Below are 144,179 nucleotides of genomic sequence, written 5' to 3'. Positions count from 1 at the left end.
CAAATTGAAAAAAGGAAAACAACAATTTATAGTGAAGTTACAGTCATATAGTATAAAATGTGTGTTCTGTCATTGGGTGAGGGGGTGAGGTAAGACTAAGTTTCTAGCCAGCCAAATCAATGTCCTAACAGGCCAGCTTTGGCAAGTGGGCCATACTTTGGGCAGCCCTGTCCAATAGAACAATAACCCTCTTTATACTTATGCAGTCTTGATATATATATTAGATGTCATTTTTTCTCAATAATGATACTGAATTTGGTATAACTGGCACTGTGGAGATGAAGACAGCCAGTCAGGTGAAAAGATTCAACCCCACCTCTGTGGTGCACTCTCCAGCTGTAAACATTGAGAGCTTCGCCATATTTCCATAGTGCTAGAATCATCTGGCAGACAGGATGTAGTCCACTGCCCACTTCTGAACTTTGACCTTTTACACTGGCCGTAGGTGGGGGCGGGGGGAGGTCTCGGTGCTCTGAAGACATCTCCAGATGACTATAAGCACCACACACGTCACGGTCCCACTATCTGATCCTCTCAGATGCCACGGGAACCAGTCCATGACTTTCACCTCGCTGCATGCTCTGCTGTCTGTAATCTACATTCAGACTCATAAACCAGAAAAGACAGCGACATATGACATCACCAGACCAAACAGCAGTGAATTCACTGCTGTAAACGCATTTTATAAAGAACTCTGGTTTAACAATTAGCATACCAAACAGCTTACCACCTTAAAATGATCAGCATAGTGCCGTAGATATCACCTTACACTGAGTACTGAGTGCTGAATACACACCTACCCCAACAAAATGATATACATTAGACTGCAAGCATTACATTGTTTTTTAAATTTAAGAAATAATACACACAGCAGAAATTCTGCAAGCTAAAATATGTATAGGTGTAAAATTCCTGTGTTATTGACACTTGTTAATCCACCTCACTGCTGGGAGTAAAAATAGAAAGTGTAGTAAGAGGAGGAGGAACAGCCAGACGGGGGGGTTAACCTTATGGAAACAGTGCTTGATTAGGGGTTTCTGAGAATGTACATCCTCTTCGAAAGAAGTGCCATTTGATAGGATGTTGAAACATGCTTCATAACTTACTGTAAACACATACTGTGAAAACAGAACAGAAGAATGACCGAGTCAATGTAAGTTAAGCCAACTTGTAAAGGCATACAGAGAAGTCACTCACTGTACCGTGTTATCAAATTTATTCTATCAACATTGTGTTAGATGAACATCTTGATGATATAAAGAAGGAAGAGTTCTGAAAAAAAAAATGCTTCTAAAATGAGCAGAATGTATATACAGGCAAAGCAGTTAGAAAGCCTAAAGCACTGAAGCCTCTCTTATTTTTCAGAGCATAACATGTAACAAGTAATCAAAAGCTACATGCAGTAAAAATACAATCTACACAAATGCGTTGATGTTTCTTGCCTTGAGACAGATTTGAATCCCACAAGATTTTTTTGCAAGGAAAGACAAATTCTAAAAACACAAATAGTCTACAGCAGATAAAGAAAACTCTCGAAAGTGCTTCATTTATTAATTTACACATTTTCAGAGGAGTAAGACGTTTCATTACGTTAAGACTTAAGATCTCAAAGAACTCAAACCAATGCATTACAAAAGGAACATAAAACAAAATATATGAAAATGCAGTAACACTGTATTTAAAGGCCACCTACGTAGGCACTTCATAATGCATGTATAAGCACTGAATATGATATACAAAGCAATACTAGAATATCAATAAATAGCTTCTACCAGTTATTACAAGATGTTTTATGAAGTAAATGACGTATTAATAAAAGAGGCCTTAAACTACAGTGACAGACATGTGTTGCATTTATAACACTGTTACGAAGAATCATTCTCAATTAATGGAACTTATAAAGCAGAGGGCTAGTCAAAGCTGCACTATGTATATTTTAGGGATTTTGGAGACCCCTCTGGTGGAAATGTGTAACTGCACACAATGTGTGCATGAACACTTTGTAATGTGGGTGTGCTTCAGACCCCTTCCCTGAGCGGATGATCGAAAGAGAATTCAAAGAGAACTCGGTGAAGAACTTGGAGAAGGAGGTGTCTTCTAAGGGTGTGAGTGAATTAATTACTGTTTTCATCATATCTTTAACAGTATAATGTTGATTATGGGATCATTTGAGACCTAAACGTGAAGGTAAACCTTGTTTTTGACTCACCTCAGTAACACTACTTTCAGTTTTAACAAAAGATATATTACAGAACACCACATATCAGGTCTATGGAAGTAATAATTTTCATACATCTTTCCTCAAATGTATGAAAATCGTGTCCTTGAGTAAAAACAGAAATACTCTTAAATATAAAATACAATATTACTCCAGTAAAAGATTCCTGTCTGTATTTCTACCAAAAGTACAAAAGTAGAAAATGACTTCCTTTGAAAAGTACTAGAGCATCAAAAGTAAACAAACTGTGAGTTATTACAGTTATTTTGAGTTTTTTTTTTTTAGTTATTTTGAAAAGGTCTCCTTAACTGTATTTTTGTACTTAAACTCAAGTAGAAATACAGAGAACTGATACACAGCATTCTTACCTAGGCCTTTACCTTATAAGTTCCATTATTTGGAAATGATCCTTCATAACAGTGTTATAACACTTATAACACTCCTAACACTTTAATTAAGGCCCTTTAGGTCAATGCATTATCATTCACTTCATGAAAATGTTTGTCATCTTGTGATCTCCAGCATAAGCTGTTTATAAATATTCAAGTGTTGCTTTATATGTTATTTAAACTGTATGCATGTGTTATGAAGTCCCCATGTAGGCGGCCTTCAAATACAGCATTACGGAAAATACTATTTGACAGTGTCAATAAGTTAAACCTTTCAGCCATGTCTACAACATTCAAATTCACGTGCAAGCTATCTGCTCCTTTATGATTTATAACGTGGGCAGCAGGCAGTGAATTAAACAGAATATTATAACATCACTTTTATATAAAGAATGCACTACAGATGAAAACTGTACACAGTTTTGAAAACTGTAAACATTGCAAAATAACATCACAGTCTCAGTCCACAAATAATATAAGATAATTTGAGGCGGTTTAAGAAAAAGATACTGAGATTACCCTAACCCATCTTATTGCAGTGATTATTTATTATTTATTTATTATATGTGATAGATACCTGATATAATATTGGGCAAACAATAGGCTTGATGAAACATTTTTCATGATAACTTCACATTAAGGGTGCTTTAATTTTGTTATAAATTTAGTTTGTAGGCAAAAGTCTAGCAAGCATGATTGGCAATGTATTTACATTTATTGTGTTGCTATAAACCTCTGTAAGTACATAGATAACCTGGACATTTGACATAAATTTGGTCACAGTGCACATGAAGTGCAACTTCATGAAGCATACATAAAAAGTATGACTACATGCAATGAAAGACGAGTACTACTACCAACTGTGAACTAAAACAGCACTAATAAGGCCATACCTCTCCTATTAAACGCTCTAGGTAGGCGTAATGTACTGTTTATGTATGCCTTACGTAGTTGCACATACTGCCCAATGTGACTCCGTGCCTCCCGTGAAATTGATCAGTGTCTGCTTGACTCATCTCCCTGCTGTAAACTGGCAGGCCACAAACTGGGGATTTATAAATAGTGCAAAGGAAAGTGAGGCCTCAAGACAAATTGAAGAGACTAGTTACAGCAGCTTAAAAGTGAAGAAGAAAACTTTGGTAGGGAATTTGGGCAAAAATAATGATAAACTTTCGTTAGTATCGAAAAAAGTGTGTCTTTGGAAGATGATCCTAGACGTACAAAAAATCCTGTGAATCTTAACAGAGGGATAAAGGAAAGCACTGGTCTGGTGAATCCAAAGACTGCCAAAGGAAAACAGTTTGAGTTTTGAGCAAGGAATAGGGCAACAAATGAGAAGACCAATCTGCTCCAAAAACAGATGTTGAAAAAGTGATAAAACGTCAATCCCAGACACCAAAGAACACTGTTTCATTGTTTTTAAACCTCAGCAACTCCTTAACAGTAATGTGCAATCCCATCAAACACAGTGCTTTTTGGAGCATCAGGGTTGTTATGTTTGTGCAGGTGATGCTCCATTTGAACACTTCTTTACTTTCCTCTTAAATGGAACTGACAACTGAGCAGTGTCTGCCCACTATACTATTGATTCCCTCAGTGCTGCCACCTCTGAGCTTGAGAGGTCCCGTGTAGCTGTGGGAGCAGAACGGAGAACTACCTCATTTGTGACCTCTACCGGGACCACCATCATTCGGCCTTGTGGCCGGCGGTAGATCACTGGCACCGCAAGCCCTGATGAGGTGGGGTTGGATCGCATAGGCCTGGCCTGAAGCTCCAGGACCATAGCCAACTCTGGGTTGCTGCCGTAAAGGGCGTTCATCTTGCGCGCTATTAGGCCCTCCGTTTCTGGCGGTTCCTCGTCCTCCTGCCGCCTCACCTTCTTCCTCCTGGAGCGGCGCATGAAGCTGGCATGGCGTATGGAGCGTTTGAGAAGATGTTTGCGGTACGATCTCTGTATCACTGTGGCTGCCCGCTCTTCCTCCTTCCTCTTCAAAGTGGTGGTGATGGGCTCAAAGGAGGCGGGACTGGGGTTGTTCATCTTGAACTTGGCCTCGATGCTCACCCTCATGGCTGCCATCTCAGTGGTGTCACCCAGGACCTGTTGAGTGACCGCCAGCAGAATGTCCAGGCAGTGGATTTTGTTTCCCGTTACAACAGGCAGATCCATGTTGACCAGTCTGAGTTTGTTGGGTTTGGGAATACGCAAAGGTTCCTGCAGCGCATCGACAAAGTCGAACACGCGGTCGTAGTCCAGAAATTGCGTGCCTTCGACATCAAACTTTTCCCAAGTCTCGTCAAACATCTCAAAGTCTTCCTCACACAGCGGGTCGCTACTCTCCTCTTGGGCCACGTTGAAGTTCTCCAGGATGATGGCAATGTACATGTTCACCACCACTAAGAAGGACATGATGATGTAACTGCAGAAGAACATGATACCCATGCCTGGATTCCCACAGTTTCCCCTCACATCTGATCCAGGGTTTTCGACGTTGGGGTCACAGTCAGGAGGACCGCTGTTGAGCATGGGGAGCAGAAGCCCGTCCCAACCAGCTGAAGTAGTGATCTCAAACAGGCAGATGATGCTATTTCCAAAGGTCTCAAAGTTAAAATTGTCATCAATGCCAGCTTCCTTTTTCACATAGGCAAAATTAGACATTCCAAAAATGGAGAAGATGAACATGATCAGGAAAAGGAGTAGGCCGATATTGAAAAGGGCGGGAAGTGACATCATCAGGGCAAATAAAAGCGTCCTAATGCCTTTCGCCCCTCTGATGAGACGGAGCACACGACCGATCCTAGCCAAGCGGATGACACGGAACAGAGTGGGGGACACAAAGTACTTCTCGATTATGTCCGACAGCATGAGACCTTGGGTGAGAAGAGATAAAACCAATATGAGAATGCAGCCTAAGTGTATCAGCAACAAATGGAACAGCACTGTAATATAAGCATATGAACTGAGAGCAGTCCAACACACTGGCCCAGTCCCATTTCTTATTTTTACCCCTACCCCTTGTTTTTCAGTGTCACCTTGCCCCTTGGAACTGAGTTACAAGTGGTAGTGGTTAAAATCTTCCACTAGGAAATGGGGCAACCCTCAAATAAAACACTGCCAGTCTGTAGTGAGGGGTGAAATAGGATTGGGCCATTGAGTATAGTTCATTCAAGCTCTACACTGTCTCACTCTGAACTTTTGTCAAAATGCCAACTCCTCGGAACTTACCAGCTATAGAAAGGATGACAACAATGAAATCAAAGACATTCCATCCGACAGTGAAGAAGTATTGTCTGAGCGCAAACATCTTGAGCACACACTCCCCAGTGAATACAACAATGAAAATTAGATTGATCTGGTAAAGGACATCCTCTTTCTCTTTACTCTGGTCATCTGTCTCCACCATCATGGTCACCATGTTGAGGCAAATGAGTATCATAATGAAGATATCAAAGAACTGTTGGGTGATGAGATCAAACACCATGCCCTGGATCATATTCTGAAAGAAAAACACCATCATGGAGCCATCACAAAAGAGATGTACTTAAACACAGTGCTGTCAATAAAATTGTTCTGTTACTGCTTAAGTCAGAGAAGAGAATGGAGATCAAATGAGAACAGAAGAAAGTACAATGTACTGGTTTCTACTTACAGAAGGGCGCGGTATGGGTTTGACGGGCTTCTTGGAACCCAGCTTCTTCATGGCATTGTAATACTTTTTCTGTTCCTCTGTCATGAAGAGATCTTCTCCTCCAAAGTGCAGAACAAATGATAAATAAACAATTATTCTTTGTGTTAAAAGTCAGTCAGTCCTTTTTAGACAAAAAGCAAAACAAAAAGGATATTAAAGACCCCGGGAACATAAATCTGTGTTTTCTATCTAATTAGTTTAATCTTGTTCTTGCCAAAGAGTAAACCGAATAAATGACTGATACATTTCATCATATTTTTCTTCTTTCCATTAAAGTGGGCAGTCCTAATCTTGGGTTCTTGGCTTCTGTAAGCATCTCCCTGACCAATCACAAGGCTGAAGTCTCTTGTCCTGCCCACACAAAACAGTTTCAGAGTCAGAGAAACTTAGCGAACTAAAGCTAACCCAGCATAACCAAAAGCTAGCGAGCTAGACCACCTGTCTGTAGCTGCCTGTTGTCCGTTCATTTGTTTATCCATACACCAACATTGTTTGTTCGTCCGCTCCTTCATTCACATGCTGCTTCATCCATCCATCCATATGCACATCTGTTCGTGCATTACTTTGCGTGTTGCTTTGTTTGTCCATTTGTTTGTTCGCTCGTCTGTCCGTCTGTCTGCACGTCTGTAACTTTTTACATCCAGTTACTGTCACATAAAAGCTGGATAATAATTTTAGTTTTGTATGGGGGTGGAGCAGGCTAGGAGTGTTGGACAGAGAGTTGTCAATCAAGCTGCTCATTAGCCACACCCACACAGTTCTCAGGTCTGATCAGTGGTTTTTAAGCCATGTTTTATATATTTTTCATTCAAGCTTTGATGAATGTTTAATATAACTCTCAAGTTTAGTATCATACAAACATTGTAATATTTTATGTTCCCTGGGCCTTTAATTTAGAAAGAAGTGATGCTCATCTTTTGTTTTTGCTGATTGAAGTTGTCAATGATGACACCAATGAAGAGGTTGAGAGTGAAGAAGGAGCCAAATATGATGAAGATGACAAAGTACAGGTACATGTAGAGGTTAATCTCATATGATGGCTGCTCCTCTACCTGCAAGAAACAGAAACCCCAAGTCTCATAAAATAGTCATGCTGTGGTATGTTTCTAATTCATAAACAAATTCTGAAATGCACTCAAAGGACAAAAGAGTACCTCTCTGGAATCCACTGCAGCATACATGATGTCCATCCAGCCTTTGAATGTAGCCTATGATCAGAATAGCATCTATGAGTGTTGGCCTACCAAAAAGCTATACACTAATGAGGTCAATGTGCAGCATTACCTTATATCCTCTGAAGCAAACAAAAAAGACAAGACATGACATTTATACCTTGCAATTTGTATACTTTTTAACAATATTTTTCTAGGGGCAGATTAAAACAATGATTGCATAACATTTATAAGACAAACACTTCTGAAATAATCTGAAAGCTGTATTTAGTTTCCATTCTAAAATACATACTATGTAATTACTGTATTTCAATAGACTTGAACAAAACATGGGAAAACTCACTACTTGCAGCAGGGAGAGGTAGCCCAGTCCCACATTGTCGTAGTTGACCTTGACATTGACCCAGCGCACCTCATTAGTGTACATTAATTCCATGCAGTCGCTCTTGTTGTTCACTTCCTCGATGGGGAAAAGCTCATTTGTGGTGGTGTTAATGCAGCGGTAGAACTTTCCAGCAAACAGATTGACCCCCATGATGCTGAAGATGAGCCAGAAGATTAGACACACAAGCAGCACGTTCATGATGGAAGGAATGGCACCCACCAACGCGTTCACTACCACCTGTATGAAAGGGAACAACAAACACTGAGCGTGGTACAGTCAGCCAAACAGATGTACAAATTGTACATTTCTAATCCTTGATTTCCACTCTGCAGATACTGGCCTTTTGCAAACACTTCCATAAAATACAGAAAACATGGAGAGGCCTCTTTTACTTTTATGCTTCTGAACTGTGGAACTCTAAGTTCAGACTGCAGATATATTGGATTTGTTTCTCAAATCAGATCATTTGAGATAACAGTGACAGACATCACCAGCCTATCTCTATGGGTTGCTGTGGTAAAGACGTAGGCATCAGTAACTACACAGCTATGGTGATGTGGATTTCCAACACAGATGCCGGAGAGATGGAGATGCATCTCACCCTCCAAACAATTGCTTCCGTCACTCTAGATTTGACATTGACATTGTGAATAAAGCAAAAGACACTCTGAAAGCCGCCAGAGTGTCCAGACTGAGAGCATCTGTAAATCCAATTGGAATCGCATTTCAAACCACCCTCAGTTTTTTGCTGTCCAGACTATCAAAAACCAATCTGCATACAATCTGGATATGCCAAAAATTGGATTTGGGCTGGCAGTGTGAACGAGGCCTACTACAGCTTTTATGAAGCAGTCAAACTCAGTACATACTTTAAAAAAAAACATTTGTGTGAATGTGAGAACATTACTGTTACTGAACTTTATCTGGTATGGAATGTATTATTATTAGTAGTAGTACTATTAGTGTTAGTATAATACACTGAGAGGTTCTCACCCTCATTCCCTCAAATCTGGACAGGGCACGTAGAGGTCGAAGAGCCCTGAGAGTTCTGAGTGATTTGATTGGTCCCAGCTCAGAATAGCCCAACAGATTGGCTGTTAAACTGATGAGTGAAACCTGAAAAAGAACATAGAAAAGACATAATAATAATAAATAATAAATAACTAATAATAAAACAAATAAATGTAAACAAGAGGACCACTGAGAAGCACAGACTACTGTGTTAAAAAGGAATGATGAACTCACATCAACAATAAGAAAGTCCAGCCAACACCAGGCATTGGTGAAGTAAGTCTTAAAGCCATATGCAACCCACTTCAGCAACATCTCTACTATGAAAACATATGTGAAGACTTTGTCGGCATACTCCAAGATGATCTTGATCACCCTTCGGCGCTCAATATAAATGTCCTCAAAGGCCTGAGGAAACAACAACGGTTATTCAGGTACAAAAAAACTGTAAAAAAAATCCTAAATGGTGCTTCTAAAGAAAAAAGTGCTGCTTCTTTTAGAAGGTATGTAGCAAATATCACTGCACAGGGCTGGAGAAGTTCATTATGTATGGGCTGATTTCTTTAGTTCTGAAAGAGGACACACCAGTGCTCCACTGCTGAGGAGAATCATGAAGATGATGAAGGTCTCAAAGTAGTCGTGCTCCACAATGGTGTAGCAGGCTCTGCGCAGATTCCACCAACTCTTTCCTCTTCCCTGCGTGATGTCCACATTTAGACATGGACATCGCCTTATGCAGTCTACCATGAAGGACAGGGAGGCAAGAAATGATCAACAAAGTCTTTGGAGAACTTTTTGTAGACAAACTGTGATGTTCCCTGGATTTCTGCATGTCATAGTGTTGGACTGGCATGCTTGGATAAGACACTCACTTTCAGTAAAACAGGCCTCTGGATCATCAGGCTCTGGCTCCTCTTCCTCTTCTTCCTCAGGTGGGGGCTCTGGAGGCCTGTAGTCCACTGTGCTGCACACTGAAGAGTCTTCATCATTGAGAACACCCTGACCCAACAAGAGAGAGAGACCGTGTGAGACACTAATACAATGCTGCAAAGGTATTGCAAAGCAAAGGAAACAGAGAGAACCAGTATAGCTGAACACCTTCTTTTCACTCTTGTTCCCCTCATCTGACGAATCCTCTGACTCTTCATCATCTTCAACATCAGACTCCCCCTTGGCAATGGGCACGTTCAGCGTTGGAGACTCCAGACAGTTGGTCAAACCGTCTGCCATCTTCCCTCCATCAAGGTGGTTTAAGGCAAGAGCATCCTTTTTGTCCCCATCACCTCCTTGTCCTCCTCCCCCGTCATCGTCAGCAGGTTTTCTGCCCAGGATTCGGTGGACAAGGCCAAGAACGAAGGCCTTGACCCAGTCTATGCCCCTAGTGATGCGGCCGATGGCGATCTGAAGATTGTTCATCTCACCGTCGTCGTCACCTGCTGCGAGATTGTCCCCACTGAACGAGCTGAGCAGCAAAGCAAGGAACAGGTTCAGCACCTGAAAGAGGGAGAATAATACAAAAAAAGCAAAGTTTACTCAAAAGTAAAAGCTCAAGCTCCCATATTTTGTTTTAACTCAACTAAATTAAGTCTGTCACACATAAAACTGAATGTTACCCAAACATTACTCAACTATTTTCAAGTTAAGGAAAACCTTTGATGATTTTGTATATTCAAAAGGCATTTTTGAATTGAATTAACTTGCTGCAATTTAATTTGCACTTTTGAAACCACCAACTGCAAAAAATGAAACTGCACTGCTGTTGGTTTTAATCGATTCTCGCTCATTAATGTTACTCATCAAATGTGTAAAACTCAGTATGCTGCACTGTAAAAACTGGCTCATCAATTCAACCTAAAAAATGACCTCATTAACAAGTAAATTTACTAGTTTTATTCAACCTAAATAAACAGTTTAAATTAATGATTCTTTTTATCAATGAATTTCTTTTTAATTTGTATAAAAGTAGTTCAACTGCTTGTTAAAACAGGTTGATCTGATTAGCCATTTTTTTCAGTGTGTGGTGCTTAAGTGAAATACAGTGTGTTTTGTTACATGATCTTGTTGGGTAACATTTTTTTTCCATTAGCTCCTGGCTTCAACTATTTACATACTGTGTGTTTTGTTTTACACTATAAAAATGGCTTGTCTTAAAAATCACTTGTGGTAACAAGCAACTGGAATACTTTTATTCAACTCAGACTGCTCCGTGTTTTCCCTTGCTAATTAGCTGATGAGCTGAATCAGGTGAATCAGTGTGCTGAAGTCTGCAATGTTTTGGCCCACGAAGACTGGAGCCTGATACGTGATCTGAAGAATCGTTCATTCAAAGTATTTATTTAGGTTCAATAAAACTGGTTAATTTTCTTGTAACCACATGAAAATTTTTTTACACTTTCATACACCGTAAACAATCGTTCATCAGTTCAACCTAAAAAACTTTTTGAGTTGAACAAAACTAATTCATTTTTTACCTTGAACTGACAATTTTTTTATAGTGTATATATTTTGATTGGCCACCTGGCCTTGTGTTGTTGACTGAAGGTGCTGAGTGTGGGCATGTGCTGGTGTGAGATCTCATTCACACTAAAGGTTAACCCATCAGCGTTTGGCAAAGTAGTCAATATTACTTTATCAAAAAAAGTTATGTAAATACCTATTTAAATATATAATAAAATTGGGATTTTAGGTTTGACCAACTCAAAAAGTTAAATTAAAAAAATTAGGATTTATGAGTTGCACAAACATGCATTTACGTTAATCTAACACAAACACTTTTAGTTATTCTTACATGCTGTATTTAGTATCTTTAGGTAGACTGAACTAAAGCACATAGCTGGTTTGCTCACCAATTTTTTTAGGGCAATGTTTTTGTTATATTAAGTTGTGTGAACTTATCCTTCAGTATAGTTCAAATCTAGATTTCTCTTCTTGGTTAATGAGGATAAAGTTTTTTACTCACTGCAATGCCTCAACCACACTTCAGCAATGTTTCACGAACTGGACAGACCTCACTGGCCCCACAGCAATGAAAGCTAATCTTTTTCAATCATTAATGGTGTGACTGGTATACATAACAGGTATTAGGTTTATGTCGTGTCTGTAATGACAAGGAGTCAATAAATATGATGTTGTCTGCAGGTCTGTTGGAGAGTGGCTATCTTTAGTGTCTAAAGCCAGTTAGCCCACTTCTGGGTTCCTATTTCCTTGCTTAAGATATAGATCATGGTTACAGCAGTCTGGGGGAGGCAGCTATAGGGCCTCTATGTTTGTGAGGCATGAGGAAAAAGAGCTGACAGATACAAAAGATGATGGAAAAACAAGGACAGAATATGAAAGAGAATAAAGAGAAACTATAAAGTTCCAACCCAAAGTAAAAAACAGTATGGCTCACCTCTACAGCTCCCTCCCAGAAAAGCCCACAAGAGATTAAACAAAGCTTCACTTCTGAAGAGCTCAAACAGCATTATCATCTCTCTAATAAGTTTCTGCTGAGTAAATATTAGTTTTAAATTAAAAGCCTCTGTATAGATACTTAAAAAAAACTGAATTATAGTTTACACAATTTATATCAGAATTATTCAAATTTGGACCTCAATCCAAATTTAGTCAAAGATTGTGTAACAACTGAATACAATTATTAATTACTGAATTAATTTAACAGCTAATGTCACTGGAAGGTCAATGTTTGCAAAGGGTTATATGGCCCTGAAAAAACAAGTTAGCTAGCCCAGTATCATTCGCCTTGGCAATGCGCGTCCATTAATTTGGGGGACGGAGCTTCTAATAGAGCACTGAAGGGAGGGTTGCATTTGTTTTACTGTTACCGTTCTCCAGAATCGTTCCACCTTTAACTCAAACTCAACGATGCCAAGCTGCAATACTGACGCAATTCAAAATAATTTAAAAGAGAAGTTCAGCCATGACTTCCACCCTACCTTAAGTATGTGAGTTTGTGCTCATACTTCAGTCCTGCACTTCTGCAGCTGAGCTTCATGATGCTAACAATAAGTGAAAGTTGAAACTGAACCAGATTTATCAGGCAGGAACTAATTTCAACACAGATTTAGCACTCAACCTTAACCAAGCACTGGCTCCCTTTCTCAATATACACCAGCAAAATGTTTCTGTAACGTTAGATGCTTTAGTAAAGAAACTCCTAAGCTATTAAACTGTCAAAAGTTGAGACAACATCAATCTTTGAAATATACTGCTTAACTAATAATTAATTTGGAACGTGTTGCTAACTGAAGCTAATTAATTATATTTACTTTAAGCTTTTTGGATTTAGCTCAGAATTACATAAACTACAGTCACGAGAAAGTGGTTTTACCTTAAATGAATATCGATACTTAATGGATACTTAACCCCTTACCAAGCCATGGGCCCACCGGCAGGCCCCAAGTTTTATTACAAACTTCTATAACCTAAGAAAAGCTCCATTAGTGTGCACTGAAGTCCTATTAGTTGACTAATAATAAGCCTTAGTCTGTAAGGGTTTTTTTTTCAAAATTTGATAATAAAATGGTTAAGATGTAAACAAAGTCATTCAAAGTGGCTTGGTGTGAAATGCTCTATTCTAGAGAAACTTACAGAGTCAGAATTGTTCACAATGGTGGTGACAGGAACCAGACGTCCACCTCTAAAAGCTCCCTCACAGAAAGCTACTACATGAAATTGATTATGAATGCTCTGCTTGATGTCTGAGGTGTTCTTTTATGATGGTTCTTCCGTAAGGTTTTGGCCTAAACCATGTCAAATACTAAATTAATCATGTAGCAACATTGAAAAATCGATTAAATCCCCCTTTAAATCACTGTAATAATCCATATTACCTATACAAAGGTGATAAAACTAAAGTGGGATGGTGGTGGACAACACACAGCAGGTTAACTCTGCTAACAAGAGCTGCTTCTGAAATATTTTAAAGCTACACCAGATGCACTACATTCACACAGCATGTCAAAATGACAAGACAAATGGAGCCACTGACATTTGAGTCCACATGATATTATCCAACCTCCCTAATCAGTGTAGAAGAGAGAGAAAGGAATGATATGCTGTTTGTGACCCATGCCATTTCAATGACCAATCCACCACACCTTCCACCCTGCGTCGGTATCTGGACTCCGCCTGAGCGTTCTGCTGCCTGTCAATTAGAGGATTTTGCTGATGTGCCATGCTGCGCGGAGTGAGGAGCCGCCACACATTGGATCTGCAGCCTCTGCTGCTGTGCTTCTCAGCTGTCTATGTTTGTTCCCTGCGTGCCAAGACGCTCACTTGAGCTGGGGCTTAACGCTTAGCCAAGGTCAGAACCACTGTTTGCTGGCTCAAGTCATACAACTTAAATAGAAGTCGGCGCTGTAGAAACAGTGCTTAGGCCCACTGTGCTGTTTCTCCTGAAGAAGTGGAGATGGGGGGGGCCAGATGAGGCGTGTGTATGTGCTGGCTCGCACTGGTGGGCAATGCTTTTGTTAGCTCGCTAAGATAGGCCATTTCCTTTCCTCTCTATGTATATCCCGACAGGAAATGCTTTTGGTCAAGGCCGCAATGCGCTCAGCTGCTAACAACTCATCTGTATGTACTTGTTCTGTAACATTACACGTGAAGTCAGCAGGGTTGCTTCCGTCTCACCAACTCACCACTCAGCATGAACACGTTCTCTCTCTCCCTGTCTGTGGTCAAATGTGCTCTAAGGTCAAATCTCTTAGGAATCTACCAAACACATCCGGGAGCAGATGACCTATCCAAGCTCATCAAAGCCAGACAGGCTGGAAACAAATTTGCCATTATCACAATTAAAAACTACAAGTGACCTTTCAATCAAATTAAATTAAACTAAAATTCATCTGTACAGCACTTTTTACAATGAGTGCTGTCACAGCTTTACAGAAATCTGAGACCAGGTCCCCAGTGAGCAGGTCAAGGGTGACAGTGGCAAGAAAAAAACTCCCTAAGAGCAAGAGGAAGAAACTTTGAGAGGAACCAAGACTCAAAAGGGGAACCCATCCTCTGGTTGACACCGGATAGCAAAAGAATAACATAAGAGCAATATGAATAACAAATGAAGAACTGACAATAAATATAAAATAGCAACTATTAAATAAAGAAGAGAAGAGACTTGGTCATAAGACAGAAGAATTCAGATTAACCAGTGAAAACCAAGGACTGTTACAAGTCTAACAGAGTGACAATGGCAATCAGTCAACCATGATGACACATTTGTGTGAATATGTAAAGTGCTCAGTACAGTGAATAGACCTCACACTTGCATACACAGCAAATATTGAAATGAACAATTCAGAAAATGTTTGACAAAAACTGTGCTAAAATTTCTCCGTAGGCTGAATAGGATTTTTGCTAGTGTTCTGTTAGGCTTGTCCAACTTCGTCCAAAGTCTGTCCACCAGTTGTTAAAAAGAATGTCTTTGTGGGAAGAGTAGAGATCATGTTGTGATCACTTGAGAAGTTTTTGTGCATGCTATTCATTTTTAATGGATCCATTGTTTGCTGCCCTTCTCTTGAATCATAAAACTATCAGTTTAAAATGTACGTTTGGGGTCTTTGTTGCCACCAGTGTGAACACTGCTTTACTCTTGTAGAATCCAAAGAGTCAATTGTGAAAGTCATAGAAAAGCATTGTGATAGATGTGTGGGCTATTGATGATAGGAATTTTACCACACCGAGGAGAGGGCGCATGTCACTTGAACAGCAACAACAGTACGCTAGTCAGCTGTTCCCACGGGTTGGACGGCTGGTTAGACTGTACATTGCTCTACATCCTTTTACAGATCTGGTGGACTTTCAAAGCAGTTAAACAGATTTACAGCTTCACAGGAGAGGACATGCATTTGAGTTTCTAGGGCTTTGTTGCTATCCTTACACATCTTAACACTCGCACCTAAAGATGTAAGAGAAGACAAGTCCTCAGTTATGACATTACTACAGTGTGCAATCATATAAAAAGCTGGAACTGCTGTTTCCACATAGGGGTATTTGGCACATTTGCTCTAATGCCTAGTAGTGGGTGATACACCGGTTGAACTTCTTTTTAAAGTATTAGTTTTGTCATTACTGTTATACCGATATGCAAATAAATGCAGATAATATGACACAAATGCTGATTTCCTCACCTTCACAGGTAGCAAGCCGCAGCCTAGGTAAGCTAGTCCAGTTTATTGTCAAAGAAGCAGACATCAGATTGTAATGAGTTGATGAGTTAATGGACAGGTAAAGAGAGTGGAAGGAAAAGCCAGTCTCTTGGAGTTAGCTGTTAGCCTAGCATTGAGAATAGCCTGTCTGTATTTTGTTAATTTCTGTTTTTACTATTTAGCCCAATAAAAATATTTTAGCTTCACTTCAGAATTAGTATGTATCTAGATTTAGTATGATTCTTATTTAGTGATTCTTCTTAAAAGTGAAGGGACATCCAGAATAATATGTCAAATGCATATGAAAAATATATACATTAATACATCATATCGTGATATTTACTGAAAGCGTCGGTAATGTTAATTAAGCAGTGATGTATTACTACTAATACCTGCCTTTAATGCTCCATTTTTTCCCCTCCACACCTTAAAGCTATTTACCATTGCCAGTGCACTCACCACCAGGTTTCCTATGACCATGACCATCAGAAAGACCACCAGGCACATCCCCGCACCGGCCACCTCCATGCAGTCCCACATGGTCTCGATCCACTCTCCACACAGGATGCGGAAGACGATGAGGAAGGAGTGAAAGAAGTCGTTCATGTGCCAGCGGGGCAGCTCACAGTCCTGTGCGATCTTACACACACAGTCCTTGTAGCTCTTGCCGAACAGCTGCATGCCCACCACGGCAAAGATGAAGACGATGATCGCCAGCACCAGGGTCAGGTTCCCAAGAGCTCCGACTGAGTTGCCGATGATCTTGATCAGCATGTTGAGTGTGGGCCAGGATTTGGCCAGCTTGAAGACACGCAGCTATCTCCAGCACAACCAGCAGGGGACACAAAAACAGAGCAAAAAATAACACTAATACGGATACATGTGCATAATATACACACATCAATAACCAACAAAAGGTAGAAACAGAGCAGACGGAAATAAAAATTTAATTTCTGTTTTCTAAACATTATGTATATCGTGTTGGTTAAAGACATTAAGCATTTTTCTGATATAACAGGGTTCTGGTTCAGGCTTACCAAACGGAAGGACCTGAGGACAGACAGACCCTGCACATTAGCCAGCCCCAACTCCACTAGACTGAGAGTGACGATGATGCTGTCGAAGATGTTCCAGCCCACTTGGAAGTAGTAGTATGGGTCCAAGGCAATGAGCTTAAACACCATTTCAGCTGTGAAGATGCCAGTGAACACCTGATGACACAAAATCAGTTAGAAAACATTTAGCAGTGCAAGCAAAATTCTCTCAGGACAGAAAATGCAGCGATATTCAACGCAGATTATTTTAGCCAGCTAGTTATTTTGTTTTTTAATGAAAATATTCCAGTTTTTGATTTGTAACAGAAAGTTTCACATACTTATACATCCTATTTTATGATAAATTCCCATATGAAGATGAGACTTGCATAATTCCAAAGTATTCAGTTTATTAGATATGGAGACAAAGCAGGCAGACAGGATTTTAGCTCAACTAGACAGCAGCGAGGACTTGGAAGTGACTTCATGAGGCAATTTTTATAAAATCTTTATCTAGCGATGTGTTTTTATAGTATATTTTAGCCGCTATACTGAACACAAAGCCAAGTTCATGCCACAAATGAGAAAGCTTCAGTAGGTAAACAAATGTATGCAGCCTGTGGTAATTTTTACTATATTAATTGCTAAGAAATAATGAAGAACAACTTAATTAGTTGTGGTAGTCAGTTCGTTTCATGCTCTGTTTTATTATATATTTATAAATCTATATTTTATATTTATAAATAAATATATTATATATCTATTTTATTATATAATACTATACTTACACTGTCTATTACCATTTCTGAACTGACAGCTTTGTGTAGATTTCTATTCCTTGGTTTTGCTTTCTTATTAAAGAGGTGGGACTTTTAAAACAGACTCAACTTGTAATTGTCACTTTTGCCTGTTTTCTGTTTTTATGATAAAACATTTTGTTTAAAACAATAAACTTCTAAATATGTTAGGGTCTAAACCCATTCATGTCTTTGAATGTATCTAGATTTAGTATGATAACAAAAAATGCAACAGAACTTGTAATGAAAGTGATGAAAAGTTGTGCAGTTTTATCTTGGATAAATAACAAATTTGGATTTCCTATTGTTTTGTTAAAAATCAGAAGACACGTGACTAAAATCCTGCATTTCATAGGATAAGAGACCAAAACTAAAACCTCAAAGAACATATTAAACAAATATGGGCATTAATAGGTTGGAATACTGATGGCTCTTTCACATTGCACCGTGACAACAAAAAATAGTATACCTACCAAGTTCCCGACAGTGAGCACATGCTCAAAGTCATGACTCATGGGGTAGTGTTCCATAGCCATGAATAGCGTATTCAGCACAATGCAAATGGTGATGCCCAGGTCCACGAAAGGATCCATTACCACAAAATGAACCCATTTCTTGAAGAACATCCAGGGTGCACAACAGTCCCACTTCAAGAAGATATCAGCAAACTTATACCAGCCTGGAGGACAAGGCCTCTGGGCCTCCTCCAGCTCTGAGGAAAGACAGGGAGAAACTGTATCATTCACAACAAACAACCCACCAAAATACATGTGATATATCGCTGTTGTTGGAAGAAAACCTCGTATCTCCAAAAGGAAAAAACATACTTTACTTTTAATGTTAGTTAATGGAACCAGACCCCCGCCCCTAGTTATTTTCGGCCATTTCCTTTGGTCCATTCATCATGAAATTTACACACAATGTAAAGGTCAACAGGCATTTTCAAATTATGTCAAAAACGACAAAAAATGGAGAGTCAGAATGTATCTATTCTTCAAGTAAAAAGTAAATGTTTGAGGTATTCTGTTCTGGTGGTGTGTGATGCAGTGGTGCGTTTCGCAGTGTCTTCTGGGCAGTACTGCACAAAGACAAATTAACAAACAGTCTTATGCAAAAAATGTTTTGGCACCCTTGGTCAGATGAGATTTTACTTACAAATTAACACTTCCTCGGCAAGAATCGCAATTTTTATGCAAAATTACTGTTATCTGCATAATTTAACAGTTGGGCACATTTTTTTTCTATGTAAAATTCAGCAAATAAATAGAAACTCTGGGCTAAAATAAGCAGAAACTGCCATTTTAAGTTGGTTCCCTGTAAACCCATAAGGGAAAAAATATATTCCAAATGTACTCAAATACATTTTTACAATGTATGAAAACACCCAAAAAATGTATTTGTTTTTTGTATTTATTTGTATTTGTTTTATAATTTTTTTCAATCGTGTGTAGTTTTCAGAAAGCTAACAGATTTGGAATGTAGTTCAGCATGGATTGCAGTATGTTTAACATGTATTTTAAACATACAAAAATACATGTCCATATATTTTTTCCATATGGGAAGGACGGTGAAATGTTAAATTATAATTACAAAATCAACAAAACATGTATTTAGCCATTGAATAAAGTACAAATGTCTGTGCAAAAGTCAGAGACTACCCTTCACTTATCTAATTTCCAGTCAACACTGGACATTAAGCACATTTAGCGGTTGAGGCTTTTGTGCAATTTTCTGCTAAATATGTTTTCTACTTGTTTTTCCTGACACTGAAAAATGAATAACTCATACTTAATGGCCATTTTGTATGGCAATTAAATAAATAAATGTGGTCTCTGACTTTTGCACAATACTGTAAGTAATTTCCACCCCTGTAAATGAAGTCCTACCCTAGTTACGATACACAGTAGGCAACAACAGGACAGAATAAAAGTCTTAGCAGTGTCTAAACTCAGCCCCTCGGCGCTGAAATAGCCTGAAGCTTATCACCACTCAGGGTATGTCAACAGGGCTTTCTCCACATACAATATGCTTGACCTCGGCTCCTGTGTGCTGACCTCCAGACAATACGCACTCACTAGCGGGGCGGAGTATTAACCAGAGCACACTAATCTCTGCAATTACACTTCAAATTAGAGCGCAGGCCCACTCTTCTGACTGCCTAAGCCCAACGAATTTCAAATCTAACCACTGGGACTTCACACATCTCACGCATGCAAACACACACGCTAAATAAGACAGTCACGCAAATGGCTCAGTGTGTGCTGTGTGCATTCATCTCAACCATGAAGGGATGTTAACAGCAGCGCCACTCAGTGGTGGAAAAGAGAACTTTACTTGAAGGTGTACTGCACTCCAAAATAACACTAACAGTGCTACTAATGAACGAGAACTCGTCTGTGATGTGTGATCATTATAAAAAAACAGCTTTAATCTGCTGCTTAAGGGCACAAATATGAGCTGTGGTATAAGTAGAAATACTGTGTGTAAACTAGAGGTGGGTGATATGGAAAACATATATTGTGTCACAATATTATTTTTTCAGACATCTGATCTGTTGGAACAGAGAAAAAAAGAACCTACATTTTAAAAATACTATCAAAAACTGTGAACACAGTGATGTTTATTCAATATTTCGCCCTAAATCCAGTTAAACAGATTTGTTTTGAGACCTAACGTATCACGATAACGATATATATTGTCACATTGCCCAGCCATGATGAAAACAGCAGCAGAAATGTCTAAGTCTGATACTTTTTTCTCTGAAATGGTACCTTCCATAGCTGTGGTCAGCACACTGAGCTGGCTGGCTGCTTTTTTGGACAGTCCGGGCTGCTCCAGGTACATCATGCTATGTTTCGAAGACATGGACTTATCGTCCATCATTTCCTCTTCTGGTGCTGGCTAGAGAGAAAAACTATGTATAAATAGTGCTAATAATGCAGTAGAGTTAACAGTTTTTACTCCTGGTTGGCCAACATTCTGCCAACTATAAAGCAAAAAGTGAGTTAAATACAGTGTCTTCTAGCGTCCAAATTTCCCCCTGGAGCTCAATAAAGTATGTCTATCTATCTACTGATCTAGCTCTTCTAGTTATTAGCCCAAAGCTGCTAAAATATATTGCAATTATGAAAACTAATTTGTTTCCACTCATAAGAAAACCCTGCTCTTGCAAATTACAAGACCTTGTTATACAAAATCAAGAACAATTTATCAGGTAATGTTTTTTTTAGAATCTTTGCTATAAAAAGCAGACCATATAAAACCACACATCTAAGGACAAACATCGCTCTTTAGAAATTAACTACAGCATCCAATCATCAATGAATAGCACACTGTTACAAATTAAACATTACTGGATTATAGACTACAGTATGACCAGTAAGACAGAAAAAGGGCATGTGTAATTTGTAACATTTGTCTGCGGAACTGTGCAACATTTGGATGCAGGCAGATTTTTCTTGTAATACTGGGCTGATATATACATTTAACCAAATTAAAAAGACATTTTTATACGCTGCTTAGTTTAAATTACAACATAATGTTCATATATTAATCTGTGTTCTGTTATCTTTTTCTATCCATAAATCTACACACAGGGCTTTCTTGTTATTTTGTAACCCAAGTGAAAAATATGTGAAAAAGTGCAAATATGACGGAAGAAATACAGAATAATCCTAAATTCTCAGTACCAGAAACTTACTTTACTTCACTGACAATATGAATAAAGCTGGGAGCATTACATTAATTTCACAAATGCACTGAACCATCCTGATGTCAGAAATTCTTCAATACAAATAAACAGTAGCAATGTCAGTAGGAAATCAAATCAAATCAGTGGGTTGCAGGTGCCATGTAGAGGCAACACCTTTTAAGCTATATTCATTTATTTTCTTTACTTGGTGCCAATATTTAATGCTATCTGCATAGCCAAAGTATCGCATTTTTAAAAAGTTTGCCCTCTGTACGTTTATCTCGTATTGATCTTGTTGGTCTTGTTGCCTTTCAAACTTGTAAAAAATTACGGAAAATAATTTCCCAAAATAATAAAATAAAAATGTCCCAAAAATCATTACTAAGATTATTAAAGCTGAACTTCTAGTTAATCACACACTAGATGCAGGTAACAAAAGCCAAGCTTTACCGCTTTCATAGAAGGAGCTCTGACGATCAGACGTGGGATGACCCTGCCATTACAGTCCTTTATGACATCGTCCCCATCGTCAGCCATTTCTGACCCCTGGCTTTGAGTTGTCTGACTGGCCAAAGATGCCTTACTACCAGCTTGCAACTGAAAACAAGCAAAAATGAGCCAATGACAACTCTTTAGTTTGACAGAGCGATCGACTTACAATAAAGATGTCCAACATTATCTAGATCCTCCTGGCACAGGTGTTGAACTAGACACATACAGCTTGTATAATCTAAACCATCTAAACCATCAGTCAATAAAACGGGAGGCTCTGGAGCAGCTGCTCATGAGCCTCAGGTCACCACGCCTGTTGCCAAGCATGGGTAAGAGGGGTATAAACCCCCCAGCGTTGGGCTGTGGAACAGTGGAACTGTGTGCTCTGGAGTGATGGAGCTCCATCCAGTGACTCTGGTATGAGTTGGCGTGATCCAGAACTGACCATCCAACATCAGTACCTGACCTCACTAGTGCTCAATCAAATCCTCACAGCAATGTTCCAACACCTAGTGTAAAACCTTTCCAGAAGACTAGAGGCTGTTACTGCAGCAAAGATGGAAAAAGTTTGTAATAAAAGCCTTGATTTTAAGAAATGCTGTATGGGCTGGTGTCTACAAACCTTTGGACATATAGTGTATATAGTGCATATACAAACTTCACACTGCGTAGTTATTCTCTCTGCAAAAGGCACCAACATCTTCGTACTACAGAGCACTGAAAAGTTTAAAAAGTATTGGTGCCTGTTTTTATATTCTGCAATCCCGTAAAAGATTATTAGAAGACTGGCTCACTGATGCACAGACAGCGAAGAGACAGCATGTACAACTATGTCACATGGTGGCAGAGGTACAAGTTATGTAGTAAAAGTAAGGCCCAATCCCATTTCCCCTCTTGTTCCTACCACGTAGCCCTAACCCTTCTGTTTTGTGCGTTCACACCTAGGGGACAGGATGTCCCGACTGTTGTTGAAATCGAGGGGTAGGGTGAAGTGTTATGGCTATATGGCCCTCCAAACGGAGGTTTTTCATAGGCACACTTCAAATGAAGACCAAAGACCAAAGACAGCGACCAAAGAAACCCACAAATCGGAGTATTTTCTCTGTTAAAAAATTACGATAACCAATGTATTATACTTATCTTCAATGTCGTTTCAATGCATTATGGACCTTTTCTTCATAACAAGCATAAAAAATCGCTAGTAGCGTGCTTGGTCGCTTGGTAGCTAGCTAGCTAAATGAACTTTACCCTCCTCTGCTATTACTGCAGACTGGCAGGGTCATCCACAGAGCACCGCTAGTAGCCTGTAAATGAAGTAATGTGCTTTTTTATTTGAGGGTCCCATTTCATAGGGGAAGATTTCAACCATTACCCCTTCTAACTCAGTTCCAAGGCACAAGGTAACACTCGAAAACCATGGGTAGAGGTTTAAATTTGGGCTTAAGTTAAAGTTAGATGACAACAGCCCCTTGTGCAGTAATTAAAAAAGTAAAACGAGCAAAAAAGTCAAGGATGTCATTTGGAGGGGGTAAATGTCACAGAGCAATAACCACGTAGGCTAATAAGGCCCTTTTTAGCGTGTAAGCTCCTTGGATTAGGTAAGCAAACTGACTGTAGAGTTTTTTTCCTCCATTGCAAGACTGTAGTGGTTGTGTTTATCAGATTAATAAATGAGCGTCTACATGTCTTCCTTATCGCAACTAAAAATGAAGTACAGTTTATATATTTCGTTTTGGTACTGAATTCAAAATAAAAATCAAAATAAAAAAGTATCAAAATATTTTAAACGATTCCCAGCCCTACCTCTGACCTCTGGCATTGTAGTCACCTGACCTGTTGCTCTTGGTTCCTGAGTTGCTCCATCAGTCTCTGAAACTCTTCCTCTTTCTCCCGGGCCTCAGCCAGTGTGGCCTCGTTCTGTTCATCATATGCCATGGCAACTACAGCCAGGATCAGGTTGATGAGATAGAAGGATCCCAGGAATATGACCACCACAAAGAAGATCATGTAGGTCTTCCCAGCAGCACGCAGAGTCTAAGAAAAGGCGTGGGGAATGAGGAGGTTACGCCAACAGAGCCACAATAACGTCAGAGCTAAGAACAGCACTGGTTAATAACTGCTTAAACTGACTAGTAATTGCCAGATGACCGCAAGTCTTTTACATGTTAAATGAACATGAAAGTAGTCTTTCACGAAATATCAAAATCTTCGTATCAAATCGTTGTATTCTATAACACATCTGTAAGCACAAAATAAAGTGATTTACATCTTCACATGCAGAATTAGTCTTACAAAAAAAGAAAACTGACAGATTCATTGTTTCAAATGATTTACCCACCAGCTGAAAGAGGTTCTCCCAGTAGTCCTGAGTCATGAGCCTAAAGAGGGCAAGAAAGGCCCAGCCGAAGGAGTCGTAGCTGGTGTAGCCGTAGTTTGGGTTCCTCCCAGCTTTCATACATGTGTAACCTTCTGGGCACTTTCTGTCAAAACAGCAGCTATGACAAATCATAGCACTGGACTTTGATCTAACCTTAACCACTGTTCATTATCCTTCCTTTCCTGTACATTAGAGCTGCAGTGTGTAAGATTTAGGTAGTGCTATTAGCAGAAATGGAATATAGTATACAAAACAATGTTTTCATTAGTGTATAATCATATTATAAATAAGCGTCATTATCCTTCCTTTCCTGTACATTAAAGCTGCAGTGTGTAAGATTTAGGTAGCGCTATTAGCAGAAACGGAATATAGGATACAAAACCATGTTTTCATTAGTGTATAATCATATAATATGAATCTTGTTGTATTTTGTTAGCTTAGAATGAGCGCTTCATATTCACATAGGGAACGGGTCCACCAGAGGCCGCTATATTGTGCCACTGTGTTTCTACAGTAGCCCAGAACAGACAAAACCACTGGCTCTAGAAGTTGAAGCGGCAGCTTGTGTTTGGTGGCGCTATAGCACCGGTTGGAAGGCATAGAAAGAAGAAGAATCAGTGGTTGCTGCCAGTGCTGGCTAACCATTTCGTGTTGTGAGAAGTTTAAGAATGCAAATTTTGACAAATGGAGGATCATACTTATAATTTAGCCCAAGAAAAGGCAAAGGAGGGTGAATCCTTACCTCACCTCACTGCTAGATGCCACTAAATCTTATAAACTGCACCTTTAAATGAGGAATTTATATCATAAACTGGATGGTAAACATACCCAGCATCAGAACTGTTGCCGCATAGTAAGGCATCCAGGCTGCCATCAAGAAAGTACTGGTTTTCTGAAAAACAGGTGTATATAAATACAGCACATAATACACAATACACTGTGCAGCAAAAAAGCATCAGATGGAACAATTTCAATAACCAAACAGTTCTGAACCTGAAGTCACCTTCATTTTCGACGTATTCTTTGAAGTCAAAAGTGCTGTTGACAAAAGTCGTGTTGTAGGCAAGGGTGGAGTCCACCGTGCTGTTGGAGATGGGCCACCGTATGCACTTATGGCGCAGGTTCCCCATGAACAGCTGCAGGCCAATGAGGGCGAATACGGCAAGGGCAAAGACGGTCAGAATCATCACATCCACCATCTTCTTAACCGACTGGATCAGAGCTCCAACAATAGTCTTCAGACCTGAGAAGAAGAGAGTGAAACTGTAAAAATGAGAGAACTGGGAAAACTAGGGGAGCACAGCTTAAAGCAGGTCAAATGTCACACAGATTTTTTATGTAGTTAAACAGGTCCAAGTAGGACATACTTTTGGTCATCTTTTGATCAGCCCCTCAGTCTGTTAAAAATAAATCTTTGGTGGAACCTAAAAACAGTGGGTGATTGAAACAATGTTTACATTTTCATTTGTAGCTTAGGTGTGTAGGACACTTGTTTTGAAGAAATTCCTCAAATATTTTAAAAGTGATTCAGCAAAGAACTATATATAAGGTTGCGCCCCACACTGTAAAACATAGTAAGTGCACTAACTTCATCTTTTTTTTGGTTTGCTTATTTGCTGAAATTACTACAACCCAAAAAAAGTTGGGAAAATGTAAATAAAAAGAGATTGCAATGTCATTTATATATATTTAGTTGAAAATACTACAATGACAACATTTCAAATCCTGAATTTGATGCCAGCTACGTGTTTCAAAAAAGTTTAACAAATGTACAAGTGTTTGGGAACTCAGAAGCCCAGTTGCTACAGGTTTAAAAGTGAAATGTTTTCCCATTCTTGCTTGATTTCAGCTGCTCAACATTTTGGGATCTCCTTTGTGGTTTTTTTTTTTTCATAATGCGGCAAAAGTTTTCAGTGGATGACAGGTCTGGACTGCAAGCAGCACCTGGACTATTTTACAGTGGAGACATGCTGTTGTAATACATGCAGAATGTGGGTTGGCATTGTCTTGCTGAAAAATGCAAGGCCTTCCCTGAATGAGACGTTGTCTGGATGGCAGCATATGTTCACAAAACCTGTATATATCGTTCAGCTTTAAGGATGCCTTTACACATGTGCAAGTCACCCACGGCATGTGCACTAATGCACCCCTATACCATCACGGATGCCGGCCTTTGAACTCTGCTGATTTCCAAAAATAAATTCAAATTTTGATTTGTCAGACAAAAGTAAATTTTTCCACTTCGCCTCAGTCCATCTTAACTGAGCTTGGGCCCAGAGAAGGCGGTGGTGTTTCTGGATCCTGTTTATATATGGTTTCTTTTTTGTATCATAGAGATGTAACCTGCATTTGTGGACAGAGCCCATGTAGTGATTTCTGCTCGTGTCTGTTTTTAATACAGTGCTGCCTGAGGGCCCAAAGATAATGGCCAGCCAATACTGGTTTCCAGCCTTGCATACAGAGATTTCTCTGGATTCTCTGCATTTTGTAATTATGTTATGTAGCATGGATAATGAAGTTCTTTGCTAATTTACGTTATTCTTGAATTGTTAAACTATTTGTCCATGCATTTTTGTATCCAATCACGTTACTCAGCTGTTGCCAATTAACCGAGTTATTTTTGAGATCTTGCCCCCGTCCCAACTTCTTTGAAACGTGTTGCTGGCAATAATTCAAAATGGACAAACATTTTTCAAAAAACAACAACATTTCTCAATTTCAACATTTGATATGTTGTCTTTGTAGTATTTTCAATTAAATAGAGGTATAAATTACATTGGATTCCATTTTCATTTATATTTGCTATGATGCCAGCTTTTTTGTAAATGGGTTTAAAATATAAATCTAGTAACACATACTATTTTTATATAGTCCTTAGATACTAAATTAAATCTAGTTCAGTTAATTTGGATATGTCCTACACTCTTTCCCCCAAGACACTTCCTAGTACTTAGTAGTGGTTTTGTTGGTCACTGATGACTGACGCTTATATTTCCAATTTATAAATATCTCATCAAGGTGGTATCTCTTTGCAAAATGTTATTTTTCTGTCAGAATGAGACAAAAATGAGAGCATGCTCTCTTTTACATGTTGTTGTCATTCTCGCCATGATTGTGTTTTGTGTTTAGGTTTATCAGTTCAACCTGGAGCCATCAATACTAACTGCATGAAGCTATTAGAGTACTCAGAAATGAGCGTGTCTAGTCTCATCTATGCCATTTACTCATTATTGTATGAAACAGTCCATTTAATATAATGGAGTAGTTTTAATTGATGCCCATATATTACACAGAGAAGAGTATTTGATTAAAGTTACAAAAAATTACAAATTAAGCAGAACTTGTAAAAGTAGAGCACTGCCAGCTCAGTGGAAACCATTTAAAATTATCTGAAAATTAGAAAGTAAATATAACTCGTATATCTGGTTATTTAAGCTTGAACTTGTTAAGTAACTTATTAAATAAGTAGTACATTTAATTCTTAAGTACTTATGCAATTTTTTAAGTCAACCAATTTAAGTTTACAGTGCATCCTCCCATACTTTACATATTAGAGAACTGAAACGCAGGAACCTACCAGGAATAACAGTGATTGTTTTGAGAGCTCTGAGTACACGGAAGGTCCTAAGTGCTGACACATTGCCAAGATCAACAAACTCTGTGATGTACCTAGAAGCAGAAGACATAAAGACTTGCTGAAATGAAACACACTGATGAGATGCAGCTCAAACACATGAATAATGAAAGACATTAACAAGCATCATAGCCTGGAATTCCTGGTTAATTCCTGTCCAACAAAACAGCACTTTCCCCTGCTAAGATGGGAAATGAGGTATTCTGGTGGATGCTTGGAACACATGCATGTTTGGGCAGCGGAGCGCTATAAAGAAATATGTGTGTCTACAAAAGGATCCAGACACTATTTCCAATTGGTGAATTCAGCTACTGTATGGTGCATCCATTGTTGCTGAACCCACAGGCGTTTGATTGCACATCAGATCTCCATACGAAAGCACTGACCATTAGAATGAGACACCCTGAACAACCGCACAATAACTTAAGGTCACCATGCCGAATGATAAGCATCGGCTAGTGGGTTAAAAGCCCACCAGTGAAGCTGTGGAGCAGTGGAACTGTGTTCTCCAGATTGATGGAGCTCCATCAACTACCTTTGGGATGAGCTGGAGTGATCCAGAACTGATCATCCAACATCAGTTACCTGACCTCACTGATGCTATTGTGGGTGAATGCAATCAAATCCTCACAGCAATGTTCCAACATCTAGTGTAAAGTCTTCCAAGGAAAATAGACTCCCTATTATTGAGTTAGCAAGAGCAGGCAAACTACAATTTACAGCTCAAAAGTGTGTTGTTTTGATCTTGGTATTTTCCTTACTGGCTACTCTGCTGCTCTGAAATGGAGTCGTTGCTGGTGTAAATGATACGTTTTAATGGGTGCTATATTTAGACCTGTCCACCGCCTCAGCCAAATGGCAGTGTTAGCTGACTGTCATGGAGAAGGTGCCTGAATAGTATAACTACCTATTAAGCATAAGGAGTATCGCTTACGCAAACAGCACAAAAGACCAGACCTGAATTCCCGAGAGAAATCAAATCATTTCCAAGCATACCATGTGAGGTGAGAGCACTATGAACTACAGCTAACACAGAGCTCACATACGTTGCCTGTCTTTAATTAGATTAAGAAAACTGATACAGACTCAGGTTGAAAACTGTGGGAAGCCCCCAGAGCGACTGTAATACTCACGCCATGCTGATCACCATGAAATCCAGCCAATTCCATGGATCACGAAGGAATGTAAAACTTCTAATACAGAAACCTCTCGATATCACTTTGACTGTCGCTTCGAAGGTATATATACCGGTAAAAACATATCTAGAAACAAATGGAAATATAACATTATTAGGAAAGATGTTATCAGTGGAAACAGAAGTCTGATAATTAATAAAAAAATGGAAAAAATAAAAACACAGTAAGCTGTCAAATACACTTTATGATCTGTAGAGTAACCGCATTTATCAAAAATTAAATTTGCACAATTTTAGTTCACCGAAAATTGCATAGATTAGATTTTTTATTTGAACTAGTGTTTTAAGGATGAATAAATTATTTAATAATTTTCTGACCAGGGCTGCCCAATGCTGATGCTGGAGATCTGCCACCCTGGACAGTTCAGATGCCTGGCTCTAATATGCAGATGCTCCTGAAGGCCTTCATTACCTGGATCAGGTGTGTTGGATTAGGGGTGGAGCTTAACTCTGCAGGGTGCCAGATCTCCAGGATCAGGATTGGGCACCACGTATTAGACTATGAGGCAATGATGAAGACTATGCCTGTCATTTGTCTTGTAGTGTAGTGAAAGATGAATAAATAAGCAGTACTTACTCCACAGTTTTACTCCAGCTAGGAGGGTTACTCATGGTCATGAATACACAGTTGGAGAGAATGGTAATCATGATAAACATGCTAAATAACTTAATAAGGAGTTAAGGTAAAAAACATCATACATGTAATAAATGCATACATGCAAAATCATAATCTTACAAAAAAGCTTATATCAATAAAACACACCCTCACCTTGTAATGACACCCACTGTCCACTTCCTGCCTTATACCGTAGCCCTTCTGCTACACAGTTAATCAGCCCCCCTCTACCCCATTCATCACTGGTCAGTTTCTGACCACTAGCTCATCTGCTACACAGTTAATCAGCCCCCCTCTACCCCATTCATCACTGGTCAGTTTCTGACCACTAGCTCATCTACTACACAGTTAATCAGCCCCCTCTACCCCATTTATCAATGGTCAAATTCTGACCACCAGCCCATTTGCTACACAGTTAACCAGCCACTCTCTGCCCCATTTACTGGTTAGTTTCTGACCACTAGCCCATCTGTTGCATGGTTAATCAGCCCCCCTCTACCCCATTCCTCACTGGTTAGTTTCTGACCACTAACCCATCTGCTACACAGTTAATCAGCCCCACTCTACCCCATTCATCACTGGTTAGTTTCTGACCACTAACCCATCTGCTACACAGTTAATCAGCCCCACTCTACCCCATTCATCACTGGTCAGTTTCTGACCACTAGCTCATCTGCTACACAGTTAATCAGCTCACCTCTCCCCCTCTCAACACTGGTTAGTTTCTGACCACTAGCTCATCTGCCACACAGTTAATCAGCTCACCTCTCCCCCTCTCAACACTGGTTAGTTTCTGACCACTAGCTCATCTGCCACACAGTTAATCAGCTCACCTCTCCCCCTCTCAACACTGGTTAGTTTCTGACCACTAGCTCATCTGCTACACAGTTAATCAGCTCCCCTCTATCCCATTCATCACTGGTTAGTTTCTGACCCCTAGCCCATCTGCTACACAGTTAATCAGCTCCCCTGTACTCCATTCATCACTGGTCAGTTTCTGACCACTAACCCATCTGCTACACAGTTAATCAGCCCCTCTCTACCCCATTCAACACTGGTTAGTTTCTGACCACAGGGCTGCTGCTGTCCAGATATTATTTGGGAGGTGGTCCATTCTCACCTCGTATGAGTGTATTGGACACAGCGGTGTCAGTTTCACTGCTAGTTTGCCACTGAAAAAATCAGCAGCTCTATGGCCAGAAACTGACCACTGATGAAGGGCTAACATCAACAGATGGGCTACACTAGAAAGGTAGAGCTACAAACAGGGGATTTCTGAGCATGTGTAAGCACGTTTAAAACGAAAACAACATTCAAAGACGCTGTTTCTGAACAAGTAATGCAAAAAGGATATGAATGTATGAGAATTTTAATGGCTCCTCTTCTGACGGGGTTAAATGGGCTGAGAATGTAGCAGGCTGGTTCTGCGTTGAACCTGTAGATTGTGTTTCCTTTGCTAATTACAATAAACGTCTGAAAAACGACAACACATTAAAGTAAATAAAAGCAGACTGGCAGAAGATTTAAAAGAGGACGCTTGTAGTGAGTTGCACATTAAATTCAGTTTAATTCAGTGTACAAACTGTCTTCACATGCGGAATATAAGTGAACATCAAGACTGACTTTCTGTGCTTTGTAGAAGGGGTCTATGTCCTCTAGGGGTGTGTTGAGCAGGTCATCTGGTGGGTCTCCATAGATCATAGGCAGATTCTTCCCTGCCTCCAGGTCACTGCTAGGTGCCTCTGGCTCTGGCTCCGCTCCCTCTACGTGCTTTCCGCTTTTCCTCTCCTTGATGAGCCTCTCGATCTCCGCCAGTGACTCTGGGGTGAAGCGCCGGAACGCTTCGTTGCCTGTGGGAGGGACCAGGCTAGCCATCTTCGCATCGCGAAGAGAGACCACCTCACCGGGGAATCTCTATCCTGAGCTGCACAGAGCGGGACAAAGAGTGATTTGCCAGCACATCATAAACATGACAATACATGAGATTAAGGGGAAAGTAAACAGACGTGCAGTGTATTTTGGTAGGATGGAATACATAAAATAGAGCTTCGGATATTTATGCTAATGCAATATGTATAACTGTATACTGATATTTTAGAAACAAGCAAGACAAACTGATCCTTGACCTGGCAAGCAATCAATACATGTGGGTAACAAAGCAAACGTTACATGGAAACATTTTTACTTCAAGTAGAGCACAAAGGGAGACAGAGTATACGTCCAAACGTACCCCAAGACCCTTCTGATTAGCAATTTTAAATTCTTTACGGCACCCCTATTTCTGAGAGTCTCTAGGCCTGGCCAGAAATATTCAAATACTCAAGTACACATCTCGTTGCTATTCGTTCCTCTATTTCTCTATTTACTATGTTGTATTTAGCATTTGGTTGTCTTTTTTAAGCCCCCAAAAAATAACCAAGCTTGAAAAGAATTTAATCAGAGAAGTCCTTTAAATAGCAGTTATGGTTAATATTTACATTATCACAAAACCACTTAAAATGTCTGTGCTGCTGTTTAATATGGTCATTTTGGGCTTTCCCACCTCACTGACATTGACCTTCTCTATGAAATGTACTCATTAAAGTCTTTTAATAACTTCATAAATACACCGGGCCTCATTCACCAACCATTCTTATTAGGAAGAAATTTCTTCTTAAAACTCACACAGTTTTCACTGAAGATCAAGTCAAGATTCTGACATTTGTCTTATTTGGGATTTGTTCTCAGGTAAGAACAATTTAGCGGTTTAAGAATGTCATGAATCTTAAGAAAAAAATTGCACAATGTTATTTGGTTCATTTGTAAGCCATTTAATGTTAAAAGAATATTTTTTTCCTATTATTTTTTTTATTTAACAAAAAAAGTCGCTTAATCTGTCCCACATTTTATGCAAACCTGTTACCCAAACCAGCCCCAACAAAAGGCAGCATTCCATTGATTATGATATATCCAAGAATTTATATCATTTTGTTGTTTACTGCAAAAAGACCATCAGACAAGCAGGTATTCTCACTTTATTTTCAATTTACACAGAAAAAATTAATTTGGCTGCACGAGTGAAGCACTCAAGCAATCCCTATTACCAAAATTACTGTTAGGAAAAAAAAAAGAATAAACATAATTTTTTTTTTGATGTATGTAAACAATAAGGTTATTAGTGGTTAGCATGCAACATGTGCACTCTGTCAAGCAAACCATTCCTGAATGCTGCTTACTTGAGGCTAAATTCATGACCCTGCTAAATAAGTTGTTAAATAAAAATAAAATGAAAATGGCTTGAAATAAATATTTTAACAAAAACATTTTAAAACAATTTTAACTTTCCCTTCTGCTCTATGTTGTATACTTTATGTTTTTTACTGCATTAATATCAGGGAATATGACCTCTGTGTTTAGCCCCGTTACTCACTTCAACTCTGTTATTCAGCCATTTATGGTGAAAACAGCTCATAGTCTGTGATTTGACAGCCTGAGTTGGGAAAATAACACTGACAACATCTGAATTAATTACTTTGCATAAAATGAACTCTATTCATGGAAAGCGCCATCATGAATTCTAGCCAGACATCCACGTCATCTTGCCGCAGATCCTTTACAATTAAACAGTTTTACAGCAGGTTTAAAACCTGGCGGCACAAACAGCAGATTTGATTATTGTAAGAAAATCACCCTAACAAGTTTTTACCGCCGTATCAGAGAACAGTGTTCCACATGCCTTTAGTACAGTGCAGGAGCCAACTACTACACCAAGAAGATCACCACACTTTAGTAAATTAATACTGTAAATATAGTTTAGACTGCCTTAGAAAGTGGGAGCGTGTGGTTTGATTGGATTCCTACACCAGCAGCTTATGTTTTGATTGATGTAAGATATGTGTGTACCTGAGTTGAGTTAAAGTGATCCAGAACTGACCATCCAACATCAGTACCTAACCTCGCTCATGCTCTAATGCAATCAAAACTTCACAGCAATGTTCAAACATTTAGTGTGAAGTTTTCCTAAAAGAGGAAGTCGATATTGCAACAAAGGGGAAGAACTTCTGTATAAGCATGAGTTAATTTCATGAGAAACGCTGGATGAATAAGCGTCTACAAACGTCTGGACATAAAATGTGTAAATAAAAGTTGGCAAGCTTACAGGAGGTTGCTGACACCCAGCTAGGTGTTAAATTCCCTGTCCTATTCTTTTCATTATTAGACACCAAATGTGAAACCTTAACCTTTGCTAATATATTTAAGTAAATATTTAGCTTAAAACATCCAGAGACAGAGTTTCACACAGCAGGGTTAGAATATAATAAACATAAATTAGCAATGTTCCTGTTGCCAACTATTTTTTTTGTATTTTTTGTTTTGAAAGAAAAGTCCAATAAATCCTTACAATTAAAGTAAATAGTATGTTACCTTTCTGTCTGCAGTCAGACTAAACTCGGTGACTCTAACTGATGATAAAACTTCTCTCAAAGAAGCAATGTTGCACTGCTGCATTAAGGTCCATATTTATCCTATTCAGTTATACTTGTATTAGGCCAGAGTAGCTTAATATGTTTCACATAATTAAATGTGCTTTGTGCATTTTTAATAGTGCTGCACTATTAAAGAAAAATTATTATCTTCAGATCATCTTCAGAAAGATAGTAAACTATCTATAAAATTCAAGTAAACAGACCAATAATAATAATAATAATAATAATACTAATAATAAATTATATGACAATAATTTCATACAATTATAATATAATAAAACCATGACTATAATGATAACTATAATATATTAATATTGTAATATATTTTAACATGATTAAGAAATCATTTTAAACTACATTACATTCATTACAAATCTTTTTTTTTTTTTTCTGTGGGTACAATACACTGTTAATCATCACTGCAATATCGGTCCATGCAAAACTAACGCAGCAAAATGCTGCAATATGCAAATAAGCATCAAATTACTCAATCACCACTAATCACATTTTTTGTGTGTGTGCTGTGAGCATCCTGACCAAGTCTCAGAGTTTTGCAAGTTTTAATGAATCCAGGTACTCAAGTGGTCTAACATACATGACTAATTCAGGTCCAGATAATACAGGCCAAACTTTAATCACGTTACAGCTACACTGTTAGAAATAAAGGGTCTGTTCAGGTACATTTTTCGTTTATCCAGGTACAAACAATGTAAATGTTCCCCTTAAAAGTTACAAACAATAGTTTTAAGGCCCAGCTGTGAACCTTAAATAAGTTTTTCCAGGTGAAAAGTTTGTATTTGTACCTTTTCATAACCGAATGTTTTAAAACAGAACAGTAAAATAAAAAGCCTGGAGACGAGACGAGACGGGGTGTGTGGAGTCAGTACAGCTTAGAAAATATCATTTCAATGGATTATGGTACAGTTATGTTCCCTGACTACAGATACTGAGATCTACCACTGAGGGTACCACCGCAGTGACAAGAGGGGCAGTGCCCCAGTGACAGTTTCATACCTGTATTTCTGAGGGTGCAGGTATGCATCCATAGGAGAATTTTTGGCCGATACCGATATCCAATACTTTTCACTCACTAATGTATTTGTTATACATTACAAGGCATATCACAGTCCCAACACGTTACAATACAATCAAAGTACAATCACACTGTGGCATAGTGTGTAGTCTTATTTTTAACTAATTATTAGCAAAAAGCTAACTGCAATTTAGATTCAGAGACATAATCAGCGGGTCTGATTGTAAGTTCTTATCAGGCAATAATGTTAAAGTACCTGACATCTATTTCAGCCTAAAAATGGCATCACCTTAGTGCACAAACTTTTTGTCTTGGGGGACCAAACTGCAATGTTTGAGCAGGGTGGTGACTAAAAAGACAAAAAAATATATATAAATAAAAAAGGTAGATACATTTCAAACTGAGAATTTATGGTACAATATTTCATTACATTTTGTTACTAAAATGCTTAAGGGTGCAGTGTGTAAGATTTAGGGGGCAGAAATGGAATATAGTATATAAAACCATGCTTTTATTAGTGTATAATTACCTGTAACTACGAATCGCTGTGTTTTCGATAGCTTATAATGAGCCCTTCGTATCTACATAGGGAGCAGGTCCTCTTCTAACAGAGGCCGCCATGTCACGCTGCCATGTTTCTACAGTAGCCCAGAATGGACAAACCAAAAGGGTTAATATTTAATATTTAGCACAAGAAAAAGCAAATGAGGTTACATCCACTCTGTCAAAGAAGTAAAAACATGAAGTAACAAAATGAAATCGGGGCAGGCGATGGCAGAAAACCTGACAGCCACCATAGATTTTACTACACACTTGGAAAGGGAGGGTGAGGGAGGGGCATTCAGTCAGTTGCAATCTGCAGCCTCACCACTAGATGCCACTAAATCATACACACTGCAACTTTAAATATATTTAAAATACAATTTTAAATGGAAAGAAATTAAGAAATTATACAGCGTATTAGAATATTTCCTCTCTCAGTGGGGGAGGGGGTGGGGATAGGGTAACTTTCTGGCAGGTCAACTCAAATATCTTCACAGACCAACTTTGGCCGAGTCATTTTTGAAGGGAAAATGGGACTTTCTATGTATACATATCAGTTGCTTTGCTGAAATGCATTTAATTTATTTGAAAGGGGGCGGTTGGTTATACCAGGCCTGCAACATGATGAAAGGAGAAAAAGAACTAGAAAACAATAGATAGACATGCAAATGTCCAACTGGCCAAGGCAGTGCTTAGTGATGGGGCTGAGAGAGTACCAACCATGTTAATACAGACAATTATGATCTTGGCAGCATAAACAGTATGTGTCACAGCTCGACTCAGCAATAGGATTGAACACTTAAAGCCACAAATTGATGAATGAACAATGCCTAGTTTACAGTCAACAGCTACTTTGGTGTTTTTTAGTATATTAGAATAGGCAAACAACTCATTACCAAAGCCATAATAAATTTAAAAAAACAATTATCATCATAATAACATATAGGGTTTAAATACAATACCAGAAAGTGTTTGTGTTAAGTGTTACAATAATAACACAGTAACAACATTACCACTGTGATGTCAACGGCCCTGACCAGAGATATAATTTTTAAATTAGGACGGTGTCCAAAATTTTGCTGCTTCATTTTGTCCAGTCTAGGCCCACAGTCTGCACAGGACTAATGCTATATTTTAACTTGTAGCAATATGAATAACAGCTATAAAATGTAGGCTAGGCCAGTGAAAGGCCCTGTCACTAAAGCAATAGAAGGGTATATGCAGTATAAAGAGTTTCCAAAATTCAAGGGAATTGTTCTACTTTTCACACAAATTGTTATATTTTGATATGATTACAGAATTTGTAATGAAATACTTTGTACTAAATTAGAAAATAATGCAAAGCAGAAGCATTTATGCTAGTGGTCTCAGATGTTTGGACCTCATTGTACTTAAATTAATTACTTTAATAATATTACTTATATTAATCTTATCAAATCAGGACTTTGTCTGTTATATGTACATCAAGGAAATGTGGAGCAGTTCCGATTTGCTGGTTTAAAACAAGAAGCATTGTGGGAGTGTTTGCGAAAAGCACCAAATGCACTCACGAGACTCACTGCAAAGGAAGTGATCAGTTCACAAAGGGGAAAATGTTTCTTTAAGCTCAGTAGGATAAAAATTTTAAAATAAATTATTTAAGCTCTAGACATTTGACATAATTGATATTTAACAGTACTGCAGAACTATTCGGCATCACTATGTGGTCAAAACATAAAGTGCTAATTTTATGGGCCAAATCAAGCCTATGGACTCATTCAACTGTTCTTAAGAAGAAATTTCTTCGTAAAACCCACTTACACAGTTTTTATGAAGATTCTGACGTTCGCCAGTGTTTTCTTATTTGAGATTTGTTATTAGGTAAAAACAGAATCTAGAAAACACTCAAGAGCACAAAGGTGAGAACAGTTCTGCAGTTTAAGAAGATGTCATGAATCCGACGTAGACTGTTTCCTAGAACCTTTCTCAAGAACACATTTAATAAAAAATGAGACCTATTATTATTAGAGTCCAATTTTAGAATATAAACAAATATGTAATCTATTGGGATATTCAGAAAAGACTTTTCAGCTATTTTTTTAAAAAATAATACACCCTACCCCTATTAAGCAGTTCATTAGGTGGTAAGGCCATACAAAGTCGTAAAAATTGAGGCTTGTCTTGCTTGTCCTTCTTCTAAGACACACACTACAATCAAAACTCTTCACTCCAGTCCCTGAGCACTGAGACCAATATAAAAGTGTCAAGACAGTGATGAATTGCGAGGGCGGGCCGAAGGCAGGCTTAGGCGCTAAAGCAGTACACTTTCCCACAGTACGAATGAGATTCTGACATTACTCCTGTACATCAGATTACTTATTAGCTTAACAGACACAGCCATCCAGGCCAACTCACATAGCTAACATATACACGTCCCCCTCTACGGGTTCTCTATACACCAGCAACCTACGAGGCCCCTCAAAGCTAGAGAAGCTGAGCTTACGTGGCAGGCTGCCAATGTGCTGAAGTGCTTTGTGTTAGCTATGTGTTAAACACGAATGTAGCCGATGCTAACTGCTTAAACCAGTGGTCACCCACCCTGGTCTTGGAGATACACTTTCCTGCAGAGTCTATTTCCAACCACTATCTACTCCAGCTAATTAACTTCTTCTGAACTCCTTGGTTGGCTGGACCAGTGTTAGGTAAGAGGGGCAAGCATGTTAGATGCAGGTTGGAACTAAACCCTGCAGGAAGGTAGATCTCTAGGAGGAGGTTTGGTGACCACTGGATTAAACAGTGTTTTCAAGCAGGATCATTATTTTTGCACACTGTATCTAAATGCTATCCTTTTCCTGACAAAAACAGCCATTCCAACCCTGAGCTAGGTCGACCTGTTAAGGGCTCAAACTATTTTTGGGAGAAAGATATCAGTTCTTTAAATGCTTTGAACAAAGCTACCAGGTAGCATGTTGTTTCGCATCTCTTTAGATGGCTGCACCTCATTTGGTAGGTCTACATGTACAGTCTAATGGGCCAATATATCGCTGTTGTCGGAACCAGACTTTTTTCAAAGTCATTTTGGGTCAGTTTTTTAGTCCATTCTTACGTCAAAAACTGAAAAACATCAAAAATGGAGATACGAGGTTTTGTTCCGACAACAGCGATATGCAAGAACAGAAAGTATGTTTGAAAAAGGAAACACGGTAACACTTTATTTAGAGTGGTCCTTTGTAGATGATTAATAAACTTATCTGATATCTGTAATTAATGGACATATTAAGCCCTGTCACTGTACACATTTTAATTATCTCTGAAATGGTCATTTGCTGACGAAGCTGCTGTGAAGTACAACAGAATCAGAAAATCCTTCCCGGACAGGGCTTTTATTCTGACATGCCACTTTTTTTTTTGACAATTTACAGCGTTTTGCAGGGAAACATTTAATGTTTGCGCATTTTCATCTTGTTTCACCTCCTTAAAAAAAAAGTTTGCCTGTAATGCGATCATGTATAACTATTTCCTGCATTCAGTTTCATTTTTAAAAGCATAAAGTGAGAATTTATTGTGCTGCATGATTCAGAGTGACACTCTTATGACTGTGTTTAAGTAACGGCATCATTAGTGCGCTGGTCACATTTACCCAGTACCCGAAGAGCACTTCACTCAGACGAGGCTGGCTTAGGGTCACATACTGTGTCTTACAGAGATTCTAATCTCTGAAATAACCCCAAAGAATATTAGGAATGAAACCTTGATAGGCTCAATGGTTTGTTTAAATCCAGATTAAAAACATATTTATTTAGGCTTGCATATGCATAGATGTAATGTGGCTCATTTTCTCCTGAAAAAAAAAAAAGTGACATATTGTGTATAGTGAAAACTTCTTGAGAATTCATGATATTATTTTTTTTGTCTATTTGCCTACTATTTCAAGCGTAGTAGTGAAAAGTGCTATATAACTAAATATTATTATATTTATTACTATCATTATTATTATTGTTATTATTGTTGTAACACACATAATTATAAGCACTAATACCAATCCAGTGTATCGGATCAGTGCATCTCTAGCTTTTGCTGAGACAGTCAGTGTTGAAGACATTACATTCAGTCAGTGGCAGTTGCAAGCATCCATGTACATGACCTGGGATCTGGGGTCCTAAAGCACACATACCCATCCACACACCCAGAAGGATTCAGTGTTTCTTTGGGGGGAGCCGGGAGAGTGAAGTGCAGACACACGCTCTGTCATACTCTTATACACACAAACCCCACAGCACACACACGCCACACATACGCACCTACAGACAGATATGGTAGCTGCCCAGCTGCTGTGGGCCATCACGGTTCGGCGTCGAGTTACAGAAGCGCGATGACTCCGCTCATTCCAGCCTTCCTCAGCCTTCCCTCTCTGCTTCACATCACACCGATAAACAGGTCAGCATGCCAACTCCACTCGCCAATACACCACACACGCCCAACAGTGCACTATGCCTCACACAAAGGTATGGGCAAGGCCATCAACCTACCAGCTGAACCTCCTGTCTCCACCGCTGAGTAACAATAAAAAAAAGCCTACCGGCTTTGGCTCGACTCCCATTCTATCCTCCACATCACTGCCAACTCAGAACCCCGCCTGCTCGCCCCTCAATCCGTCTCCCGTCGTCGTTTCAGAACCGCGTGCCAAGCATGAAGGATACTCTCTGCCATTTTCCCACCACTATTAGACTTCACCATGCCATTCTGGGTGGGCCTGTTAAGAAGGCATCCAGGTTCACTTCACAGGACAGGACAGGACAGGAACACCTCCCCCTTCTTGAATTTTAAGAGCCTCTGCTGGGTCAGGGGCCCCATTTTCATGGCACGCCTTAAAATACACCTCCTGAAACTGGGTTAATACCTACTGGGGCTAATTAGAGATATTTCCTGCTTGCATTATGTCAGTCTATCCATCAAATCAGGATCTCAACAAAAGAGAACAGCCATAATTTTTAAGGGACCTTCCTAATCTAATGGTGGAAAGGGCTAGAAGATCATCATCACAGACATTTGCCCAAAAATAAGTAAACAACACAGAACATTAATAATTATGCTTAAGATATGCCTTTGCCCGTCATATATTGACCAATTTGTGAGTGAAAACCTCAGAACTTTGTCAACACTGGAGATGCTGCCGTCTCATTCACAGGAAAGATGAAGTCAGTGATACAGCCTGATGACATGCTAGCATTTATAGCTGCACTGGTTCGTACCACAAAAATACGTGTGGCCAGACAGAAACCATTATGTTGTTGGTGTCAAACTATTAGACCTACAATTTCAAGCATAACAGTGCTCAAGCACTAGCATGAGGTCTAATTGAGATGTACTATTTAGGATGCTCCTGTTTCAGAAGAGGAGACAACTGCACTGACAATGCAACAGGAGAGTGGAGAAGGGAATAAATGGAGACATAGAGCTGACACTATCTGTCTTCCGAAAACACCCTATGTGTTGATCTATGTGTCAATAAAGGTCAGCATTCTACTCTGACATGAAACATTCCACTGCTGATGTGGTAACAGAGACTGAAATGTGAGCTTTGATGCAGCTATCCAGAAACTGTTGCTCAGTTTAGGGTTTTTAGGGCAAGGTCAGTTTCCACACTTACACTTTTTGAGCTCAATGGCACTTTTAGCTGCACTTAAAATTTTGATGTACAGACAGGACTCCAAGCTCCTTTAATGCTGGACTATATATTATCTGTACGCATATATCTGTATCGGTGTCACACACTGACTTCTTGTTATGGCAATTTTCCACCGCATGGTACAGCTCAACTCGACTCGACTCGCTTTAGGTACCAGCTACTTGCTGGTTATCATAGCGAGACTAGATGAAACTGCCGTGAGGTAAAGGAGATAAAAATTGTTCAGAAGAGGCAGCAGGACAAACGACTGAGAGTTTGGGAAATACCACATTAGAGTTCAGAAGACGAGATGATTCTGGTTGCTCAAAGTCAACGCAAGAGGGTACGCTAACCTGGTAGCTAATGTTAGCATATGTGTTTAGGGTAATAGTGACAATTCTCTCTGACCAATCAGTAGTTTTTCCACATCACCTTTTGGTATCGGCTCAGTTTACTTGGAACCTGGATGAAGGCAGGGTGAGAAACACAGTCCTGGGGGACCCCCTAATTTATCTCTTGGACCCCCTCTCAGAACCAAAATCCTGGGGGGGGCCCTGAAATTAAACTTATAATGACATTATGCTCTCCGTTAGACACAAATAGACAATCATATACAAATCCAGAGAAAGGTCATTATTTATCCTACTTCCCAACTGGTTGATAATGGGTGTTAGAAGGTGTTAGTAAAATTCATTATCAGACTGCGAATAATGTTTCGAATCAACCCCTTAAATGGCCAGGGCCCATCGGTGGGCCCAAAGTTCTATTACACACTTGTATAACCTAAGAAGCTATCTTAAAAAAGCTTGAAAGAAAATAGCTCAGCCAGTCTGCATTGAAGTCCCTGTATTTACTGAATAATAAACCTTAGTATATCATAAGCCAGGAGTTTTAAGGGGTTTTAAAGAGCCTCAAACCTGTGAACATTACAAAAATACTATGACAGCATTGAAAGCGACTCTCCTGTCACCATCAGTCCTCTGGTACAACATGACCTCAGCACTGGTTCATCACTTACCCATCTATTTAACCAGTTCAAAGCACTGATACGGGTTACTCTGTAAATGAATGAAATGCAGCGCAGACAATGACATTTACAGCTGTGCTGACATTTTCTCTAAAGGCCATTCTATCTGCTCTCTTCTCTATCTCACCGCCTTCATTTTATATTGCTCTCTGGTCACTGTAGGGCGGGGGTGTCCATAGTCTGACCCCAGGGCCAGATGCAGTCTGCTGAGAGTTTTTAACTGGCCCATGGCTTCTGTTTCAGAGTGCGTTATAAGTGGCCTGCCAGCTAATACTCCACAGTTCTTCCTTTCTCCTGATGGTGGCAGCAGTGGCGTAAAATTATAATGTAATGCGTCACACTGTGGTAACAAAGTTAGCTAAAGTTTAAGAGCCTTTTCCCCTCTGACTGGACCTTCCGCTTCATTTACTGAACCACATTTAGTTGAGACTACAGCCATAAAGCACAAACTTAACACTGAGAACTGGCGATTTTAGCAAGATGGAAATTTGAATACTTTTTGATCAAGAGCCACAGCAAATGCGCGTGCCTCTTATGTCAACAGACTGTAATGAATTCAATATCAACAGACATGAAACAAAACACTGACATTATAATAAATATTCAGGAGAGAGCAGATAAACCAAAGCAACTGCAGCTACTAGGGTCTCACAGCACCAACTTCTTATCAGAGCAAATTCAGTAGTTCAATAAATACTAACCCTTTAAGGCCAAACAAAAATGTAGCTATTTATTTGAGCTGGGCAATATGTAATAAATACATATATTTATTGTGATAAATTACATCAATATAATATGCTTTTCTGAATATATTGTGGACATCAGAACATCAGAGAGCAAAATCAGTCATGTTTAACTGGATTTAGTGAAACACAGTATAACAAATATTTAATAAAAATGACCATGTTCATGGTTTTTGATAGTATTTTTAAAATGTAGCACTGCTAGTCCTTTATTCTGTGTTCCAAAATTACTCTGAATGAGCAGTCCAACAACAAAAAAAGCCTTGTGAATCTTTTACACAGTAATGGGAAACATTATAGCTCACAGAAAGCTCTGATTCTACATGCGGATGTGTTTCACTGACCAGCATGAAAATGCATATGCCATTTTAAGATTCTCAGAATGGATCATTAGCAAGACACTTGGTTTAATTAACTGCTGTACATGGTGGTATTTTTCATATTCTGAAAAATATTTGAATCATTTGTGAAATATTTGAATCATACGTGAATCATATTTCAGCCCACGTTTCACGTATTTTGACATGCTCTGATTTGGCCCTCTTGGAAAAACAGTTTGGACACCCCTGCTGTAGGGAGCTGCCAAAGCCACAGCCCAAATACACAGCATGACGACACAAATATTAATGTAACTCGCCCAGAATGCAAAATCATATGAGAGTGCTGGAAAAACAGTCCACCCTCTGCTTGTTCTTTTATGCACATTAAGAGTTGTATTCAAAACGATGCATGCCGCCCAAATTACGTTTTGTTGATTGTCTGAGTAAAAATAAGATAATCCTCTATAGAGAACACATTTTAATACACTGTTTATTTGCTGAATTAAATGTATTGTAATGTTACGAAAAAAACATAAAACGCAGCCTGCACAAAAGTTAAGACACATTTTATATTTTAGGTTTTCTACTTTTTACAATATGTTAAACTCAAGTTAATAAATAGAAATAAATGGCAAATAAATAGAATAAATAGAAATCATGCTCTAAAATCTGTGGAAATTTAGGATGTGTTAACTTATTTTTACTTTAAAATCATGTGTACTCTGAACGGGGGTATTCAAACTTTTGCATTAGACTGTATATCAGGTCTGTTTTCTATCAGTGAGATTTATAATGTATTAGACCCTGACCGTTATATCGGTTGGCCGATAATATCAACAACCTGTGGGTTAATCAGTATTGGCGGAAATACTAATGATAACGTGTTGATTAGAATTTTGTTTTTCAGGGATTCAAACTTGCTTAACCTGACCTTCTAATCTTACATACTTTTGCTACTTTGGAGCATAACTGGAGTTACTATCAGTGTATTTATATCTGGGAATGCACAATGAATAAGGTATCATATCGATATCAGCAGATTGTTGCTTAAACTTATCAGCATTAAACAGTTTAAGTCCTTCAAAATCAGTAGAACAAAGATTACTGTACATTTAAAATTTTAAATTTTAAATCACCAGAAATAAAATATTATATCAGCTGGAATCATTAATTAAATGAATTTTTATTAGTCCTTCAAAATCAGTAGTAAGACTAGAATTAATATAAAATGTAAAATATCCGAAAAAAAAAAAAAGACATTAGCCAGTATCTTTGGTTATCTGAATATTTATTGGTCCTTCAAATTCAGTAGAACTAAAACTAGTGTAAATGTAAAATTTAAAATCTCTGGAAAAAAATATCATGTCGGCCAGTATCATTGGTCATCTGAATTTTTATCAGTCCATGAAAATCAGTAAAACTAAAATTAATGTAAATGTAAAATTCAAAATTTAAAATCTCTAGAAAAAAAATTCATCCGTCGGCCAGTATCATCCGTTATCTGAATTTTTGTTCATCCTTCAAAACTAAGACTGGTGTAAATTTAAAATCTCTAAAAACAAAATATATCAGTTCGTATCATCGGTTATATGAATATTTATTGGTCCTTCAAAATCAGTAGAACCAAGACTAGTGTAAATTAAAAATGTAAATTTAAATTCTCCAGAAAAAAAAATGTGTGTGTATATAGATACATATATATATACATAAATATATATACATATATATATATATATATATATGTGTGTGTGTGTGTGTGTGTGTGTGTATATATATATGTGTACATATATGTGTATACATATATATATATTATATTAGTCCTTCAAAATCAGTAGAACTAAGACTAGGCTAAATTTTAAATTTAAAATCTCCAGAAAAAAAAATTATATCAAATGGTCTCATTGGTTATCTGAATTTTTATTAGTCCTTCAAAAGTATTGTTACTGACCACAAACTTTTTAAATCGGTCAGGGCCTATTATGTATGACTGCCAAACTACACACAGTGTTTACCACTCCTTCTCATTTATTCCTGGCTTAATAAAATATCCCAGTTTCTGTGGTTATATTTGCTTCACCTCAGTGCAAGTATTATACAATATTTAGAAAGATCAAAATGTTGTACGTCAATCAATGGATTATTATTTTGTTATAGTAAAAACAAATTACAACGTTCATGGCTTGTCAGTGAAATACAACTTGTGTTAGATCTCAACACTGAAATAGCAATTCCTTTCTGAACTTCTATCCAGGATAACTTACAAGTTGGAAACTTCACCCATCCCAACATTAGATCATGTATCAGTGCTTCCCCTATCTAGTTGTCAGATAGAGCTTTAGAAGCTTTGCTAGTAAGGCAAACGATGAGTACTACATAGAGATAGAGAAGATATTGAAACAAAAAAAAATAAATAAATAAATATATATATATATATATATATATATATATATATATATATATATATATCTCATCAAGTGGGTTCATGGCTCCGTTAAGCAACACATAACTCTGTTAATAACATCTTAAATATTAGTGATAGTGTTCTTCTGATGATCTTTCTATTATGTAACAACAGGAAAGCTTCTCTTTTCCATACTGTAAAAACCTCAAAACCACTACGGACAGCGATCTAGGTTCCACATGTTGCTGAGACCCCAGTGCATGTGTATTATACTTGCTTACTAGGTCCTCAAAGTTGCCTTGATGTTTAATATAATACTGGAGGTAATGTGAGCATAATCAAATGGAAACGTAATCAGAGCACTACATACCACAGCATAGCAGTCAAATAGGTCTGTTACTACCGCAAAGCTTAGACAAGGAAAGCCTTCAAGCAATCTCGATATTAGGAGTTTGGGTACGCGATCACTGGGCGATTTCTAAGTTTTATCTCACTTTTTGCCCACATTAGGCAGACAGAGAGAAATAGAGGCTCGTGGAGTGATCACATGGTGTCCCCAGTGAAAGAAATTCAAAACCAACACCTTCTGCGTCCAAGAGCATGTGATGCTCAACACTCTAACACACACTCATACCCAGAGAAGAGGGCGCACACTGCAAAGCCCGTCGCCATGCATTCAAACATGCTATTGCATGACACTATACATGCGTTTAATGGACTGGATCGATGCCAACCTCTTGACAGACTTGAACATCTAATGAAGCCACTACTATGACACAAATGATCTTTGATGAAGGGCTACAGAAAAGGCCAGCAAATCCCTGTGTTTGACCACAGGCCTAACACAATTATCATAAATATTAGGGCTATTTTAAAATGCCACCAAACAGACCGAACAGACAAAATATGGTTTGCATTAAAAAGAATGCTTTATCTTTATCCACTGTACTTACATATATACACACATACAACCAAATGCAATAATTTACAGCGCATGTAAGGACTCTGTTCCACTTCTTTGTGTTACAGTGCACTACAAATCGGTCAGATTACAGACAAGAAGCTGTTCTTGTCACACAGGGGGCTCTGAGTAAGAGGGAGGTGAGGGTTAAGCGCAGCCCGATCTTCGCACGGGTGCCCCAGGACCATCATCCTACACCGCGGATTCAGGCAACGTGGATTAACAGCGGAGGAACGATGTGGTGCAACCGAGCACTTCCAGCATCATCATACAAGCCTTGAAATGAAGACACAAACTATATTTAACCCGAACCCCCCTAGACGATGGGAAAAAGAGCAGGAGTGCAGCTAGGACAGAGAAATGGCCCGGCTGCAACAATGGAAACGCTCTGATACAGTCTGTCTGCTGTGTTTGAGGAGAGTCAGAGGTAATAATAATAATAATAAAGTATGGCATTTGTTTAAGATGCTTGTGAAAAGGAGCTGTGGTACTTTACAAACCTAGCAGTGTGAATTCCTTTCACTAGCCTTTCACTACTCTGGCAAGCAAATTTATACCATTTTAAAGCTTCTCTCAGACATATTTGTGCACAAGCTGTATACAGGAATGATACTGTAATACTGATTTCATTGCAAATGCTATTCTTAGTGGTTGCCATGTATACTTTCATAATCACTAAGCAATTCAGTAAACAGAGAAACCTGTGAAACACTAAAATGAACCCCTTTCCATGCAGGTTAATTTCTGTTTCAGACCAAAGGAGTAAGACGAAGGAGTAAAGCTGGTACTGGTAGCAATATCATCTGATAAACAGCATGGCTTGCAACTGAAAGCAAATCATGAGCTTATAAATATAACTAAACTCAGAGAATTAAGCTGATTAGCAAAACACCAGCAACTTCATATTCAAGCTACTCAAAAAGTTTCAAGTCATTCTCATGCATAGTGCAAATCAGAAACACCTTAAAAAATATGTAAATATGATTAAATACCCATCAAACTGAAAATCTGAGGACCAAGCTAGTGTCCCTTCCATCTTATTTCAAACTGGGTGCATCACAAAAAAGAAAAGGCAAGAGTAGAGCTTTTTTTTTTACCTTGCACACCTGAATAGTATTTCCACAGAACCGTATAGGTCTAGTCCTTTCGGCCTTCTGTAAAGCCCTCCAGCTGAAGTCTTGGGGTCTCGTCTCTCCGAGGCCACAGCGATCTCCCGGACAGCTGTTGCTCTCTCACACTGAGCGTCTTGTATGAAATCTGAGATTAGCTGCAGGTAGGATCATCACTTCAGTAGCTCGCCGGTGGCAGGGTAGTTTTTTTCCCCTCCTGCAGCAAAAGATCTCTTTTAGGGGACATTTTAAAATGGCTTAACATACTAAAACAATGAAACAACAGCAACAGCCGGTTACTGATCATAAACACAGTCTACTGCCAAAAGGATGAACCTGTAATGCAGAGAGAATTTTTTTTACATTTTAGTACATCCAGCCCTCCCGTTATTTTCATATTTACTTCTTATATCTTTTATTCTTGACCCCAGTAATTTAAAGGTCTGATGGGAAGTATATTTTCCCCTACACCCTATGCTATGAGAACTTGCACTGGTGGTTCAGGTACACTCTTAAAGGGGAACTTCACCAGTTTTTCAAAATGAATACATAATTAAATGGTTCAGATGTAAACAAAATCATTCAGAGTGGTTTGGTGTGAAATGCTCCGTTCTAGAGAAACTTTGTCAGTATTGTTCACAGTGTTGGTGATAGGAACCAGACGTCCACCTCTAAAAGCTACCATACAGAAAGTAGTTTTGTGATAAGCCTTAGTTTAATCCATTTGTTTTAATCAATTCATGGAGGAGAGATACACGAAGGGTATTTTAAGGCAAAATACTCCCCAAAGAAAACTGATCATTGTTTTACCATCATCAACATTACATAAAATTATGAAGACATGCATAGATTCACTGATGGTTTGGGATAGTAAATAAAACGGTGGTATTTGCATTGTAGATATCGGGACCACCACTGTTTATATTTCAGACACTGAATTTTGAAATTTTGAAAAATCAGTGGAACTCCCCTTTATAACAGATGAGGGCTGTTTAGTAAAGAGAACTGTAGAACCATGGACACTGAGAGAACTATTTGCTTGAAGTTCTGGTGAAATGGTTCTTCAGATTGACGTAGAATGTGCTGTATATGGTTCTAAATAGAACCTTTTTGAAAAGGGTTCTATATAGCAGCAAAAAGGGTTCTGCTATCATGACAACATCAAGCTTGTAACAATAGAAGAACTCTTTTTGGTGCTATATAGAAACATATGAGACATTCTCCATCAATCTGAAGAACGATTTCACCATGCAAAGAACCCTTTAAGCATGCAAATGGTTCTTTGTGTGTTCACGGTTCTACATAAAACCACTGTCTTTGCCAAAGATCCCTTGAAGAACCATCTTTTTTAAGAGTGCGTGTTTAAGTTAGGTTAGGGCTTAAAGCAGAGGGAGGTTTTTGAAGATTATAAAACTGCATGTTATAGTGACCTCAATATCACCCAAAACAGCCAAACCAAGTGTGTGTAAATGTTGATATTTATGTTTTATACAGCTAAAACAGCCTGGAATCCCAAAGGACACCTATGATGTGCACAAAATGTGTACAGGACATTGTAAATATTTTGTCATGTTTATTTTATGTTTAGCCTGTTGTCCCCATTAAATTTGGAAAAGCAATTCCTTTCATTTTTTTCATTTTTTTAGAGATGTTAAAGGGAACCCTGACTATGAAGACATTTACACCTCCATGTAGCGGGCATGTCCAGTACTATAAAAATGTGTTGTATAAACCAAGGAAAATCCTTTATTTAGTATTAAAAATAGACAAAATTCTTCTACAAGTAGGTTGCCATTAAGTGTTTGCCCTTTATCATGTCCACTGAGTGAGGAACAATTAGCTAAATATCTAACTTAACTTATCTTGACTTATTTCATTTATCTAAATATATCATTCAGCCTAGCGCGACAGAAAACCTTTACATTTAGCAGACGCTCTTATGCAGAGTGACTTACAAAAGTGCTTTGTTGTCTATTCAGAGAAAGTATCTTATGTAGTACAAATCTCAACAGACTTACTCTGATCTTACTGCACCTTCAATCTAGCAAATCTATGTTTACACATATAGACTGACATATCTTGTACATTTATACATATCTTGTATAATCTGGAAAATTTGAACATCAGTATTCTATCCCCTGTGTACCTGCATCTGAATTATATATCTACCTCAGACTCACTAACTGCACATATGGAAATGTGTACAACTGTATATATCATAGTTTTATTTCATAACTTATTACTGTATAAAACTACATTGGGAATAGTGCAATAGTAGTGTATATTAATGTGTACACTGTGTATATGTGTATACATTTAGAGTCTAATGTGTATATATATTTCTTTATATATATTCATATATACATACATACATACATCATCTAAACCGCTTATCCTTCTGGGTCGCAGTGGGGTCCTGGAGCCTATCCCAGCTGTCATTGGGCGGAAGGCAGGATACACCCTGGATAATAATAATAATTTATAATTATAATTATTAGAGATGTGTCTTCAGTCTGTGTTTAAAGACCGCAAGAGAGTCCCAGCCAGCGGGAGTTCATTCCACCACCTGGGCACCAGAACACAGAAGACAGAGAAGAAAACCATTTTGATCGTCTTATTTTTCATAGGAGTCCAGTGCAACTATCATCACAGTGTGTCAATGATAGAGGGATTTTCATGCTTCTTCTAAGAAACAAAACATTTTAATTTGGTTTCTACATCATATTTTAATGGTATTTGACATCTACACCATTTTAAAACATACAACTTTTAAGAGTTGGGGTTCCTTCTAAACATTAAATGGGTTCAAACTGATCCTAAAGCAGATGGGAGGGCTAGTCATGTGATGGTACTGCTTTATAATAGGTTGTAACGGAGGAGAAACTGTAACGTGAAACTTAACATTATGAGATCATGCTTTTGGCAGTGGACAGTGTTTATGACCAATAAGATGTGAGAACTGTCATATTAATAGTACATTAAGGGCTTTGTTTTCATGGTCATGCTGTAAGTGCAAAAAACGAGGCGCAGAACCCCAGTGCTGCTGTGTCTAGATATATTGTTGGTATTTTTGTGACTATCAGTGCAAGCGGGCGAGGCCAGAGCGAATATTAGCAGCAGGCGTGGTTCGGCGCGCTGCAGTGATATCAAATCACCTTCTCTCATCTTCTGTAAGAGCCGAGCGAGCCAGTGCTGCAGCATGGTGATATATCTTGCTCAAATCACCTTTGTAGAAAAGTGGTAAATATAAAGCCGACGCAAATTTCCACAAACAGATTTTCTCTCTGTTCATACTGTGTGTGTTAATGTGTGAGCCCTAGAGAGCATTGCTATTGGCTAATTCCTCATTTCTATAATGGCAATGAATTTGCTGAGGCTGTTACTTTAAACTGACAGCCCACTTACACACACAGCTGAGTGGCTTACTGCTTTTATACACAGCGGAAAATACATTATACAACACACGCCAATGATTAATGAATAATTTACATTAAAAATCATTTAAAAATATTTTTAGAATAACAATAATGAAAATAATAATAATAGTCAATATTATTTTATTTATATAATAAATTCAGTGGTGGTGATAAGAACCAGGGGTCACCATGACAACACAAATTAACCAACACGTGTCTTCTGAGTTTTTATATGTAATGTTAGTGATTGGAAAAAAGTGATATATATGATTTTTTTTTTTTTCAGGGGGGATGTTTTACCTTACAGCACCCTGCAAGTACCCTTCCACCATAAATGGATTAAAATGGATTTACAAGATGTTTTAGACTAAAACCTTCTCAAAATTATCGCAAAAAAGTGTCTCAGAAATCAGGAAGTGTATTCATAACCACTTTCTGTGAGGGATCCTTCAGAGGTGGATGTCCGGTTCTTATCACAACCACTGTGAACAACTGTGACTGTTAAGTTTCTCTAGAATAAGGCATTTCACACTAAATCACTATGAAAGATATTGTTTACACCTTAACCTTTTAACTATGTATTTAAAAATGAATTTTGAAAAATTGGTGGAGCTCCCCTTTAACACAGTATTCACTGTGGTCGTTCGTGTGCAAATGGATAATTTCACAGTGGATCTGAATGTGACTTGGCCAATCATATCCCATCTTATCTGTTGATTCTGTTAAGTATATGATCCCCCGGGCATAATGAGGCTTTGCCTGACTGAATGTTTGTACAAATAAAAGAATTCAGTCAGTTGTGTTTATTTAGTAATTGGGTCAAATTGCCTAATTTAATTATTTGTTAAAAGCACTTACCGATCCAAGTTGCTCTCATCAATCCAACAATGAAAGAGGCCTCGTGCATATTTTCTACAGTAGAGACCAACAAGCAATAAGACGTATCGCCTCACATAGAGACTAACAGGCAACGCGGCATCTAGGAATGTATGTCTATGGTCATGTCTGTCTGCCCAACTAACGTTATACAGCTGAAACGTAAACACGTAGCTAATAATGTCTAGTTAGCCAGACAGCTAGCTACCGCTACTGAGAAAATGGTTAAACAAAACTAAAGCGCATGAACTTTAGGGTAAGAATAGTGACAGCGCTTCATGCTGTTTATCAGAGCGTCGCTGCTCCCCAGTGCCAGTTTCCCAAACGCTTTAGCCGAACACGCTAACGTTATTCCTTCTAATAAAGACACGCGTTCAGCTCTCTCTCCTCATCTTGGCAACGATGCCGGGCGGTGATTTCGAGCCATACAAGACCAGACTCCTATCAGTTTGAATGGGGAGAAACCTAAATACGCGAAACTGAAGGTCAAACTACCGTTTCAAAAACATGAAGTCACTGATAAAATCTGACAAAAACCTCATAAATAGTTTGTTCCGTTTGCCTTAATAACGCACAAAAAACGTCTTTATTTGGGTTATTCCAGCCAACAATGAAAGAGGCCTCGTGCATATTTTCTACAGTGATAGGAAACACAGTAGCTCACAGAAAGCTCTGACTCTGTACGCTAATATTTTGAAAACTTTTGTGAATAATATGCCAGCCCCCGGATATTTTGACACGGTTCAATCTGGCCCTCTTTGCAAAAAAAGTCTGGACATTTCTGCTCTAACTAATAACAATCCTCCCGAACTCAGGAGGGCCTCTCTGGCACTTCTGGCCTCAAAGTCCTGAGAGCCATGTTCTAAAAACACAGCAAAATATTGATATTTTAGCATCACTGAAGCATAAAAATACTACCATAAATGTCTTACAAGGTTTTACTACTACTTAATCTACTACATTTGCGGGTTACTCGTTACCTGACCCCTCAAAGCCTAGAGGAGTTAGCTAGCTAGTGATGCTAATCTGAAGTGACCGTTAAATTACGGTTTGCTGCCGCGTGTGCGCGAGGAGCATGAAACGGTCCAACGGCTGTTCGGCTACGTCAACATTACAAGCCTCACTGCTTAATTCTGGGGCTGTATTACAGAAACTTTCTATCTTTTTGTCTTAAGTTAAGATCTAACAAGTCAAGATAAGCTTTTTTTTCCCCACAAAGTCGTATTACAGAGGCAAATCTTAATTGAGGAATCTTATCCCAAATAAATCTTAGCTAACTTATACCGGCCTTACACCAAACGACTTTTCAAGCAATTTCACTGTCGCAGACAAAAATCCAATGTCGCAATAAAGTCATGAAAGTCTCGTTAGAGTCGCGTCGCGCTCGCGTCATCTCGATCTCGACCTAAATACTCGAAACTGAAGGTCAAATTACCGTTTCAAAAACATATTTGAAATCACTGATAAAATCTAACAAAAACCCCATAAATAGTTTGTTCCGTTTGCCTTAATAACGCACAAAAAACGTCTTTATTTGGGTTATTCTGGCTATTGCGCTTGCGCAGATCCCCACAACGAGGCTCCCCTCCTCTCTCGTAGCGTAACCAGCAAGCTAATTGGCTCTGTTTCTGGAAGGGCGGGACTCTGTAAACAGACGCCATGTTGAACGATACGAGCTTTCTCCATTCATATTACCACCAGTGGCCGTCGCACGCAATGGATTCTAGGTCTAGGTCAACACGGGCAAGGGGATACATGCACTGTAAAAGCAGACAGATTTTGTTTTATTGCATTTACTTAAAAGAGAGACATAAAGCAAGTTATTTCAGATAGGAATATTATCTGCAGTTGGTGGCGTTGCTCCTTGAAACTTTGATCCCTACATTCTTAAAATAGATGGTTCTTCAAAGGTTCTTTAGTAAAAGCAGTGGTATGTTTATAACCACGAGCTCTATGTAGAAGCATTTGCTTGGTGAAATAGTTCTTCAGAAAAAAGAGTTCTGGTATTGTTACAATGTCAAGCTTGTAACAGTAGAAGAACCCTTTTTGGTGCTGTATAGAACCATTTTTAACAAGGTTCTATGTAGAACCATATACAACACATTCTCTATCACTCTGAAAAACCATGGGTCTAAATAGAACAGTTTCCTTTACCGAAGAGCCTTAATTTTTAAGAGTGTGATCTGATTAATAATAAAACATCTCTCTCTCTCTCTCTCTCTCTCTCTCTCTCTCTCTCTCTCTCACTCTCTCTTAGTAGTTCAAAAAGCTGAACAGAAGAGTAGTCCCGAGTTGATGTTCCCTAATCCAACGTAATGCCCAAGCTGGACGGTGACTCTCTGCTCACACATCTTGGCGCAAAAGCACTATTAAAAAAGACAGGGTGAGTTTTTTATAGATACAAGCAAGATGTTGTGAAGTATATTCAAAATAGTACACAGTTCACAATGTATATAAGCTAACACACAGAAAAATCTGCAAAACATTTGTGCGTTGTTTTTGCAGGCCTCATATTAATGTTGCTTACTGTTTTTATAGTTCTTTTTTATTGTAAAGTCAGTTTTTTTTTCACCAATTTTATGACAAAGGCTCAGTATGGCCCACTGGCCCCCACCTTAGTATTGGCCTGAGGACCACCAGAGAGTGTGGGCCTCAGCTCAGTGATTGAGAAACCTTGCTTTATGCGAGTCATATTAAATTTGACTACTGGGTGCTTTTTCGAGTTCACGTGCATTTTAATTTACTGCTTTATTAAAACATGCAATCCAATACAAAATGCTCACAAGTATGATTATTTGTTTTGGTGCAGTTTCTAATACCAACAGTTATTCGTTTCACACACCGCCAAAAGGCAAACCTTTAATTAATTCATAACAACATTTTCTTTTACTTAATTGAAAATGTTTAAACGTAAATACTTTTTGACTTTCATTCAAGTAGGTTTCCACTCATTGTTCCACGTTTTGGAAGTACCCATAGTTATGTGTAATTTTTCTGTATATTTTCCACCCTGATGTCATTATACATTTATCAAATTATTCTTTGTGCATCTTGATTTTGAATTTTTATAACACTTTTTTCCTATATTTATTAATCTTTTGAAGTACCATTAGCTCAGCTGAATTTGAATGTAGCTTAGAAACAGCGTGTGTTTGTGTGTTACATACAGGCCTATGTATTTTTTACATCTAAAAATAAAATCAAATTTCATTTGATACCAATATAACCTATGTTTCAAAAACAAAAAAACACATGCATGCATAAGCCTATGTAAAAGTTCAATAATGGCCTTTTGTGCACTGATAGAGAACCTTTTAAATAAAGATGCAGCAAAGAACTGATTATTTTCTCACCCCTATTTGATTTATTTGTGGTATATTTATTGTTTGCTGCATAATCTACACTAACAGCACCATCTAGTGGTTGCACAACAACAGGATGCATTGCCGCAAAGAAGTTTGTACACCTCCTGGTCAAATGACATGCTATGTTGATTTTCTAAGTGAAAAGAAGTTAACACATGAGAACATAACATTGCTGATGTTAAACATATTGGAAAAATGTAATGTAAAATGTGCCATAACTTTTGCACGGGCCACATTTTATGTTTTTTTTGTTTTGTTTTGTCCCAGTATGTTAAATATAGTCCTTTTACAATAAAAAGCAGGAATAATTCTTAACAGTATTTATTGTCATTCACTTGTGTGTGTGAGAAGTACGAAAGTCAAAGAAAGTTGGAAAGTAAGGTGACTTGAACAAAGTGATATTGTCACCAGAACAGAATCTGGGTGAAGCAAGTAATACAGTAATTTTGTTAGGCATTGTTGTTACTGGCTGTGTGTGATTAAAGGAATAGTTTGGCAAGCACTCAAACACACATTATTCCACTCAATGCAGGTGGAGTCGATCAGCCAAGACATGTTGGATGTCCAAAGTTTGCACCTTTACTTTAGTGTTGGAGCTACAAGACTAACACTTGAAGTCAATAGTCACCCAAACCTTTTCTATATAGAACCCACTGAAACTGCATGAAAGGCTTCATTAATGTGTTGTAGACTTGTTTTTGTGGTTTAGCACACAGTATGACTTACTGTGAGCTATAACAATGACCAAAGCTTCACCATGTAGCTGAATGCTGCAGCCAGCCACTTTAGGTGTTCTGCTGGATTCTGACTTTTTACGGTAGGTCTGCGCAAAACATGTAAAATGATCAACTAATACTAGGGTGTACTGATAGCTTCCCTTATTGGACTCTAGGTAGAGGTAATCAGTGGCAGCCAGTGAATGGCAAATGGTGATTGGTGATGACTGAACCTGTGGATGGTGACCCAGGAACAGCTGAATGCTTCTGTTTCACATGTTCCCATTTTTTTTTTATTACATTAATTATTTTCAATCTTGTGCTGCATAAATGGCCAGTAGAACTGATTTCATTGTGCCTGTACATGTTTCATATCTTTTACTTTCTTTGGCACATCTGGTTTCAATTTACTTGTTAAGACTAGTTGTTTGCATGATCCTGTCTGCCTGAAGAGAATTCCATTGTCGATTATAAGCTTGTTCCACTCCTGTACTGAGAGTCTTTTTGTTGTGTCCCATTGTTTATTTTTCCTTTCTTTACACATCCACCCATCCATCAAAATAGGCTTCAGTACCATTAGCTGCAGCAACATGGTATGAGTCATCATGGAGCAGACAGCCAAGGGTTCTTAATCCCAAGGTTTCCCCCTCAAGCCATTCACTATTGACACTGCTGACTTAGACAACTCCACTGTCTAATAACGTATTTGTTTCTATTAGGGGCTTTAGCCTGAGTGGTGCCACCTGCTGGTGGATTCATTTCACTGCCACTAAGACCACAGTAGGACAAGTGGTTGTTTCAGGTCACTGGCTGTCCCTTTCCAGTGACCTCACTCAGTTTCCCTACATTGACAGCTTAAGACACCACACATGTCTATGTCCAGTTTGACCACAAGGGAAGCCATGTGTACATTTATATTTTCTCTGTTAAAAATATATTCATGACATTCCAGTTCATGGCACCCTGTTACGTTTGGATTTTAGGAGAGGCATGTGGGTGAGTTTGAGTTTGAGCATGATAGCAGTGCGATTAGCTTGTATTTGACTGTGAACCTGAGCTAGTTTAGTCTGACTAATCTGCTCAGTTTAATCTCCTGAGCTAAACTAACAGTCACTGGTCACTGTTTTCCTGTGGAAGCAAAGCTTTTTATTCTTTCTGCTTCCTCTGTTGCAGATTTCATTATCTGCCCCAAGATAATATTGTCTGTTACTTGGGGATACTCTAAATAAACTGGTGAGACTGTTGAAAAGGCTGTATTTCTACAAAATGTAGAAATAACTGTAATTTTACAGCTTTTTGCCATCATTGAGAAATATATACCTTGTTAACAGTTTTTTTGTTTAGCAGATTTTTTCTAATAGTGTGGGCAGAGTAAACTTAATCCATATTCAGAGAAAAATACTCCTACTTCTGTGAAATAATGGAAAATATACAATAAAATGAAATATATGTATTGTGAAAAAAAAACTTAAAAAAAAAACAAGATTTTATTGACATAACTCATTTACTGACAAAATAAATGTTAATAACTACAATGTAGCTGAGTAAAAAGTAAAAACTTTTTCTCACTAATACACTTGAGTACAAGTAAAAGAATATTAAGAATACTCAATATTTTACGTGTATGAATGTCATTGTGCAAATGCAACTAGTTGTTACACATCTCTGCCGTTTCTTTGCTACAACAGTTAACTACAAAAGTCATCTCAGCTGACAGACAGCAGTGACAGATGAGTCAGTAGATTCCACACCTAAAGTTAATGCATCAGCAATATATACATAAAGTGTAATAAAAATAATATGTAATATGAATAAATGTAATATAAATCAGTTACACTACATGGACAAAAGTATTGGGACACCTACACATTACACCCACAGGAGCTTTTATAACATCCCATTCTAAATCCATGGGCATTAATATGGAGGTGGTCCCCACTTTGCACCTGTAACAGCTTCCACTCTTCTGAGAAGCTTTCTACAAGATTTTGGAGTGTCTGTGGGATTTTTTGCCCATTCATACGGAAAAGCATTTGTGAGGTCAGACACTGATGTTGGACGAAAAGGCCTGGCTCACAATCTTCGTTCTAGTTCATCCCAAAGGTGTTCAGTGGGGTTGAGGGCAGAGCTCTGTGTGCCTTGATGCCTTTATGGACCTTGCTTTGTGCACTGGGGCTCAGTCATGCTGGAACAGAAAAAGTTCTTCCCCAAACTGTTCCCTTAAAGTTGGAAGCGTACAGTTGTCGAAAATGTCTTGGTGCTGAATCATCAAGATTTTCCTTTAGTGGAACTGAGGGTTCTAGACCAACCACTTTTTAATGATACCACTCACAGCAGATTGTGGAATATCTAGGAGGGAAGACATTTTGTGAACTGAATTCAATGATTAAGAGATGTGTCCTAATACTTTTGTCCATAATGTGTATGTGTAGCTGGTATGTGTAATGGGTTCCAGTCTCCAAAAGTGACCAAAAGCCTAAAATCAAGACACCATGCTGAAAGCTCTCTTACACCGGCACTAGTGAATCAATTAAACACACTTGAGTAATCATTAATGCCTATGAAGCCCTATGGCCCAAACATTATGGAGGGCACTGTGTTTAATCCTAACAGGAGTTCCACCTTCTTATTCTTAAATAGCTCTACTAGCAGCAAATGACCCATGCAAAACCTATACAATCCTGGACCAGCCCTGGAGGGCTACAAACGAATCAACAGATAACGTCTGTGATCAAGACTCTGAGTGGAACGGCTGGTATCATCTTCTCTATTATGGGATGAACATGTGCATGCCAGAGCACTGTAGTTGGGGATGTTCCACTGGTGTTCCCCTGTGGCTAAATGGCGCACATCCTCAGATACACGATGGAATATTCACCCGTCAGATCTGTGGTAATGATGGAGGAAGGTGCTGCTCTCGTTCCTACAGTACAACCTCCATTCGAGTCAAAGTGTGCCCAGGAAACTTTTAAAAATCTAGTTCTGCTGTGGAGTCGTAACAGCTCTGCAGCAGTGGAGAGATTATTCAGGCCTGATTCTCACCCCAAACAGAGCCTGGGTCACTGATGAGAATTTTGAGGCAGGCTGGAGCAGTTTTATTTCAACAGTTGACAATGCTTTGCACAAACTTGTTTGGTTTGTATTCAGTTATTTTTGTTGATTTTTGTTAGGAAAAACCTTGAATGATTGAACTTGCCTTTACCGAGTCTAAAGTTTTGTTGGATATCACGCCTTTGGTTGTGTACGTTCGATTGTTGGTTACACTTAAACTTACTTTTTGGTGATCTTTTTGTATATTTGCAGCTTTTCAGCTGTATGCTTCTTTCTGGCACATGATTAAATGCAGTATCTTGTTCACACTGCCAGTTGGGCTTGTTTGGTGTTAGGTGGAGATTCACAAACATTCTGACAGTCATGCTTTGAAAGAAGCTAAAAAGTAGTGTACTACTTTTCCAAAAGTAGCGAAAAAGTAGCCACTACTAGCTAGCTACACATTTTGGGAAAGTAGCTACAAAGTAGCTAACTACTATTTTTTCAGTAGCTATCCCAACCCTGTTTAGCACACAGTGTGACTTACTTTGAGCTATAAAAATGAGCAAAGCTTCACCTTGTAGCTGCACGCTGCAGGCAGCCACCTTAGGTGTTCTGTTCAATTTCACCTTCCCCATAGAATCTGACTGCACACAGGCATATGTTGGTGATTTCTGTTGTTTCTGTTTTTAAACATATATATCTTTATTTAGAACATTGAAGAAACAAAACAGAAATCACAAATGTAATCTGTAGCATCCATATCCTGCGTTTGCCTCGTAGCCCAGCTAACGTAGCTCAATGTCTTGGCTGAACGACTTGGTTATTGGAATATTTCACTCAATTATCATATTTTCCATTCAACCACTGGCACATTACACTCAGTTACAAGAAAATTTCACTCAGTTACTGGCATATTTCACTCAGTTATTGGCCTGTTTTGCTCAGTTACTGGCATATTTCACTAGGTTATTGTCATATCTCACTCGATGGCATGTTTCACTTAGTTATTGGCATATTTCACTTGGTTATTAGCAAGGTTATTGCCATATTTAACTCAGTTATGGGATATTTGACTCAGGTACTTGTGTATTTCACTCAGTTATTATCATATTTCACTCAGTTACTGGTATGTTTCACTCAGTTAGTGCCATGTTTAACTCAGTTATTGACATATCTCACTCTGTGGCATGTTTCACTTAGTTATTGGCATATTTCACTTGGTTATTAGCATATTTCACTTGGTTATCATATTTCACTCAGTTACTGGTATGTTTCACTCAGTTAATGTCATATTTGACTTGGTGGCAGGTTTCACTTAGTTATAGGAATATTTCACTTGGTTACTGCCATATTTCACACAGTTATTGGCATATTTCACTCAGTTACTGACATATTTTGCTCAGTTATTGCCATATTTCACTTGTTTACTGGCATATTTAACTCAGTTACTGGCATATTTCACTCAGTTACTGGCATATTTCACTCAGTTACTGGCATATTTCAGTAGCCTTTTAGTGAACACTGCCAGCTGACACTTTCTGTGCTATACTTTATTAAACCCCTCAAACATCAGTAGATCACGTTATTAGCTTTACTAGACACATCATTTCTTATTTCACCTAGTAATAGTACATTTTAGGTGGAAAACTGTGAGTTTGTGAAGAGTCAGAACAACTAGTTGAACTAGTGAAACCCCTCCAAACAGAGGGATCATCCACAGAGTGGACTTCACCATCCGCCTGCAGAGTGCAGCAGAGAAGAAAACATTGACAAGCCCAATATTGGATGAACACAGCATCTAATAGGCATAGCCGATTCTTTTCCTTCTGATACTACATAATACTAGCATCCTACTACAAGACCATTGTGCTTTTAAAAACTTGTGTATTGCTTTATCATGATTAATATTTTCCTCATATATGATAAAAGAACAAAAAAGAAAAAAAAATAGACAAAAAAGAAGTAATTTTTCAAATCAAACATCACTGAATGTGTTTGAGATTGCTTGGTTTGAAGAAAATTTAACCAACTTCTAAGGCTGAACTTTGGAGGTTTGCCTGTAGATTTCTTTGAGAAACTGAAAGTGAGTCTTCTGAAAAGAATGGAAGCTGTAAAGGTAAAGAGTGGACTCCCTAAATACTGAAATACTTGATATTAGAATATTATTAATATTATATGTACACACACAAACACACACAAATATATATATATATATATATATATATATATATATATATATATATATATACATATATATAAAAAAAATATATAAAAAATATATATATAAATATATATATATATATATATATATATATATATATATACACATATATAGATATATAGATATAGATATAGATACACACACGCATTCACACACATCAAGATTGGATTGGACATATCAATACTTGAGTATCTGCAATCAATTTTGTATCCAATTAAATGTGGTGTTACCTATACAGTGGATTTCCTCCTGAATGACAGTCAGGAGTCTTTGTCGTCAACACAATAATCCTACTGATTTTCACAAATACAAGACGGTTCACTAATACTAAATAAGGAGTACATTAATTGCTCAGCTGAGCGAATTAACTGTTTATAATGGAGGCCTGGTGATACTGCTAAATTTATGCACTTACAAAAACTAAGAGAAGGATGGGTGTTTTGATTATCCACCAAAGACCACTGTTCAAGTCATCCCAGCTTCCGCCAACACGCACAATATGACTTTAACATGACACTGGACTTCTGTTAATGACTATTAGGCATTTGCTATCAAAATTAAAAGGACCTATCCGGCTATTTTTTCCTCTCATGTTTCATATTACGTGACCATTTTCCAAGCTCTCTTTATTTTGTGAAACAGGCTGTTTTTGTTACTGGGCGTTTATGATGGATACATGTAAATGATCTGGCTGCCATGTATTGGGCCTCTTTCAAAAAGCAGTCCAATCTATTACACTGGGATTGAAATCCTCAGGGAGAGAAAAAGAAGCTTCTGCTACTCGTTTCAGATGTGAGGATCCTTTGGAAGACTGTAGTGATCCCTTTGGTTCCTGACAGCCAGGAAGAGCATAACGTTTAATCATTTTCCCACAGCTTCATCTCCAATAACCCCTGGTTGTCAAACTGAAGCTCTAAGGGTAACACTTCATAGTAAGTGTACATGTTCTAATACTAATAAGGGCATTTACTAAGGAATAATTCATCATAAAGTAATGAGTCATATACCAACAACCATAAGCTTACTTTACTCAGCTTTAACTAATGCATGTGCCAGTATATAAAGACGAAGGTATTGAAGGCTTACTTCAATCTGTGAATTTATCAGGAATTCATGTGTTAATTAAGCATGCAAAAAGCAAGGTACACATCGGCCTACTGCTAGAGGCTCTGTTGGGTTCATTCTGTTCATGCAATTTAAACTGTTGCCTATATCATAATGCAAAATCATACTGTTACCTATGCAGGTTATGTGGCAAAACAAAGTTGGACTGTAGTGTTTATTTAGTTTACTCACTGAAAACAGGCATTTTATTTAATTTAAACTGTTTTAATACAGTTTATTACACCTTTATTACACCTTTATTATGAATGATATACACCGATCAGGCATAACATTATGACCACCTCCTTGTTTCTACACTCATTGTCCATTTTATCTGCTCCACTTACTATATAGGTGCACTTTGTAGTTCTACAATTACAGACTGTAGTCCATCTGTTTCTCTGCATACTTTGTTTGCCCCCTTTTACCCTGTTCTTCAATGGTCAGGACCCCCATGGACCCTCACAGAGCAGGTACTATTTGGGTGCTGGATCATTCTCAGCACTGCAGTAAAACTGACGTGTGGTGTGTTAGTGTGTGTTGTGCTGGTACGAGTGGATCAGACACAGGTATACCACCTTTAGTTAAATAAAAATGTGCTTCCCATTATATGTCTGTCATTCTTTTCAAAAACTTGTTATATCCAAAATTTTTATTAATGGACACACATCACATTAGAATGAAACTCGTCTACAGTTTCTGCAGCCAAACATTATGGTTATTTTCTTCACTAACTGCCTCACTTAAGAAGACAGCACTGCAGTAAAAACAGACATGATTCTGAAGTGGAAATCTCTGCATGGGCTCAGAAACACTTCTGAAAATCACTGTCTGTGAAAACAGTTTGTCGCTGCATCCACAAATTCAAGTTAAAACTCTAAAACACAAAGAACAAACCATATATAAACAGGATCCGGAAACACTGCTGCCTTCTCTGGGCCTGGGCTCATTTCAAAATCAACATTTGAAATTTTTTTTGGAAATCATGGACACTGTGTCCTCTGGGCTAAAGACCACTCAGCTTGTTATCAGTGCACAGTTCAAAAGCCAGGATTCATGAAGGTATAGGGGGGGCATTAGTGCACATGGCATGGGTGCATCTGTGAAGGCACTATTAATGCTGAACGATATATACAGATTTTGGCAAAATATGATGCTGTCCAGATGATGTCTTTTTCAGAGAAGGCTTTACTTATTTCAGCAAGACAATGTAAAACCACATTCTGCATGTATTACAACAGCATGCTTCATATTAAAAGAGTCCAGGTGCTTAACTGGCCTGCCTGCAGTCCAGACCTGCCACCACTGAAAACATTTGGCACATGATGAAATAAAAAATACAAAAAAAGAAATCTAGAACTGTTGAGAAGCTGAAATTCTGTATCAAACAAGAATGGGAAAACATTTCACTTTCAAAACTACAGCAGTGTCTCCTCAGTTCCCAAATGCTTACAGAGTGTTGTTAAAAGAAGAGGTGATGAAACACAGTGGTAAACATGACCCCATCCCAACTTTTTTAGAACATGTTGTCTGCAATTAATTCAATAAAGGGATATATTTAAAAAAAAAAAATCTCAGTTTCAACATTTGTTATGTTGTCTTTATAGTATTTTCCTTTAAAAATATGGCTCACATGATTTGCATTTTTATTTACATTGCACACAGCGTCCCAACTTTTTTGGAAATGGGTTTGTATAAGATGTCATATATTTAACATGAAAGATGAATTCAAACTATAGCAACTCATCCCCTTGGAATGATAAGGTTCTATCTGCGTTTTGAGCAGTTTTGAGATATTGAGCTTCAAAGATTTTGCATTCCAAATAGTTCCAAAAAAGACTTTTTTCTGGAACAGATCAAATGCCAATAGAACCTTCTAATCCTAAGAACTCACTTTCTGCTTAGAATTGTAAGGTTCTATCTGGAAAACATGAAAAGAAGTGATGATTTTCAAGGAACATAGTTTACTCATAATTTGTTTTAAACATAAAATTAGTGCTGTAGCAGAGTGTCTACATGTATCAGAAAGTTACATTTAATACTTTCTATAACATTTTATGGTATGTATTTTTTATTATTTATTTATTTTTATGACATATTTTTGTTTTAGGACAAATCATCCTTTTCTTATTCAAAAAAGCATTGATTGATAGATGAAATATGAAGTTCAGTGCTAAATATTTTGAAAGTGCAGAGGTCAATATTAGGTAGAGTATCTTTAGTTTAAGTGTCCTTTAGGTCAGACAGCAACAAACTACTGTAATAAACTGTCCCAGTAAGTAAGTGTAGCACGTCAGTATAAAGGCAGTGTGAGGTTTTGTTTTGTATCAGAAATGTGACTCTAATGAGCCAGAATGTCTTATTTTGGGAGAAATAAGAAAAAGAAAGGCTGGATGAATGAATGAAATTAATATTTATGTTGTAATTAAGAGCCAATCAATTCAAATATTCACTATTTCATTACTTTTAAGGCTTAACATTTATTAAATTCAAGACAATAATACTTTTTAAAGAAGTACATGAAGACAGGCAAAGTTTCAGCAACATGTTTTCATGTTTCATAAAGTTTTATAAACTTTTCCCACAGTCACTGAGCAGTGTGGCGACATGACAAAGAACCAGAACCTGATCGGTCCTCTTGTGTGTATTCGAAGTGCTGACTGACTCACAGATAGAACCTTATAGAAGTTAGAATTTGACTTTGGAGATCTTTTTTTTTCTAGATAAAGAGTCCAAAAATGCATACAACTCAAAAAAAAACATCTCACATAATGTTAAGAAGTTAAGAGAAAGAATATGTGAAAAACTCAATTTTGGAAAAAAAATGTCAGATAGAACCTTCTAAATTCGAGGGGACGGACTGTCACAAATGATGACTGTTGGCCAGAAGATGTCAGTGCCAGTTTTTATTCAATGAAATAAACACACACACACACAACACACACACGTTACTAAGCCGCTTATCCTCCTGGGTTGTGAGGGGTGCCGGAGCCTATCCCAGTGGTCATTGGGCGGAAGGCAGGAAACACCCTCCACCACCACATCAGCTGATGTTTCTACAAGTACACCCTCCACCACCATATCAACTGATGTTCCTACAACAATCTTCACCAATTCATCAACTGATGTTACTACTAGTACAACCTCCACCACTTCATCAACTGATGTTCCTACAACAATCTCCACCACTACATCGTGATGTTCCAACAACCTCCACCACTACATCAAGTGATGTTCCTACAACAACCTCCACCACTACATCAAGTGATGTTCCTACAACAACCTCCACCACTACATCCACTGATGTTCCTACAACAACCTCCACCACTATATCAACTGATGTTCCTACAAAAACCTCCACCACCACATCAACTGATGTTCCTACAACAACCTCCACCACTACATCAACTGATGTTTCTACTAGTACAACCTCTACCACCACATCAACTGTTATTCCTACAAGTACACCCCCCACCACTACATCAAGCAGCTTTACAGGTAGGAGAAGACTCTAAATATAAAATTCTATTGTGTCCAATCTATTGTGTTTTTTTTCAGTAATAGACCTTCAAGTAATAAAAATCATAGCTTGGTAGTTTTGAGTGTTAAGAAATGTACTTGTGAAGGCTTGACACTGAAAAAACACATTACATATTATATAGAAATTCCACAGCTTTACTTATCAGATTCAAATCTGTTGACTATTCAATAAAATAAGGGAATTTTAGAGATTGTATATGGTATTAAATTTATTTAATGTCAAGTCTATTCTCTATTTCCACAACCTGTCTACAAGTAAACTCCACTACAAAACTCGAATTCTCTGAATGCGGTGAATGTGCTGAACCTCTGATAACTACATCAAATTATAATTTGCCTAATACTTTATCTCAGATGTTAGCACTGAAATATCAACTGAGGTTCCTACAACTACAGCCTCCACCACAACATCAACTGATGTTCCTACAAGCACAACCTCCACCACTACATCAACCAGCAGTACTGGTAGGACAAGAACTCCAGCATAATTTTCCAACTAAATTCGAAAGTAAAGAATCAAAGATATATTTATAAATGTACATACCTGTGGTCAGATACCATCGTTTTACTGCAATTGCCAACATTCCAGTGCTGAAAGTGAAACTATTTTAACCGGATGCTAATTTTAATCCACTTCTTTAACTTGATATGATACCTTATAAACAATACAAACTTTGCCTGAATCTCACGATCAGTGAAGCTCCTGACACTTTTTTAATGACAAGTGTAAGTACCATACATATAAATTAATTTGTATGTTTTATTTTCGACTCCATTGTTTCAGTTAGGAATACATTACAAAGTTGCTCCTTTATATACAGAGACTAAATAATGAATAATACTGTAGACAAACATATGTGTATACCAGCTAATAATGGTTAATTAATCATAAACAGTTTATTCAAATGGTGGCATTTATTTATGCATAAGTGACAATTTTATAATTATTAACTTTAATTTGCTGAGTCAAATTTATTTGTATAAAGTTTTTATGAAGCTTTAAATATGCTTTATATACATTATTTTCTCTACTTCCACAAAATTAAACTCTAATACCTTCAATAAGTACAACAGATACTCTTTGATCACTTTCCTTTTTCTTAACTTTCAGACGACAGCACCGAAACAACAACTGATGTTCCTACAACAACCTCCACCACCACATCAACTGATATTCCTACAAGTACACCCCCCTATGCTACATCAAGCAGCTTTACAGGTAGGAGAAGACTCTAAATATAAAACTCTATTGTGTCCAATCTATTGTGTTTTTTTTCAGTAATAGACCTTCAAGTAATAAAAATAGCTTGGTAGTTTTGAGTGTTAAGAAATATACTTGTGAAGGCTTGACACTGAAAAAAACACATTACATATTATATAGAAATTCCACAGCTTTACTTATCAGATTCAAATCTGTTGACTATTCAATAAAATGAGGGAATTTTAGAGATTGTATATGATATTAAATTTATTTTATGTCAAGTCTATTCTCTATTTCCACAACATGCCTACAAGTAAACTCCACTACAAAACTCGAATTCTCTGAATGCGGTGAATTGTGAATGTGAAGAACCCCCAATAACTACATCAAATACTCTTAGAATTTGCCTAATACTTTATCTCAGATGTTAGCACTGAAATATCAACTGATGTTCCTACAACTACAACCTCCACCACTACATCAACCAGCAGTTCTGGTAGGACAAGAACTCCAGCATAATTTTCCAACTTAATTCGAAAGTAAAGAATCAAAGATATATTTATAAATGTACATACCTGTGGTCAGATACCATCGTTTTCCTGCAATTGCCAACATTCCAGTGCTGAAAGTGAAACTATTTTAACTGGATGGTAATTTTAATCCACTGCTTTAACTTGATATGATACCCTATAAACAATACAAACTTTGCCTGAATCTCACGATCAGTGAAGCTCCTGACACTTTTTAATGACAGGTGTAAGTACCATACATATAAAATTAATTTGTATGTTTTATTTTCGACTCCATTGTATCATAGCTATTGAATATATTACAAAGGTGCTCCATTGTATACAGAGATTAATAATGAATAATACTGGAGACAAACACATGTGTAGACCAGCTAACAATGGTTAATTAATCATTAAGAAACAGTTTATTCAAATGGTAGCATTTATTATTGCATAAGTGACAATTTTATAATTATTAACTTTCATTTTCTGAGTCAAATTTATTTGTATAAAGTTTTTATAAAGTTTTAAATATGCTTTATATACACTATTTTCTCTACTTCCACAAAATTAAACTTTAATACCTCCAATAAGTACAACAGATACTCTTTGATCACTTTCCTATTACTTTACTTTCAGACGACAGCACCGAAACATCAACTGATGTTCCCACAAGTACAACTTCCACCACTACATCCACTGATGTTCCTACAACAACTTCCACCACTACCTCAACTGATGTTCCTACAACAACCTCCACCACTATATCAAATGATGTTCCTACAACAACCTCCACCACTACATCCACTGATGTTCTTAGAACAACTTCCACCACTACATCAACTGATGTTCCTACAAGTACAACCTCCACCGCTACATCAAGCAGCTTTACAGGTAGGAGAAGACTCTAAATTTAAAATTCTATTGTATCCAATTTATTGTTTTTTTTCAGTAATAGACCTTCAAATAATAAAAATCATAGCTTGGTAGTTTTGAGTGTTAAGAAATGTACTTGTGAAGGCTTGACACTCAAAAAAACACATTACATATTACATAGAAATTCCACAGCTTTACTTATCAGATTCAAATCTGTTGACTATTCAATAAAACGAGGGAATTTTAGAGATTGTATATGATATTCAATTTATTTTATGTCAAGTCTATTCTCCATTTCCACAACATGTCTACAAGTAAACTCCACTACAAAACTAGAATTCTCTGAAGGCGGTGAATGGTGAATGTGAATATGGTGAACCTCTGATAACTACATCAAATACTCTTATAATTTGCTGAATACTTTATCTCAGATGTTAGCACTGAAATATCAACTGATGTTCCTAAAAGCACAACCTCCACCACTACATCAACCAGCACTACTGGTAAGACAAGAACTCCAGCATAATTTTCCAACTAAATTCAAAAGTAAAGAATCAAAGATATATTTATAAATGTACATACCTGTGGTCAGATACCATCGTTTTACCGCAATTGCCCACATTCCAGTGCTGAAAGTGAAACTATTTTAACTGGATGCTAATGTCAATCTACTGCTTTAACCTGATATGATGCCTTATAAACAATACAAACTTTGCCTGAATCTCACGATGAGTGAAGCTCCTGACACCTATTTTATGACAGGTGTACCATACATATATGTATGATCGGGGAGTCCTATCTAATGGATGGGATTGTATACAACTAAATTGGGGAGAACCTTGGAAGTTATTTTGTGGTGAGAACTAGAGAAAAGTAAAGACCTGAAACTCGAGTCAGATATTGAGATTACCGAGTCAGAGCAAGCTGCATGTAGCAGTGTGGACACAAGACTGAGCGGCGAGCAGCGTGTAGCACTCCTTAAGTAGGGTGCTCTCAGCTGCAACTGCTCAGCCCTAATTACTCATTCCTGGCTCTCAGGCCCCTCGTAGCAACCAGAAGGGGCCAAGCAGGTTGCCTGGACGTCACACCAACATAGAGCTCATTTCACTTCCAACATTGGCTTGAAAAGGAAAAATTGGCTGGTTGTTGATGGGACATCAAGTAAGGCTGTTCAAGACTTTCAGCACACATCTACCACGCTCACCTCCTTTCTTTTTGCTTTGTGCAGAGGTTGATCACTGCAAGGAGCTGACCTGCACTGTGAATGAGAAGTGTGGAAAGAGAAACAAGATCTATGGCTGCCTCTGTAATGAGAATCAGAACAGATCAAATCCTGACATCTATGGTACAAAACAACATCATGATTGTACATTCATACAGGCTGGGCCAGTTTCTACAGGACCCAAATGATCTGATATCCTTTTTCTCTCAGACGCTAGGAAGACCTGTGAGAGCAGCTCAGGCACCGTGTCTCTGTCTCGCTGTCAGCTCTTTGAAGATGGCTTCTCTGCAGGCAAGCTCCACCTCAATGACCCCAGCTGCAGAGGAACCATTAAGAATGGCAGAGTGGAGTTCCTTTTTGATAGTGATGACCACATCTGTGGGACGAACCTTCGGGTAAAGCATTCATAGTGAAACAAGTGATTGTATCCAGTTAATCTGCATAGTCCTGTTTGTCAGCTGCATATTAAAATGAGCCTGGAGCTAAATTGCATTTTCAGTTGCCATTCCCCTTAAAACCCATTTAGGTCAAAAGCTACAGCCGTAAAACCGCAGCAAGGAAGCTTGTGCATTTTTAGTATTTTTCTAACCAGCATTGTGAGTTCTTAATAAGGGCGGAGTTCGAGTGCGTACATTATCAACAGCCAATCAGATCAAGTCATCTCTCATCATTGCCTTACAAGCCTCTTCCACTGATTCTATTAAACCCAATGTTCTGTGCATAGTGACACACCAGCTGTCTGAGCCAAGACACTGAGTTTTTTCCTTATTTGGTTTGGAAAAATAATCAAATCAGTTATATTTATTTCGCATTTGGAGAAGATCTACAAAATTTTACTGTGAGTAATCAGGAGTAAGTCAGGAAATACTGTTTTGCATTTTGCGTCATTTTTCGACTCAAACGAGTTGAAAAGTACACTTACACTGGTGGGTGTTGACTGTTACTCCCCTCATTTCCGACCAATAAAAATACAAATGGGAGCAAATGGATTGCGTCTAATCAGGTTAGTAATATGTAGCCATAATACCATTAGATCGCACTTACCATAACTATACAAAACATTTTTAAAATGAGGATGTCTCAGTTGCAGTTGATAAAACGTCTACATTTTCATGCTCTTTCTTCTGTCAACAGGCCAACGGCACCCATTTGATATATGAGAACTTTATCCAGGTGGACTCAACAGCTGGGACTATTCTCAGAGAAAAACAGCTCAACCTGTCCTTCTCTTGTGTCTATTCACTTACCAAGAATGTCTCCATAAGCATTACATCTGTAATGAGGTGGGCTTAAGTCAAGGGCCACTGGGTCTTAAATCTCTGAAGTCCAATTTTTTTTAAATCATTATATGGTTTCTGTGAATATGCTGTTTTGTATAAGCTCATCATTTCTGATCTGTCAGTAGTTTGACTCTTTCACAGCATTATACACAAGCAACTTCCTCCTGGCCAGGGAATGAACCAGGTCATGATGATTCCCTATCAGGACTCTGGCTTTTCCTAACCTCTCCAAGGCAAAGTGATTGTGAAAGTGAACCAACCACTCTATGTGAGCGTGGAAGTACAGGGAGTGGACAGCCGCCAGATTGCCCTGCTGCTAGACTCATGCTGGGCGACACCTGTCAATGACCCCGACTACTATCTCCACTAGGATCTTATTATTAGAGGGTAAGATGGTGTTGGTGTTTTGTTTTAAAACTCAGAACACCATGACTTGACAAGATACATCTACTAGCCCAGAAATCTAATCACACATTTTCTATGAGTTCGAAAAATGTTCCAAATTTGTTTGCACAGGTGCCCCAATCCAAAAGACGGAACTGTCCAAATAGTTCAGAATGGCATCTCCACCTCCAGTCGTTTCGCTTTCAGGATGTTTAACTTTAAGGTCGCCTCCGAAGTCTTCTTTCACTGCAACATTCACCTCTGCCTCTTGCAGAGCAACAACTGCACAGCAGTGAGTTTCAAAAACAGTTTTGCAGAAAAAGTATCAAAACGTTTAAGGTCTAAAAATATGGAAGATATATGTTGATCCTTCAGAAATCATGTATAGCTTGTGTGTATTAATCTGCATATTATATCTCATTGTTCATCTCAGTCTTATACTGCGTGTTTGTCTGGTTTATGTCTTACAGCAGTGTAAGTCTGGATTCCTCAGGAGAACTCGGCGCGTGGACTTCCATGACAGTGCCTCCATCTCTGTAGGGCCCATTAACTCTATCAGGGACACAGGTGAATATTTACACTACAGATACTTGACATAAAATGCTTCCTTTTTAGTCAGATTGGATGATCCCTGTTTGTTTTTGCAAGTGCAAATTCATGCAGATGCATGTTGAAAAAACTTGCCATGCTGTTTTAGGAAGGCTGTTATAACCTCACATTTTCTTTCTGTTCACAGACAGTCAGAAACCAGTCCAAGTGAACGGCTACTGATCTGTTTCAATCAGCGATTGTTCTGTGTCTTTTGATTGTACAGACCTTCTTTAAGTGGCTTTACAGACTTACAGACTTTGAAGTGCACACTGTATTTTATTACTCTTTTCATTTAATTTTCTTTATTAATAATCTTTAAAGTGTACCAAAACACTTGGTAATTTTATAGGAAAGGGATTTAAGTGTATAAGTTTATTACTTGGAAATCTCAGAGAGGACTGTGAAGCACAGAGCAAGCCACAAGCCATTGCCCTTCCAAATATGTATTTCTATGTATTTTGCTGATCGATGTTTTTCTTCTCATTAAAGCTACAGCATCAGAATATTTAAAGGCCTTGTTTTTGAGTCCACTACACATGCCATAAACACGCCATGGCAGATATCATATGTTGTTATGAGTTGTCATGACAGATTTTTTTAGTAATATAGCAGAAGTATTATAGGAAAATAATATGAATTATTTTAATAAATGGGGTGCCAGCCCAACAGGACTAAATAGTCTCCAAATGAGGTGCACAAAACAGTAATTAATTAATAACATAATAATAAAAATTAGTAGATTAAATGACTGGACGAGGTCATAAGTATTATAACTATGATATACATGTATCCATTAATTAGCAGTGTAATAAGCAGCCTTTCTACCCTTCTACCCTTTTACCATTAGCCTTTTCCTCATCTTTCCCTATTTATTTTTACTTCTATATTTTATTAGGTTCATTTTCATTTAATCAAATTAGTTCTGATGTATATCACCTGTCTTCCTTTCTTCGGTATTTTTCTTTCCACACTCACTTAAACTATAATTTAAACATTTATTTATTAACATGAGGACATATAACAGGCCTTTGCAATTAACTAAAGGGGAAAATTAGTGAAAATGATTGAGCCAAAATCATATTTGTTCTTTAGTCCAGTTCAGTAAATGAAGGTCGTGTTGTGTGATTAGTTCATATTTACATCTTTGGTACATTGAGCAACTATGGGTTATTCAGTTTCCTTGTTCTCCACATTCACATTAGTGATTTATTGCAGTGGTTACTACTTTGTATGATCTAGTTTGACCACATAATTCAAGTGATGACTCACTCAATGCTGCACATATTCCTCCAAAGGTGGTTGTGTATTTTGCCATCCCTGCGTGTCATCACCTGGCAAACGCACTTTCAGTATTTTATTTTTATCGCACTCTTCCGAATTCTATGGATGACTGTGGCATAACAGGAATTCATCTCATGATCTCCTGGCAATTGGGTCAATGCTTTGACCTGATTTAATTCTAATATTAATACTGGGAGAAGATAGTACTGGGGAAATTAATATTACAGAGAAGATAGACAGATTTATCTGCTCCACTTACTATATAGGTGCACTTTGTAGTTCTACAGTTACAGACTGTAGTCCATCTGTTTCTCTGCATACTTTGTTAGCCCCCTTTTACCCTGTTCTTCAATGGTCAGGACCCCCATGGACCCTCACAGAGCAGGTACTATTTGGGTGGTGGATCATTCTCAGCACTGCGGTAACACTGATGTGGTGGTGTGTTAGTGTGTGTTGTGCTGGTACGAGTGGATCAGACACTGGTATACTACCTTTAGTTAAATAAATATGTGCTTCCCGTTATATGTCTGTCATTCTTTTCAAAAACTTGTTATATCCAAAATTTTTATTAATGGACACACATCACATTGGAATGAAACTCGTCTATGGTTTCTGCAGCCAAACATTACGGTTATTTTTCTTCACCAGTAGGTGGCAGTCATTGTGGACAGTAACAAGTCATTAATCAAGTCTCTATTTGTCAAGCAGCCGTAGAGTCTCGAGTGCATATCTTTATTAAGTCGTTTAAGACAAGCAAATGAACAGCAATCTTGTCCAGCATAAAAGCACATTTCTTACTTTCATGGGTGACGTGTTATACATGTGGTATTGCTGAGCTGTCTGAGTGTTGTGAGTTTTATGCTAGCCTGTATTTTCGTGCCTCATGTCTTCTCAGAGTAGCATGTAAAACATGCAGCTGTTGCCATGGTGAAAAAGAACGGTTCATCAAATGCTGATATTGTTATTAAGTATATTAAATGTTTGGTTTGGTGCTTAGTTATTTGGAGTAAACATTTTGGTTCTTTATATATATATATATATATATAACATAAAAGTCATAGGATGATAATAAAGTATTTTTTTATTTCTTAGTATTTTGTCAATGTTCGATTTTCATATGACCCATATTGTTCTTTTCATTCATCGCTGTTCTTGTGAGGACAAAAGAACGACTGTCATTTTGGTAAGTGATGATAAACACCGCTAGTGTGTTAGCATTTAATCAGTAATAAAGCCAGAATAACTAACTGCCTCACTTAAGAAGACGTTAAATTCATCATGAAGAATCAGTATTTAATCAGTGATGAAATGCGAATGGTAAGGATTCATCAATTTAGGGGGCAGAAACATTATAAATATATCATGAATAATCAGTGTTTAATCAGTAATTGAGTCTGAACAGTTCACCACTTTACTTTAAGGGTCACAAAATTAGATTTCATAAGAACCAGTAATCACAGCTGTCTTTATGATGAATTGAGACACGCTTTGCACATTGTTGTATCTTCCTTACTCTGACGCACAACAGTCAGCTGTACTAGATGAGGGAAAGCACAAAAAACGTGCATAGTGTGGGGTCCCCAGGACTGGGATTGGGAACCCCTGAGTTACAGATTCTTATGAAAGGCACTGAACTATCCACATCAATTATTAACTCATTTCCAAGTACAGAAGTAAGCGTACGATAAACCATTCTGTGTACCAACATATGAGTTAGAACCCAATTTCCAAAAAAGTTGGGACGCTGTGCAAAATGTAAATAAAAACAAAATGCAGTGCAGTCATTGAAACCCTTTATTTCATTGAAAATAGTGCAAAGACAACATATCAAATGTTGAAATGGAGAAATTTTTATTGTTTTTTGAAAAACATATGTTGAAATTGATGCCAACAACACGTTCCAAAAAAGTTGGGACAGGAGCAACAAAGGCAGGTGAAGTTGTGTAATGCTAAAAAAAATCACCTGGTGGTTAATTGGTAAAAGGTCAGTAACATGACTGGGTATAAAAAAGCATCCCAGAGAGGCGGAGTCTGTCAGAAGTAAAGATGAGGAGGGGTTCACCACTCTGTGAAAGACTGCACGATCAAATAGTGCAACAATTCAAGAATAACGTTTCTCAAAGTAAAATAGCAAAGAACGTTTGCTTTTCATCATCTACAGTACAAAATAACATTAAAATTTTCAGAGAATCTGCAGAAATCTGCATGTAAGGCACAAGGCCAAAAAACAATATTTGCTGGCTGTGATCTTTGGGCCCTCAGGTGGCACTGCATTAAAAACAGACATGATTCTGCAGTGAAAATCATTGCATGGGCTCAGAAACACTTCTGAAAACCACTGTCTGTGAAAACAGTTTGTCGCTGCATCCACAAATTCAAATTAAAATTCTAAAACGCAAAGAAGAAATCATATATAAACAGGATCCAGAAACACTGCTGCCTCTTCTGGGCCTGGGCTCTCTTAAAATGGACTGGAGGGAAGTGGAAAAGTGTCCTGTGGTCCAACAAATCAACATTTGAATTTTTTTTGGAAATCATGGACACTGTGTCCTCTGGGCTAAAGACCACTCAGCTTGTTATCAGTGCACAGTTCAAAAGCCAGGATTCATGAAGGTATAGGGGGGGCATTAGTGCACATGGCATGGGTGCATCTGTGAAGGCACAATTAATGCTGAATGATATATACAGACTTTGGCAACATATGGTGCCATCCAGATGATGTCTTTTTCAGAGAAGGCCCTGCTTATTTCAGCAAGACAATGTCAAACCACATTCTGCATGTATTACAACAGCATTGCTCCATGCAGTCCAGACCTGGCACTACTGAAAACATTTGGCACATTATGAAGTAAAAAATACAACAAAAGAAATCTAGAACTGAAATTCTGTATCAAACAAGAATGGGAAAACATTTCACTTTCAAAACTACAGCAGTGGTAAACATACCCCTGTCCCATCTTTTTTAGAACATGTTGTCTGCATTAAATTCAATAAAGGCATATATTAAAAAAACAAAAAAAACAATGCAATTTCTCAGTTTCAACATTTGTTATGTTGTCTTTATAGTATTTTCCTTTAAAAATATGGCTCACATGATTTGCATATCATTGCATTCTATTTTTATTTACATTGTGCCCAGCGTCCCAACTTTTTTGGAAATGGGGTTGTAAAAGATGTCATATATTTAACATGAAAGATGAATTAAAACTATAGCAACTCATCCCCTTGGAATGATAAGGTTCTATCTGCGTTTTGAGCAGTTTTGAGATATCAATTTTCCAAATTTTTTCCAAAAAAGCCTTTTTTTTCTGGAACAGGTCAAATGCCGATAGAACCTTCTAATCCTAAGAACTCACTTTCTGCTTAGAATTGTAAGGTTCTATCTGGAAAACATGAAAAGAAACGATGATTTTCAAGGAACACAGTTTACTCGTAATTTGTTTTAAACATAAAATTAGTGCTGTAGCAGAGTGTCTACATGTATCAGAAAGTTACATTTAATACTTTCTATAACATTTTATGGTATGTATTTTTATTATTTATTTATTTTTATGACATTTATTTTTTGTTTTAGGACAAATCATCCTTTTCTTATTCAAAAAAGCATTGATTGATAGATGAAATATGAAGTTCAGTGCTAAATATTTTGAAAGTGCAGAGGTCAATATTAAGTAGGGTATCTTTAGTTTAAGTGTCCTTTAGGTCAGACAGCAACAAACTACTGTAATAAACTGTCCCAGTAAGTAAGTGTAGCACGTCAGTATAAAGGCAGTGTGAGGTTTTGTTTTGTATCAGAAATGTGACTCTAATGAGCCAGAATGTCTTATTTTGGGAGAAATAAGAAAAAGAAAGGCTGGGTGAATGAATGAAATTAATATTTATGTTGTAATTAAGAGCCCATAAATTCAAATATTCACTATTTCATTACTTTTAAGGCTTAACATTTATAAATTTCAAGACAATAAACCTTTTTAAAGAAGTACATGAAGACAGGCAAAGTTTCAGCAACAATCTGTGCAGCAATAGATGAGCTAGAGTCTCTGACTTTACATCTACAAGGTGGGCCAAGTGGATGAAGTGTCTGGTCAGTGTATATAAATTTCCATTAAGTATATTATATATATATATATATATATATATATATATATATATATATATATATATATATATGTGTGTGTGTGTGTGTGTGTTCATTCAGTGTATATCACTGTTCATTTAAATATATGGCAGTGTTTACTCAATACATTCCAATGTTCGAAAATGAATTTATCCATCCACAAATGAAATGAAAATGAATATCTGTATCTGATATGTTTCAATGTTTCAAATTCATGATTGGCAGGTGCACTGAATGTCAAAGATGTTTCTCAGACTTCTTCGAAAGAAATGAAGAACAAGTTTGTTGGAATGTCTTCGTGGTTACAGCGATGACCTATATGGATCTAAAAACGATATATAAAGGGTGCTGCATATCATCAGCATTAGACTGTGCAAGACACTTGGAGCTTGATCTGCAGTGACTCATCACAGGTAAGAACATTCAACCTACCAGGTGTTTTATGCTTTTTGTCTTGGTACCTTTGACTTTTATGATGTATTTTTAGCTCACTGTGAATTCAATGAAGTGAAATATAAAAAAAAATGTATAATTAGGCCTGATTTCACAGTGTATATACAAAAGAGGAAAGTCATACTGTGCAGGTACAGCAAAACTCCTCTTTACTACCTTATTTGTATTGCTTGCTCAGGAAGATGTTCTAGACCAACTGTTTTATCGGTCTTTCACTCTACATGGAAATGTTTGTATTAAAACCTGTTTATATGGTGTCCAATTTATCCGTTTTAATAAGTGAGTTTACTGGTGGAAAACTGGGGAAACACACGTACTTCAAGTTGTTGCAAGTCAAAGAAGAACCATGTGTTTGAACAGCAGCCTCAGATAAAATTAGGTTTCTCTAAAGTCATTAATAAATTGGCAGCTTTCAAGTATAGATATGTTTTTACTACAATGGACTCATTGTTTTTTATTATTTGTATCTTTCAGGCTAGTTTGATATTGTGGGAGACAGTTTATAGCGATGAGGAGTTTAATCCCTCTGTGTGTGCTGCTGCTAGTAAATGGTAAGTTCTTGCATCTGCACTGCTGTGTCTGATAATCAGATCATTTCACTTTCAATGTTACTTTTACTTCGTTTTAGAGAGCAGTTTTCCATTAATCAAAACTGTGTATGCTTTTTCCAAACCCTGTGAGTTTAAAATGAATGAGATTAAATCAACAAATAATAATTTCAAGATTGATAATACTTAATGCTATATAAGATATATATAAATATATATAACACTGATAATGCTACACACATAGCATACATTAGAGCTGGAAGTTTTTGCTGCATTTATTAACTGCTATGAACTGTTGTCAGAGGTTCACAGTAAAAAAATAACCTTTCCAATGTCAAAGTACTGCAAAATTTAATCAATAACCATTTTTGAAAAATAAAAGCTTAGTGCGTGAAAATCAACCATACATGTATTGTAATTTAACACTGCTGTTGGCAATTTATGGAAATGAAAATTCACAAAAATGATCACCTTTATTTCACAGATCTTTGCATTTATATCAATGGATGTTACTGTAGTTTTCCATCATAATACAGTATGTTAGAATCATGAGTTGAACTGTTAAAAAAAGACCATATTTCTAATAACTGTAATTTTACAGGTTTTTTTTTACCATCATTCAGAAAACACATTAGTTGTCATTATGTTTAGGTTTTTTTTTTTTTCAGATTTTGTTTAACAGTGTGGTCAGAGTGCACAATCTATATTCAGGGAAAATAACAGAATATATACACAATGGAACATGATGAAATCAATATAAATATGACAGCTTTAAAAATACTTTCTAAAATTAAAGTAATAGGGTTGAAAACTATTTAGGTACTAAATAACATTTAGAAGTGTGGAACTCCTGAAATGTCTATCAAAAATGCTAAAATGAAGAAAGTTAGAAGAAGAAGTCAGGAAAGTCAGGAAAGCAGTCAGGAAATGCAAGAATCCTGTTTAGTTGCTGTCGCAGTTGCCCCAGTTGAGAAACACCTGTTCTTTTATCACAGCTGTTTACAGCAGATTGGCAGTAGCCATTGTTGTTTGTCTCACACCTTTTTTCACTTACCAATATATTACAGCTGCAGACTCCGCTGACCCCTGCAATAGCTACAATACCCTGGACAACTACTGGAGAAATATACGCAAAAACTACACAGGACATGACGACACCCTTGCAAAATGGAGAGGCTGGTATCGACTGTTTCTTAATGGAAAAAGTGCTCAAATGTCTGAGTGGTGTGTCAGTAACATCACATGTGGTGGTGTTACTCCACTGCTGCTCAGTGAATCACATCCGCAGGTTGCAGACGGAATTGTAACTCGTGAAGTAATTGGATCTCAAATCTCCACATGCAGTTCCTACAAATCCAAAAAAATTAAAGTCAAGGCTTGCCCAGGAAATTATTACGTCTATAAACTTGTTAAGCCAGCTGTATCAATCCCTGGTCCTTCATACTGTGCAGGTACAGTAAGACTCCTCTTTACCACCTTATTTGCATTGCTTTCTCAGGAAGATGTTCTAGACTAACTGTTTCAACGCTCTCTCACTCTACATGGAAGGGTTTGTATTTAAACCTGTTTATATGGTGTTCATATGGTAAAACCTGTTTATATAGGACACATAGAGCAATTTATCCGGTATCACTACATTTTTCTTAAGTCTAAAAAACCTTTTATGTTCCATTTGTAGTTTTCTTCAGGAACTCCATCGTAGATCCCTGTCAGAAATATACTGCCCTGCATGATCCTTGGAGAAGCACCACCTCCATCACTTCTACAAATTGTGATAAGCATATAAACTGGGTGGGCTGGTATCGGCTTTTCTCTCAGGGACAAAGCACCAAGATGCCAGAAACCTGTGTCAGTCCAAACAGGTGTGGCACCAACATCCCACTTTGGCTCAGTGGCTCTCACCCAAACCTGCAAGATGGAGTGGTGGTCCGGCAAATCTGTGGAAGCTATGGCAGTGATTGCTGCTTTTACAAATCACTACCAATTCAAGTGAAAGCCTGCCCGGGAAATTACTACGTGTACAAGTTTGTCAAACCAAAATTCTGCAATGCAGCCTATTGTACAGGTAATATGACACATAATTTTACACACATTTATCAGTACCTGTGTAGTAGTTGTTCTCCATTCTTTCACCTAGTTAAATCAGTGTTTTAGGTTTGAACTCTAACCCCTTAACATCCCAGGCTTATTACATACTAAGGCTTATTATTCAGTAACTACAGGGACTACAATGTAAACTGGCTGCTATTTTTAGGTAATGGAAGTGCGTAATAAAACTTTAGGCCCACAAGCGGGCCCTGTCCGTCAAGGGGTTAACTCTTGGCCACACCTACGCTAAGAATGAGAAAAGTTTGTATGTCATATAAAATGCCCCCACTGTCCTTCCTTTACCTACACAAGTTCTTCATTTTCCTATGTTAGCAGCATAGCTGTAACCAACACACCAACAAATGCTACACCAAATAGGAACTAATTTTTGCTTTTGTTGAATTTGCCCGAAATGATGCATATAAAACTAGACAGACTGTTCAAGGCCCTTCTACATGAACCATAGTATAACTGACAGAGGTACATAGACGGTTTACTTTAAGCAATAAATAAGCTAAACAAAAGCAAACTGCCACCAAACACGATGCCGTAAATACAGTTAACCCTCTGGGGTCTGAGGGCATTTTCTAGATTTATGCGTATCTTCTGAAATCCTTCTTTAAAGGCTCTTTGCTTATAACATTATACTCATACACCGATCAGGCATAAAATTATGACCACCTCCTTGTTTCTACGCTCATTGTCCATTTTATCAGCTCCACTTACTATATAGGTGCACTTTGTAGTTCTACAATTACAGACTGTAGTCCATCTGTTCATCTTTGCCCTGTTCTTCAGTGGTTAGGACCCCCATGGACCCTCACTACTTTGTAAAACTACAGCAGCTATAAACTCTTTATATGCCATTTCTCACGTGGGTCCAATGCTGATTGAATGAAGGGTTTCTGGTGCGATGGGTCAGTCCTTAGTGATTTACTGAGAGTCCATTGGTCGGATTCACACAAAATGTCGAAGGACACACAAAACCACCCATTTCACACAGTGAGAGGCAGATGACATGTATCTCTGACCTTCTTCATAGGCTCATAACTCCCAATGTGAGTCACGTACGATCTCATGATTAGATGTAACGGAAAGGGCGACTCTACAGATTCAGGAAATGTTTCTGATTATGCTACACACAAACACAAACAACACAGTGTACAGTACAAAACATGCTAAGATTAGGGCTCTTAACTGAATGGCTTATTGCTGTCAGTCTAGCTAGAGTCCAAGCTTTCTTTCTTGCTTTAAGCATTGATAAAATTTCAGTGGAGAACCAGGAACCTGAACTACTTTGCATTCTGTACATTTTCAAAGGTGTATTAACCACTGAATTCAAAGACTTACAAAGGCAGTCAACAGCTAAATCAACATCTGGGATTTTGGAAGTATAATGAAAGTCATAAGAAGAAAGACCAGTCTAGAAGACCTGCTCACTGAAAAGTTCTTCTAATTTACATATGAGTACATCATTTTTCTTCCCAGTGCTTCTAACATCAGCATTTGGGCAGTGATTGGTAAAACCAAGACCAAATACACATGTTGTTTTTTTTTGTTTCCTGTAATTAAATCAACAATTTTATTTAGAAAGATCTTTTAGGTTCAGCCTGATTAGTTCAATGATTAGCTGTGAAAGATTACAGTGACCACAGACTTCTTTCAAATATTCAGAGGCCCAACTGAGTAAGATTAACCGGTAGAACTAAAGACACAGTCAACCTCTAGTTTGGCTGTACACACTAGACATCAACATTTATTTGAAAAATTACATTAGTGCCATGATATAGCAGACTACCTTAGCCACAGGCTAGGGAAACAAACTATGAAACATATTAATACAGTTGACTGTCATGTTGCTTGGCAACCATATCCTTTATGAGCTACATAGTGCATAGTAGAAGAATTGTTAAATTTATCATTATTTTTAAACTGAGTTGCCAAGCATTATTGAAAATTGCTCTGAAGGTTATTGAATGATTTTATTGCTGTTACGAAGTTACAAAAAAGATGAACACTATTAGAATTTTATGAGAAGAATAAAGAACGAGGAAACTTAAATACATAAGGAAATGTACATAGAAATGATACTTCAAACATTCCAGCCACTCCTGAGAGCAAAACTAGGTCAACTGTAGGCTTTAAAAAACTCTTTCACTTCATATGACTCATGATATAGACTTTGCCTAACAAGTTCTGTCTGTCTTTATTGAGCTAATTAAATATAATATATTAAATATAATATATATTGTAAACATTTAAATAATTTATGGAATTTACCTACAGATTGTACCAAGTTCCCTGTTGTGGACAAAAACATCCGTGTAGTTGTTGTTATGAAGCTGTACAAATCCAGTACAACTATCCAAAACATTCTCAGATTTTTGGGCACATTATAAACTGAACCAAAAGTCCTATTTAAATTAAAATACTGTTCCTCAGACTAAGACTTCCTCCGCTACACGAAGAAGAGCTGCTGGTAGGAAAAGAGCTCCTGCTTAGATTTACAAACACACACACACACACACACAAAATCATCTGAATTAAAGTTATGTCATTGGTGATATGTAATGCCCAAGAGCAATCATTTTTAAGTCCATATGAACATACCTGTCAAAGCTTAGCATTGAACCAACTCACATTAATTATTAAAAACATAACCACTGAAATGTGATAACAATCTCATTAAAATGTGTTGACCTGTCAATAATATTTTATATGATTTTGAAGGTCAAACAAGGAATTCTGTAACAACTAGTACAACTGAATTTGGTGACTCAATAATAAGTCTTCATATTTTTTCCATTATATTTAATTCTGAAGGGCCTCAAACACAGACTCAAGGTGAACTTTCATTAACAAACAAACATCACTTTGGTTTAGCAATACAGTCAGATAAAATGTTTGAACTTGCCGGGCCAAAAAACATGATTTGTTGACTTTCTAGGTGAAAACAAGTTAATACATTTTCCACAGAGAAAAACTTACATCAAAAATTAAATTAAAGAAAATATTTCTGAAAATTGCTGTTCAAAAACTATTTATTTTAGTTTAAAAGTTTATTAACATAAAACATATCAAAATATGTTAATTCTTGATTTTCACTGAACCTCAACAAGCAAACTCTGCTGCACAGCTAGAATCCTCTGAACTAAATGTGAAATGTCCAATAAATACATTTAAACCTTTGTGATACTTTCTAATACTAATTTTCAGCCATCGAAACCACAACAACTACTAGTACTACCTCCAACACTACATCAACTGATGTTCCTACTACAACCTCCACCACTACATCAACTGATGTTCCTACTACAACCTCCACCACTACATCAACTGATGTTCCTACAACAACCTCCACCACCACATCAACTGATATTCCTACAAGTACACCCCCCTCTGCTACACCAAGCAGCTTTACGGGTAGGAGAAGACTCTAAATATAAAATTCTATTGTGTCCAATCTATTGTGTTTTTTTTTCAGTAATAGACCTTCAAGTAATAAAAATCATAGCTTGGTAGTTTTGAGTGTTAAGAAATGTACTTGTGAAGGCTTGACACCGAAAAAAACACATTACATATTATATAGAAATTCCACAGCTTTACTTATCAGATTCAAATCTGTTGACTATTCAATAAAATAAGGGAATTTTAGAGATTGTATATGATATTAAATTTATTTTATGTCAAGTCTATTCTCCATTTCCACAACATGCCTACAAGTAAACTCCAGCTATAAAACTAGAATTCTCTGAAGGCGGTGAATGGTGAATGTGCTGAACCTCTGATAACTACATCAAATTATAATTTGCCTAATACTTTATCTCAGATGTTAGCACTGAAATATCAACTGAGGTTCCTACAACTACAGCCTCCACCACAACATCAACTGATGTTCCTACAAGCACAACCTCCACCACTACATCAACCAGCAGTTCTGGTAGGACAAGAACTCCAGCATAATTTTCCAACTTAATTCGAAAGTAAAGAATCAAAGATATATTTATAAATGTACATACCTGTGGTCAGATACCATCGTTTTACCGCAATTGCCAACATTCCAGTGCTAAAAGTGAAACTATTTTAACCAGATACTAATTTCAATCCACTTCTTTAACTTGATATGATACCTTATAAACAATACAAACGTTGCCTGAATCTCACAATCAGTGAAGCTCCTGACACTTTTTTTAATGACAGGTGTAAGTACCATACATATAAAATTTTATTTTCGACTCCATTGTTTCAGTTATAAATACAAATACAATAGACAAACACATGTGCAGACCAGCTAATAATGGTTAATAAATCAATAAGAAACAGTTTATTCAAATGGTGGCATTGATTAACGTATAAGTGACAAATTTATAATTATTAACTTTCATTTGCTGAGACAAATTTATTTGTATAAAGTTTTTATGAAGTTTTTAATTTGCTTTATATACACAATTTTCTCTACTTCCACAACATTCAACTCTAATACCTCCAATAAGTACATCAAATACTGTTTGATCACTTTCCTATACTTTACTTTCAGACGACAGCACCGAAACAACAACTGATGTTCCCACAAGTACAACTTTCACCACTATATCAACTGATGATCCTACAACGACCTCCACCACTATATCAACTGATGATCCAACAACGACCTCCACCACTATATCAACTGATGATCCTACAACGACCTCCACCACTATATCAACTGATGATCCAACAACGACCTCCACCACTATATCAACTGATGATCCAACAACGACCTCCACCACTATATCAACTGATGATCCTACAACGACCTCCACCACTATATCAACTGATGATCCAACAACGACCTCCACCACTATATCAACTGATGATCCTACAACGACCACCACTATATCAACTGATGATCCTACAACGACCTCCACCACTATATCAACTGATGATCCTACAACGACCTCCACCACTATATCAACTGATGATCCAACAACGACCTCCACCACTATATCAACTGATGATCCTACAACGACCGCCACCACTATATCAACTGATGATCCTACAACGACCTCCACCACTATATCAACTGATGATCCAACAACGACCTCCACCACTATATCAACTGATGATCCAACAACGACCTCCACCACTATATCAACTGATGATCCTACAACGACCTCCACCACTATATCAACTGATGATCCTACAACGACCTCCACCACTATATCAACTGATGATCCAACAACGACCTCCACCACTATATCAACTGATGATCCAACAACGACCTCCACCACTATATCAACTGATGATCCAACAATGACCTCCACCACTATATCAACTGATGATCCTACAACGACCTCCACCACTATATCAACTGATGATCCTACAACGACCTCCACCACTATATCAACTGATGATCCAACAACGACCTCCACCACTATATCAACTGATGATCCTACAACGACCTCCACCACTATATCAACTGATGATCCAACAACGACCTCCACCACTATATCAACTGATGATCCAACAACGACCTCCACCACTATATCAACTGATGATCCTACAACGACCTACACCACTATATCAACTGATGATCCAACAACGACCTCCACCACTATATCAACTGATGATCCAACAACGACCTCCACCACTATATCAACTGATGATCCTACAACGACCTCCACCACTATATCAACTGATGATCCAACAACGACCTCCACCACTATATCAACTGATGATCCTACAACGACCTCCACCACTATATCAACTGATGATCCTACAACGACCGCCACCACTATATCAACTGATGATCCTACAACGACCTCCACCACTATATCAACTGATGTTGCTACAAGTACACCCTCCACTGCTACATCAAGCAGCTTTACAGGTAGGAGAAGACTCTAAATATAAAATTCCACTGTCTCCAATCTATTGTGTTTTTTTTTTCAGTAATAGACCTTCAAGTAATAAAAATCATAGCTTGGTAGTTTTGAGTGTTAAGAAATATACTTGTGAAGGCTTGACACTGAAAAAAACACATTACATATTATATAGAAATTCCACAGCTTTACTTATCAGATTCAAATCTGTTGACTATTCAATAAAATGAGGGAATTTTAGAGATTGTATATGATATTAAATTTATTTTATGTCAAGTCTATTCTCTATTTCCACAACATGCCTACAAGTAAACTCCAGCTATAAAACTAGAATTCTCTGAAGGCGGTGATTGGTGAATGTGAATGTGGTGAACCTCTGATAACTACATCAAATACTCTTATAATTTGCCTAATACTTTATTTTAGATGTTAGCACGGAAATATCAACTGATGTTCCTACAAGCACAACCTCCACCATTACATCAACCAGCAGTTCTGGTAGGACAAGAACTCCAGCATAATTTTCCAACTTAATTCGAAAGTAAAGAATCAAAGATATATTTATAAATGTACATACCTGTGGTCAGATACCATCGTTTTACCGCAATTGCCAACATTCCAGTGCTGAAAGTGAAACTATTTTAACCAGATGCTAATTTTAATCCACTTCTTTAACTTGATATGATACCTTATAAACAATACAAACTTTGCCTGAATCTCACGATGAGTGATGCTCCTGACACTTTTTTTTAATGACAGGTGTAAGTACCATACATATAAAATTAATTTGTATGTTTTATTTTCGACTCCATTGTTTCAGGTATAAATACATTACAAAGTTGCTCCTTTATATACAGAGACTAAATAATGAATAATACTGTAGACAAACACATGTGCAGACCAGCTAATAATGGTTAATTAATCATTAAGAAACAGTTTATTCAAATGGTGGCATTGATTAATGTATAAGTGACAAATTTATAATTATTAACTTTCATTTGCTGAGTCAAATTTATTTGTATAAAGTTTTTATGAAGTTTTTAATTTGCTTTATATACACAATTTTCTCTACTTCCACAACATTCAACTCTAATACCTCCAATAAGTACATCAAATACTATTTGATCACTTTCCTATACTTTACTTTCAGACGACAGCACCGAAACAACAACTGATGTTCCCACAAGTACAACTTCCACCACTATATCAACTGATGTTCCTACAAGTACACCCTCCACTGCTACATCAAGCAGCTTCACAGGTAGGAGAAGACTCTAAATATAAAATTCTATTGTCTCCAATCTATTGTGGTTTTTTTTTCAGTAATAGACCTTCAAATAATAAAAATCATAGCTTGGTAGTTTTGAGTGTTAAGAAATGTACTTGTGAAGGCTTGACACTGAAAAAAACACATTACATATTATATAGAAATTCCACAGCTTTACTCATCAGATTCAAATCTGTTGACTATTCAATAAAATGAGGGAATTTTAGAGATTGTATATGGTATTAAATTTATTTTATGTCAAGTCTATTCTCTGTTTCCACAACATGTCTACAAGTAAACTCCACTACAAAACTCGAATTTTCTGAATGTGGTGAATGGTGAAGGTGAATGTGGTGAACCTCTGATAACTACATCAAATACTCTTATAATTTGCCTAATACTTTATCTCAGATGTTAGCACTGAAATATCACCTGAGGTTCCTACAACTACAGCCTCCACCACAACATCAACTGATGTTCCTACAAGCACAACCTCCACCACTACATCAACCAGCAGTACTGGTAGGACAAGAACTCCAGCATAATTTTCCATCTTAATTCGAAAGTAAAGAATCAAAGATATATTTATAAATGTACATACCTGTGGTCAGATACCATCGTTTTACCGCAATTGCCCACATTCCAGTGCTGAACGTGAAACTATTTTAACCAGATACTAATTTCAATCTACTGCTTTAACTTGGCATGATACCTTATAAACAATACAAACTTTGCCTGAATCTCATGATCAGTGAAGCTCCTGACACCTATTTTATGACAGGTGTAAGTACCATACATATAAAATTAATTTGTTTGTTTTATTCTTGACTCCATTGTTTCAGATATAAATACATTATAAAGTTACTCCTTTATATACAGAGACTAAATAATGAATAATACTAGAGACAAACACTTGTGTAGACCAGCTAATGATGGTTAATTAATGATTAAGAAACAGTTTATTCAAATGGTAGCATTTATTAATGCATAAGTGACAATTTTATAATTATTAACTTTCATTTGCTGAGTCAAATTTATTTGTATACATTTTTAAATATGCTACATATAAACTGTTTTCTCTACTTCCACAACATTCAACTCTAATACCTCCAATAAGTTCATCAAATACTATTTGATCACTTTCCTATTACTTTACTTTCAGACGACAGCAACGAAAAAACAACTGATGTTCCCACAAGTACAACTTCCACCACTACATCAACTGATGTTCCTACAAGTACAACCTCCACCCCTACATCAACCAGCATTACTGGTAGGGTGACATATCTAACTTCAGCTATGGCTATCGAGAAAAAACAGCTGATTACGTGTATATATAAATAGACCAATCACAGCCGATTCCCATCTCAACTAAACTCGACCCAAGTTTAAGACTATAACAACAGGCAACCTGGGTTTCCCGAGTGGTGCAGCTGTCTGAAGCGTTGGACCTATTATCAGGAGATCACAAGTTTGATAGTGATGCTACAGCCATCTGTCACTGAGATTCCAAGATAGCACACTTGGGTAGGATGGTCCTACCTCTCCCACCATCATTAAGTGTGATGCTAGGCAGTACAGGCATCTCTTTGCTGACGTAACAGAACTGGTGGATGTGGTGGCTGGCTTCACATGACTTGGAGTAAGCTTGTGTTTACCTTCATCCTTCTAGTGCTGGTGGTATTGTGTGATCGGGGAGTCCTATCTAATGGATGGAATTGTATACAACTAAATTGGGGAGAACCTTGGAAGTTATTTTGTGGTGAGAACTAGAGAAAAGTAAAGACCTGAAACTCGAGACAGATATTGAGATTACCGAGTCAGAAAAAGCTGCGTGTAGCAGTGTGGACTCAAGACTGAGCAGCGAGCAGCGTGTAGCACTCCTTAAGTAGGGTGCTCTCAGCTGCAACTGCTCAGCCCTAATTACTCATTCCTGGCTCTCAGGCCCCTCGTAGCAACCAGAAGGGGCCAAGCAGGTTGCCTGGACGTCACACCAACATAGAGCTCATTTCACTTCCAACATTGAAAAGGAAAAATTGGCTGGTTGTTGATGGGACATCAAGTAAGGCTGTTCAAGACTTTCAGCACACATCTACCATGCTCACCTCCTTTCTTTTTGCTTTGTGCAGAGGTTGATCACTGCAAGGGGCTGACCTGCACTGTGAATGAGAAGTGTGGAAAGAGAAACAAGATCTATGGCTGCCTCTGTAATGAGAATCAGAACAGATCAAATCCTGACATCTATGGTACAAAACAACATCATGATTGTACATTCATACAGGCTGGGCCAGTTTCTACAGGACCCAAATGATCTGATATCGTTTTTCTCTCAGACGCTAGGAAGACCTGTGAGAGCAGCTCGGGCACCGTGTCTCTGTCTCGCTGTCAGCTCTTTGAAGACGGCTTCTCTGCAGGCAAGCTCCACCTCAATGACCCCAGCTGCAGAGGAACCATTAAGAATGGCAGAGTGGAGTTCTTTTTTGATAGTGATGACCACATCTGTGGGACGAACCTTCGGGTAAAGCATTCATAGTGAAACAAGTGATTGTATCCGGTTAATCCGCATAGTCCTGTTTGTCGGCTGCATAAAATGAGCCTGGAGCTAAATTGCATTTTCAGTTGCCATTCCTCTTAAAACCCATTTAGGTCAAAAGCTACAGCCGTAAAACCGCAGCAAGGAAGCTTGTGCATTTTTAGTTTTTTTCTAACCAGCATTGTGGATTCTTAATAAGGGCGGAGTTGGAGTATGTACATTATCAACAGCCAATCAGATCAAGTCATCTCTCATCATTGCCTTACAAACCTCTTGTGCACCTTCCTTCAAAATATTATTATAAATAATAAATAATAAGTAGTAAATAAAAAATAAATAACGTTGTTGGTGTAGCTATTTTTATTAATATTATTTATAGTTAATATTATTAGTAGAAAAATTGACAACGCAAATAATGAATGAAATAATTACTGCTGTCATATTATTATTATTATTATCATTATGTAGCACTTTACAATTCAGTAATTGAATTATTAAATAATTACATTGAAATAAACAAAATTTTAAAATTAAACAAAGAAACATTGAAATAATACACAAAATCAGAAAAATAACCAGTTTTTTGTATCTCGATAAGTTGGCTACAACTGTCAAGAAACAGATCAGTGTTTCCAAAGAATCAGCACAATGAGTTTTAATCACTTACATTGTTCCACTGATTCTATTAAACCCAATGTTCTGTGCAAAGTGACGCAGCAGCTGTCTGAGCCACGACACTGAGTTTTTTCCTTATTTGGTTTGGAAAAATAATCAAATCGGTTATATTTATTTAGCATTTGGAGAAGATAGCTTATTATGTTTTAGTGGAGTTATAGAAAAAGTCTACAAAATTTTACTGTGAGTAATCAGGGGTAAAATACTGTTTTGCATTTTGCGTCATTTTTTGACACAAACGAGTTGAAAAGTACACTTACACTGGTGGGTGTTGACTGTTACTCCCCTTATTTCCGACCAATAAAAATACAAATGGGAGCGAATGGATTGCGTCTAATCAGGTTAGTAATATGTAGCCATTATACCATGAGATCGCACTTACCATAAATATACAAAGCACATTTTTAAAATGAGGATATCTCAGTTGCAGTTGATAAAACGTCTACATTTTCATGCTCTTTCTTCTGTCAACAGGCCAACGGCACCCATTTGATATATGAGAACTTTATCCAGGTGGACTCAACAGCTGGGACTATTCTCAGAGAAAAACGGCTCAACCTGTCCTTCTCTTGTGTCTATTCACTTACCAAGAATGTCTCCATGAACATTAAAGCTATAATGAGGTGGGCTTAAGTCAAGGGCCACTGGGTCTTAAATCTCTGAAGTCCAATTTTTTTTAAATCATTATATGGTTTCTGTGAATATGCTGTTTTGTATAAGCTCATCATTTCTGATCTGTCAGTAGTTTGACTCTTTCACAGCATTATACACAAGCAACTTCCTCCTGGCCAGGGAATGTACCGGGTCAAGATGATTCCCTATCAGGACTCTGGCTTTTCCCAACCTCTCCAAGGCAAAGTGATTGTGAAAGTGAACCAACCACTCTATGTGAGCGTGGAAGCAGAGGGAGTGGACAGCCGCCAGATTGCCCTGCTGCTAGACTCATGCTGGGCGACACCTGTCAATGACCCCGACTACTATCTCCACTGGGATCTTATTATTAGAGGGTAAGATGGTGTTGGTGTTTTGTTTTAAAACTCAGAACACCATGACTTGACAAGATACATCTACTAGCCCAGAAATCTAATCACACATTTTCTATGAGTTCGAAAAATGTTCCAAATTTGTTTGCACAGGTGCCCCAATCCAAAAGACGGAACTGTCCAAATAGTTCAGAATGGCATCTCCACCTCCAGTCGTTTCGCTTTCAGGATGTTTAACTTTAAGGACGCCTCCGAAGTCTTCTTTCACTGCAACATTCACCTCTGCCTCTTGCAGAGCAACAACTGCACAGCAGTGAGTTTTGCAGAAAAAGTATCAAAACGTTTAAGGTCTAAAATATGGAAGATATATGTTGATCCTTCAGAAATCATGTATAGCTTGTGTGCATTAATCTGCATATTATATCTCGTTGTTAATCTCAGTCTTATACTGCGTGTTTGTCTGGTTTATGTCTTACAGCAGTGTAAGTCTGGATTCCACAGGAGAACTCGGAGCGTGGACTTCCATGACAGTGCCTCCATCTCTGTAGGGCCCATTAACTCTATCAGGGACACAGGTGGATATTTACACTACAGATACTTGACATAAAATGCTTCCTTTTTAGTCAGATTGGATGATCCCTGTTTGTTTTTGCAAGTGCAAATTCATGCAGATGCATGTTGAAAAAACTTGCCATGCTGTTTTAGGAAGGCTGTTATAACCTCACATTTTCTTTCTGTTCACAGACAGTCAGAAACCAGTCCAAGTGAACGGCTACTGATCTGTTTCAACCAGCGATTGTTCTGTGTCTTTTGCTTGTACAGACCTTCTTCAAGTGGCTTTACAGACTTACAGACTTTGAAGTGCACACTGTATTTTATTACTCTTTTCATTTAATTTTCTTTATTAATAATCTTTAAAGTTCTTTATTAATAATCTTTAAATCTTTAAACACTTTAAAGATTTAGGGATTTAAGTGTATTTATTACTTGGAATTGTATTTTATTACTTGGAAATCTCAGAGAGGACTGTAAAGCACAGAGCAAGCCACAAGCCATTGTCCTTCCAAATATGTATTTCTATGTATTTTGCTGATCGATGTTTTTCTTCTCATTAAACCTACAGCATCAGAATATTTAAAGGCCTTGTTTTTGAGTCCACTGCACATGCCATAAACACGCCATGGCAGATATCATATGTTGTTCTGAGTTGTCATGACAGATTTTTTTAGTAATATAGCATAAGTATTATAGGAAAATAATATGAATTACTTTAATAAATGGGGTGCCAGCCCAACAGGACTAAATAGTCTCCAAATGAGGTACACTTCACTTGAGTTAACCCTATGAAGGCAGTTAACAACAGTAGGTATGTTATAATATTGGACAGTGAGTGGACACAGTGGACAGTGGGTGGACACAGTGTTTAAAAACTCCAGCAGCACTGCTGTGTCTGATCCACTCGTACCAGCACAACACACACTAACACACCACCACCACATCAGTGTTACTGCAGTGCTAAAAATGATCCACCACCCAAATAATACCTGCTCTGAAAGTGTCCATGAGGGTCCTGTCCACTGAAGAACAGGGTAAAAGGGGGCTAACAAAGTATGCAGAGAAACAGATGGACTACAGTCTGTAATTGTAGAACTACAAAGTGCACCTATATAGTAAGTGGAGCTGATAAAGTGGACAATGAGCGTAGAAACAAGGAGATGGTCATAATTTTATGCCTGATTGGTGTATATTATAATATTACAATAGTAATGATTGTTTCATTGTTGGAAGGAAGTTCAATACTCTAAGTTGGTGGAGTTCTTATCTTTTAGAACTTCTGTGATGTGACATAAACATATACTGGTAAAACATTCACGATTGGTAAAAAAGTAAAAAAGTAGTGCTGGATGTATATAGAAATAGAAAAGGACAATAGTACGCAAAGATAAACCAATCGGACCAATGTGAGAAATCTAAGAAATGTGGATCTCTTTAGGTGAAATCAAATCAAACTGTCTGAATGAAAAATAGAAATAGTAGTAGGTTAGTATAGTGTCGTGGGTTACACCTCTGCCTTCTATGCTGTAGACCAGGGTTCCTAGTGTAGGTAAGCACCCTACACTATACCAATAAGAGTCCTTGGGCAAGACTCCTAACACAGCCTTCGCCTACCTGTGTAAAGAAAATGATCAAAATTGTAACTGGCTCAGGATAAGAGCATCTGCCAAAATGCCAAAATGTAAATGAGTAGTTAACACACCATAAAAAGATGGCATACAACAATGATAATTTTGTATATCTGAAATTCACACCTATTTTGATTCTACAGCATCTCGAGACGTATCACCATGCTGATACTGAGGAGAATAGCAGAGAAAAGCTTTACATATTTATATTTCAATGTTCTTCAGGTTTGGGACTGAGAGCTTCAGCCAATAGCATCAGTGTTTGGTTGGTTTAGAAATTTGGTTGGAGTTTAGAAATGAGATGTTTCCCAGTCCCTGTCACGACTGTTCCTCAATGCTGTTTGATTCTTGCTCCACGTGGGAGGTGTTTGTGCTGATTTTCGTATCTGACCACTCTCACTAGGCTTGGTTCATATCATGTCCAAATCATACAACTGTTATGTCTTACAAATACATTGTTACATAGTTTCAGGCTTAATTTTACATTTAATTCGAGAAAAACATGGCATCCATTGTATATCTCTCATACAGGAACAATGCATTACACATCCATGCAACATGTTATTACAGGAAAATGATATGTCACATGATGTGAATGTCCAGTGAAGTTCTCATGTGTATGCTGTGAATGGAAATGGTAAATGGTTGTTGCTCCTAGATGCTTCTATTTTACAGTAATAGCACTTACAGTTGTCTGGGGCAGATCTAGCAGGGCCAAAAGGGATATTTTTTTGGAGCGTCATGAAAACCCATTCTTGGATCCCTAAACAACCTGTCTTTGGATGAGCTGTGAAGTGTGAAAGACTCATTTAAGTGAAAAAATAAAACTGAATTGATTCCTGTTTTGTAATTATAATTTGGAATTGTTAACTGATAATGTAAGTATATTTTCCACTTGACTTGAGGGGACACAAAAACAAATACAGGGAAATTGAGATATCAGTAACTACTCAAGTCTTCATCATGAGTAGTATAGTTAATAATAATAATAATAATAATAATGATAATAATAATACATTATACTTATATAGCGCTTTTCAAGAACTCAAAGACACTTTCAGGTTTTCGAAATACAGAACAGTAAAGACAAACATGAGAATATGAAGTCATAACATCACAAGCAAAATATAGCAGGACTTGGCAAAGTGCTGGTTTAGGATTGAGAACAGTTATAAGCAATAGAAAAGAGATTTAAAAGTGGAGACAGAGTTGGCCTGTTGAATATGTGAGGGAAGAGAGTTCCAGAGTCAGGGAGACAGCCTAGAGAAAGCACGATCACCGTACCCTTGTAGTTTGGAAGGTGGGACAGTGAGTAAACCAGCAGAGGAAACTAAAAAAACTATAGATTAAACATTTATTTATTAACATGAGAACATATAACAGGCCTTTGCAATTAACTAAAGGGGAAAATTAGTGAAAATGATTGAGCCAAAATCATATTTGTTCTTTAGTCCAGTTCAGTAAATGAAGGTCGTGTTGTGTGATTAGTTCATATTTACGTCTTTGGTACATTGAGCAACTATGGGTTATTCAGTTTCCTTGTTCTCCACATTCACATTAGTGATTTATTGCAGTGGTTTTTACTTTGTATGATCTTGTTTGACCACATAATTCAAGTGATGACTCACTCAATGCTGCACATATTCCTCCAGGGGCGGTTATCTATTTTGCCTTCACCGCATGTCATCACCTGGCAAACGCACTTTCAGTATTTTATTTTTTTATCGTACTCTTCCTAATTCTATGGATGACTGTGGCATCACAGGAATTGATCTCATGATCTCCTGACAATTGGGTCAATGCTTTGACCTGATTTAATTATTAATATTAATATTAATACAGAGAGAAGATAGTACTGGGGAAATTAATATTACAGAGAAGTAATATTACACAGTTATTATATATATATATATATATATATATATATATATATATATATATATATATATATATATATATACACATCGATCAAGCATAACATTATGACCACCTCCTTGTTTCTACGCGATTGTCCATTTTATCAGCTCCTATTACTATATAGGTGCACTTTGTAGTTCTGCAGTTACAGACTGTAGTCCATCTGTTTCTCTGCGTACTTTGTTAGCCCCCTTTTTACCCTGTTCTTCAGTGGTCAGGACCCCCATGGACCCTCACAGAGCAGGTGCTATTTGGGTGGTGGATCATTCTCAGCACTGCAGTAACACTGACATGGTAGTGGTGTGTTAGTGTTTGTGCACTAGTCTGAGTGGATCAGACACAGCAGTGCTGCTGGAGTTTTTAAACACCTCAGTGTCACTGCTGGACTGAGAATAGTCCGCCAACCAAAAACATCCAGCCAACAGCGTCCTGTGGGCAGTGTCCTGTGACCACTGATAAAGGACTAGAGGATGACCAACACAAACTGTGCAGCAGCAGATGAGCATCTCTGACTTTACATCTACAAGGTGGACTAACAAGGTAGGAGTGTCTAATAGAGTGGACAGTGAGTGGACACAGTGCTTAAAAACTCCAGCAGCACTGCTGTGTCTGATCCACTTGTACCAGCACAACACACACTAACACAGCACCACCACGTCAGTGTTACTGCAGTGCTGAGAATGATCCAGCACCCAAATAATACGTGCTCTGGGGTGGTCCTGACCACTGAAGAACAGGGTGAAAGGGGGCGAACAAAGTATGCAGAGAAACAGATTGTAGAACTACAAAGTGCACCTGCTAGTAGTCAGGACCCCCATGGCCCCTCACAGAGCAGGTATTATTTGGGTGGTGGATCATTCTCAGCACTGCAGTAACACTGATGTAGTGGTGGCGTGTTAGTGTGTGATTTTGGACCTCACCATATATATATGTAGGACGGCCTGTGCCACCCCGAGCTCAGGAAGGACGCTAGATGCTGGTGGTTTATTTCACTGCCACTTAGACCACAGTAGGACAATTGGATGTTTCAGGTTTCAGGCTGTCCCTTTCCAGTGACCTTACTCAGTTTCCCTACCTGGACTGCTTGGGACACCCCACATCTCTATGTCTAGTTTGGCCACAAAGGAAGCCATGTGTACATCTATTTTTTTTCTGTTGAATATATTCATGATATTTCCATTTTGTGGCGCCCTTTGATGTTTGGATTTTAGGACAGGGATGTGGGTGAGTAATGGGCATCTCTCTGTCATTTGAGTTCACCATTTTCTCTAGACTCTTAGATAATGCTGACACCTTGTGACAGTATGCAGTCACTGTCACTGGGGAAATTCCTTTCCCAGTTGTTAGAGGGCAGTGTCAACTCCTAATTTTCCGTTTAAGGGGAGAAGAAGAAGAGATTTGGCGGGAAACTTAAGTATGTTTGGCATGTAAGGGCTCCAGAAACATGTTCTTTAGAACCTTTGTTGGGGAATTGTATGTTCTTTGTCTCAATAAGTGTTTTGGTTGTGCTGGATTTGGTCTGGGTGTGTCTCCAGACTTATTCCAAATCCTGATGATCTCTTTTGGTATTCAAACTGGACATTTTGGTTCTGTGAGCCAAGGACCAACTGGCTTTGAAAAAATACCATGTGGCTTTGAGGAACTTTGCTACAGTCATCTGGTTTCGTGTTGAGAGTCTGGATGGGAAATAAACTTGAACTGGATTAATGATGAACTGCATCATCTCATACAGGCATGTAAAGGCATTAGAGCATGGAATGGACATTCTGAGAACTGGTGGGATGGTTTCAGTTTACCTGCTTAAAGCTCATTGCAGAGGGACTTGGTTTGTTCTGATATTATGGTCAATTTTGGTTGTTTATGTTTTTTGTTTCTGCATTATTCAGATAATATGACTCTGTATATAGTTGAAAATGGATTGTGGGAACATGCTTGGTGGATATGTCTCAAGATAATTCTACAAAGGTAAAACATCATCTGTTTCAAACTAAATGGTGGTCATTATGTGTGGTTATTTCTTATTTAGGAAAAGCAACCCACCCTTTACTAATTTCTGTTAACCTCATTCCTTGGTACTAAGGTAGACCCAGTGAGTGTTACCACCTGATCCGTCAGCTGCGTGATGGCAGTGCGGTTGGCTTGTATTTGATTGTGAAACTGAGATAGTTTAGTCTGACTCATCTGATCAGTGTTAATCTCCTGAGCAAAAACTGACGGTCACTAGTCTCTGTTTCCGTGTGGAAGTGAACAGTGGTGGACAGTAATGAAGTAAATGTAACTCGTTACTGTACTAAAGTAGTTTTTTGTGTATCTGTACTTTACTGAAATTTTTCCATTTTGGGTGACTTTTTACTTTCACTTCACTACATTTCAAAGTCAAATATCTTACTTTTTACTCCACTACATCATGAGAAATCTGTTGTTCCTTTTGGCTCATATGTGTATAAAAACATAACATATCAAAACAAAAGAGGCATGAAGCAAGAACACCAATCAGGGCACAGCGTGCACTTTGTTTTGAGCTTGTTTTGACCTGTTGGACATACCGACCCTGTGCAAGCATACGATTCTACGTCAGTGCAGCAGCGTAAAAATTTTGAGAGTGCCTATGTCAACATAAATGATGGAACAAACTCCTAACTCTAACCTAACTTTGTGTAAATAGACCACAATATAGAAATATGTACACACATGCAGTTGTTTTTTTTTAGTGTATGTTTATGAACAGAGACCTACCGAGGCAATGTAGTAAAGGAAAACTCATTTGTGAACCTGAGATTAAAACAAGTTTTTATTAAACTTAAACTTAACTAACTTGCTTAACTAACTAACATAAGTTGCAAATAAATCTTAAACTGAAACTTTGCTTGTTTGCAAAAAGTGATTTCAGAGCCACTTGGTTCTACCTAATGGAAACTGTTTGCCTTCAGTGTTTTGTGCTTATGATAATTTTAATAGACATCAGCGTCACTAATTAATGACATTCTATTAAAAGACTGGTTTACCAAGAGAGACACTGGAGTATTTTCACCTAAAATGAGTTAATGAAGCAGAGTCTTGTTACAAAAGTGATAATAGGACATTAGAGTCATAATTAATCTTTTAGTACTTTTACTTTTGATACTTAAGTACATTTGAAGGCAAATACTTTTGTACTTCTACTCAGGTCTAAAGGGAGAACTTCTACTTTTACTGGAGTCATATTTTACCTTGGGTATCTCTACTTTAACTCAAGTACATGATTTGTGTACTTCATCCACCACTGGAAGTGAAGCGTTTTATTCTTTCTGCCTCCTCTGTTGCAGATTGTTATCTGTTCTAAGATAAAATTACCTGTTACTTGGGGATCAGCAAGGTAGGGCTTTATGTCACACCTGATGCAATTGCTTTTCTCTTATAGACCTGGATAGAGTCTACGCTGCCAGCAACACATGCTGCTTGACACCCTTTATTTGGGATGCAGACTGTTGAGTGTCGACTCTTGAAAGAGCTTGGTACTACTTAGATCTTGAATAGTCAACCTCATCTGCAAGAAACTCTTCTAGAGTACCTGGTACTGAAATTACTCTCAATACACACTTGATAAATTCTGACTCTGTGAATCCATTCCTGAGACCCTCATCTATCTGTTTACAAGTAATACTTATATATAAACATGTTTTATCTCAGATCCTGAGTCAGATATCTGTCTCCCATGAATTTTAAACTCTCTGCGGAGCAGAAAAACTGCTTATCTGACACGATTGAGGATGTACTTCTCTTTCTCACAGGCGTAGAGTTTCTTCTAGCTGAAGCAGGCATACCGCTGTCTCTGTCCCTGTTTGCTGAAGTGCTGATGTAGACAGCAGATGCGCAGGTGTCGTGGTAATTAATCCAGGTTTAGATACTCAGATTTTAATTAATCTAATTTTAAACACTCAGGCTGCGATGAATCCATGTTTAGTTACTCAGATTTTACTTAGTCCAGGTTTAGATTTTGATTAATCTAGATTTAGATGCTCTGGCTGTGATTAATCCAGGTGAGATTAATCCAGGTGTAGATGCTCAGGCTGTGATTTATCCAGATTTAGATAGTCAGGCTCTGATCAATGTTGCCAGTGAAAACGTGACATTTATGAACAGCCAATCACATGAAACTTGAGGAGTTGCCAAAGAAGGAAAAAGAAATCATGCTACCTTAATACGTAGAAAGTAAAACATTGATAATGGCTGAAAAGCAGTGTTGTCACTGCTGCCACCATGGTTAGATCCAACTTCATCATTATAAACCTCATTTATATTGGCCTACGGTTGATAATTGCTGATATTTCCTCCTTGTTTCTATGATCATTGTCCATTTCATCTGCTCCACTTACTATATAGGTGCAGTAGTTCTACAGTTACAGACTGTAGTCCATCTGTTTCTCTGCGTACTTTGTTAGCCCCCTTTTACCCTGTTCTTCAGTGGTCAGGACCCCCATGGACCCTCACAGAGCAGGTACTATTTGGGCTGTGGATCATTCTCAGCACTGCAGTAACACTGACGTGGTGGTGACGTGTGCGTGTGTGTTGCGCTGGTCTGAGTGGATCAGACACAGCAGTGCTATATAAGATCATGTACTCATAGTAAGAGTACATGATCTTATACTAATTAATTCATTACTAATGAATAACTTATCAGAAAACAATCAGTCATCAATCATGGACAAATGAATAAATCATATAGCAACAACCATAAGATGAAATTGCCCATAAGTAATTAATGCATGTACCAATATTGGGTGGCACGGTGGCGCAGTCGTCTCACAGCAAGAGGAGCCTGGGTTCGATTCCCTGGCTGGGCGACTAGGGTGTTTCCGTGTGGAGTTTGCATTCTCTCCCCGTGTCTGTGTGGGTTTCCTCTGGGTCCTCTGCTTTCCTTCAACAGTCCAAAGATATGCGGTCAGGGTAATTAGTAATACTAAGGTGAATGTGTACGTCTGTGTGTCTGCCCTGTGATGACCTGTGTCCCCAGTGCGCGCTTGGATAGGTTCCAGCATGACCCAGAAGAATAAGCGAGTTGGATAATGAATGAATGTACCAATATATAAGGATGAGGGTATTGATGGTATTCAATCTCTGAATTTATTAACTCATTTCCAATTACAGTAGTAAGTGTATGATAAACCATTCCCTGAGAAGGCACTGTGTCTTAACATGTAAGTTAAAAGGTGTCATATTTTTAATAAGAAGGATGAGTTAAAACTATTGCAGCTGTCACAAATGAGGACTGTGGGCCAAAAGATGTCAGCAGATTTTGATTGTATTAAATAAGCATAAGTAGATAGAGGTAGAAACTGACAAGGTAACATGAGTAATCAAAAAGAATAAACAAAAGACCTGATGCAGATAAAGACACAGTCAAATACAAGGGCTGCTTACACAGCATGACCAACAAGACACGGGTGGGCAAGATGATGAGAGGATGGAGCTCCACAGAAAACACAGGTGACTTGGATTATTCCATTCCACACTGTGGCTAAGGGGAACAACAAAATGCTTAATTAACACATTAATTCCTGCTTTTATTACCTTCATCTTCAAGGATTAGTTGTAATGCCGAGTAATTTCATCTTATGTTTTGTTCCTGATTAATGATTCATTACGTTCTGATTAAGTATTAATTAGTAAATGCCTTAATTACTGTCAGATCATGTACCATTAGAATTTCCGTAACTTATTTCTTATTAATATCACTTTTCAAGAAGGGCTTCTGGATAAGGAAAGTGTTTTTTCTACTTTTTTTTCTGGTTGCAAGATACTGCAGCTCCTCTCTTTATATCTTAACTGTAGCTCAAACTGCAAGTCTGGAGATGATTTTACAATAAATAGAACCTCTAGAATAGAATCTCTCATTATCTTTATCCATTTTTCTATGTATTTAACTTCTCAATTTTAAAAATTATGCTCATTTTCATTTGATCAAATGAATTCTTTCTTGTATCTCATCTGTCTTCTAATTATAATTTTCTTCCATGCTTAAACTATAGTGAACAATTAAAAATGTAAACATGAGAACATATAAAATAGGCCTTTGCAGTCAACTAAAGGGGAAAATGAGTGAAAATTGACTGAGCCAAAATGACATTTGTAGTTGTAGTAGTCCTATTTAGCAAATGTAGATTTTTGTTTTGATGTTTTGTTGTTATCCATGCATCTTGATTTCTTTTGTCTCACTGTGTGACAACTGTGTGACGACTTGGACAAAGTATTTGTAATGATCTTCTAAAATCTTTTATTAATAAAACAAACAGAAGTGATGTGGCAGGTCAGCTGGAAGGCTGACATGCACTGCTGTTGTTTGGAGCACATGAGACGCTAACTGCCACTCATCTGTGATAAAATGCACAGTTACGGTGAAATAAGATTCTGTGGCAGTAGATGTCCATAAATCACGTTACAGCTATCCTACCCGTTTTCTTCAGTGATTCCATAACTTCGGTTTTGGTCTCATTGTAGAGAGTGGGGGTCGCTGTGTCAGTAAAATACACTATAATGCCAAAAGTATTCGCTCGTCTGCCTTCACACGCATATGAAATTGAGTGACATCCCATTCTTAATCCGTAGGGTTTACTATGATGTCGGCCCACCCTTTGCAGTTATAACAGCTTGAAACATTGATTCGCCACTTCAGAGAACACGTCTCCAGTGCTCTAGAGTCCAGTGGTGGCCTGCTTTAGACCACTGCATTTGACGCTTTGCATTGTGCTTGGTGATGTAATGCTTGGATGCAGCTGCTCAGCCATGGAAACCCATTCCATGAAACTCTCTACGCTGTTCTTGAGCTAATCTGAAGGCCACATGAAGTTTGGAGGTCTGTAGTGATTGACTCTGCAGAAAGTTGGCGACCTCTGCGCACTATGCGCATCAGCATCTGCTGACCCCGCTCTGTCATTTTACGTGGCCTACCACTTCGTGGCTGAGTTGCTGTCATTCCCAATCGCTTCCACTTTGTTATAATACAACTGACAGTTGACTGTGGAATATTTAGTAGCAAGGAAATTTCATGACTGGACTTGCTGCACAGGTGGCATCCTACCATGGTACCACGCTAGAATTCAGTGAGCTCCTGAGAGCGACCCATTCTTTCACTAATGTTTGTAGAAGCAGTCTGCATGCCTCGGTGCTTGGTTTTATACACCTGTGGCCATGGAAGTGGTTGGAACACCTGAACTGAATGATTTGGAATTCAATTCGATTCGCCCTTTCTGAGTTGGGTGGAAGCTTTGACATCGCTGGCTGGATGGTCCTCGGGTTGGCAGCAACTACAACCAGGCGTTTTACTTCCTTCTCCGGGTGGAAACATGTAATATGGTTTCTAATGTTAGTCACATTTCAAAAATATTTTAGTTTAGTGTGACATAACTTGCATATAGTGTGCCTCTTGTCCAGATACTTATACCCTACTTATACACATTTTTGAAAATGCCAGGAAAGTCTTGAGGCGTTGAGCTGTGAGGAGTCCCACCATGCTCAGGAGGAGGATCTTTCAGGATCTCATGATCTCTCAGGAGGTCTCTTGTCTCTCTGCTCTGGCACACTGATGGAGAGGACTCCATTAGAGCTGCAGTTTGACTGCCCACTAGGATCAGAGGAGAACAGCATGCCCAGAGTGGTGTGCATAAGGAGATGGTGTGGCAAGGATGCAGCCTCAAGGGAGAACTGTGGCACCCATAGCAAATGAGTGGGCACCCCATGGCACTTGTGCTGACCAGGACTCCACACACCCCAGGGACTTTATTTGGACTGTGTAGGTCACCAGGATGGCTGACCTTCAAGGGGGGGCTATGTGGAGTCCGCTAAGGGGCTTTTGGTGTGTTGTATGCAAAGCTGCGCCCTCTTCTGCTGAAAGAGACATTTGTTGTTGTTATTTGTTAGTGTTCTCCGTTGTGATTTGGGTAACACTACAATACTGTTTTATAGTTAATAAGTAACTAACCAGGAACTAAGCAGGAACGAATGGGTAGTTCTGCATTAACGCTTAAGTAACTATTCTTAACTACCAAGAACTACTAGTTAACTACTCAGGAGGTAATAGTGAACTAATGATTAGGGTAATTCACTATTAACTAAAAAATAACTACTGAGTATCATAGAGAATTACTTAGTAACTATGGTTTCTTAGAATAACTACTCATAAATTACTGATAAATTACTTCTAACAATGGTGAAATACACTACAAAGTGTGCAGTCTCTACAATATTATTGATTATACTCTCCATTTCTATTCACAGAAACAGGTATCCTCAGAGAATGCTTGGGCATCACAGCACACTGTAATGACTGATGGGTTTGTTTTGATCAGAAACCTTAAAAGGCTAATGCACATCTTCATATTTGGCAGTGTAAACCAATTTGCATATCACCCTACAAATGGGACAACTGTTAAAATACTTCAATATTCAGTAGACCAGTCTGCTTACCTTTAGAAAGGAAAATACCAATCTTTTCAGCAAGACCATGTGTGCCAGTGTTTCTTCTGAACAGTAGTTCTCCTTTAATGTCCTCTTGAGGGCAAGGTAAGTTGAAGAGAGGGCTCATGGAATTATCTGAATGTGTATGTGTCCTGCCTTCACATTCACTTCACATTCTACATATTACCAAGTGATTATGTAATTACTGTCTGTTAGATAATGACTGAGGTGTTGCTGTTCTTCATTAGGAGCTAATGATGATCAGGAACAATAGAAAATGAAACAACGGTAACTCATTATTAATGAACTAGGAGATAATGATGATCTGGAACTTTACTATAAAGTGAAACACATGTTAACTCATTATTAATGGAATAGGAGTTAATGATGACCAGGAACAGTATTATAAAGTGAAACACATGGTAACACTATTAATGAACTAGGAGTTAATGATGATCAGGAACAGTACTATAAAGTGAAGCACATGGTAACTCATCATTAATGACCTAGGAGTTAATGATGATCAGGAACAGCATTATAAAGTGAAACACATGGTAACTCACTATTAATGAACTAGGAGTTTATTATGATCTGGAACAGTATTATAAAGTGAAACACTTGGTTACTTATCATTAATAAACTAGGAGTTAATGGTGATCAGGAACAGTATTATAAAGTGAAACACATGGTAACTCACTATTAATAAACTAGGAGTTAATGATGATCAGGAATAGTATTATAAATTGAACTACATTAGGGAAAAAACCCTAAAGGAATGATGTACTGTAGTACAAAAAGTATTAGTAAAGAGATTTTGAAAAAAGTAAGAGTAAATAAGTTGTTTATTCAGTCCTTTTTTTAATTTGTGAACTGTCCAAATGTGAAAACATCCCTAAGTTAGCTACCTATATCACTGAAAATAATACACCCAAACAAAATGAAATCAAAATCTGTCATTACTACTGAAGGAGAAAGTCTGAGAGCTGAGACTGATCACAGTATGTTCTGCTTGTACATTAGTTACACATATTTGTTTCATAGCTGAGGCACAAAGTGTTACTGCCTATGAGCTTAGCTCAACCTAGCTAGCATGCACTCATAACAGAACATCAGCAGCAGCTTTAGGTTTAATAATGCAGTAACGTGCTTTTAATTCTGAAACAACACAGTAAAACAGACATTGTACAAGAAGACCGTACCTACTTAGCTCAGATTAGTTTGCAAGTCAGCTAACTGTATCTGTACATTAGTGCTGCAGTCTGAATAAAACCTTGAATCTGAATTAAAAGTCTCACATTAGCGGCCCGTGGGCCTGCCATGAGTCTGATTCACTCATCATACATGAGGAGATACAGTGAGTCAGAATTAAAATAAGAACAGAATTATCAAACTAATCCACTGAGAATGCAGCATTAACTGCTCTCCTTTACCAGCATTTGCAAAAACCTCATGGGCACTCAACAGAAACACCAAAGCTATCATAATAAGAGTCCTGTGCTGTGTTAAATGTAAGTTTACTTAATTCAATAGAACTCTAACATGTTTATTTTTTCATATGTCAGAACCTCTATGTATTCGTACTACTACTACAGTAGGAATACTACTACTCCTAATAATAATAATAATTATTATTATTATTGTTATTATTATTATTATTGTAACATGCCAAGCAGATTCAGATGCTCGCAGATGTAAAACACAAAGGAGGCTTTACTGATAGAATCACAATCCAAAGTCATCGTCACAAAACAAGCATGGGTCAATTCCAGAGAGTACAAAAGAAGTCCAAATGTCCAAAAAGAGAAAGGCAAAAACGTAGTCGGGAATACAGGCAAAAGGTCAAAATTCAGAAATCATACACAAGGGCAAATAATCCAAAGGGCAGAGCAAAAAAGGCAAAGTCGAGAAACGAAAGGTAAAGGTCATACACGAAAAAACATACAATGGAATGAATGCTCAGTAGATCATGCAGTGTATACAATACCTCGCAAAGTCCCTATGCTAAAGCCCGGGCTATAAACTAAACTATGTTTGTCATATGATCAAGAACACAGGTGACACCCATTAGAATTCAGGGGAACGAGAGCGCTGATAGGAGCGCAAAGTCACATGAGGAGTCAAATGATCTCCCGGAGAATTCTGGGAGGTTAAGTCCAGGTTAGTGTCATCATTGGTTGGCTGTGTGGAGGTGATGTGATCTCCCAGAGGATTCTGGGAGATTGAGTCCGAATCCAACGAGGTACTTGGAGGATGCATGACAACTATTATTATTATTATTATTATTATTATTATTGTTATTATCATCATTATCATTATTATTATCAGTAGTATTAGTAGTGGATTGTGGTGATAGAAGACTTGATAATAAGCACTGACCAAGATGCACTTAAATGAGTGCATATTTGAAGTACTTGGATGAAAAATATAGAACATTTTTTACCTATATTTTTTGTACCAGGTCTTTTTGGAGAAGACCCCCTGACACTTGGGCCACAGACAATTAGATTTTATGACCCTTTATTTTATATTTTATTTCAACTAAAGTCTAATTGGTGTTTTCATGATGGCTTATCTGGGCAGATCAAAATGATTTCATTCAATAATAACTATGGATGTATGTTGTTTGGATTATATTTAGTTGACGTTAGGTAGTTATTCTGAATAGATTATAGAGAAGAAGGGACAAGAAATAATCTGGCAACAAAAGCATAATACAGAATAATAATATTTCACAATATTTATGTCTATGTATCATTTAGTGTTTAGTTTTACAAAATATGTTATAAATGTAATATTCATCTATTGTCACGCATTTGCCAGTATCAAGGGATGATACGGACTCCAATTCCCACGATCCTCAAGGGGACCACATGACTTCGGACAATATCTCGCGCTCCTATCAGCGCTCTCATTCTCCTGAGTACTGATTATTGGCACCTGTGCTTTAGACCATATGATCAGAACAGGATAGTTTTTAAGCCCGGGCTTTAGGGAAGATCAGTGCGAGGTATTGTTTCTTTCCGAACCTTACTGAGCGTTATTTCTGATCTTTACTCTGCTGTGTATTTGACCCTTTGCTTTGTTTACTCGACTCTGCTTTTTGCCTTTACCCTTTTGGATACTGTTGCCTGTGATTTGTGTTCTGTGTTTTTTGAACTACTGGACTGTTTTTCGACTTGCCCTTTTGTCTTGCCCCCTGGTTTTGTTCACACGGTGATTTTATCATCGTTGTGTTTTGTATTGGCTGTTTGGATTTGACCCCTGCTTGTTTTTTGACTTCGTTTTTGCCTGATTCCATTAAATCTCCTTTCGCCTTTTTTACACCGCGAGCATCTGGATTCTGTTGTAGTGTCACATCTATATGTAATATATAATGAATAATAAGGAACATTTTTAGTGGTTTCAGTGTTTTTGTGTTCTTTCTTTTCATTTTTAAATTCTGGAAAATCTTGTCTCAGTCTCTATCTTGACAATCTTGTCTTGGTCTCACCACTCTGTTTTTTTTTTTGGTAGTAGTGGTAGCATCAATATATAGAGAGTCTGACATTTTAAATAAAAATAATATTCTTCTATTGAATATTCTTCAATTGAATTAAATAAACTTACATTTAACAGTAGAGTTGCACAGAACTCTTATTTTAATAGCTTTGGTGTTTCTGTTGAGCACCCCTGAGGTTTTTTGCTAATTCTGGTAAAGGAGAGCAGTTAATGCTGCATTCTCAGTGGATTAGTTTGATAATTCTGTTCTTATTTTAATTCTGACTCACTGTATCTCCTCATGTATGATGAGTGAATCAGACTCATGGCAGGCCCACGGGCCGCTAATGTGAGACTTTTAATTCAGATTCAAGGTTTTATTCAGACTGCAGCACTAATGTACAGATACAGTTAGCTGACTTGCAAACTAATCTGAGCTAAGTAGGTACGGTCTTCTTGTACAATGTCTGTTTTACTGTGTTGTTTCAGAATTATAGGCGCATGTTAGTGCTTTATTAAACCTAAAACTGCTGCTGATGTTCTGTTATGAGTGCATGCTAGCTAGGTAGTTAATTTAGCTGATGTGAGCTAAGCTAAAAGGCAGTAAAACTGTGTGCCTCAGATGTGAAACAGAAATATGTGTAATTATGTACTAGCAGAACATACTGTGATCAGTCTCAGCTCTCAGACTTTCTACTTCAGTAGTACTGACAGATTTAAATGTCATTTTGTTTGAGTGTATTATTTTCAGTGATATAGCTAGCTAACCCAGGGATGTTATCACATTTGGACTCTTCACAAATAACAAAGGACTCAATAAACAACTTATTTACTCTTACTTTTTTCAAAATCTCTTTATTGATACTTTTTGTACTACAGTACATCATTTCCTTTGTTTTTTTTTCTTATGCAGTTCAATTTATAATACTATTCCAGATCATAATTAACTCCTAGTTTATTAATAATCAGTTAACATGTGTTTCACTTTATAATACTGTTCCTGATCATCATTAACTCGTAATTCATTAATAGTGAGTTGCTGTGTGTTTCACTTTATAATACTGTTCCTGATGTAACTGTGTAGTTACACATGGGTAACAACATTGTAACTACTGACAATTTAGTCAATGTTATAGATGGATTACAGAAGTACAGCCTATGTAATTACACTTTATAAAGTGGGACCACAAGCTCAAAACAAAGTGCACGCTGTGCCCTGATTGGTGTTCTTGCTTCACACTTCTTTCGTTTTGATGTTACATTTTTATACACACATTAAGCCAAAAGGAACGACATTTTGCATAATGTAGTGGAGTAAAAAGTAAGATATTTGACTTTGAAATGTAGTGGAGTGAAAGTAAAAAGTCTCCCAAAATGGAAATACTTCAGTAAAGTACAGATACACGAAAAAACTACTCAAGTACAGTAAAGAATTACATTTACTTTGTTACTGTCCACCATGGCAACTTACTTATGAAAGGGTCGAGATAGCAAATTGTGATCAGGTTTTGAGATCCAGCCACAGAAAGGTGCTGAACCGGCCAGGAAAGCCATGACACTTCATTAGTTTTTCAGTAGTGCTATTAAGATAATTTATCTAACAAGTAATGGAAGCTAACACTCCAGCAATTGCATTTCCCTACTGTTTCATTGCAAATGCATTGAAAAACATGAACATAAAGCAGCCTCAGTTGAAGAAATCATCTAATAATCTGGCCTGTTAGTAACCCCACTGCAGTCGGCTATAAAAGATCAGCTGTATGCCACAGCACTATGCACAGCTCCTAACTTGCAGTTATATGACTAATATTATATAAACATATAAACACACCATTTAATGTTATTATACAAAGAAGTATTTCTTGGTGAAAGTTTTTAGGCTATTTAAAAAAATCTTTAAAAATTAGTAGTAAAAAATTACTTGCAATAGTATTAGTTTGAACATGCTCTTTTGCATTCCATATAATCAAAAATTGGGAATAAAGGGACTCATTGTCCAGGACCTACAACAGAATAACAGAAATTTGAATTTAGATTTCATATGAGATTGGAGAGGTTGCATGGAAATTTTTTAGCAATGCAGTCCGTGCATCTGGCACAAGGAAATAGTTTTCCTCTTTTTGTTTCTCTCTTCATTTGAATGTTGTGATAGAAAGAAGTGTTTCAGTCTGAACTATTCTTTAGACACAGTGCAGCACCCTTCTGTCTCAGGTGAGTGATTCATTTACAGCTTCAAAAGATTTCATTATGGTAATGACAGCAGAACTGGGGCTCTGTGTGAAGAAATATTCATTATATTTACATTTTTTCCAGACTTCAATCATTTACAAGTCTAAGTGCCAATAAGGTTTTTCAGTTATAATGCCTTCCGTGCCTCTGAAGATGGTGGCAATCATATTAATGATAAGTATTTTCTTTAAATGTTTCCTGTTTTACAGTTACTGGCTCAGTGAACTGAAGCCTACCCTTAAAAGTTTGCTGAATATTTGTAATTTCTTTTAATACTACATAGGTGGACTTACAAAGACACAAACAGGTAATTGCTGTTCAGTTTTTATTTTATTTTTTACATTTTTCTGTCGTCATTGGGCCTAGAAACATGCTATGCATTAGATGTTTTCAGGCTTATGTTTTACAAATTCTCAAATGCTTTCCAATCTGTGGTTGACATTTTCATGTTGTTTTGGGCAATTGAGTGAACATCCAAAGCTTGTAGGCTACACAACAACCATCTTGAAGTTGTTATGAAAGAAAAATGTGGATGTACTTCTTACTAGGCAGTTAAGTCTATAGCATACCAAACATTGGGCAGAAGCAAATTTTTGACCTGAAATCAGATGCTTTTCTCCCTTGAGGACTCAATTTATAAAGATGTATCAAAATGAATGTTGCACTTGGAGTTTTGGGAGGCATCTTTATGGTGAAACACCATATACATAAACAGAACAAGGATGAGACAAAGAGTAATCAACCCCAGTAACTGTAGTGATGAGTGTGTACATCGATCAGGCGTAACATTATGACAACCTCCTTGTTTCTACACTCATTGTCCATTTTATCAGCTCCACTTACTATATAGGTGCACTTTGTAGTTCTACAGTTACAGACTGTAGTCCATCTGTTTCTCTGCATACTTTGTTAGCCCCCTTTTACGCTGCTCTTCAGTGGTCAGGACCCCCATGGACCCTCACAGAGCAGGTACTATTTGGGTGGTGGATCATTCTCATCACTGCAGTAACACTGACTGGTGGTGTGTTAGTGTGTGTTGTGCTGGTGCGAGTGGATCAGACACAGCAGTGATCTCATTTTAAAATTGTGCATCATACCATTATTATCAATTATCAATTGTTTTCCATTATACCATGTCAAAAAATCTTGCAAGCCAGAATTCTGCATATGGGCATAGAGCCTGGTGATTTTCACAGCATAATGTGGTCAAGAACCATCTACTTTCTCAGGAAGGCACTGATTGCCTGACATGTGAAACAAACAATCAGTGGGAGGAGACTGACCAATTGTAGTGGGAGGAGATTGGGAAAATTCCATGGATGTATATCTTGCAGTGTAAGGCTAATAGTGTGTCACAATGTCCTGTGCAAGCAGCTAAAAACAAAATATTTTCTTCTGAAAGATAAAAGGACTTATGCAAAAAAGCAAAAGATATCAGATGTTCGGTGTCCACGTTGGCCATGTATTTCCACTAAAAATCCAGGTCTTACTTTTGGCCCTAAGCTTGTTCTTCACTATGGAGAGAAGAGAGTGCTTTTCAAACATATTTATTTTAGAAACAAAATGTTTATTTGTTATTTATTTCATTTATTTTTATTGTTTTTCAATTATTTTTTTATTTGATAAGGGAAAAAATAACAAAAGTTAGAACCAAATTATTTTAATGAGACAATGTTTTAAGTTGCTATTTGCTCATATTTTGGGTATAGTTTACAACACTCATCACAGTGTTTTTAGAGCAGGTTTTACATAAATAATGATTTGACAGTTTTCCATATAACTATTGAACATCTTTTGTGCAATTAAAATTACTTGTTAGTTTTAGCTGTTACTGCAGAGAAACTTAAGGAACCTTTGACTTTAAAGATGCGGTATGTAAGATTTAGGGATTTGGAGACCTCTCTGGTGGAAATGAGTAATTGCGCACAACATGTGGAGGAATATTTTATAACATGGGTTGTGCTTCAGACCCCTTCCGCAAGCAGATGAGTCTGATAATTGCGAGCTTGTTGAAAGAGAATTCAAAGAGAACTCAGTCAAAACTCAGTGAAAGATGTGTCCTAACAACGTGTGATGTGGTCCAAAGAACTCCTGCAAAATTGGACTTGATGCCTCTGACTTTTATTAGATTTCAGGTTTACAGGCAATTCGCAGCAGCAAACGTACACAAAATTCCAGAGTGTTTTTATTCTGACTAAATAATGCTACTTCTCTCAATTGTAACAAAAAATCTGCACATTGCATCTTTAAGTCAGCAGTAGCCATGACCACACAGAGAAAATAAATTGTTGTTTGCAGCTATGCCATGAGCCAACTAACATGTTTTTGTTAGCAAAGCATTTTCATTTTGGGCTGTTTGAGAACATGTAACGGATAACAATCACTCTAGCCCAGGGGTCGGCAACCCAAGTATTAAGAAGAGCCATCTTATCATTTCAACAAAAATCAAAACACCTCAGGAGCCACAACATTTTCTGTCAATTTTACCATCTTGCCTGTAAATATGTCTCAGTGTACTAGCATAGGCTAAAAAATACAACATATACGAAAATCCAGACTTATTTTGCTCTACCTTAGGCCTTAGCTCAGCTATAGCTGCTTTTCTTGCATCTTTTCCACAAAATTGGAATAAGTTCTCGGAAAATGTCTCTCAACTTTCAACTTTTTACAAGGCTGAAGTCAGGTTCTCATTTTCCAGCTGAACAATTGAGTGAATTATTTTTTGGAAGAGCAACCCTCCAGTACAGTTTTAGAGACATATAGAATCTATGCCAAGGTACACTGAAGCTGTTCTGGAAGCCTCAATTCCTTACCAAGACTTTATGTTGATACGTCCGTTAATTTGTTTTTCTTCTGTATATACAGACCAACATATAAGGACCTTTCACAGAAAAACAAATTTATTTAGAAAAACAAATCTTAGGCCTGATCTATTCCAAGATTTTTCTCCAAGGACAAAATGGGATGTGTTCCAGTGTTTCAACAACAAAATACCCTGGATGTTCCTTTAGAGTTCTGAAATAATGTTTCGGGAAAGTGGAGTGTATTGAATGATCAAGTTCAATCCTGATACCTGGAAGTCTTATAGTTTAGGCCTGCTTCTTCCTGTCAGGATCTGGACAGACAAGTACCATCAAATCGGATCTATTTACTGTTAAATATGTGCAATAATGCACAAAATGTCTTTTATTCTCTTACAGTGTCACCATCACTGTTCTATCCATTTGGTTCGGGGGCAGGAGATGCTGTTAATCCCAGCATTGATGATGGAAGCTCATCTGCTGTAAACCTACAGAGTCCATTCTCTTTCTTTGGCCGTTTATACTCTCAGATATATGTGAGTGAAAACAGGTCATAATCATCAATAATGCTGAACTGGAAATGATCTGAGAAATGTTTCTAGTTGAAGATGTCGGCTTTTGTTTTCATTTGAAGGTTAACAACAATGGACACTTGACATTTGATCAGCCATTGGTCAGCTTTACACCTGTTCAGTTCAATATTTATAGAAGAGATATCATCGCTCCATTCTGGACTGATATTGATAATCGTGGAACCGGCATTATCTCATATAATCAGTACACCAGTGGCAGTGTCCTTTCACAGGCCACACGGGACATAAACCAGTACTTTCCAGGAGTGAACTTCACTGCCTCATGGGTCTTTGTTGCAACATGGGATAAAGTGGCGTACCTCAGCAGCCCAGGCACGGTAAGATATGGCACTGATTAAAGGTAAGAGGAAGGCCAATGCATTGTTTTTATTCTCTCACTGGGAGATGACAGTCAACTCCAAAATTATTGGCACTTTTCATCAAAAAAGGGAAAATATCAATATATTAATTAAACCACAGGTGCGCTGACTGATATTTTGAGTATAACCCCTTAAAATCCCAGGCTTATTACATATAAAGGCTTATTTTTCAGTAACTACAGGGACTTCAATGCAAACTGGTTTAGCCATTCTTAGGTTATAGAAGTGTTTAATAAAACTTTGGGCCCTGGCCATTTAAGGGATTAAGCAAATAGGTAAGCTACATATTTTTATTTTTACATTGTGTATTGAAACAAAAAAACATTTTCTTTAGTAAGACTTTTTTTGATAACAAAGGTTCCAAAAATATTGACACCCCGACTATTAATATTTGATAAAGCTCACCCTGCTGAGAATAACAGCACTGAGCCACTTTCTGGTGCTTAAGGTTATAGAACACTTGTTAAGGGATCCTGGCCCACTCCTCCGTGCAGGACATTTCCAGTTCCTTGACATTCTTGGCTCTTCATATGTGGACTGCCCTCTGTTATACACACGACAAACTTCCAGTTGGGTTCAAATCTGCAGATAGAGAGGGCCACTGCAAAATTCTGATTTTGTATCCCCACAGTCATTTCTGTGTGAAATTTTATGTGTATTTGGGGTCATTATCTTTCTGAAAGGTCCAGCCGTGGCCAAATGTAAGGCTTCTAACAGAGGCAGAAAATGTTTGAGCTAAAATCTCCTTTTTTTAATGGAATTCATTATGGCACTGATTTTCACGAGAGCCCCTAAATCACTTGCAGCAAAAAAGGCCCCGAGCTTCAATCACGCAGTACCATATTTATTGGATATTACATGCCTTTCTTTGTAGGCATGTAATAAAATGTGATGATGCAAAAAGTAACTTTTGCAGGACCTAAAACATACATTTTCCATCTCATCTCACCACATCGCATGATTCCATTTGTATTTCCAGCGACATTCTGCAAATATGACATACGAAGGTGGTCAAAGTACAGTGGTCCATATCATAAATATTAACAGTGCAACAGCTGAACAGCAGACTAATACAATAATGAAAGGTGTGCTAGATCCTGCTAAACAAGACATGGAAATTATGGAACGAGAAAAAAAAAGACTTGTACATACATATTTATGACTGCCATGTTTTAAATGGTCTCTTTCTTTTTTCTTTCAGCAAATATCGTTTCAAGTGGTTTTGATCTCTGGGGGCAATTCTTCCTTCGTGCTGATGAATTATGGTCCCATTTCTCCAACAAATCGCGCAGTGGAGGTAAAGTTATCTAAATATCTCTGTCTTATAAAATATTCTGTCTTTATTTATTGTTCTAAAAGTGTCTTTCTGCAGGCTGGATATGGCACCATCTCCTCAGATGGCTTTGAAATTCTTTGGTCTAACAGCACCGTCCAGGCCAATGTTCCAAATCTCATTAACACGAGCAATGTGGGCGTACCAGGGTGCTGGGCTTTCAGAGTAAACCAAGGATCTGCCAGCACTGCAGAAGGTAATGATTTTATGATTTCCTCATAGTAGATATACATTTGTTCCCCTTTCTTCACCTGAATGGGTACTAGTTCTATTTTTGTATCTGATTGACAGATGCATGTTTATTCAGAGCATGAAATCTTACCTTTGATGTGCATAGTATTCTTCATCCATTCAGCAAAACACAGTTATAAAAAATGCATGTCCATAAAATAAACAAATATATATACAAACACTGACATACAGAAAATCACTACTTATTTTATTAATGTTAATAAAAGATTAATTAATTTTATAAATTAACAATAGAACAGTACTATGTATTATAAATGTGGACTGTAATGTATATATGGGGTGGAAAATACTTGAGTCAACATACTTTGTTTCTATACTTAAGTGTTCTTTTGGAGTATTACTTATACTTATTTGTACTTAAGTATTATTTACATTTGTACTTTAGTTCAGTATTATTACAAATTTTGTAACTTGTACTTTTGAAAAATACTTGTACTTTTACTACTCAGTTACCTTCCCAAGGAAGAAAAACAATGTCATTTAAACCTTCATAAAGTTTTGTTCTTATTGATTTAAATTTGTTTAACATTTTTTTTTAGCTATCAGCATAACAGTCCCCATCAGTTTCACTGGAACAACTGAAACAACCAGCAAAACAGGTATGTAGGGCTTATGATCGATGCCATGATTTGCCTATGATGTTCAGTAGCGAGATGTATGTTTGCAACAATTCCCTTGAGACCTAAAAATAAGCAGAACACATAGAATGAAACAAAAGTATGGTGGAACGAAATATATTACGTTTTGTTTTCATTGTTTTTAAAAATATATTATTGTAGCAATCAGGACAAAAATCCTAATCAGTCCTACAAACTCTGATCACTGCTTCAGTGGCTCTTTTTTGGTTTACACATAGCTCCATTAACACTAGAAAGTAAAAATGATTTACCACATACTGTATCATGTTTGATTTTATTGGTTTTAAAATGTCTTAAGGCGACAGCACAACCACAGTCAGTTTCACAACTGCAACACCCAGTACAACAGTACTGTATGTGCTGCGTCTCTGTGCTTGCTGTGTGTGGTATTTCTACCAAATGTCATTCATTCTGCACTATATCACAGTATAGCAGTCAGTTCCCCTACCACAACCACCTGTACAACAAGTATGTAGTTCCAGGGAACTAGATACTTCTAGTTTCTCATTATTTTGAAAAGGTAGATGTACAGTCCAAAAATTTGGACTCTCTTGTCCAAAATAACATTTTGTTGATTTTCCTAAGTAAAAAATAGTTTCCTCTACAGAGAACACACTTTTGCATATTTTCATGCACAATAAAACTGTACATTAAAACTTATGGCATATTTTTTATTATATGCATTCTTTTTTCGCAATGCATTAATAAACAGAAATTAGCACTGACCTTTCCAGACATTTCTTTAAGTTCAAAGTGACTTAAAGCCATATTTAAGTTGCAGAGAATGTGTTAATGTGTCATTTTCACCTAGAAAATCAACAAAATATGTCATTTGGCCAAGGCCTAAAAATATACACAACTGACAGGATGATATGATGAAATATGTATATAGTGTAGATATATTGCTGAGGTTTTGGGCCACCTTATGAACCTGACATGTAACTCCTTCATTCATTCGCACACTCATGGATGGTTTTGGATGTTTCATAAGAGAAGTGCTTTCATCAATGACCCTGAATGTCTTTGTTCGCCCCAATATTTTTTCTTATCGTCTGTGCTTGATTGTAGATATCAGCACAAAAACCTCAATCATTTCCAAACCTGCAACAAAGAGGACAACAGGTATGTTCTATGTTTTGTGTGTTTTGTGTGTTTGTTAATTGATAAATAACTGAGAGCTAGCCTGTTATGTCAGCCATGCATGTTATGCAAATGCATTAAATCTGATATACAACAGGTTGATGTTCCAACCATCTGCACAGGAAACTTCCTAACATTTAGTTAGCTGCAGTAGGACACTCGTGTTGTGAAATTGGTAACATAACTAATAACATAAAGGCTCTGCTTTAAACCTTTCAGTAATATCATGACATTTAACCCTCTGGGGTCGACAAATGCACAGGCACATCAAATTAGTTGCTTCTCTGTGTTTCTGTTAATATCTTTGTGATAATGCAGTGGAGAAATATGATTCAAACAGTTCCTGAATCTGTAGAGTCTGCCCTTTAAGGTCTGAGCCAGTGAAAACTGCCATCTGCCTCTCACTGTGTGTAACTGGTGAATTTGTGTGTCTGTCATCTGCCCTTTGCTTATAATTGGTGGACTTGTGTGTCTATCAATATTTTGCGTGAAACTGACCAACAGACACTCAGGAAGTCATTAAGGACTGACCCATCACATCAGAAACCTTTCAATTTTCGTTCAGTTGCCTCAGACACAGACATGAAATGGTGTGTAAAAAGTTTGCAGCCGCTGAAGTTTTTGCAGCGGTTTGGGAAAGTAGTGATGATGATAAAATTTTATTCAGGCATTCCACTACATTTGTGAACCCAAACTTTAGTAAACCCATTTCAAGCAACAAAACAATTCATCCATATGAGTAAAGCTATGTCTTAACAAGAGATGTTATGTTTAAAAAATATCTAAAACCAGACTTCAGTTTTTAGCTTAAGGGCAGAAGTATCTCTTTACACAGTTCTCCAGGTCAAAATGGCCTAATTATATAAAAAGCTGAGATTGTTCTGAACATTTTGATATATAACATGAGAGGAACCATATCGTATGCAAGTGCCTAAAAGGCTGATTTAAGCTTGTATGCAAAAATCATGAAAATGCCATCAGAGTGTTAAACAGCAAGTATGAGTATGTACAAGTTGCACTTAAAAATAAGTGGACATAATTGTAACAACTAAAAAAAGTTACTTTTCAAGATATTTGGATATTTATTGTCCATCTCATTATACAATTACTGTTACACACAGAAAAGTATTGCTGGAAAAACAGCAGTTCACCCCTATTAGACCTGTGTAATTACATAAAAAAGTAATTATGTTGTTGCAATATGCCATTGCAACTATCAAGACACACTTGTGTAGTTGCATCATCTGTACAATAACAATCCACTTGTAACAATCACTGGTAGTTACATTGATGTTGCATGTATTGTTAATGTGTCACTACACAGTTATTAGAGACACTGAATATAAAATGAGACTCATGTTATTACAATCATGTGTATCTGAGGATACGCATAAAATGTAGCACCAGATTTTGATCCATTTCTCAAACTACTGCTGTCTTCAGTTAGCATTTGGGACAGTTGTGTCCCTTTTCGTTTTGTGGTTCTCCAACACAGCCTTCTTCCATCCTCAAAAAAACTTGTTAATCCACAGCAACTACCATCAACACTCAGAATATCTGGCATGTTGCACTCATCACCATGCAGCTGGCAGTGTTATATTTGGTCCCACTTTATATTCAGTGTCTCTAATAACTGTGTAGTTACATGTAAACAACATATGCAACAACAATGTGACTACTAATGAGTTAGCCACTGTTACAGATGGATTAAAGAAGTACACCTCATGTAATTACACATGTGTATCAACTTCAGTTTTGCCTCATTTAATTACACAAGTGTATCTTAATAGTTTCTCTCTCATGTAATTACGCAAGAGTAATAACAAATGTAATTACATTTGTAATTGGACTGGATCATCAGTTTTTTTTTTCAGCAGTAAAAGGAAGTATGTAATATCTTACATTGACATTTCTTACACTATATCTGCCAGCTTTCCTAACATTTAGCTAGCATTTTTGCTATTTTACCCCACGAGTGTCTATTCTGTTTTTATTACGTTTCACACATTAGTTGAACACTAAATTTTAACTACAATGTAAAAGGATGAACAATCATAAATATAGCCACAAAACTCTGAAGGCATAAAAATAATAACAATAGTAGCAGAGGATAAGATGGAGAAATGATTTGATCAAGTAATGGCTATGTATGTTTGAAACTACTCTGTAATGTTCATTAAAGAACTGTCATTCTTTCACTGATGAAATTTGTGTGTAATTGTGCCGCCGTTCTTGCAGTGCGACTGAAACTCACAAGCCTGAACCTAAAAGACGCCAAAAACCAAAATATCTTCTTACAACAGGCAAGTTGTTGCTGTTTCTATAATGGACTCAAACAGCCTCAACATAACTCTTACTGACTGTTTGCATTTTGACTTATTCCTCATTTTTTAGAATATGTGTAAAGCTCAAAAGAAAAATAACATTTCTTCAACTTGTTTTCAGTTGCAGGATGAGCTGAGGAGGAGAGGAATGCCAACTGCTGCGAGAGTGAAACTGATATGCATTAAGAAGACAAGCTGATTCATTGCTAGTTGATTCAGAGTGACCTACAAGAATGTGGTCATGGTTGTTTGACAGTCTGCAATCTTATATTGTTAATAATATTTTAGTATTTTTTGTGCAACACCTGCAACTGTACTACAATAGCAGAAAATAGTATGATTCAAACTGTTATATAAGCCCTATATAACACGAAAGTGAGAAAAGACAGAGGAGCAATTAGAAAGCCCAAACCGCTTGACAAGGTATTCATAGTGACCTCTAGAAGTCACAAAAGCAGTCTTCCATTCATCTCCTTCTCTAATATGATAAAATTGTAGGCACTACATAGGTCTAGCTTGGTAAAATACTGGGCTCCTCTGAGCTGTTCAAGGGCGACAGGAATGAGTAGAAGAGGGTATGCAAATTTCTTGGTGACATCATTACATGCTCTATAATCAATACATGGCAGAGATTTCCTTATTGGACCAAGAGTTTTGGGGATTATGTCTCTCTAACCAGGGAAGACCTAGAGAAGAAGAGTTCTGGCAGTGAATAGTTACAGGCAGCATGCTTGTGTGTGTGAGCCTGACAGTCACGTAACACATGACCTGTAGCACTACAATAAATACACAAGCCCTCATAGAGACGCCGAAATCTCTCCTCCTTAGAAAGCCTTGAAGATTCGCATTGCATAGGCTCAGGAGATATGCTGGAACTGGAACAGGAATCAACTGGAAGTGGAGCTAAAGATTGGGTTGGAGCTGAATCCAGAACTGAAACTAGATCTCTGACTGGAACTGAAGCAGGAGCTGGAACTGGAGCCAGAGCTGGAGCTAGACAGACTTTTAAGCAGTGGTACTGATCTTTGCGTAGAATGTTTTTTGCAACAGTTGATCCAGATGAATTGACATAGCAATTAGCTGATCTAACGTCAGTTCATTGTTTCTACATGCCAGTTTCTTTAACACATCAGAATTAAGTCAGTTATGAAAGGCATTTAACAAAGCAGGCTCATTTCAACCACTACCAGCAGGTATGGTGTGAAAGTCCAATGCGTAAACAGCCACAGAGTGATTACTTTGATGTAGGTTGAATAGCAGTTCACCACTAGTGCGACCCTCACGAGAGTGGTCAAAACATTGTGGAATTCAGTTAAGTTTAGTGATACTTTTAATGTGATTATATTTGTAATTAAGTAGAAATACAATTCAGAGGTAGGAATTTGAGCAGTTTTGTTAAAAATGTTGTGTCAGACATTAAGTTTACGATGGTAATCTAAGAAGTATTATGGGAATCTCATCTGAAAGAGCTCCAGTTGTCCAGTTTTATTATCTGGCTGATGCCTCTACTGATGCCAGCACAAGAGACCTTGCAGGGGTGATGGTGAGGTTCTTAAAGGATGGAGAACCAATAATAAACACTTTTGTGGCTGTGACTAGAGACTAGCGCTATACATAAAGAACTTTTTTTTATTTTGGTATCTTCCGAAATCAAACTGATATTAGGTCTACCCTAGCTAGAAAAGCACAACCCCATAATCGCATGGTCAGAACATGAGATATTAAAACAGTGGTCAGAGTTTTGTCACCAAACTTCACCCCCACAGTAGCTGTCAGATCCACTTCCATTGAAAGCCCAATGCAGAAACCTTCACTGAAAAACGCAGATCTCAAGGACGTAATAAAAATAACATTACTAAATTGCCACCTCATCACCCCTACAATTGTGCCATAGACCTAGTAGATAATCCTGTCCTTCGGAAATCTAGAATCTACCCCCTAACTCAGGAGGAAGAATGTGCCATGGACACCTACTTTCAAGAGGCCCTAGATCAAGGTTTCATTTGACCTTGCACCTCTCCCACAGCTTCTGGGTTCTTTTTTGTAAAGAAAAAAGGTGGGGGTCGTTGTCCATGTATAGATTACAGAGGACTTAACCAGATCACAAAAACTTATCCTTATCTGCTTCCTTTTATCCCTGCAGCACTGGAACAGCTGAAAGGGATTACCCAAATGCTGTTCAATCAAGTATTTAGGTTTTTTTGGCTTCCCCGAAGACATTCTATCTGAATGAGGCGCAAAGTTTGCTTCACAAGTCTGGACAGCATTTTTTAAACATGTAGGCATCTTTAAGCAGACCGTCATTGAGGCAAAACCCCCATCTACCAGCCAGGAGATCAAGTGTGGCTGTCGACGAGGAGCTTCAGAGGCATGGAGGGGAGTAGAAAACTCCAGCTGAAGTATATCAGCCCATTTAGAGTACTGAAAAGGATAAATGAAGTGACAAAATAATAACTAAAAAATAATCCTAGGATCCTGTTTGCGACTATATCCAAACTAACTGGTAACATTAAACAGTTTGAAGAAGATATTCAAACAACATATAGCAGCAATGATTTTAGCAGATTCTTCAATGATAAAATATTAGACATTGGAAAATATTAGACTACGAATCCAAAACCTGCCTATAGATCTATTATCACAACATGATGAGTGCCCTGCCACCCCAAAAGTCCAGGTGCTAGCTTTTAGTCCTATCCAAACGAATTAGTCACACTGATTTGCTCATCTAAATCATCAACATGCATTCTTGACCCAGTACTCACAAAACTGTTCAAACAGATTGTCCCCTGTGTTGTTAAACCCCTGTAGTCTAGAATAAATTCGTCCCTCTGTCTGGGATATGTACCAAAATCATTCAAACTCTCAGTCATTAAACTCTACTTAAAAAGCAAGATCTTGATCCCAATGAACTCGCCAACTATAGACCAATTTCCAGTCTCCCTTTCATTGCTAAGATCTCTCAAAAAGTGATCTTACATCAACTGTGCTCCTATCTACAAGAAAACTCTCTCCATGAGATGTTTCAGTCTGGCTTTAGACCCTTTCACAGTACTGAAACAGCATTAACTAGAGTAGTAAATGATCTCCTTGTGTCTCTCGATAGTGGCCATATTTGCATACTAGTCCTTCTAGATTTCAGTGCAGCGTTTCATATTATCGGCCACAAGATCCTCCTTGATAGGCTGGAAAATCTAGTTGGTATCAAAGGACAGGCTTTGTTATGGTTCCGATCTTATCTGACAGACCGTTATCAATTTGTCAGTGCACGCTAGTACAATATGGTGTCTGCTAAGGGTCATTGCTCGGGCATTTCTCTCTGTATGTGCAACCTCTTGGTAACCTAATTGGCGGATTCAGTGTTAGTTTTCACTGCTACATGGATGACACACAACTTTACATATCTGCTAAACCAAATGAGGCTCTAAATCTAAATAATCTTGAAGAATGTGTTAAAAATATCAAAAGCTGGATGACCAACAATTTCCTTCTTCTCAATCCTAACAAAACTGAGGTCCTACTATGTGGACCCAAAGCAGAGAGATCTCAACTCTCCAATTTTGAACTAAATTTAGATGGCCATACAGTCAGTCCAAGCACTACTGTAAAAAATCTAGACGTTATCTTCGATTCCAGTCTCACCTTTGATACACATGTTTGCAACATTGTTAGAACTGCATTCTTTCACTTGCATAACATCGCTAAAATACATAATATTCTATCCCTAAACGATGCGGAAAAACTTGTGCATGCATTTATAACCTCCAGGCTGGACTACTGTAACACCATTTTAGCTGGATGCTCCAACACTTTAATAAATAAGCTCCAACTGGTCCAGAATGCAGCTGCTAGAGTCCTTACAAGGACCAAGAAATTTGACCATATATCCCCAATCCTGTCATCATTACACTGGCTACCTATTAAATTTCGTGAAGAGTATAAGATCCTTCTCTTAATGAATAAATCAATAAATGGCCTGGCCCTGCAGTATCTTAGTGAATTAATTCAGCTCACAAAATAACAGCTTGCTGACAGTTTCCTAGAATTAGAAAAACCACAGCAGGTGGTCAAGCATTTTCCTACGTAGCCCCAAAATTGTGGAATCATCTCCCGACCTCTGTCCAGGACTCAGACACACTCTCTACATTTAAAACTAGACTCAAAACTTATCTGTTTGTACAAGCAATTTGCTAATATCACTCACTAATATCTCTCCATAAACAGACCTGTCCTGTTAATCAATTTCTTTCTCTCTCTCTCGCTCTCCCTCCCTTTATTTGAGCCCCTGAGCGACATCTGCCTGAGTCGCCACATGTGAACCACCAGAGCTGCTAGAATCACCAGAGCTCCATCTCTGTTGGCTGATCTGCACCTCACCTGCATGAACTGACCTTCCTGCTGATGCTGCTGCTGCATAAACTCAAACTAATCTAATTAACCATTGCTCCACATTCCAAGGCCATCCCAGGCTTCTTGGCGGGGGGCACTGTCACCGGCTCTGAGACCTCCATGGACTCCATCTCCCAGAATCCTCTGGGAGATCATGTGACTCCTGACCCTCCAACGCGCTCCAATCACCGTTCTGCCTCTCCTGAATACTAATCAGCTTCACCTATTTCTGTCTTTGTTTGCCTTGTTAGAGTTAGTATAAAGCTCGGGCTTTTTCTCTAGAACTATGTGAGGTATTGCATCTTTCGAGAGCTACTGAACGTTTTCTTTGGTACTGTTATTGCTGGATTTGACTACTTCTCTGTATTTTTGGCCCTGTTTGCCTTTGCCCTTTGGACTCTGATTGCTAATTGTTATGTTTGTTTGTGTGTACTTTCTGTCTCTTTTGGATTTGACCTGTGCCTGTTACCTGGCTGCGATTTTGGATCACAATTTAACTAGTAAATCCTTTTTTCCCTTTTTCATCCGCGAGCGTCTGAATCATTCTGGCACGTTACACAACCTAAAACTGCACTAGCAAACTTACAGAATCACATCTATCAAAACACAGCATAATTTTCTGACCACTGACATTCAGTCTTATATTTAACATTTATGTTTCTCTATTCAAACATCATTTAAATCTCCAGAAACAGAGAAGTAAAGTCATACTGGCTGTTTGAAGCTCCGTTAGGGGGTCGACTGTTTATCTCTCGCTGTTAACATCAGCTAAAGTTATCTAAAGGCCAGCATTGTTCACATCTGTGTTAATTAGCTGATGTTGTTACCCTCCTATGATGACAGAGTTTTTCTCCTCTTTATGCAACACCATGGGATCCTTTACCCACCCTGACATGAAGAGCCGGTGGGCTTCTGTGCTTTTAAATGCTTTGAAAGACTCTCCAGATTAGGCAGAGGGGCTGTCTGTGAGATAAATTTAAATGTCACGAAAACACCGATTTGGTATCTTTCCTCCAGTTCAAATGGGATCAGGAGTTGAGGGGGAAACTGTATAAGGATCATAGCCTATTTTGTTGACTGTCAAGGTAATGTTTTTTCTCTTCCAAAGTAAGGTGGGTAATTTTAGCCATCTTCCACCTCTAGTTACGTTCGTGAAGAGCAGCAAAGCCAGAAATTCGATCCCAAAAAATCAAGTCACTGAAACCATAGGATGATTTTTTTTTAAGTTTATACCAGTTGTCATAAAAGACATGTTATTGTCATTTAGCCTTGTTTACTTCACATACAGTAAAGTGTTTCCCAGCATTCTGATGAACAGGTATTACAAAGTGTTAGGAAACCTCACTGTACGAAGGCATATACTCTTGCTTTATGAAATGTTATATATGTTATTAAAATTACTTTAGAGCAATTATGCAAGTTAATGCCTGGTATTATAATATGTTACATATGTTATATAATCATTTATTAATGCATTTGTTATGCATTATGAATGCAGAATTCATAAAAAGTCTTACCACGTTTTGTTTTTTCTCTAAATATAGCCCTTTTGATTGTGACAAAAAAGGTCAATTTTAGACTAATTTTTAGGTTTTCTCAGGCAAAACTACAATGGGCAGGTTTGTTCTTTTTTGACAGCAGAGGCTTCTTCCTCTGCTGCAACCTTCCCATGAATACGATTTCAATTCACTGTTCATAAGCACAGTTACCTAAGATGCAGCAAGAGAGGTCTGCAAATTTCTAGATGTTATGATTGGGTTGGCTTTTCCCTGACGTATTAATTTTTTTCTTGAGGAAATTTTAAAATTGCATCCAAATTCTAAATGCATTCCATTTGTAAATGATTTACCTCACAGTGGGATGATGGAGTTTAAATCTTTTTGAGATGGTTCTATAGCCTTAGACTGATGTGCTTTCACTACCCTTTACCTGATGTCCTGTGAGACCTCCTTTCCTCATGGCATGGTGTGTTTTGCATTTTGCATCTTGCATGGGTAACACATGGGTAACACCATGGGCACCACTAAAGATTTCTTATCTGTATTTGTCCTGCCCAAACTCTTAACTAAGACCTGTCCTTTGATTAGTCAAATGGGTTCCCAATTATTTACCCACTTGATTTGACCAATGCAACTGCAAATTTTTTTAATTAATCGCTTTGTTTTTTCTACTATATGCATAATTTCCATGAATGTAATTCTTTCTTTGAAATTAAGATTTTATGTTAAAACTAATAAATCTATAATTGCACAAGAGATTCACAAACCTCCAAGCACCACTTTAAATACATTTTATACCCCATTTCAAAGCTGTCTTACAACTAATATGATTCTACTTATTAATTGCTTGCTGATAATTAAAATGTTAGGAAGCCGACCTTAAAATAAGGTGTTAACACTAAATGTACTTAAAGAAACATTTACATTAGCTAACTAATCATGTTTCTGAATAATCTGGTTAGTGAAGTTGAGTAGGAAGACTGGGGTTGGGAATGCTGAGATGTCAACCTTGTTTCTTTAGGTAGAGGTGGGGATCCAACCAAGCCAATAGATTTTTTTTTTTAGGCCAAACCATGTTTTTTGCAGGCCAGCCTGTTGGTAAAAGTGTTGCAGCTGGCTACATTTGGTCATCATTTGCATGACTGCAGCTCTAAGTCTCACAGTTTATTTATATATATGTGACACTGGACATGAATCACAATGTGTAATGTCAGCAGGATTGTCTGTGTATCTAGCACAAGGAAATACTGTTCCCATTTTTACCTGGGAAAATTAGGTGTGGGTTGAGCTCATTTGAATGTTGCACTAGGTAGTCTTTAGACACAGAGCAGTGCTCTTCTGTTTGAGGTAAGTGATCTATTTACAGTTTTACAGTTTTATTATAGTGAGGACATCAAAGCTAATATTGGTACACTGTCTGAAGAAATGTTCATTGTTTTTTTCCAGACTTTAATAATTTACAAGTCTATGTGGCAATGAAGTATTCAGTTATAATGACTGTGGTGCCTCTGAAGATGTTGGCAGTCATATTAATGATAGGTATGGTCATTATATATTGCCTTTTTCTACATTTTGCTGAGTCAACTGGAAGATACCTTTGAAAAACTTTGCTGAATGTTTGTTCCTTTTCTTTTTATATGACATAGGTGGACTCGCGAAGACACAAACTGGTAATTTCTCTCTTGTCATGTTTTGAATACATCATATTGTGTATTCATCTATTCCCTAAATGATTTTCACGTTGCTCTGGGTAACATGGCAACCAAAGCTTGTTGTAGGCTGCTTTATCTTCTTACCATGTTGAAGGCAAAGGGTGGACCTACTCTTACTAATTAAGTCTGTGGCACACCAAACACAGCACAGATGCTCATTCTTAACATAAAATAGTGTTTTGCTCTCTTGAAGACCCTCAACACAAAGAGTTAAGAGTGTGTTCACGTGAGGAGGGTGACTTGTGGCTGGCATTGCTGTAAAAGAAATTAAAGTTGTATTGTAATAACGTAGATCATACAAGTGTATCATGAATATATTATTTAAACTATCAACCTGATATACCTTATTAGTTCCACGCCTGCAGCCATCAAAACCACAGGTATGAAATAGGTCTGATTATTGTGGCTCCTGAGTACCTTGCTAAATGTCTGCAAGCCTGATCATTTAAGCTTGTATCATATCATAGTACAGAGCTGCATTATATATTTGCTAAAGCTGATCTACTATATGAAAGTTAGAGATAAGGTGGTGAAAAATCAAATGATTTTCCACTTAACCCAAATGCAGTGGATGAGCCAATACATGATTGGGGTTCAGAATGAACTTTTTTCAGATCAGAACTGGAAGTACTAGGCTAACAAACACTAAAAATCAATAATTACTCAAATCATTTACATTAACACTGGCCAAGACCTACTTAAACTGCTTTCAGGTCTTAAAGGAGAGCTACATAAAGGGGACCTTCAAGATTCTTGCATAATTAAATGTTTAAGATGTAAACAAAGTCATTCAGAGTGGTTTGGTGTGAAATGCTCCATTCTGGAGAAACTTACAAAGAAACTTGTTCACAGGGGCGGTAATAGGAATCAAACATCCACCTCTGAAAGCTCCCTCACAGAAAGTTATTACATGAACTGGTTAGGAATATGCTGCCTGATGTCTGAGACACTGTTTTATGATAGTTTTGTGATAACATTTTGCCTTAAAATGTATTTTTAATCCTTTTATTTGAATCCATTCATGGTAGAGGGATGCATGATACATTGATACATGGGTGTTCCAAGGCAAAGTAATCCACAAAGATTTTTTTTTCTTTTTTTTAACAATATTTTACCATCATCAACATTACCTTTAAAACTCAGAAGACACGTGTAGGTTCAATGATGGTTTTGGATAGTAAATAAAAGGTAAATATTAATAAATATTTGTGTTGTAGACAGCAAGACCCCTGGTTCTTATCACCACCACTGAAGTGATAAGAAGTGATAATCTGAGTCAGTGTTTTTCTACAAAGTAACCGTTTCACATCAAACCTCTCTGAATGACTATGTTTATGCAGGCATTTTGAAAAATCAGTGGAATTCCCCTATAATTCACGCTGCACGGACAAGTTGATGGGTTCAGAACACAGTATTACCAGTGGTGTAAATGGCCATGTTTTATAGGGGGATGCCTAGTTTTGTTGTTGTTATCTTAAATGGTAGGATATTTCAAGAGCTGAAAGTTGGAAAGGTGTTTTCTTAATACTTTAATCTTACTTCCTTACATCAGGGTATCTAATTTTTTTTTTTTTTTGGTCAAAGTTAAAAGAACCAAAATATTCAAATTCTGCATGTTCCCAACAATGGACTGAGTGTTGCACATAGGTGTCTATCCAGCCTATGCATTTTCATTACAGATTTTATAATCCTTAATGCTTTGATTAAACACCAGGAATTCACACACACACTAAACAGTTTAGTTGCAACTTACACCTCTGTCATTAAACCTATTTATTTTGTAGTTTAAACAAGCTTTTCAACAAGGCACACAAGAGCCAGCACATCATCAAATGCTTGTCAAAACATCTATTATTGCAACCAAAATACTAAACTACCTCCGTCATGATGTGCTCAAGACTGTCAAAAACATCCAGTGTCCAGTACCTTGGACAAGTTTATATTTAGATAATTAGCTTGCTCAAAATGAAAGGCTGACATCAGCAGGCTAATTAGCTCAGTTTCAGTCATTACCTTCCAGTCAGTTGCGTTGGCTATCACGCTAGTTTATGAACTCACATGTTAAACAACAAACACATGAATCATCAAAAAAATCAATTACATCAAGTAGAATAAATATCCAAAAAAAATGCTACCAAGGTTTTATGAAATTAGAACATGACTGTAAGGACAGTCATTACCATGAAGACTGGGTTGGCAGACATTGCAGCAATAACAATTTCTATTGGCTGAATGGTGCATTCAACAGACACTTCGTTTCATGCACACAAAGTAAAACAACTACTATATGTGCTTTTCCTATAGAATAGTTGCCTAGGTTTTTGAAATCTCAGTTGGAATAACAATCTGTTCTGACTTTTATGCCCAGAACAGAGTTCCAGATTGTTCCAGACCATTTCCACCCCTGAGTATGACAATCTATGAAGTATTAAAATAAAAACAAATAAATACATGACTAGCCGTGAAGCTAAAAGAAGGGACATCACACAAGATGACAAAGATGATGCTAAGATAATTCACAACACAGACACACCGTAGACTAACATAGGTAGAGAAGCTCTCAAGTGTACTCAGAAAATCGGATGTTGGATTACGAATCTGAGGACGAGGCACAATTTTCAGCACAAATGAGCCTCAACCTTATATGTTTGACCTGGACAGACAGGTACCATCATATTTGATCGATTCAGTGTTTGCAGAAAATAATTTTTATTCTCTCACAGTGTCACCACCATTTATATTCTACTCATTTGGCTCGGGGGTTGGAGACACTGTTAATGCTCACACTGATGATGGAAGCTCATCTGCTATAAACCTCCAGAGTTCATTCTCTTTCTTTGGATGCATATACACTCAGATATATGTGAGTGGAAGCAATTTATAACCATAATTTAAGCTGATGATGATCAATAGTATCATCATGTCTCTGAGAAAATGTCTGTTTTGTTTTCACTTGCAGGTCAACAACAATGGCTACTTGACATTTGATCAGTCATCGCGCAGCTATACACCCACACAATTCAATGCTTATAGTGGAGCAGATATCATCGCTCCATTCTGGACAGACTTGGATAACAGCTTAAATGGCGTGATCTCATATAATCAGTACAGTAGTGGCAGTGTACTCCAACAGGCCACACAGGACATAAACCAGTACTTTCCAGGAAATATCTTCACTGCCTCTTGGGTCTTTGTTGCAACATGGGATAAAGTGGCGTACTACACCAACCCAGGCACGGTAAGATGTAAGGCACTTGACTTGTGCCTGGGGGTAAGGGAAAAGACATGGAGGTGGAAAAGGAAGGGAGGGAAATGCATTTTTCTCTGCACTTTTTTATTTGCAAGGCACAAGTATTTTGTGGTTCATCATAATTTAATGGCCCAGCACACTATTTTTCCTCCTAATTCAAATTGTCATATTAGCAGGAAGTATGTGATTATTTTCTTAATTCTTCTTCAGTGCAACATTCATTATTAATGCATAAACTGAACTCCACATTTTAATTTGTTAGTACACTGCCCCCTAACCACTGTTTAGGGATTACACTTTATTTGGTGTGATCTTAGACGTCACAGATTGACTATTAACACTAATTGACTAGTGAATCATAAGCTACTTTATATTGCATGTTCATGAACTCTGAAATCAAATGACCCTCCCATATTTCACACGCTTCATTCACACGAGAAATTATTGAAAAAGAAAACAAAGAAATACGTTTGTGTGACTGATATGTTTTGAATGGTCTCTCTTTTTCTTTCAGGAAACCTCATTTCAGGTGGTTTTGATTTCCAGTGGAAATTCTTCCTTTGTGTTGATGAACTATGGACTCATTGCTCCAACAAACAAAACAGTGGAGGTAAAATGATCCCAACATCATGTCTGTGGTATAAAGCATTTGGTCTGCATTTTCTGTTTTAAAATGATTTTCTCTGTAGGCTGGATATGCTGCAAATTCCACAGACAGCTTTACAATTCTGTGGTCGAACAGCACTGTCCGTGTCAGCGTTTCAAATCTCATTAATACAAGCAACATAAACATCCCAGGGCGCTGGGCCTTCTGGGTAAATCCAGGACCCAAGGACAAAACTATAAAAGGTAATGATTTCACAAGTTCCTCATAGTGAAAGTGGTGTAGGTCACCTGATTCCATCAGAGCAACAGATAATGGTCGGGAATAACTTAATATTTAAATAGATTATTAACAGCAAAATATTCTTTAATTTAATAATGACTATACATTAACTTTTACTGCCAAAATGGTGTTCGGTGTACCCTGGTCCTTTTCCACCTGTGCATTAACCCCTCATTAAAGAGGTGAATAAACATTTGAGAGTCCAGTGGTGCAACATTAAAAACACAAAAGGCACTGGTCTACAATAAAGTGGGGGCGTGCATGTGTAGCACGCACCAACAGAATGGTACAGGCCTAAATGCTTCACCACTACCGCAAGGTAGTATTTCATCAAAATTGAGGAAATATCTTTTGGAAGAATGGTTCCATCTCTCCATTGTAGTTCCAGTAGAATTTGTGCCAAGGCCCATTGAAGCTGTTCATGTTACTTAAGGTGGCCAAATTCCATGCAGGTACATTTTTTGTTCATCAAGATATAAACAATGTAAATGTGCCCTCATAGGTACAATAATGGTTTTAAGGTCTAACTCACCTTGAATAAGTTATTCCCAGAAATTACATATTTGGACCTTTTAATAACCTACTGTTTTAAAAAAGAACCATCAAATAAAAAGCCTGGAGACAAAAAAAATAGGATGTGTAAAGTCACTTAAATTATATAATATCAATACAATACGATACAATTATGTTCCCTAACTAAAGGTACTGATGACGTACCCTTCAGAGTACCACCCCAGTGAAAATTTAGTACCTTTTTTTCTGAGAGTGTAGGCTAAGATGCTTCTCCATCATGGAGGATACAGGGAAAAATGGGATCTATAGCAGAGTTTCCGACAGAAAATAACTTGGTTATTGTTGGAAGCTTCTAGAAGATTGCTCTGGGATGAACTGATCGCAGAACTTTCTGACCACGCTTAATTATGATGACCATACGTCTTATGGGTTAGGTATGATTTATCCTATGAGGACCTGGATAGATGGATACCATCAAATCTGATTCATTTATTGTTAAAAGTATGCAATAATTAAGAAAATTGCTTTAATTCTCTCACAGTAGCCCCACCACTTGTATTCTATCCATTTGGGTCGGGGGCAGGAGACATTGTTAATCCTTGCAGTGATGATGGAAGCTCATCTGCTATAAGACTGCAAAATCCATTCTCTTTTTTTGGACACACGTACTCTCAGATATATGTGAGTGGATACAGGTTATAATCTTCATGAAAGCTAAATGTGAATGATCAGAGAATTGCTTATATTTGAAAATGCTGTTTTTGTTTTCTCTTGTAGGTCAACAACAATGGGTACCTGACATTTGATCAGTCTTGGAACAGCTATAAACCCGTACAGTTCAATGTTTATAGTGGAAGAGATCTCATCGCTCCACTCTGGACTGACATTGATAACCGTGCAAATGGTGTGATCTCATATAATCAGTACAGTAAAGGTACGGTGCTCTCACAGGCCACACGGGACATAATCCAGTACTTTCCAGGAGTGAACTTCACTGCGTCTTGGGTCTTTGTTGCAACATGGGATAAAGTTGCATACTTCAACAACTCAGGCACAGTAAGATACTAGATATTGTCTGACTGAAAGTATGAGAAAGGACACTGCGATTACAAATCCAAAGCCAGAACTCTTCATAGTTTTGTTGAGTGCCTGTGTCCATTTCCCATCGCTCAACAGAACCTTGAAAGTTCTCTTTAACTTGTCTCGCTTTGGTAGATTTTTTACATGAATTTAGCCCAATGCTAGCATCTGTTTAATAAGCCAGTCATTTGGCAGTCCAGAAACACTGCGTGATAATTCTATGATGATTGTGTTTGACCAGTCGGGGTCAGTTTCAGTACCTTCAGTACCTTGATTTTTTTTCATCAATGTACAAGCATCAGAGTACTAAAACCACCTTCAAAGGTACAATGATGGTTTTAAGGTCCAACTTACCTTGAAAAAAATTCCCAGTAGAAAAGTACATATTTGTACCTTTTCATAAACTAATTGTGCTTGTGTTACGACATGGTAACCTAAACAATGTTTGTTCCCACTTTATATTAAGTGTCTCTAATAACCGTGTAGCTACATGTGAACAACCTATGCAACAACAATGTAACTACTAATGATTTAGTCACTGTTACAGAAGTACACCTTATGTAATTGCACGTGTATTAACTTAAGTTTTGCCTCATGTGATTACACAAGTATATCTTAATAGTTGTAACAGCCTATTCTCTCTCAGGTAATTACACAAGGGTAATAACATAAATATAACATTATAACAATAACAGTTCTAATTAGACAGGAACAGCAATGTCTATATTACCACTCCATTATTACACAGTACCTACATAACAACTACACAGGAACTGTCCACTTACTTTAAAGTGTAACTTTAACATTACACTACACAAAAGTTCCTGTGTAGAACATACACTTGTGCAATTACATGAGGCAAAACTGAAGTTGATACACAATTATTACTTAGGCTCTACTTCTGTAATCCAACTGTAACACTGACTAAATCATCAGTAGTTACAGTGTTGTTGCATATGTTATTCATGTGTAACTACATAGTTATTAGAGACACAATATAAAGTGAAGCCCAATGTTCAAGCTTTAAACCATTCTGTAATTTGATAGTAAATTACAAATCGCCTTTTACCATCAGAAAAGTCTTGTTGGAAAACTGCTGTTCATGCAAAAGTAATTAGCCTCACTCTATTAAACATGTGTAATAATATAAGAGAAAATATGCTGCTGCAACCGTCAAGAAATATGTATAGTGATTACATGAGTAAGAACTGAAGTTTATGCACAGATGTGTTTACTGTAGTCCATTTGTAACAGTAAAAACATCATGAGAAGTTCACTGTTATTGCTGGTATTGTTCATGTGCTATTAAACACTTGTTATAAAGTGGTGCATATTGGCTTTTTGTTGGAATAAATGAAAATGAAAATTTTAATTCCGAAAAATTGAACTGGTATGAATGGAATGGTCTCTCTATTTCTTTCAGGAAACCTCATTTCAGGTGGTTTTGATTTCCGGTGGAAATTCTTCCTTTGTGTTGATGAACTATGGACTTATTGCTCCAACAAACAACACAGTGCAGGTAAAATGATCCAAACATCATGCCCGTGGTATAAAACTTTTTGTCTGTATTTTCTGTTTTAAAACATTTGTCTCTGTAGGCTGGATATGCTGCAAACTTCACATACCGGTTTACAATTCTGTGGTCAAACAGCAACGTCCATGTCAGTGTTTCAAATCTCAATAACATGAGCAATGTGAACGTCTCAGGGCGCTGGGCCTTTGGGGTAAATAAAGGACCCAGGGACAGCACTACAAAAGGTAATGATTTTTAAGACCTCATAGACAATATACTTGTGGTCGCAGTGTTTGAGGGATTTTGCACTGAACACTTGTTTTATTGCATTTCCTAAAGAAAAAAACAATACTTCTTCCATTGGACCTTTAAAGTGCTCATTACAAACTCAAAGGCCAAGACATTGTTTTCTTTTCTTCTTGCCAATCAGATGTAAAAACTGGTATTGTTTTTATTGTGGCATGCAACCAATTTCAGTGTAACATATTTATGTCCACATCTATGCTAATTTGTCCTTCTATGACATACAAAGAAAATACAAAGAAAAAAAATAAAGAAAGAAAACGTTTTATTTATTTCTAAAGCATTTATTTTCTACTTTTATGTACCTTAAATGTGTTTAAATGCACATACTTTTCTCACTTCAAGTATATTTTTGTTCTAACTTTTAACTGAGAATAATTTTGACACAGGACTCAGGTAATAAGTAATTTAATAATGAAATAATAATTTAATAGGTATTATTTACCTATTAAATATGTGGTAGTTACCAGTGATTTTTTGGTACATACTTTGCATGTACGTAGTAATTTACATAAAAAATACAACTTACAGATGCACTTACTCACAATTTAATAAGTAAATATGAAGTATTTGTAAGTCATTTCCTGATATAAACTTTGCTTGTACATAGTACTTAAAAAGTACAACGTATGTACAGCTGCACTTATTTACAATTTATTAGGCCAATATGAAGTCATTTTTTGCACATAGTAATTATATGAAAAGTATCAGGTATGTATATCAGTATTTACTCAGAATTTAAATATTTCATACTTACAGATAATATTTGGTGCATAATTTATAAGTTCAGAGAACTAATGTGAGAAATACCAGGCATTTTTATCAGTTAGTGATTCGGCTTTACAGTAACTACATGTTATGAGACAGAGATGTACACAGTAAGTACCTTTATTCCAGTACTGTAATTCATTTCATGTTACTTAGTACATTTACTGGTAAATTCTCTGTAGTATTGTGTTAAAATCGTGGTAATAGGACTATTAAGTGTAATTGTGTGCATAGTAACTACACAGAAACTACCTGTTCTCTTATCGTCATCATATGCAGATATGAACCAGATATATTACTAGGTACATACTGGTAAGTCCTGTCTAATACGATGGACACATAACTGTAAAATAGTATGTAACTTTGTACACAGTAATTACACAGCAACTATTTATTTTCTAGTCTTATTCAGAGCATAACCACCCATATTGTTCACATAACCATACATAATGTTCACATGACCATACATTATGTAATGGAACAGATATGCTAAAGCACTGCAGTGGAAAAGCAAAAACAAGACATAAAATTAAAGGACAAATGGAAAAGTATTGTACTAAAGCAGTGAACTACAGTACACAACTAACTGGATTTCAGAGTTCAACCCTGACACACCGACAAAATAGCAAAATTCCAAACTAACTGGAAGATAACAGTCACTAACCTAAACCGAGAAAACTACCTCTGTGCCTCAATACGAAACACACACACACACACAAACACACACACCTACAGTCACAATCACACCCACAGAAACAGATTTGCTATATACAGAATAGCTACAAAACACTGAAGAATTCAAAAGGACAGAGGACACAGCACAGCGGAGGAACAGGAGTCCAGCAGCCAGTTGCGCCAGCTGAAAGTGAGTTTGATCGTGGCCTAGTTTGAACATAAACTGACACTATGTTCAAGTTTACGAGCTACTAGAATTTAACCAGTTGCACCAAGTAAAATATAGTTTTGACATAGCTTTAAGTTCTAACTTAAAATTAATACATAACCTGCCCTACAGTAAGTCTAAGTTCTGCCTCGGATAAAATGGCTGGTCGATTTTATCGATGGGAAAACTTTCAGGAAAACGAAGTACATCTTGGTTCACATCGACTAACATTACCTTTCTGTCGAGTTGTGATGCTATGCACAATGGAAATAAAAATAAATGCGATGATGTGAAAATTATTTAAACCCTATATTTCATTGAAAATAGTACAAAGACAACATATCAATGTTGAAACTGAGAAATTGTATTGTTTTTTGAAAATTATATGCCCATTTTAAATTTGATGCCAACCAGAAGCTTCAAAAAAGTTGGCACGGGGGCAACAAAAGGATGGTAAAGTTGTGGAATGCTAAAAAAAAAACGCTTGGTGGTTAATTAGCAACAGGCCAGTAACATGATTGGGTATAAAAAAGATCATCCCAGAGAGGCTCTTTGAGAATTAAAGATGGGGAGGGGTTCGCCACGCTTTGAAAGACTGCACGAGCAAATAGTGCAACAACTCAAGAATAACGTTTCTCAACATAAAATAGCAAAGAACTTTTGCTTTTCATCATCTATGGTACTTAATAACACTAAAAGATTCAAAGAATCTGGAGAAATCTCTGTAGGCAAGGAACAAGGCCAAAAACCAGTATTTGCTGGCCATGATCTTTGGGCCCTCAGGTGACACTGCATTAAAAACAGACATGATTCTGTATTGGAAATCACTGTATGGGCTCAGGAACACTGCGTCTGTAAAAACAGTTCATCACTGCATCCACAAATGCAAGTTAAAACTCTAAAACACAAAGAAGAAACCATATATAAACAGGATCCAGAAATGCTGCCACCTTCTCTGGGCCCGAGCTCATTTAAAATGGATGATGAATCAAATTGATTTGGAAATCATGGACACTGTGTCCTCTGGGCTAAAGACCACTCAGCTTGTTATCAGTGCACAGTTGAAAGGCCAGTATTCATGATGGTATAGGGTGCATTGGTGCACATGGCATGGCATTTACCTATTAAACACTAGATCCTTACCATACCATTAAACAAAGTGCTGAAGACATTCATCTCAATATTTCATAAGTCCACACCTTTCATGTAACTGTACGTTTCCTGCATTAGGACAATTAAAGTATGTACTTTATTGACATAAGAGGCCATTTCAAAATAATAGCCATGAGGCAGATTTATTTCATGTCTATTATATCAGATTTTCAGTGGGTCAAAAGCTTACATACACCTTGTTAGTATTTGATGGCACATCTTTTTCAGTTCAGTCTGATGTATTGAGTTGTGGCTTCAGTATTTCTAGATAATCCTCTTTCTTCATGATGCTATCTATTTTCAGAAGTGCACCAGTCCCTCTTCAAGCAGAACACCCCATAACATGATGCTGCCACCCCCATGCTTCATAGTTAGGGTATTGTTCTCCCCATTTTCCTCCATACATAGCACTGATAATTATGGGCAGTGTTGATTGCATCTGTCCAGAGAACACTCCTCCAAAAAAGCTAAGCATTTCAGTCTAGTTTTTATGCCAGTCTTGGAGTAGGGGATTCTTCTTTGTGCAACAAGCTTTCAGGCCATGAAGATGTAGGACTATCTTAGTGGTGGAAATAGATACTCTGCTTCTTGATGCCTCCACTCATTCTTATTCATCCCTGGGAGTTATTTTGTGCCTCCCTCCTAAGCAATGCAGTGTCTATGTGGTCCTAAGATTTTTTTATTTGCATGCACTTGTTTTGTATAGACGCTTGTGATACCTTCAGTTGTTTGGAAATGGCTCCTAAGAAGAAACAAGTCTTTTTGGGGTTGATTTTTTTTTTTTCTGAGGTCTTGGCTGTGTTGCTTGGAAGGGCAAAAAAGGCACTGGCCCCAAAGGCAGGCCCTTAATACAGCCACAGGGGCACTCCCAATTAACTTCTTATGATGACAGTTGCTCAATCATACACACATACATACATACATACATCATCTAAACCGCTTATCCTTCTGGGTGGCGTTGGGGTGCTGGAGCCTATCCCAGCCATCATTGGGCGGAAGGCAGGATACACCCTGGATGGGTCGCCAGTCCATCGCAGGGCTTGCTCAATCAGAAGTTTCTAAAAGATATTATATCAATTTCTGGAACCTTCCAGGCTGTTTAAACCGTCAACTAGTGGTAAATGTTTGACACACTGGAAATTTAATATAGTGAATTAAAGCTGAAGTAATTCTTTCTCTAACCAATTTTTTAAAATGATGTGAACAAAGTGGCTGCCCTAATTAACTTGCCAAAAGAAATGTATGGGAACATGAAATGTGTGTTTGAATATATTTAGTCTAGGTGTATTTTCACTTTTGGTCTCAACTGTAACCATCATATATGTATAGGTGTATAGAGGTGAAGGGTAAATAAATAAATCTCATTAAAAACAAAAAATAAATAGACAACATTTAATGGCTAAGAATTACTCAAGACCATGAAATAAAGGTCCTGTATATACTATATAACAAATGTATTGGTTTTAATCTGTTTAATACCGTATTGTCTTAGAGATCTGCACATGTATGTACCCATCGGTTCCACAACTGGAACAACTGGCAAGACAAGTTATTTTAATGTGCCATAATTTGCCTACAGTGGGAAGATATGCAACAATTCCTTTGAAACCTACAAATAAACAGAACACGTAGAAGGAAGCAAAGTGGTGTTATTAATCATATGGTGGTTTATCAGCGGTTTTGAAATTTTGTTTAAAAATCCATTACTATAGCGCTTTTTTTCGTTCACGAATTACCTAACTCCATTAACCCTATCATAGCATACAGAATTAACCTGAGTATTTAAAAATAGCTTTCTGCACAACTCCAAAACCCAGATCCCAGATAAACTGTTTGTGTGTGTAGAGTTGTATTGTCATCTCTCATCACATTACAGCACCTTATGACATGTTTTGTTTGATGTTAACTATTCAAATGATTTAAATGGAAAACAAATTGGCATAGAATTTAGTGTGCTATCACTGTGTAGGTCACATATATGCTGCTGAAAGTTTCTGCACCACCTTATTAAAATGCCTTTCCACCTTTCTGAATAGTTTAATTGTTTTTTGCTACTGGAAAAGCTAGATGCAATCCTTACTATAAAACACATTAATAACACATTAATTGCAAGGCAATTTTGTCTTATTGTGTCTGCTTTTTACCTTTATTACAGCTTCCATTCTTTTCAGGAGATTCACTTTTAATTTTCCAAAGAAATCTGCAGGAATATTTTTCCTATGTTGGCTTGTTTTTGCCATAATTTAGCTACAGTAGGATGATCCGTGTTTGCAATAATTCCTTTGAAACCTACAAATAAACAAAACAAATGTATGGTGGAATGAAACACATCATGTTTTATCTGTAGTTTTAAAAATGTGTCTAAAAATCCTTTACTGTAGCATTGTATTCTTCTGAATTTCATTAATTACCTAGCTCCTTTAACATTATCACAGTATAAAGTAATAATCTGAGTATTTAAAACTAAATTAATTTTTCAACACCCCTAATTTAAATGTCTATCCATGTCCCTGAATAGTTCTCATTATTTTTTGATACTAATCTTCAAAAGGTGAATGTATGTGTGTGTGTGTGTGTGTGTGTGTGTGTGTGTGTAGTGTGAATCCTCACCATATAACACATTAATTATGCATTAATTGCAAGACAGTTTTGCATTATAAAAATCAATATACCCACCACACCTTAAGGGAAATTTGCCAAAAGTCCTGGGACAGGAACTAGTATTGTGTAGGACCCCCTCTAGCCTGAAGTGCAGCAACACGATATGGCATCAATTCCACAACTGGATGGAAGACGTCTGGAGGGATGTTGAGCAATGCCGTCTGGATATCCACCTACAGCACTGTGGTGTTTGTAGGTGCAGGATCTCTGGTGCAAATGGACCTTTTCACCACATCCCATAAATGTTCAATTGGGGCAAACATGCAGGCCACATCATTCTTCAGAACTCTCCAGAATGCTCCTCAAACCAGTCCTGGATAGCTTGGGCCCAATGGCACAGTGCATTATGCTGCTGGAATATCCCAACATTGTGGGGGTACATGAAGTCCATGAAGGGCTGCAAATGTTCACCAAGCAGTGAAATGGTCAATGACATGTTCAGGTGGACCAGTCTCAGGGGGACTCAGGTGGACTCTAGGGTCCAGTTAGCAAACTCACAAGCCCAGGTGAGTTGCTGTGTCTAGTGTCATGGTGTTAACTCCAGTGGGTCTTCTGCTCCCCTATCCCATGGAAGATAAACAAGGCTGCACTGACCTGCAGGATATGAATGTGGGACCTCCTGCATTGAATGTGGATGTGATTTCTGCCAGAGTCGCTTGTCTGTTTGCAAAATCGGTCGCGACCCCACCAGTCATAAGCATTAAGCTCCCGTGGGTGGCCACTGTGCTGTCCTCTGTGGGTGGTAATGTCTTCGATGATGCACTCCCAGAACACATGACTGTGGATCAAGGAATGTTAAATGCCCGCACAGCTTTGGAAGTGGCTTTTCCTATCCATCTAACACCCACTACCATGCCTCATTCGAGTATTAATATAACATTTTTCAGTATTTAGTGTGTCCACTCTTTACCTTTACTACAGCTTCCATTCTTTTCAGGAGACTCTTCAGGGATATTCTGGTCTGTACTCTTGGTTGATCAGTCCATTATCCTAAGACCACCAGCAGCTTTTTTGCTAGATTTGAAAATGATCTTCCTTTTTGTGTATTTCCTTTTCTCAGAGAGGGCTTCTTGACAGCTACATATCCTCTCAGACCCAGAGTGTTGAATTGTCTTCTCACAGTGGAAGGATGGACAGGAGCTCTTGTGAATGTTTTCAGATCTGAAGCAAGAGTGGAGCTTGATTTACTCTCAAAGATGAAAGCTTCAAGTTCTGTTTATTTGATGAGAACAGTTTTGGTGGTTTATCAAGTCTTGCAGGTGGTTGTTAGGAATCCCATTTTTTGAAACCCAGTTTTTGAAACTTCTATTTTTCCCCCTTGACTTACTCCTTCCTAATGTAGGTGGAATATCTTATATCAAATCTCTTCCGAAATATCTCCTGAAAAATAAATATATTGTAATTAATGCGATGGTCATTTTGAATGGAAATAAAATAAACAAAGGTGGTCTTTCTCCAAATTTTTGTACAATATGTACAACAAATAGTGCTAAGGAGTGTGTAAGAATATGATAGGTCTTTGTCTAGGTTTGTCTTGTGAATGTTGTCTCAAGTTAACTGTGGCCTAGTCCAAAAGTTTTGTATATGAGCCGGGGGATAATTTGCAACACCACTGTCTGTAATGTAAATAAATGATCACTGATGAAATATTTCTGTGATTTTCCTGCAGGTACCATTCATGCAGTGCGACTGAAACTCACCACAAGCTTGAACCTAAAAGACACCGAAAACCAAATGATCATCTTACAACATGCAAGTTTCTGTTTTTTTTCTAGGTTGGGATATAATGGAAATGTTGGGAATACATGTTTAGAATACAGAAATTAAGTATCTGCATTGAGTCTCAGTTACATTTTCATGTTTGAGTAGACTGATAAATCAATGTGACTTAAAGAAATCTGTTAGAGACCTGGATTTTAGCTCAGCAATTGGATTTATCTGCACATAGATACCTTTACCTTCAAGTGTGTAATAACTGTGTAGTTACACCTTAACACTACATGCAATAACAATGTAACTACTGGTGATGTATTCACTCTTACATATGGATTTCAGAAGTGTTATGTAAATGCACATCTATATCAACTTCATGTTTTACTTATGTAATTACATAAGTGTATCTTGATAGTTGCAACAGCTTATTTCTCTTATGTAATTCCACATGTATAACAGAGTAATTCCATTCATATGATCTGCTGTTTTTCTAATAACACACTCATGATTATAACAGGAGGGGTACACTGAGAATACCTACTCTGTATCTGCACAGGACAACTTTCTATGTATATGATTTCTATGACAACTTTAACATTTAGATAGCTGTAGTACTATGCATGTGTTGTGAAACATGCTACTGTGTATTTACATAGTTACAGAAGATGTCCTTTTATCTTTGAAACATCTTTATGTAGGTACTGTAAAACTATAGATTGGATGGTATTAATGTGATTTGATAAGGTTAACAAGTTACAGTGCAAATATTTCACAGTAACTTTATTAGAAGTGCATAGTTCCTGTGGTAGATGTTGTGCAGGTACAGTAAAATTACAGACTGATGATCCAACCATTGCTTTTGGGGTAGTGTAATACACAGGACTGTGCAGCACCATAATGGCATCACATTAACCGCAGTGTTGGGTATGTATGTACATTGAAACGAAACAATAGCAAGATTACTTACACATTACCAAAAGTACAGATTAACATAAACCCAACAACCCAATGTATTTTGTTTTGTTTTTTTTTTGCTCGTGTAGTAGCAGTAGTTCTCTCCGCAAGTCGACACAGCTGTTTAGATGTTGTCATAATCGGCCTTGGGGTGCCCTAGAGGCTCAGTCCCATAGGCATCCGATGATCCAGGCCTACCCTCACCCTATTATACATGTGTAATTACATAAGAGAAAATATGCTGCTAATAGTGTGCATTCAATAAAAAACAATAGCAGAGTTTTTCTCGTGTGCTTTATCAAAATATAAGATAAAAGTAATCTGAATATGTTAATTTTTATGTACTGTGATGGAATATGTTACTGAATATATTTAGGACAGTGTATTCAATATTCAGCCATCACTAATTTTTCAAAGCATTCTGCTGAAGACAATTTTATCCTCATTTTTAGAATGTGTGTGGCTCAAGTGAATAATATTTATTCAAATTGTTTTCAGCTTCAAGATGAGCTGAGGAGGAGAGGCATACCAACCAATGTAAGAGTGAAACTGACATACATTCAGAAGAAAAGTCCATGATTAGTTGATGCAGAATGACCGAGAAGAATGTAGTCACAGTTGTTTTAAAAGTCTGCAAAAAAAACTGTTTAAACTATAAAGGCAGAAGATGATAACACTTTGAAATAACAGACTATATCAAACAACAACATACTCATTGTCTAACAGTTTGTAAAAGAGTGCTGAGCATTATATAATAATTACAAATGCATTAATGTATGACATCACTTGAATATTAACAATTTACTTAATAAAATAGGAATTATCAACCATTCTTCCAATTTAATCATTACTTATATTGTGTTAATAATGATTTTGTTATTTCCTACTAATAACTCATAAACTACTACTACTATTATTATTATTATTATTATTATTATTATTATTTAGTTGCTTAAAAAGTAATGGTAGTATGTGGTAGTATTGTGATG

The 144,179-nt window shown here is 37.5% G+C and overlaps 2 protein-coding genes and 1 pseudogene across 10 annotated transcripts; 2 read left to right on the top strand and 1 right to left on the bottom strand.

Moving 5' to 3' along the window:
* Positions 1–1,520: 1,520 nt before the first annotated feature.
* scn4aa (sodium channel, voltage-gated, type IV, alpha, a) lies at positions 1,521–48,224 on the bottom strand. 9 transcript variants are annotated; one of them, XM_036573132.1, is made up of 26 exons: positions 40,446–40,645; positions 40,168–40,280; positions 31,469–31,769; positions 31,200–31,318; positions 29,807–29,896; positions 29,168–29,296; positions 27,978–28,069; positions 25,404–25,643; positions 25,229–25,292; positions 24,362–24,503; positions 23,857–24,057; positions 21,982–22,128; positions 20,612–20,741; positions 18,314–18,552; positions 17,047–17,220; positions 16,469–16,825; positions 9,734–10,355; positions 9,447–9,601; positions 9,096–9,269; positions 8,844–8,966; positions 7,809–8,087; positions 7,448–7,501; positions 7,208–7,345; positions 6,255–6,359; positions 5,831–6,101; positions 1,521–5,475 (listed from the first exon to the last, which is right to left on the bottom strand). In XM_036573132.1, the coding sequence occupies exons 3-26, from the start codon at positions 31,718–31,720 to the stop codon at positions 4,184–4,186; spliced, it is 5,589 nt and encodes a 1,862-aa protein (XP_036429025.1). In that variant the 5' UTR covers positions 31,721–31,769; positions 40,168–40,280; positions 40,446–40,645; the 3' UTR covers positions 1,521–4,183. The 9 variants fall into 9 exon arrangements, with proteins under 9 accessions (XP_036429025.1, XP_036429026.1, XP_036429023.1 ...); XM_036573133.1 differs by having other exon boundaries at positions 40,168–40,277; XM_036573136.1 differs by lacking the exons at positions 40,168–40,280; positions 40,446–40,645 and adding an exon at positions 48,084–48,224 and having other exon boundaries at positions 4,184–5,475; positions 9,734–9,860; positions 9,960–10,355.
* Positions 48,225–65,990: 17,766 nt separating this feature from the next.
* LOC118808767 lies at positions 65,991–72,609 on the top strand (annotated as a pseudogene).
* Positions 72,610–78,788: 6,179 nt separating this feature from the next.
* Positions 78,789–124,516, top strand: LOC118808766 (uromodulin-like). The gene is made up of 16 exons (XM_036571643.1): positions 78,789–78,831; positions 79,896–80,279; positions 80,507–80,893; positions 87,928–88,002; positions 89,365–89,372; positions 90,176–90,290; positions 90,378–90,562; positions 91,727–91,875; positions 92,014–92,259; positions 92,389–92,548; positions 92,714–92,810; positions 113,675–113,811; positions 113,910–114,185; positions 115,600–115,756; positions 122,197–122,294; positions 124,373–124,516. Exons 1-16 carry the CDS (start codon positions 78,789–78,791, stop codon positions 124,514–124,516), a joined length of 2,661 nt encoding a protein of 886 aa, XP_036427536.1.
* The last annotated feature ends 19,663 nt before the right edge of the window (positions 124,517–144,179 follow it).

Source organism: Colossoma macropomum, unplaced genomic scaffold, assembly GCF_904425465.1.
Source record: "Colossoma macropomum unplaced genomic scaffold, Colossoma_macropomum, whole genome shotgun sequence".
NCBI classification, from domain to species: Eukaryota; Metazoa; Chordata; class Actinopteri; order Characiformes; family Serrasalmidae; genus Colossoma; species Colossoma macropomum.
The sequence above is the reverse complement of the archived record's forward strand: the minus strand, read 5'-3'. Positions and strand labels throughout refer to the sequence as shown.

Coding starts and splice junctions, on each gene's coding strand:
- LOC118808766 (XM_036571643.1), top strand. CDS start 78,789: ATGAGGAGTTTAATCCCTCTGTGTGTGCTGCTGCTAGTAAATG. Junction 90,291..90,377: donor ATCAAATCCTGACATCTATG/GTACAAAACAAC, acceptor TTTTTCTCTCAG/ACGCTAGGAAGACCTGTGAG. Junction 92,549..92,713: donor AGAGCAACAACTGCACAGCA/GTGAGTTTTGCA, acceptor TATGTCTTACAG/CAGTGTAAGTCTGGATTCCA.
- scn4aa (XM_036573130.1), bottom strand. CDS start 31,720: ATGGCTAGCCTGGTCCCTCCCACAGGCAACGAAGCGTTCCGGCGCTTC. Junction 28,070..29,167: donor TTCATGGTGATCAGCATGGC/GTGAGTATTACA, acceptor TTCTGCTTCTAG/GTACATCACAGAGTTTGTTG. Junction 8,967..9,095: donor TGGACTTTCTTATTGTTGAT/GTGAGTTCATCA, acceptor GTTCTTTTTCAG/GTTTCACTCATCAGTTTAAC.